Below are 144,179 nucleotides of genomic sequence, written 5' to 3' on the forward strand. Positions count from 1 at the left end.
TACAGGTGGGTTTTCCCCTTTGCAACTGAACAGTAATCTGTGTGGTGTACGTTGGCATCAGAAGAATGTCCTCTGTCCATCCATCATTCACCTACTGACTTTACCACCAAGTTAATTTCTGCCTAAATTAGTATTTTCGTTTGAGTTGAAAATGATTTTATAATTCTATCATCCCTTCTGTTATATCTATTTTCATTATTCTATTAAGTAGAGCTTTCTCTCATCGACTGGGACTACTTGCTTACTCTGAAATACAGCTCCTACTAGAAAAGTAGGATTTAATTACCATTTAAATGTTTGTTGGCCACTGATAGTTCTTTGTGAATTATCTTTAAAGTGCCCTTGCCTGTTTGCAATGGGCATGTTCCTAATTCTCTTACTGATACGTCAACATTCTTTGTCATATGTGGTGTATATGTCACTCAGTTTCTTGTCTGACTTCTCATTTATTTATTTTCATGTACACTTTATATTTTAATGTGGTCTACTAATCTTTCTCTTTGTGGTTTCCTCATTACTTTTGTGCATAGAAATGCTTCTTTATCCCAAAACCAAATCCATCTTTATTTTCTTACAGCTATTTTATTGTTGAACTTTTTTATAATTAGAGAATAAGTTTATTTTATTTTTAAAAGATTTTATTTACTTATTTGACAGAGAGATAGAGAGAGCCAGAGAGCACAAGCAGGGCTGGAGGGAATGGCAGAGGGAGAAGGAGACACAGGCACCCCACTGAGCAGGGAGCCCCATGTGGGTCTCCATCCCAGGACCCCGGGATCATGACCTGAGCCAAAGGAAGACGCTTAACCGACTGAGCCACGCTTAACCACTGAGCCAAAATAGAATACATCTATTTTAAAAAGGTTTCTTTTCCTTTCTTTTCTTTTCTTTCTTTCCTTCCTTCCTTCCTTCCTTCCTTCTTTCCTTCCTTCCTTCCTTCCTTCCTTCCTTCCTTCCTTCCTTCCTTCTTTCTTTCTTTCTTTCTTTCTTTCTTTCTTTCTTTCTTTCTTTCTTTCTTTCTTTCTTTCTTCCTTTCCTTTTAAGAATATGTGTATTTACTATTTCTCTATCTAAAATCCTTCCCTGCTTTCCTATTGCCTGCATGATAAAAGTCAAACTTGGTAGTTTGGCATATTAGCTCTTTGGAGTCTGGCCTTTCTTTTCCCTTCATTTTCATCCGCACTTTAGCACCAGGAGACCACTTGCAGTTCCCTATATCGTTAATGCTGTTCCACACGTCCATGTCTTTATAAATATAGATTCCCTTCTCCATGCCCCACCACAGTTTGCCTGATAAACTTCTTCTTCCTTAAGTCTCCTCAAACATCACCTCCTTTTGTACAATTTTTTTTTCTCTCCAGCTCCGTTCGTCATCCCTTTGTGATCCTCCCAGAGCCTTTGGGTAGATTTTTATTGACTTTTAGCTTATTGCATTAGCATTGTCATTACCATTGTCTGCCAGGCTTCTTCACTGTAAAGTTCCTGGTGTTTCCTTTGTTTAAGAGGCAATTTGGGAAGATGTTTTGAGAATAGATAAATATCCTGTTCCTCATTAAATTTTTGACTAATAATGTTGGCATTGGCATCTATTAATGGTTTTTTAATTCCATCATTCCTTTTGTATTTCTACTTGGCATTCTACTATAAGGAAAAGCTTTCCCACCTTACTTTTTAATTTATTTACTTACTTATTATTTACATTTATGTGTATGGACTATGGATTATTTGTTTAACTCATTACTTTTATCCAGTATAAATAAAAGTATAAATGTATAAAACATTACAATCACTGATTTGATGTTCATATTGTCCCAGACTGAATCCGTGGGCATTCCTTCAAGCTGGCTCCTATGTCCTGGCACTCTTTGGTACTTCTTTGCTTTTTGACACAAGATGGTCCAGGCTCATATTATTCTTTCTGTGTCCCAGGCCTGAGATCAACTTTCCCCCTAAAATCTCTGGTTCCTTTCAGTGGAAATGGCATTATGTTTGTTATTTTTAGGTAACTTCCTTATTTCCAAGTAACTCCCTTTTTTTAAAGTAACTCCCTTATTTTTAGATAACTCCTTTATTTTTAACTACCTTCCCTGTCAGGAGAAACTGGCTTCCATTATCCTCAATGTAGTTACTCATTTGCTTAAGCCTAGAAAATACAGAAAGTAGTTTCAGAATTGCTAATTAGGGGCGCCTGGGTGGCTCAGTCGGTTAAGCGTCTGCCTTCCTCTCAGGTCATGATCCCGGGGTCCTGGGATTGAGCCCCACGTCAGGCTCCCCGCTCAGCGGGGAACCTGCTTCTCCCTCTCCCTCTGCCGCTCTGCCTACTTGTGCTCTCTCTCTCTGTGTGTGTCAAATAAATAAATAAAATCTTTTAAAAAAATTGCTAATTAGACTTCAATATTTATATGCTATTTGTCACTTTTGAGGTAAATTTACCTACAATGAAATGTAAAAATCTCACGTGTACCATTTAATGAGTTCTGAAAAATGCATACACCTGTGCAACCCAAACCCCTATCAAGATACAGAACATTATCACCGACCCCAGAAAATTCCCTCATGCCCCTTTCTAGTCAACTCAACCACTAGAGGCAACCATTTTATGATTTTTCTTTTCACTACAGATTAGTTGTATTTCTTTAGAACTTCATTTAAATGGAAACATACAGAATGTACTTTTTTTTTTTTTTTAAGATTTTATTTATTTGACACAGAGAGAGAGACAGCTAGAGAGGGAACACAAGTAGGGGGAGTGGGAGAGGGAGAAGCAGGCTTCCCACTGAGCAGGGAGCCCAATGCGGTGCTCGATCCCAGGACCCTGGGATCATGACCTGAGCTAAGGCAGATGCTTATGACTGAGCCACCCAGGCACCCCCAGAATGTACTTTTTAGTGTCTGGTATCTTTTGCTTTACATAATGGGTTTTTTTTTTAAATTATTTTTATGGCCCAACATATGGTCTGTCTTGGTGAATATTGCATGTGCACTAGGAAAGAATGTGTATTCTGCTGTTTGGTGGAATGTTCTATAAATGTCAGTTGTGTCAAGTTGGTTGCTAGTTCATGTCTTCTATTACCTTACGGACTTTTGTCTACTTGTTCTATCACTTCCTAAGAGAAAGTGTTGAAATCTCCAACTATAATTGTGGATTTGTCTATTTCTCCTTTCAGTTCTATCTATTTTTGCTTTGTGTAGTTTGAAACTCTGTTATTAGATACACTTCTATTAAGATGTATGCCTGTTTTGATGAAATAGCTCTTTTGTCATTATGAAATATCCCTCTTTAGCCTTGATAATATTCCTTGTTCTGAAGTTCACTTTGATATTAATACAACTACTTCACCTTTTTTTTGGATTAGTGATTGGGTTTTTCTTTTTTCATCTTTTCACTTTTAACTGATCTATGTCATTATATTTAAAGTTAATTTCTTATAGATAGCATATAGTTGGGTCTTGAGTAATTTTTCAAATCCAGTAAGACAATTTGTCTTTTAAAGATTTTTTTATTTTATTTATTTATTTATTTGACAGAGAGAGACACAGTGAGAGAGGGAACACAAGCAGGGGGAGAGGGAGAGGGAGAAGCAGACTCCCCGCCAAGCAGGGAGCCCGATGTAGGGCTCAATCTCAGGACCCTGGGATCATGACCTGAGCCGAAGGCAGACACTTAACGACTGAGTCACCCAGGCGCCCCAAGACAATTTGTCTTTTAAAGCAGAATGTAGACCATTTTCATTTAATGTAATTACCAATATGTGTTTTGTGTAAATTATTCATACAGGTTATTTGGTTTTTGTTTGTCTATCTGTTCTTTGTTCCTTTTTTCTTGCTTTCTTTTGGATTGAGTATTTTATAGCATTCTGATTTTAATTCTTCTATTGGCTAATTAGATATTAAATACCTCTTTTTTTCCTTTTAGTCATTTGTCTTACAATACATATCTTTAACTTATCACATTCTACCTTCAAATTATACCACTTCAAGTATGGCATAAGAATCTTATAACAGTTTATCTCTAGTTATAAGTTTATCACCCTTTCTTTATATTGTTAATGTGTATTTTACTTCTCCATTTGTTTTAAACTTCACAGAACATTGTTACTGTTTTTGATGTAAATGGTTATTTATATTTTAGAGAAAATTGTAAAAGAAAAAATCTTTATATTAACTTACATATTCGCCATTTCTGACAGTTTTTGTTTTTTTTGTGTGAATTCATATTTCCATCTAGAATAATTTTTGTTTAATCTGAAGAACTTTCCTTAGCATTTATTATAATTCAGATATGCTGGTAACAAAGTTTCTCATCTTTTGTTTGTCTGAAAATGCCTTTATTTCACCTTCATTTTTTGCAAGAGTTTTTGCTGGATATAAAGTTCTAGATTGACAGAGCTTTTTCTTTTAGGACTTTAAAGATTGTATTCTATTATATTCTGGCTTACATTCTTTCTGATGTTAAGTCAGTAGTAATTCTTTTCTTTGTTCCCTGTATATGAGAGAGAGCGAGCATGCAGGAGCAGGGGGAGGGGCGGGGCAAAGGGAGAGGGGCAAGCAGACTCCCCACTGAGTGGGGAGCCCTAAGCAGGGCTTGATACCAGGACCCTGAGGTCATGACCTAAGCTGAAGTCAGATGCTTAACCAACTGAGCCAGCCAGGTGCCCCATAGTTCATTTTTTCATACTGTTTTCTCATTCACAGATCTTTTCTTCTGTAATGTCTAAAGTGTATTTAAACCCATCCAATGAAATTTTCATTTGGGATATTATATTTTACTACTCTAGAAGTTTTATCTGATTCTTTTTATAGTTCCTTTAATTATATTTATGTTTTTCTTTAAATTCTTGACCACATTTATTATAGCTGCCTTAAAGTTCCTATCTGCTGGGGCACCTGGGTGGCTCAGTTGATTGAATGTCTGACTCTTGATTTCTGCTCAGGTTGTAATCTCAGGGTCATGGGTTGAGCCCCATGTCGAGCCCTCATGGAGCTCCATGTGGGGTTCCACACTAGGTGGGGAATCAGCTTGGGGCTCTCTCTCTGTCTCCCTGTCTCTCTGCCCCTCCCTGCCACATGCTCTCACTCTCTCTCTCTCTGTAAAATAAATAAATAAATAAATCTTAAAAAAAATAAAGTTCCTATCTGTTAATTTCATCATCTTCACCATTTCTGGGTCTGCTTCTATTGACTGATTTTTCTTCTGTTCATGGTTCACATTTTCCTACTTCACATATTCAGTAACTTTTTTTTTTTTTATTGGATAATGGACATTGTGGATATTACTGGTTTGGCACCTGGATTTCGTCTTTATTTAAAGATTGTTAAGTTTCATTCAAGCAAGCAGTTAATTACTCGCAGATAAACTTTTTTCCACTTTGTTTGAGTGGAGAGAATAGGCTTTACTCTTGGGTTAGTTTAGCTTGCTTTCTTTCTTTCTTTCTTTCTTTCTTTCTTTCTTTCTTTCTTTTTTAAGATTTTATTTATTTGACAGAGAGAGACACAACAAGAGAGGGAACACAAGCAGGGGGAGTGGGAGAGGGAGAAGCAGGCTTCCCGCAAAGCAGGGAGTCCAATGCAGTGTTCGATCCCAGGACCCTGGGATCATGACCTGAGCCGAAGGCAGACACTTAATGTCTGAGCCACCCAGGCACCCCTAGCCTTATTTCTAAAGTGTGGCCTTTGTGAGGACTCCCTACCAAATTCCCCAGGTGTTTAATAAGGTGTCTTCATTCCAATTGGTCGGAACTTGAATGTTTCCAAACTTTATTCAAGCTCTAGTAGTTGTTCAGCTTACAGTTCCCCCAGTAGTTGTTACTTAACTAGCCTCATGAAGTCTATCCTTAAACCTACACCAAAGATTCATGGAGACCCTTATGCATATTTCTGGGGCTCTTTCTCTGGTATTCTGCCCTGCAAATTTCATTTGCCTCAATGTCTCCTAATTCCAATTTCTCTCTCATTTAGGAGGAGTAATATAATCTGTTTGGCTTTTTTCTATCCTGTGCTTAGGTAAATACTTCCAGAAAGAAATCTGGGGAAACCTTTGGGCTCATTTTATTTGTTTTCCTTTTTTTCCAGTATGCCTATTGTCCAATGTTTGAAAACACTTCTTTCATAGATTTCGTCCAGTTTTCTATTGTTTGTTATAGGAAGGTTAGTCTGGTACCAGTAACTTATTCATGGCTGGATCACCCATAACATTTTTAAAATGTAAACTTTCTACTGAATAATAAAATACATACTGGAAAATTGCATAAATCTTAAGTGTACAGCTTGATGAATTGTCATTAATTGAACACACTGGTGTAATCAACACCCAGATCAAGAACAATAGTATTAGAACTCCAGGAGCCCCCTAGTGGCCCTTTTTAAACATTAATACTGCTTAAGGATAACGAATATCCCAACTTCTATTACCATATATTATTTTTGTCTATTTTTAATATTATAAAAGTAAAATCATATAATATACGATTTTCGTGTCTGGCTTATTTCACTCAATTTTATGACTGTGAAATTCATCCATGTTTTGTGCATACTGGTAAATTGTTCATTCTCTTTCCTGTATGCCATTCTACTATGTGAATATTCTAAACTTATTCATCCTATTAACATTCTTATATATGTCTTTTGGTGAACACATGGATACGTTTCTACTGCATATATACCTAGGAGTAGAATTGCTGGGTTAACCCACTTCAATAACCACCAAATTTATATAATTAGTCCAGACATTTCTTCTGAACTCCAGACTTACACATTCAAATCTGTTTGACCCCTCTGTTTGTAAGCATCTCAAACTCATATCCAAAACCATTTGCTCCTCTTTTTACATTCCCTGAATCAGTAAATGGCTTCTTAATCCATCTAGTTACTTAAGGAGTCATTCTTTTTTTTTTTTTTTTTACCAAATTAGACAGATGTTTATTTCCTGTTTTATTAAATGACTCATAATGTACAGTCTGCTTTTTGTCCTTCTTGATATTATCACTCACAAATAATATAAGGGTGTCAACATTGTTAATGTAAATCAAAATTGACTGCTGCTAGTTACTTCTGTCTTCTAAAGGGATGATTTCTACCAGTGAGGAGTATGTCTCTGTACTGCTCATTTCCACCTTTACGTGGTGGATGAGACGCTCTAGCTCATTCACTTTGTAGGTCTCCAGTCCTAGCTCCTTGGCTAATCTTAAGATACGATTCTGAGTTGGCCCAACATAAGATCTTCCAAGGTCCACATATTTAATCTTTTGGTTCCTGATGGTGTAAGTCCTGCCTCCCACCCGGTCCCGGGCTTCCAGAACAACCACATTCAGGCCAGAGTCATGCAGAAGCTTGGCCGCTGCCATGCCTGAGATGCCGCCCCCCACCACGACCACGTCGCATTTGCGGCTCATGGCGCTCGCCCCGCTCTGGGCCTCCCAGGTGCCCGCTGCTTGGCAGTCTGGGTCTCGGCCCCCGCCTGCCGCGCTGCTGCCCCCGCCTTAAGGAGTCATTCTTAATGCTCCTCTTTTCTTTTCTCTTCCCAGAAAACCAATCCATTATTAAGTCCCTTGGATTCCACCTCTCATTTATACATGTCCTGAAATTATCCAACTCTCACTGTCTCTACTGCCATTACCCTAGTTCAAGCCACCATCATTTCTGGCCTTGACTAATATAACTGCCTCCAACCTGGCCTTTCAGCAACCCTTCCTGTCCTCTTCTAAACGATTTCCCACAAATAGCCTGAGTGAGCTTTTAAATATGTAAATCAGATCCTATTTAACATTCTCTATTAGCTGCCCATTAACCTTAGGATACATTCCAAAATACAATCTAAAATCTATTATGTGGCCAATAAGAGCCTGCATGGTCTGGCTTCTGTCTCATCTCTGCCCAAGCTCGCTCCCTACATTTCAACCACACTGACTTCCTTTCAGTTCCTAGAACACACCAAGTTCTTTCATGCCCCCAACAACCTAACACTTAATGTTCTCTTGGCTTGAAACATTCTTTTAGGCTTTTTCATATGCCTGGAACTTAAAAGGCACTTCTTCAAAGACATCTTCCCTGATAGTCCAGAATTAATCCATCATCATACCCACTAATTTTCCTTCATAGTACTGATGACAATTTATAATTATGTAATGATTTATGCTTTAACGTCTCTTGCTCCTATTGCACTTTAGATTCCATCCAGTGGTTATGTTTGTTCCTGTAACCCAATGCCTAACACCGTGCTTTGCACGTGGTACACAGTCATTAAGTGCTTATTTAACAATGCATGACCCATGCAAAGGTTGGAAGGGGCCGCAGGGTCTGCATCTGCCATTTCTCTGCCAAGGTTAGGTGCTTCCTCTTGTGTGGTGATAGATGGGGCAAGTCCTTTTCTTGCTCACTCAGAGGGGGCTTTTCCCCCCTGCTGCTTGGGTAAGTGTTTGCTGTAGGGCCGCGTGAGAGACAAACTGCCTCCAGACACAAGCGGCAGGCAGAAGAGATTAGCTTTATTTGTGAGAGACAGCATTAGCTGTCAATGTCACCAGAGGACTTTGCAACCTCTTGGCGCAGGTGCGTGAAAAGCTGCCAATCTTTCCTGGATGGGGGCGGGACTACATCGGGCCCCAGGAGGGGGCGGGTCAGTGTGTCCTTCCCACAGAACCTGATTGGCCCGGGTGAGCCAAAGAAACGGGGGCGGAGCTTGATCCCGTCGGACGCCAGCCACGTTGAACGCGGGGCTGCCCCGCAGAAAGGCCACTCCCTGGCCCCACAATGCATTGCGAGTCGCGTCACTCGGAGAGGCGGGTCCCGGCTCGACAGGTATGATCTGATCTTTCGGAGTTCTCGTTCCTCCCCTGTTAGGGTCGCTCGAACCCCTGGTAGGCGTTCCCCTCGCTCTTCCTGCTAGCCGCCACGGCCCTCACCCTCGGGACTACAGACCTCCCCCAGGACAGGAACCCAGCGCGTGCCGTGGGGCGGGAGCCCGGTGGTTGGAGCCGCGGAGCTCTGGAGAGGTGGGATGGCGGGGGCTTCGTCCCCTTCGACTTGAAGGGGACTGTGGGTCCGCGCGAGCGGCGGTTGCCCCTCGGCTGACCTCTCTTGGGTATGGGGCAGGCCAAGCAGGGGGTTCCGGGGGAGGGACAGTCGCTGTGGGCTGCCAGCAGTGGGGGGGCATTCCCTGGAGCCCAGTTGTTAGAGACACGGTAATCCACCTAGGCTACTTAGATGGCCCAGAGAGCTTGACGTGGCATTTACTATTTTTTAAACGCAGGGTGGGATTTGAACCAGTGGCTTACTTCGCGTTCCGTGGGGATTTAATGGGCATTGAGCCCAGAGATTTGCCCGCGTTCGCCAACAGAAACCTTTTAAGGCCCTGTTAATGGCACTTTGGAAGCGATGTGGCTTAAAGGAGACCTGAGCAATTGGCTCGGCAGGTGGAAGAGGGCTCCGGAATAGGAGGCCGAGCTGCAGCTGACTTGAATCTCTCTGCCAGCGAAAACAGCTTTGGACTTTTCTCCGCCTTAGTTTCCTGGATCATCCGCTGGGGCGGTTGGACAGCTTGAGAACCAGTGCCTCCTGTGCGTATACAGCCAAGGCAAAGTCCGGGGCTAGAGTGTCAGTCAGCCACCAGACGGGAGATGTTGTGATCCCAGCTAACAGGTGGAACAACTACTTTTCTAAAGTCTGAATTTGCTCACGTGCTGAGATTATAAGGAGTTAGGCAGTACTTGAAATAGTACCTGTACTTTCCATTGTTGAAGGTAGTTCAGTATTTGAATCTGATATGTGACCATGACCTAAGTTAATGGGACATCTGGGCATTTTCTGTGTTGAGAACCATGATATCAGTTTAGTGATTTTGTGTGTGTGTGTGTGTGTGTGTATGAACTGATTTAAAAAAATCTATATTTTATATTGATGTTTAAAAGAAGCATAGGTCTTATCAAAGTATCCATATACTTGAGTAGGAAGCTTGGAAATGTTGTGAGGCCGTGTCTCATTGGGTGGTTAGAGTTAGGCCTGCATTTAAATCTGTCACTTACGGATGTAGGAATTGAATAAATTACTTTTCTGAGCTTGAATTTCCTCAAAGGTAAAATAGAACTGATAATATCTCTCTCACAGGTTATCGGAAGGCTTAAATGAGGTAGTGTATAAAGTGCCTGGTAAATAGAGGGCAGTCAGTTAATATGATAATAAACAATATTGTGTTTTTGTTCTTCAAGGTGATGTTTCAGGTTCTTTATGTATTCCTATCAGGTAAATACTGTTAGTATTTTTAAAACAATCCTATGAGATACATAATATTAGTGACCACATTTTACAGGTGCTCAAGTTCACAGCACAGGGGTGGAGCCAGTTTTTGAACCCAGGTGTATGTTCCAGAGTCCATCCTGTTAACTGTTATACTGCCTCTTAAAGAAAATGTAAGGTGGTCTTTTATTATTTCAAAATTAGTAGCTAGGTAGCTTCTGTATCACCAAGTTCTTGCCCCTTGTGGGTTTTAGGAGACCGATGTAGCACAGCGATGTGGAGATACAAGAAATTTAGGTTTAAGCACCAGTTCTGCTATATATTTGCAATGTGACATTGAGAATGGAACCTTCAATTTCCTCATCTGTAAAATGGAGGTTATACCTGCCTCACTGTTTGTAAACTGTGAGGTGCTGCATAACTGTTGGGGATTGACACATTTGTGCATGTGTTGGGGGCCCTGTTCCTAGTTGTGGGTATAATCTCCTCTGGAGCCTGAGGTCTTACACATACTGTGTAGTACAAGCACCTGTAATAGGAGTATTGAAGGCTGTTGGTAAGGTGAGGGGCATAGGCAAAGCTGCAAAATAAATTCTGATTGTCTTTGGTACCCTTTCCCCTTTTCCTCTTCAAGCTGTTTTTCACGTGTCTTTCTGTTAACCTATGGCTGTGCAAAGTCCTTCCCTTTTCTCTCAATCTTGCTCCCACCCTACACATCACAATTAATAGAGCTTTCTCTCCCAGTAACCCCCCGCTCCCAATTCCCACAGATCTCAGCTAGCATTTTCAATAAAATATGTACCAAGGTAGTGTTTCACATGCAAGATAATTTGAGTGATAAGTAGATGAACATTTTTAAAAATTTTCCAAAAAATTTAACACATACATATTTGGATGAAACAACAACAAAAAAATCTCTAGGAGAAAAACCTCTAACATCTCAAAACTGATTTCACAGATATTTTTGCTAAGGATAGGGCAAAAAAATAAGTCAATTGAAAGACCTACATTAGGTAAATAATAGTACAGGTAAGATGTAGATATGGTATGACTTCTGAAAATGGGGGTGTCTGGGTGGCTCAGTCGGATTAAGCAGCTGACTCTTGATTTGGGCTCAGGCCATGATCTCAGGGTAGTGAGATTGAGCCCTGCGTCAGGCTCTAAGCTCAGTGTGGAGTCTGCTTGAGAGTCTCTCTTTCCCTCTCTCCCTCCCCTCGCTTGTTCTCTCTCTCTCAAATAAATAAATAAAATCTTAAAAAAAAATAATTCTGAAAATGGTACTTGGATGATTTAAGTTTGGGAAATAAATAAGATATGAGTGGTTAACCCGATATTAAATGTTTTTATCTTTTATGAAAACATCTTGCTGGAAAGTAGATATAAAATATATGTTGGGTTTTGTTAATTACTTTTTGAGAAAGTGCCTTCCTGGTGGCCCACAGTCATTACCCCACAAGGTTCTGAGGAAGAGGTCAGCATCCTGTTATCCTGGAACTAGACAGTTGCTAACCATTGGCATAGTGGGAGTTTATTTTCCTCAGTGTCTACATAAATGTTTTCCCAGACTTACCCAGATTCTAATTTGGGCTTTTTCCTTTAGCAGTTGCTGTTGAGGAAAGGATGTCCAGGTCACTACTCAGATTCCCTGTGAGTTTTCTGCTGTCTAGAGACATATATTTTTTTCAGTGTTAAAGGTGAGGAAAAATGGATCATGGCCTAAAAATGTATCTGTGGCCCTGATAAAACTACTGTTGCTCCTGAATCTTCCCATGCACATGGTAACCTCTTGATTTCCTCAGTTCCCATCAATTTTTCCTTGGTTTTCCCAACCACCACCGTGCCTAGACTCTAAGGGTATTCTAACCCTAGCTCGGCCTTTATGTGGACAGATACCTTTTTCTACTAGCATAGTCCAGATGAGATTGGAGTGGGTTTTTTGTTGCTGTTGTTGTTGTTGTTGTTGTTTTAAGGAACTGCATTAAGAATCCAAAGTAGAAACAGAAAAGAGGGGAGAGGTAGTAGTTGATAGAAGAGAGATTGCTTATCCTAAAGTGATTGAAGTCCAAATTAGTCAAGCCTGACATTGTTCATTGGGCAGTCATGACAGTTTCTTTTGCTAGCTCACTGGTTTGGATATTAGGTCCAATGACTCTGGGAGGAAGAAATTTAGCTTTTTCTCCTCAGAGGAATTTTATCTACTGATAGAAGCAGTTTTCTGACAACCTTTTAAGAATCTTGACAGGGACTATCAATGCTGTGTTGTGGGTTTGGTTACAAGCCTAAGTGTGTTAGGAATATCTGAAATGCAAGTTTGTCTAACTATAGTTTTCTAGTTAGTTAAGTGGTGGGTGACACAACTTGTGTTTGCTCTTTTCATCTGAATTTCTTTAATTCTGGATTGATGGTCCCTGAGGGTAGGAACTGTGTATTCCTAATGTCTCCCATAGTCCCTGGCATATAGTACCTACTCAATAAATGTCTGTTAAATGAATGGAACTTATAGGTTGGTATTTGTTTCTTAGTATATGTTTTAGGAAATACGAATCATATCTTTTGTTTTTAATTCATAAAAAAGAAAAGAGTAACAAGATTACATGAAAATTGGCACTCTATAATAAAGATTACTCCTAATATTTCTGTTGCAATCCTAGAAAGGTCAGGCATAAAAGAATGCAGTCTACTCTGTACCTCTGAAACAAATAATACATTATGTGTTAAAAAAAAAAAAAAGAAGATAGTAGGAAGGGAAAAATGAAGGGGGGGGAATCGGAGGGGTAGATGAACCATGAGCGACTATGGACTCTGAGAAACAAACTGAGGGTTCTAGAGGGGAGGGGGGTGGGGGATGGGTTAGCCTGGTGATGGGTATTAAAGAGGGCACGTACTGAATGGAGCACTGGGTGTTATACGCAGATAATGAATCATGGAACACTACATCAAAAACTAATGATGTAATGTATGGTGATTAACATAACATAATAATAAAAAAAAGCTATAGCAAGGAGAAAAAAGAATGCAGTCTACTTTTAAATACTAAGAATATGGGTGTTTGGAAACTATCAAGTCACAACCCTGCCCTCATGTTAATTCCCAGAGTAATCATTGTGTTGCAGTAAACTTCAGAAAGAAAAAATTTTATATTTAAATAATAAATGCCTGAGGGTACGAAGTAAGACATTTTCCTATTTATACTTAGGCTGAATCTCATAATTATGGTCTAATAATTAATAAAACATAGTAAATTTTTAAAATGGGTTTGTAGTTTAAGTATTATCCCTTGAAGAATCCCAGCTTTCTCTTGGTACTGCTTTTGGAAAGGAAACTGATTGAATAGGAAAAAAAAATGATTTGAATATGTTATGTTGGACTTCCGTTAGAAGATCCCGTTATGGTAAAGGCTAATTTAATTCCTGTTGGGTTTTTTTCCTTTTAAATGAATGAAGGAGAAAAATATGATATATTAATACCTAGCTATTCCTTTCATTTCCTCATGAAAAGAGGAAAAGGGGGAGTAAATTTAATGCATTAACTTTGTCGTTTGGGTTAATTTTTCGTGTCACGCAGTTACATCATGAGTAGACAGTCAGATTGCAACTTTACACAGCAATGAAAACGAGGAACTATAGTACTAATTTCCAAAGTCGGTACCAGTTGGTTTTCTTTGGCATTTACATAACAAACTCAGTTTTTCATTTTTGGAATGAGATAATATTGAGCTATCTGAACAGGACAGGTGAAGATTTAGTCTCTGGGATACAATATCTTGAAAAAAGCCTATGAAATTGTTTTCAGAATTTTCAGTTTTCACCATTTATCCTACTGCTAGTGAAGCAGTATTTAGTGGCATTGTTCTCAGAAGACCTGGCAAGAAAGAGTTATCACTTAATTTCAGACTGTGAACATGTTTTAATTTAGTGTTTTTCAAAGTATGATCCGTAGACACTGAGCATAGTAATTACCTGGGAATTTGTTAAAAATGGAAGATTCTCAAGCTCTAACTCGTAGTCAATGGATCAGAATTTGGGGGCACGGGGAGGTTCAGAAATCTGCATTTCTAAGCAAACTTCCAGTGGTTTTTCTACAAGCTAAAATTTGAGCAACATTGTATAGTTTTTAGCAAAGTTTCTGTTTACCTGATTTCTTTCAGACCCAGCCTGTGAAGTCCTTTTATTTACTTTTGTGAAGTTTGATCAGAATATAATAAAATAAGCCATTATGGTTTATTTTCTGGTAAAGACATTGAGAGCAATATTAAAACCAGTATTCCTTTAGCTTTAAGACTTACTATAAATAATTTTTTTTTGTTGTTTAAAGATATCTTTATTTTAGAGAGACAGAGAGTGTGCATCAGTGGGGCGAGGGGCAGAGGGAGAGAGAGAATCCCAAGCAGACTCCCTGCTGAGTGGGGAGCCTGACAGGGTGCTCAATTTCAAAACCCTGAGATCATGACCTGAACTGAAATCAAGAGTTGGACGCTCAACTGACTGAACCACACAGGCACCCCAGTAAAACTTTTTTTCTGATTATAAAAGTAACATATGCCCACTATGGAATATTTTGAAAATTTAGGAAATTACAAAATAACAATCACCCATGATACTATTTTCTGGAGATAAGCATTATTATAATTTTAGCATGTTTCCTTCTGATATCTGTTTCTCCATTTATCCCTCCCTTTTTCTCTTTGTCTTTATAGAAAGCAACATTTGCAGTTTTTATCCTGCTTTTTTTCTGATTTATATGTAAGCATTTTACTACATTATTGAACTCTTTTTCATAAACATAACTGTTCTTCGTTATATTCCATCATAGGGGTGTACTATAATTTATTTAACCATTCCCCTATTGTTGGATGTTTAGATTGTTTTTGGTTATTTCTGTGAAAGAATGCCTTTCTGTTTAAAATTTTTTTTAAACTTTATTTTATTATGTTAGTCACCATACAGTACATCATTAGTTTTTGATGTAGTGATCCACAGTTCATTGTTTTCATATAACACCCAGTGCTCTATGCGGTATATGCCCTCCTTAATACCCATCACCGGGCTAACCCATCCCCCCCACCCAAAACCCTCAGTTTGTTTCTCAGAGTCCATAGTCTCTTATGGTTCATCTCTCCCTCCGATTCCCCCCCTTCATTTTTCTCTTCCTTCTCCTAATGTCCTCCATGCTATTCCTTATGTTCCACAAATAAGTGAAACCATATGATAATTGACTTTCTCTGCTTGACTTATTTCACTTAGCATAATCTGTTTAAAATTTTGTTTGAATCTGATTACTTCCCTTAGGGTATGGTTATATATTTATATTGCTCTTGTGGTCAAAGGGCATCAGTATTTTTACACTCTTTTGAATATCACCAAATTATTTTTGAGAATGGTGTTTACTCCAATATTTACTTCTCCAAATACTTATAAGAATGCCAAAAAGAAGCATGTATTATTTAAAATTTTTTTTTTCTAAATATTTATTTTAGAGAGTGAGCGCATGCACTGGAGGAGAGGCAGAGGGGGAGGGAGAGGGACAAGCAAACTCCACCCTGAGTGCAGAGGCTGATGTGGTGCTGAATCTCAGGACCCTGAGATAATGACCTAAGCTGAAATCAGGAGCAGGTAACTCAACCGACTGAGCCACCCCGGTGCTCCAACAGTTTTTATTTTTTAAAAGCTAATTTGTTAAGGAAAGTGTAGTATGTCATTGTTTTAATTAGTGAATCTTTGATTATTAGTGAGTTGAACATTTTTGCACTGTTCATCAGGTTTGGCTTTCATTTTTTATCTAACCCAAATTGTTTATTTTGTTTTAGGTATCCTCTGCTGGTTGAAATGTCTATGATTTTATCTGCGTCAGTCATTCGTGTCAGAGATGGGCTGCCACTTTCTGCTTCTACTGACTATGAACAAGGCACAGGCATGCAGGAGTGCAGGAAGTATTTTAAAATGCTCTCGAAGAAACTTGCTCAGCTTCCTGATAGATGTACACTGAAAACTGGACATTATAACATTAAGTAAGACTTCAGTTTCCTCCATTAGAATCATTTGCCTAGTGGTTGCCTTTTGCATGAAATTTAAGTGGTTGTTGTCAAAAGTAGTGATTGGTTAGTTTAGGAAAGTGTTCAAGTCAAGAATCATGTGGTTCTGAACTAAACAGTAGCCATCATGTAGGAGAGAGCTTCATTATTGAGATGACGCATGAGCCATGTCCTGAAGAATAGTAAGATTTGGCTAAGACAGAGAAGTTGGCATTCCAAGTATAGAGAGGAGAAGCAGCATAAGTAAAGAATGACTTGGCCTTGGGGGTGTATTCACCTGTTTGGTGTAGTGAATGGTGATTTAGGGATAGTTATGGGAAATGTGAGATAATTAGTGTGGGGCCAGATCCTGGATTTCCCTGCAAGTTCAGACTGAGGGATGTCACTTTGATGTAATAGGTTATAGGAAGCTGTTACTGCAGGTTTGAGGGAAGTGACTTGCTAAAAAACAATGCTCAGGCAGTGAAATATAAGGTGAAATAGAAAGTCTGAGAGAGATTAACTTATAATTAGGACCTGACCTAGTAAGATGTAAGTGCAAATGAAAAAGAAAATGCCAGTCACAAAGACACTTCAAAAGAAGAAATGGTTAAGCCTGATAAGATGGAATGCCAGAGATGAAGAGATGGAATACCAAAGATGACTTTGAAGCCTTGGAATTGGACAGAATGAGCTCTTTGGGAAGGGTTGCTTATAGGGGTGAAGAAGAAGAGAAAGATAACTAGGCACGATTTTGAATATTTTATTTGAGGTTGTGACTAGGCAGCCCAATTGAGATGGGATAGAGATTTTGGAATCATTCACATAGAAGTTGAAACTGTGAGGGTAGTAATGCCCACTGAGTTTCTGAGAGGCCAGAATAGAACCTTAGAGAATGTCCATAATTACTTAGATTAACTAGGTAATGGTAAGATAATGAGCTTTTATCTTAAACTGGGTTTTTAAAGGGTTTAACTGGAAAATGTGGTGATGATGGTTAAAATATATCTAAAATTATGTCTAACCTATTTCTGTTTTATGGAGAAAAACTTGCAACATTTTAATACTCTATTTAATAGGCTCTTTTAGTACCCTTGGTCATTATTCTGAGTTTCAGTTGATACTGTATAGTACTGTAGACCTATGTCAACATTATAGAGGATTGTTTGAACATATATTAATTCTGACAGATATCCTGGACTTGAAAGAACAATTTTTTGCAAATATTTTTCTTCCTCTCTCTTACTCTCTTAAGAGTATCATGTGGTAAATTTTTAATACCCCTCCAATTCTAATTGTTTTGAATTCTAGATTATGTATTATTTTTTTGTACCCCGTCTTATTCCACAAAGGATGTGAGGCAGTTCACAAAAAAAAAAAATAATAATTCAAGAGCACAGGAAAGAGAATCACATGAAAGTAGAGATAAAGATAGGAGAATAATAAACTGAAGTAACATTTCCTTCTGGAGATGCAACTACATAGTCCATTCATTTGTTGGAAAAGGGCTGGAAATATTTCTCTGAGCTTCCTCATGGCCAAAACAAAGGAGGATAATGAATCATTTACAGGATTCGGTGTCCATTGGATAAAAACATTGCTCTTCATGTTCCTGAGACCTGATGTACGTAAAGAGGGACAGCATTTGGATAGCATTCTTCCAGCAGCCATAACAATGAGCTTTTTATGATTTTTCTTAATATCCCTTAGTGTAAGCAAATGTCACGATACAAAAAAGCAATTTTATGAGACAGTTTAGGAGTGAGATGGATCAGCAGTGGTCTAATCTGGCCTGATCTAAGAATACAATTTAGAAATGTCTAAAGGAATAAATAGATTACATGGCCTTCGGAACCACTCAGAGAAAAGCCTCTATGCATGTTATTTTTGTAATTAAGTTTTTAAAAAGGATTGAACAGCAGAGAAGTTTTAGTTCTAGTTCCTGACAAGAACCTGGACTTTATATGTTTTCTATCATAGATTAGAGGACTTGTTGATTGTTTCCTAGTTTATTGAGGTTTTCATGCTGTATGACAGTACATTTAGACTGAATTATAAAGTCACTCTGAAACTGGGAGTTTATATGTTACCTGAGTTATTTATTTTATTTATTTTTTTTTTAAGATTATTTATTTATTTGACAGAGAGACAGCTAGAGAGGGAACACAAGCAGGGGAAGTGGGGGAGGGAGAAGCAGGCTTCCCACTGAGCAGGGAGCCCGATGCGGGGCTCGATCCCCAGGACCCTGAGATCACGACCTGAGCCGAAGGCAGATGCTTAACAAACTGAGCCCCCCAGGCGCCCCTACTGAGTTAAAGTTCTCTTGTGACACCTCTTTTTCTAACTGCCCATGAGCTTGTGAGATAAAACTCACAGATCTGCAGTTGTAGCATCGTAGCACAGCCCAGAACTGGCACCAGGCTGCCTGTCTGCCTTGTCAAAGCCTGGCCTAGAGCCTGCTTCTTTTGAATCACCTTTTTTGCTACTACTATTTCATTTCTCTCATGATCTCACTCATTACACAGATTGTCTGTAGAACTTGTTTTATTGTTTTATCATTTATATTTTTCTTATTTTAAATTTATTTTTAAATTTTTGTATCCTTCCTCTATAGTTAGATAACTTACTGAGATACTTGATCTGTTCTGGCTTATAAGTGATTCCTCATCTCTTAACACTGCATTTCAAATTTCTGTAAAAATTGAGGTGCTCTTTGCAGAATACCACTGAGAACCAAAATAAAGTAGCTTAAGTATGTAGATATATGCTAAATCAGATGGTACCTCACAGTGGATTCTAGTTGAATAGGTAGAGGAAGACCATAGCGTTTGAGAAAAAAATTAGAATAACATTTTAAAATTAAAATTCCGGGGTGCCTGGGTGGCTCACTTGGTTAACATCCAACTCTTGGTTTCGGCTCAGGTCATGATCTCACGGATTGTGGGATTGAGCCCCACATCAGGCTCTGTGCTCAGCAGGGAGTCTGCTTGAGATTCTCTCCCTCTGTCCTTCCTCCTACTCCTGCGTGCACACTCTTACTCTCTCTCTCAAATAAATCTTTAAAAAAATATTTTAAAAAACAGGAAAAAATCAAGAAAATTCCTTTAATATCCCCCCCCACACACACTCCCAGTGTGTTGGGAAAATGATGAACTTTATCAGATTGTAGCAGCTAAATACTTGAGTTTAGCTAATGGAGCCCATTTTGTGGCGCTTAGGCTGGCACAATGCCTTGCACATACGATTCTAACTGCTAAATGAGGGATGGTTGTTTTGGGGGTATGGCAATGTTCAGAGTGCCATGGAGTTAAGTCTTAATTTTCTCCAAAATACTTCAGTTTGGCTTATTGATTAGTGAGTGGTTGGGGGATGCATAATCTAGTTTTGTGATTTCTTCTCATATTACAGTTGAATCCTTGAACAACATGGGTTTGAACCGCATGGATCCATTTATAATTCTTTTCAGTAAATACAGTATAGTACTATAAATGTATTTTCTCTTCCTTATGATTTTTTAAATAACACTTTATTTTCTCTAGCTTACTTTATTGTATGAATACAGTATGTAATATGCAAAATACGTGTTGACTGTGTTATTGGTAAGGCTTTCAATCAACAGTAGGCTATTAGTAGTCAAGTTTTTGGGGGTCAAAAATTATGCTGATTTTTGACTGTGCAGGATATTGGCATCCCTAACCCCAGCATTGTTCAAGGATCAGCTGTACATAGTGATGGTACAGTTCTTTCTGGGTAAAACTTTAAGGAATTTATCTGTTTCATAAGTTGAAGGATACTTTCCTAAAGTTGTCATAAATGTTTAATATATAAACCTATGTCAGAACTTAGGAAACAATGATGACTAAAGCAATAATTATGAACCATATGAAATTAAGTTGTGTCCTATGAGATCTTAAATTTTGAGATTGGTTTTGGGGGTTTGAAAATCATAGTGGTACATTTTGAGATCTCTTTAAACATTGAGATACTGATCTTATGAAAATACAAACTGCTTTGGGAGGTCAGTGACACTCTATTGTGAATTTTAGTGCAAGAAATAAAATTTCTTAGTTCTTCCACTGAATTCTTTTGAAGTCTGATAATATCTGTGAGCCTTATAGGTTCTCTCTTTACCTGAGTCCTTACTTTCTCCATATTAGTCCACAAACTGCTACCTCCAGTCGGGAATGCTATTTTAGGCTTACCTGCCTTTTGTTTTTAGTTTCTGGCAGTGCTTTTCTTTCACTCTTTGGTGCTATTTTCTGATTACAGGAATAACAACTTCAACAATGACCCATTTATTAAGTACCTGCAGTTGCCAGGCACTTTTCTTATTATTCAGTTTTGCAACAGTTCTGTGAATAGTTAATATATAGAGCTTTTTCCCATTGTTGAGGGCAGAAACACAACTCACACTAGTTTAAGCAAAAAAAGGGTATTGTGAAGGATAGGAGGGCTTCTGAATTGGCTGGAGCCAGGGAGCCAGGGACTCAGATGTTGTTATCAGGAATCTTTCTCTCATTTCTCCACTTTCTCTCCTTTTGCAGATAGGTATTCTCCATGTATGGAAAACACTGTACGGGCAGCTGCAGGCATACTTCCTTTCAGCTGAGTACCCCTTTTCCTCCATGTTTCAAGGAAAGGACTTAATTAATTAGCCTTGCTGTGTCATGGTACATCTCTAAAATAGCATTGTAGTCAGAGGGCCGAGGTACTCTTAGTTGGATCCTGGATCACGTGTCTACCCAGTGGGTGAGCAGCTTTACCAAAGTCATATAAAATAGGTAGTAGGGCTGGAGATAATTCCCCAAAGGCAAAGAGAAATGGGATGTTGGGCAGATAGCCATTATGGTACTACTGCCCCCCCCCCCCCCCCTTTTTTTTTTTTTTACAGATGAGGAAACTAAGATTTAGGGATGTAAAGAAACTTGTTCATAGTCACAAAGCTAGTAAGTGGTATATCTGTACCATAGTCTTTTGGCTTCGGCATTCACATTATTCTCTGGTAAAAGAAAGAGTTGCCTCCCTTTACCTTTAGCCTCTCTCTTTACAGGGTGCGTGTGTAATTCTCCTAGTTCTTTTTACTTTTTATGGAGAGAAAAATTAACCAGGGAAGAGAATTAAGTGAAAGTTATCCCCCTCTCCCTTTTTTGGTTGAGAAATAATGAGGACTAGAGTATGGGTGAGGAGACAGCATTATCTTGGAGACTAGTTGTTTGGTGGAGAGGGGGCATGGCAGGGACACGCAACCCTCCACTAGCTACCAAACCACTTGGGGGAAGAAGATAACCTATGTATCCTGCTTTACTGTTTTGTCTCATTACAGCATCATATTACTTTTCTACTGCTTATTGTAAAATCTACAGCTGTTCAGCACCACATATGTTAAATAGGCTCTTAAGAACTCCTTTAGGAACCTCATTACTCATACTGTGGAAAAATGAGTTCTAGGTGCAATGAAGTTTGGGGATACCACATAGAGTTAAATGAGGGATTATCTATGATTGATTATCTAAGAAAGTCAAGATCTTCATTCTCTGTGGTGTGAGGTGTTAGGGTTAGTGGGAAAGGGTGAATCAGGATATAGATTAACTGCAGAAAAGGAAATTAAGGATGTCATTGGCAAAGGTTGCTTGCTCTGCTCTGTGTTTTATCCAGGGCTCGATGGATAATGTGAATGCCGAAGCCACATCACCTTTGCCCACTTAAAATTCTCTGATTCTCCTTGTGCTTACTGTTGTAAGTTGCTATCACCTGGCATATTGCATATTAATAAATATGTTCTTATATAGTGAGGTTAAAATTAGTGACTAAAATGGGTCTTTTATTCATGGGATAATGTATTCATAATTTAGCTTTTCACCAGTGGAGGGTAATTGAAAGTTGGCCACATAAGAGAGGAATAAGTGAGAAAATATGAAGTTCCTGGGAGAATGCTGTGCATGGTGGACACTCAGTGTTCTCTTTCTGGTTCTTGCCTCACTACTGTCCCAGTGATGGCAAAGTGTTGTCTTCACTTTATTTTCTATTAGACATATTTGGTGATAATAAAATCCATGAGATAAACTCACTTTCATAATGTCAGGTTTATTTATTTTTAAAAGATTTTATTTATTTATTTGAGAGAGCATGTGAGAGAGCACAGAGTACAAGCTGGTGGGTGGGGAGCAGAGGGAAAGGGTGAAGCAGCCTTCCGCTGAGCAGGGAGCCCGACTTGGGGCTTCATCCCAGGACCCTGAGATCATGAGCTGAAGGCAGACGTTTAACCGACTAAGCCACCCAGACATCCCTGTCAAGTTTATTTTTATATTTAAAAGTTTAAATGCTTTCTTTTGGAGAACAGAATTCAGTGTGGAAGCTCTGTTTCAAAAAAATATTTTTCCTGGGGCACCTGGCTGGCTCAGTCGGTGGAGCATGTGACTCTTGATTTCAGGGCTGTGAGTTTGATCCCCATGTTGGGTGTAGAAATTACTTTTAAAAATATATATATACATATGTATATAATTTTTTAAAAATAATATTTTTCTTTTACTTAACAATTTTAACAGATTAGAGAAGGCCTGTCCTACTGGAGAACTTTTCTTCACCCATGAAAGCTAACTGGGCAAATGAGGCTACAGAGGATACACAGATTTTCTGTGTGTAATGGTTCAATTGTAGAATGTACCATTATAGGCAATGCAAATGTTAATTATTACTGTCTCGATTTATTAATAGTTTGCTATATACGTTGTCATTTAGCATGCTACAAAAATGCAGTGTTGTTTCTTGTTTTGTATATTGTTTTAAGTGCATTCCCAGCACTGTATTGCAGGTGCCCAGCAGGCAGAGATTTTGTTTTTGAAACTAGAGCCTATAGAGTAGAATGCGATACATATGCTAGGTGCTTTGTTATTTGCTGTGGGGAAGATCACTGCTTTCACTATTTAGTTTGGTACAGCAGGCCACAATTGTTCTAATAATGTCAGTGTTTAATTGGTGATGTGCAAAATTTCTTTGACAGTTCATAAATAAAATCACATACCAGAAAATGCTTAATGTTTAAAAACCACTTATTTTATTGGATCTTAGAAATCACTTGAGGTATGGCCTGCTTGGATACATGATAGAATTAGCTTTTTAATGAAGTGATTGAAAGGGGTAAATACCCCTTATCTGGAGTTTGAACTTCTGTCAGTCTTATCTGTTGAAGACATATTTCGTCCTGGAAGGCCCTGAAGAAGTTCATGGTGTGTCTGCTGGGGGAGGAACCAAAGATGTAATGCAGTTGGATAAATTCCTTCGCCAGAAGAAAGACAGTAGCCATAAAGACCAAACCCCATCTGTACCAAAGCCAAGAAGTAGAAGGGAAGTAAAAAGGAGTAGAAGTAGGAAGAAAACAATGGCAATTTAAAAATTGTGCTCAAGGTGGAGAAGAGATGTGTGAGGATTAGTAATGTCCATGATAAAAGGACAGTAGACATATCTAACGTATACATATAACCATCTGTAGGTGAGTAATTCTACATGATCTGAGAACATCTCTGCCTTTAAAGTAGGGGGATGTTGAAAACTCACGACCTGAACCCTAAGCCTTCTGGAAGAGGAGGTAAAGTTGTATTCTGTTCTGTTAAATTTAGTCAAGTATTTATTGAGCTGCTTCTTTATGTAGATACTTTGTGTAGATACTGCTGGGCTGTACAATTATGTGTACACAATATACTCAACAAATTAGTGTATAAATAAGTGAATGAATGATGTCATCTTTGTACTCATTTATTCACTAATTTATTGAGCACTTATTGTATACTAGACACCAAATATTCTAGTTGGTAAGAATACAGTGGTGAGCCCTCTAGAAATTATCTCCGCTCCTATGGAGTGTAGATGTTAGTGAAAGACATCACAACAAATAAACATATAAATATATAATTACAAATCGGGTTAATTACATGAGGAAAAATAACAGCTCCTATGATATAACAACCATAGGGGTGGGATCAATTTTTATATTATTTCTTTTAAGATTTATTTATTTATTTTAGAGAGAGTGCGTGAGCTAGTGGGGGGAAGGGCAGAGGAAGAGGGGTTGAATCTCAAGCAGACTCCCCACTGATCATGGAGCCCGATGCGGGGCTCGATTCCACAACCCATGAGATCATGACCTGAGCCAAAATCATGAGTCTGATGCTCAATGGACTGAGCCACCCAGGTGCCGGGGGTGGGATCAATTTAGATTGTATGCTCTGGGAGGAACTTTAAGTCCAAGAAGGATGAATAGGATTAGCCAGGTCAGAATTGGAGCATGGTAGAGATAGGGTTGGGTTGGAGCATTGCAAGTGAGGAAGACAGAATTCGTTTGTCAGATTGGGAGTTGGAGGACTGGGAGTAGGTTGGTATCTTTTGGATCTGAAATAACACTAGTGTGGCTAAAATGCAGAGAGGGAGGAGTAGAGTTGCACAAGAAGTAGAGAAGTTGGCAGGGCTTCTTGAATATCCTGATTCAAGTTCCCAAATTCTCAAGTTTCATTAACTCTTAATTAGAAGAAAAAATAGAGATTGATTTGTGACTTGAAAAAGTGTGGGGGAAAAGTTGATGAATTAGCACATAATTGGTTTATCTATAACATAGGGAAGTTGGGTGTTGTGTTGGGAAAGAATGTGGGCTTTGGAGTTAGAACTAAGTTTGACCCTGCTCTGCTTCTTAGTGGTGGTTGTGGCCCTGGTAAGCTCCTAAACATCCCTGAGCCTCTGTTTCATTATCTGTAAAATGGAGATAGTGGTGCCCTTTTACTGTGAGAATGAAATTAAATAAAATACATGCATAAAGCACTTAGCAGAGGACCTGGTTCAGACTGAATGGTCAGTAAACTGTACCTGCTGCTGTTCCTCCTCCTCCTCCTCCTCCTCAAGGCAGAAGGACAACAGCCAGATGGTCTATAAAATGTGAGCTAAATGAACCTAATGGACAGGCTAATGCATGCACAGACTGGCATGCTTGTAGTGACTTTAGACTGTTTCATATGAGGAGTTCTCAGTGAAAGGGTGGGAGTCTTTGAGTTTGTCCCCATGATAGTTGAAAGCCAGAAGTCTTTTGATGATGGAAGGCTTGTATGTACTGTTGGAAAACTGGCTTTGCATTTCAAAGAAAGACAATAGCATAAGCCTAAATTCACTATGAAAAGCCATAATATTATAGAGTACTTTATGGCCTTTTCAGAGAATATCACAATTATAGTAAAGTAAAGGCTTTGAAAGAAAGATTCTCTGAAAATGCTGACATATAATCTTAAAAACACAGGCTTCCCTTTATTTCATAAATAATTCTGTAGTTAACTAAGTGCGAGCAAGAGAAACTGTTTGGGATAAACTGTTGTGTATGTGTCTGTGGTTCACTTTATTATTAATATGGAAATACAGCCAAATTTTACTGTAACACAAAATATTGAAGTCCAAAAGCTTCAGTCATATTTTTGGAGGTTAATGAAACAACTCCTAGGTAGCTATTTGGGTGTTCTGAGTACGTGGAAAGCAATCACCAATTGTGTTTTATCCCAACTCAGGTTACTGGGGAGTATATTTGAATGCTAATGACATGTCAAAGAATTTTTAAAATGATAGTGAAGATTTTTTGGAAAGAGAAAATTGGGAAGAACATTCGTTGCCTTTGATTTAGTTATTCATAGAAAAATGCAGTACGTATCACTAAACTTTTTTGACTATGATTCATAAGAAGAGATACATGTTATTTATTTATTTTTAAAGATTTTATTTATTTGTCAGAGAGCGTGCACAAGTAGGGGGAGCTGCAGGCAGAGGAGAACCAGGCTCCCTATAAGCAAGGAGCCCGACACAGGACTTGATCCCAGGACCCATGGGACTCGATCCCAGGACCCCAACGCAGCCACCCAGGCATCCCAAGAGATACATTTTAGTTTGTGAACATTACCTATACACAAATAGGAAACTAAAAAGTTTTATGAAACAATATACATTTCCAATATTTTCTATTTTGTTCTATTTCAATTTTTAAGAAAATGCTTTATGTAGTTTACACTAATTTTATGACCTTCTAATAGGTCACAAGTTGCAGTTTGAAAAACACTGCATCAAATGACTGTATTAATTGAACTTCAGAAAGGAATTCCAGGTTACTCCAGAAGGTATAAAACCAGCACAATTTTCCTAGTAGTATATGCCACACCATTAATAATAGGTGATTAATAGGTGCCAACCCCATATCATCTGGCTGCATTGGATGGTCTTTTAAGAAAGAAATAGAGAAAGAGAGAGAAAAAAATGAGGCAGGGAGGGAGGGATGCATGAACTCTCACTGAATGATACATAAGAATTTAATAATACGAGTTGGGGTGCCTGGCTGGCTTGGTCAGTGGAGTATACGTATGGCTTAATTTTTGGGTTGTAGGTTCAAGTTCCACATTGGGTGTGGAGATTACTTTAAAAAAAATCTTAAAAAAATAACAACATGAGTTGCTTGAGGGACAGAGAATTGGGTATCTTTAGGTGGAGGTAGTGAAAAGACACTTTACTGTATTTCATTTTTCATTGTTTTAAAATTTGAACCATGTGAATATATTCTATATATTAAATTTAAAATAATAAATTCTGCTTCTACATTATTAGAGAAGAAAGAGGGGAGGGGGGCTCCAGTTTGGATCTGGGTTTGTTCAGTAAGGATTGCTGCAATAGATTAGCAGTGTCTTTCACAGGAGTGGGAGATAATAACCTTTATGCTCTGTTTGTTGCCCCTGATCTAGAGGAGCTACATTGACAGTTCTATAAAAAAATGTTTAGAAGATTGACTAAGAAGGGTTAATTTGTGTCCCATTCTCTGCTTCTTGTAGGGGGTTATACACTTCAGAAATTTTTTTTTCAAGAGAACATGGCTAATTTGAACATTTCAGTACTTAAAAGAAGTTTAAAAAAATTTTTAACTTATTTAGAAATAATTTCAAACTTAGCGAAAAATTGTATAAATAAGAAAGATATACATAATACCTATTCCCAGATTCACCTTTTGTTAACATTTTACCCCATTTAGTTTATCATTTTAATCTGCCTACCTGTCTATCTGATTTATTTTTGTCTGAATCATTTGAGAGAAACTTAAAATACCATGCCCCTTTATTCCTCACTACTTCGAAGTGTATTTTCTAAGATTAAGGATATTCTCTTAACTATGGTACAGTTATCAGCTCTAGTAATATTGATATCCTCCTTTACCGCCTGTTTTCCATTTTTGTCAGTTGACCCAGGGATGTCCTTTATAGCATTTTCCCCCTCTGTGGCACAGGATCCAGACTAGGGTTAGGTATTGGCGTTTAGTTGTGTCTCTTTAACTTCCTTTGATCAGAAACATTTACACAGCCTTTATTTTTTCTTTACAACATTGAGATTTTTAAAGAATATAGCCCTTCCCCTTTTTAAAATAGAATGTTGATCATTTCGATGTTCTTTCATGATTAGATTCAGATTATGCATTCTTGGCTAGAATACTTTATAGCTGATATGTCTTTCTGAGGATATCACAACTGAAGGCACAGGAAGTCCATCTACCCCTCATTAGTAATGTTAGAGTGCTCAGTCAAGATGTTTTCTGGTTTCTGCTGTATAATAAATAGTTTCCCCTTGCAACAAATAAGACATTTTAAAACTATGCAAAATTTCCTGCTTCTCATCAAAAGTTCCACCTGGATTCACCATTCATTGATTGTCCTTGCTTGATTCAGTCTTTACTATGTTGGTGGCAAAATGCTGATTTTTCCAGTTCTAGGACTACCTACACATTTACCAGTTGGTACTCAGCGTTCTGCTGTAAGCAAGAGTTCTCCTTTCTACCCCACTTATTTTATTTGTTGTTGTTATAAACTTTTAAATTACTCTTATTTCACCAGTGGTTCATAATTCATTATTATGTGAAGTAGAGGATTTGATTCTGGAATCAGTGGATGACATCAGGAGGTCAGTGACCAACCTGAAATTGTGTGCCAGGTTTCGTGTTCGGACAGTTTTCTGAGGAGAGTGTCCATAACTTTAATCAGAATCTCTAAAGAGTTCTTGATTCAAACAAGATTAAGTTCCGCTAGGTTGGATAGTTAAGTGTTAAGCTATCTGTAACCCTTACATATTTGTATATTCTTTTCCCTGCTTTCTACCCCAAGTGATAAATAACTGAAGTGTTAGAATTATAGTGTGTGTCCTTCTGTAGGTACATTCATTTTTTTGTCTACTGTTTTTAACTGCAACTGAAAGTAGTATTATATTTTGGTTTCTTTAATTTTTTTTGCTGGAATATATAATAAATGTTAATATTTTCATTGCCACTGTAGCAGCAGTTTATGGTGTATAGAACCAGTCTTTTGAAGCAACGAATTACCTTGATTTAATTTGAAATTTTAAAACTAATGTTTTTTACACTGTAGTTTTATTAGTTCTCTGGGAGTGAGCTACATGATGTTGTGCACTGAAAATTACCCGAATGTTCTGGCCTTCTCTTTCCTGGATGAGCTTCAGAAGGAGTTCATTACTACTTATAACATGATGAAGACAAATACTGCTGTCAGACCATACTGTTTCATTGAATTTGGTAAGGGCCTGATTTTTTTTTCCTTTTCATTATCCTGTCTCCATCCAATCATAAGCGATTTTTCATGTAATACTGGGGGCCAGGGGAAAAACTCAGAAAATTCTGCTACCTTGCTTTTGATAGAATAATTTGACACATGGTCTATAAATTATGGCAACTTCTTCATTTAGGTGCCTATTTGAAAAAAATGTGTTTGGGCTGCGGAGGGGATCATGATTATTGGCACAAAGAATTAATCCCAGAGGACAGTTTCTCAATGAGAAATTTATAAGCCAGAGATTCAGAGTTCTGTGTTTATGTGATAATCTTTTATAGTCTGCTTAATGTAGAATGGAGGTTGGCAAACATTTGCTGTAAAGTACCAGATAGTACATATTTTAAGCTTTAGGGACCATATGGTCGCTGTCACAACTACTCAGCCCTGCCATTGTGGCTTGAAAGCAGCCATAGGCAATACATAAATGAATGAGTATAGTTATATTCCAATAAAACTTTATTTACATAAGCAATCAGCAGGCTCAGTTTGGCCTCTGGGCATTAGTTTGCTTGACTTCTGGTGTAGGAGGAGAAAAAAGTAAAACCAAGTTGTAAGTAATGAAAGTAAAATTGGAAGATATTTAGAAAATGTCTTTTATTGATTTCATTAAATTTGTTGTTTAAAACATACATTCTAATGGTGTAAGCAATAAATAAGAAAACAGGTTTATAAGAACATGCAATTTACAGTATATGTTCTTATGTAATTACAATTGGTAAATACTGACAGACTTAATATTTTGAGAGATGAATCCCTATAAAAATTAAGACTTTGGTTTAAAAATAAAGAAAGCTGTTTTTGTTTTTTCTAAAAATTCCTTGAAGAGAATATAATAGTAGAAATTGTCTCATAATCATGTAGTGTTAAATCCTTATTTTATTTATAATTATTTCTAGAATATAATTTCTAGAATGAAACACTGATGACTCCATGATGTATTAACTATTAAACACAAATAATATTTGAATATTCAATGACAAATTGAATAGTTTTGGACAACAAATTAAACTGTTGATCTGCAGAATTCCATAAATGTCACACTCTCAAATTATTTAATTAACAAATGACTGCAAAGAAATTTATTTTTTATTTTACATAGATAACTTCATTCAGAGAACCAAGCAGCGATATAATAATCCCAGGTCTCTTTCAACAAAGATAAATCTGTCTGACATGCAGATGGAAATCAAGCTGAGGCCCCCTTATCAAATTTCCATGTGTGAACTGGGGTCGGCCAATGGAGTCACATCTGCATTTTCTGTTGACTATAAAGGTGCTGGTAAGATTTCTTCTGGTGAGTTATGGATCTCAATTATTTCATTAAAAAAAACTTTTGTAAGAACTGAGTAATTCTTGTAAATTAATTACTTTAATATTTTAAAGCAAGTACATGAGAGAATACAGAAATTTAAAGTAATTCTCGCAATGGTTTATAGAGTAATCTACTAGATATGTGACTAATCAGGAAAATACTTTTAAATAGCAGTCTCAGAGAAACTCTTTGCTAGGGAAACATTTAAGAATTTTTCTTAATTGTTTCTTAAATATTTCTTCATAATTTGTTTTCAAGAAGTGAATAATAGTTTATTTGTAATATATATTTATGTACATGTAAAGTGCTTTGCATTATGTCAGAATGGTTACATTCAAGGCCAGGTTTCTTGAGTATCACAGAAAATGGAATTATCTACCCAAACCTATCCTACCATACAAGAAATACCATACTCAATAGTTGTGACAGATAAAAATCTTCTGCTTAAAAATGGAAACCTCATTAGTGTCTAAGGTAGCATATGCCATTGTTGAATTGCTTGTTTAAAGAATTCCGTGTAATACCAATTTGTTTGTCTAAGTTCTGTGACTTTTTCTCTGCTCTTCAGCTATGCCAGAATATCACTTCAGAACTTTGAAATCAGTAACTCTGTGTCCTTTCTATCCTATTACTCTGATTGACTTCAGATATAATCAGTTTCCTTAGCCTTTTGTTCTGTGACATTTTGAAACCCTCCCCATCCTGGAAGCTGCTTCTGTATGTGCTTTAGTTTGTTAGTATTCTTCAAATGAGGCATTCAGGACTGAACACAACATTTCTTGGGTTGATTATTTCAAATTATGGGAGAAAGGGGGATGCAATTTTTAGTAAAATAATCCAGTCAATCAGGAAACAAACACGAAAACAGGCAAATACCAATAACAAGCCCCAGGAGAGAGGAAGCGGATCAGTACTCATAGTTCTGTTTTCTAAAATGTCCAATCTCCAACAAAAAAATACAAGATATGCAGAGGAAGAGGAAAGTGTATATTTTTTTGTTGGAGGCAGTTTCTATTACCTGCTTTTTCCCTTTGAGAGTGATCAGATGTCAGATTTTTTTAAAAAGATTTTATTTAACAGAGATGCAGCGAGAGAGGGAACACAAGCAGGGGGTGTGGGGGAGAGAGAGAAACAGGCTTCTCGTGGAGCAGGGAGCCCGATGCAGGGCTTGATCCCAGGACCCTGGGATCATGACCTGAGCTGGAGGCAGACGCTTAAGGACTGAGCCACCCACGTGCCCCCAGATGTCAGATTTAACAAAGACTTTGAAGTAGTCATTATAACTATGTTCAGAGAACTAAAGGAAACCATGATTAAAGAAGTAAAGGAAATACCACAATGATGTTGTATCAAATAGACAATATCAATAAAGAAATAGAATCCTATATCCAGCAAAGCTATTTTTCAAAACTAAGGTGAAATAAAGACATTTACAGATAAGCAGAAGCTGAGAGAATTGTTGCTGGCAGACTCCTCTTGCAAGAAATACTAAAGGAAGTTCTTTAGGCTGAAAAGTGATCTAGACAGTAATTTGAATCCACACCAAAAAAATCAAAGAGCAACAGGAAAGGTAATTATAAGACAGTCATTTTTCTTCTTCTCTCTTTTGTTGACTGATGTAAAAAGCAAGTGTATAAAACTAATGTATTGTTGGGCCTATAACATATAGAAATGTAATATATATTTTTCATAAGAGCACAAAGGAGCTGGATGGGAGCAAAACTACACTGGGCTAAAGAAATGACTCCAGATAGCAATTTGAATCCACAGGAACAAATGAAGAAAGCCAGAAGTGATAAGAATTCATATTAATAAAACTTAAAAAAATATAATTGCTATCCTCTTAGCTACTCTAAAAGACATAAAATTATGTAAAGTAATAATTGTAACAATGTATTTTGGGGTTTGCAATGTTTATAAATGTAATTTGTATACAACAATACCACAAAAAGGGCAGAAAAGGAGTAGAGCTCTATAGGAGTAATATTTCTATGGCTAATTGGAATTAAGTTAGTATAAATACGAAGCTATTTCTGTTAAGATGTATATGGTAAGTCCTAGAGTAGCCACTAAGCAAATCACTCAAAAAATAGTGAAAATCATTAAAGAAATTAAAGTGCTGCAGTATAAAACATTCACTTAATGCAATGATAGAGTCAAGGAGAAATAGAACAAAAAAGGGCATGAGACATATAGAAATAGTAAAATGGTGTATGTAAATCTGCTATGTCAATAACTAATGAGATTGGATTTTAAAGTGTGAGTGGATGAAACATTCCAGTCAAAGTTGGAGATTATAAAAATGGATTAAAAAAAAAGGTAGAAAAAGATTCAAAGTAAAAGGAATAAAAAAAAACATACAATGCAAATAGCAACCAAAAGAGAGGTGGAGTGGCTTTTTGATATTAGACAAAATGGGTTTTAGGACACAAATTGCTACTAAAGACAAGGACATTTTATAGTGATAAAAAGTCAATCGATTTAATGTGTAGCAATTATAAACATAGGTGCATTTAACAACAGAGCTCCCAAATACATGAAGCAAAGCCTGCCAGAAATGAAGGGAGACATAGGCCAACAGTAATGGTTGAAGACTTAATACCCAACTTTCAACAATGGATAGAACTAGGCAGAAGATAAACAAGGAAACAGAAGATTTGAACAACGCCATAAACCAGCTAGATCTAACGACTACAGAACACTCAATATTAGAAAATATATTCTTAAGCGTACATGGAACATTCTCCTCCAGGATAGACTTTATGCTAAGCCATTATAAAACAAAAACTTTGTAAACTTAACAGGCTAAGAATAATACAAAGTACATTCTGTAACTACAGTGGAATGAAATTAGAAATTAATAACAAAAGAATTTGGAAAACTCATAAATATATGGAAATTAAACAGTACACTCCTAAATAATAAATGGGTCAAAGAAGAAATCAAAAGAGGAATTTATACTTGGAGAGGAATGAAGATGAAAACATGATATAACAAAATCTGAGATGCAGCGAAAGTTGTACTTAGAGGAAATTTTATTGCTATAAATACCTATATTTTTTAAAAAGGAAGATCTCAAATGAATACTTTAACCATCTGCCTAAAGATACTAGAAAAAAAAAGCAAATTAAACCTAAAATAAAGAGGAGGAAGGAAATAATTAAGATTAGGGCAGAAATGAAAATGAAACAGAAAATAGAAGAATAGAGAAAAATCAATAAAACCAAAAACTAGTTCTCTGAAAAGATAAACAAAATTAACAAACCTTTAGCTAGATTGACAAAAAAAGAAATTGCTAGACTCAGAAATGAAAGGACATTTCTATTGATCTTATAAAATAAAGGATTTTAAAGGAACACTGTGAACAGTTTTATGTCAATGAATTAGACAACTTTGAATGAAATGGGCATATTCTTAGAAATACACAAAATTTTAAAAACTAAAAATGGATCAAAGACCTAAATTTAACCACTAAAACTATACAACTCTCAGAAGAAAACATAGATGTAAATCTTTGTGACTTTGTATTAGACAGTGTTTTTTTAGATTTGACACCAAAAGCACAGTGGAAAAAAAAAATTAAGGTGGGCTTGATTGACGTTTAAAAAAAATTTTTTTTTTAAGTAGGCTTTACAGTCAGTGTGGAGCCCAGTGCAGGGCTTGAACTCACAACCCTGAGATCAAGAACTGAGTTGAGACCAAGAGTCAGACACTTAACACTTAACTGACTGAGCCACCCAGACACCCCCAAAGTTAAAAATTTTGTTCTTCAACAGACACTGTCAATAAATTGAAGATAATCCACAGACAAATCATGTATTTCCTAAGGGATTTGTGTCCAGAATATATAACACAATAACAATAAAAAGATAATAATCCAATTTTAAAATGAGAAAAGGATTTGAATAAATACTTCTACAAAGAAAATGTGCAACTGGCTAATTAACACATGAAAAGATGTTCCACATTATTAGTCATAGTGAAATGGAAAGCAAAATGATAAAGGAGATTCCATTTCACACCCACTAGGATGGCTGTAGTTTTAAAAAATAGTAACAAGTATTAGCAAGGATATGGAGAAATTGGAACCCTCCTATAATGCTGGTAGGGTTGCGAAATGGTGAGCTACTTTGGAAAATACTTTGGAAGTTCCTCAAAAAGGTAAATGTAGAGTTACCATATGACCTCACAATTCAACTCGTAGGTACGTACCCCAGAGAGTTGAAAATGTAAGTCTGAATAAAAATGTGTACATGAATATTTATAGCACTGTTATTCATAGAAGCCAAAAAGTTGAAATAACCCAAACATCCATCATCTAATGAATGAATAAACAAAATATGGTGTATGCATGCAACAGAATATTAAGGAGTAAAAAAGGAATGAAGTATTGATGCATGATACAACATGGATGAACCTTAAAAGCATTATGCTAAGTGAGAGAAGCCAGATACAAAAGGCCATATATTTATAGTTTCATTTATACAAAATGTCCAGAATAGGCAAATCCATAGAGACAGAAAGTAGCTTAATGGTTGACAGGAGCTGGAGGGGTACAGGGAAATAGGCAGTGACTACTAATGGTTTTGAGATTTCTTTTTGAGGTGATGAAAATTGTGGAATTAGATAATGATTGCACAATTCTGTGAATACTAAAAACTTCTGATTTAATATACTTTTTTTTTAGGGAGAGCGCATGTGCGCTTGTGAGTAGGGGCAGGGCAGAGAGAGAGAGAGAATCTTAAGCAGGCTCCAATGCTCAGTACAGAGCCTGATGTGGGGCTTGATCTCATGACCCTGAGATCATGGCCTGAGCCGAAATCAAGAGTCAGATGCTTAACTGATTGCACCCCCCAGGTGCCCCTGAATTATATACTTCTAAAGGGCAAATTTTATTGTATTCAAATTATATTTCAATTTTTAAAATCAGTAATAAATGAGAGGGTTATTACTTTGAGACTTCTACTTCCAGTAGTGATGGAGTAGGCAGTTCAGACCAATAGTTCCACAAAATACATGTAGGAAAGCTGAATGGAACGTATACATTCTATAGAATATGTAGGTCTAAAAAAAAGAATATGTAGGTCTAATATGATACAGAATTTAATTTAAAATATAGTCTTACCGAAGTCTTTGGATATCCAACAAGATTACTAAGAATTACTGGGATACAGAAGAGGGTGGAGGCCTATGGAGATGAGCTTAATGTTCGGAGCTACTTTTTCTTTTGGGGCTTTTACCAGTTCTGGAGGGAACAGCTGGCAGCCACTCAAGACTAGGGAGACAGGTATTAGAAAGCAGGGTCCACCAAGCTGATGGACCTCATGAACAACCCCCTAGCTTTGGGTTTGGATGTCAGCACTCTAGGAATATGGGTTGACAGGAATATGAAGTAGAAAGTCTTTTATGAGGACTGCAGCTTAGTTTTGAATCATATTGATCTCTAAAATTGGATTGAGTGAATTCCACAGTGCTATGCTCCAAAGATCTGGCAGAAGCAAACAAACATCTTTCCTAGAGGAAATTGTCACATAAGCTTCAAATTTTATCTACAATAATATTTTGAAAATAGAATGTTTGGTAAACAGTGAAGTAACCAGGCATAAATCACCAGGCACTTGGATTACATGAACACAAACCATTACACACACACACACACACACACTCTCTCTCTCTCTCTCTCTCTCTCTCTCTCTCTCTCATAGGAGTCCTGGAAGCCAGAAGACCACTTAATGGTATCTTCTAAAGGATAAAAGAAAATAACTGCAAATGTGGAATTCTGTGCTTAACAAAAATATACTGAAAGAATGAAATGGCAAGAGTGGCTATCCTTGCAGTGTTCCTGATCTTAGCAGGGAAAGCATTCAGTCTTTCATAGTTAAATATGATGTTAACTTAGGGTTTATGTAAATGCTTTTTTATCCAGTTGATAAAATTCCCTTATATTCCCAGTTTGATGAGTGGTTTGTATCATAAATGAAAGTTGGATTGTGTCAAATACTTTGTCTAAATTTATTTATTGAGATGATTGTATGATGTTTCTTTTTAAAGTCTTTCTGTGGTAAATTACATTGATTGCTTTTCAAATGTTAAACCAACCTTGCGTTTCTGTGATAAATCCCACTTGGTCATAATATCCTTTTTGTATATTGTGAGATTCAATTTGCTAAAATTTTATTTAGATATTTTATGTATGTTTTCATGTGGGATTTGGTTTATAGTTTTCCTTTTTTGTAATGTTTTTGTCTGGTTTTGCTATCAGGATAACATTGGCCTCAGAATAAATTGGGAGATATTCCATTTTCAATTTTTTCAGAAATGTTTCTGTAGAATTTTTATTTCTTCTTCTTTGTTCAGTACGGTGAAGCCTTTTGAGCCTCTGGTTTTCTTTGTGGAAAGGTTTTTAACTACAAACCAGTTTCTTTGATGGATGTTCAAGTTATCTGTTTCTTGAGTGAGTTTTAGTAGTTTGTATTTTTTGAAGGAATCTGTTCATCTCACCTAAGTTAATGCATTTTTTGGCATAAGTTAATAATCTCTTATCCCTTTAATATCTGTAGAGTTGTGATACAACCATTCTCATTTCTGATATTGGACATTTTTGTCTTTTGCATTTTTCTTATTTTTATTAGAGCTTAGCATTTTTATTGATTTTCTTAAAGAACCAGCTTTTGGTTTCATTGACTTTTTATTGTTTTTGTTTTTTATTTCATTGATTTGTGATCTGATCTTTATTCCTTCCTGTCTTCTGCTAACTTAGGGTTTAATTTGCTCTTCTTTTTCTAGGTTTTTAGGCAGAAGTTGAGGTTATTTAAAAAAAAAAAGTGGAGGTTATTTTTTATTTGAGATCTTCTTTAATAGGCATTTAGTAGTATATATTTCCCTCTAAATATTGCTTTAGCTACATTCGTAAATTTTAATATATTGTATTTTCATTTTCATACTGTTTAAAATGCTTTTTGAGGCTCCTGGGTGGCTCAGTCATTAAACGTCTGCCGTCAGCTCAGGTCATGATCCCAGGGTCCTGGGATCGAGCCCCACATCGGGCTCTCTGCTCTGTGGGAAGCCTGCTTCTCCCTCTCCCACTACCCCTGCTTGTGTTCCCTCTCTCACTGTCCCTCTCTGTCAAATAAATAAATAAATCTAAAAAAAATAATAAAATGCTTTTTAATTTCCATTTTGGTTTCTTTTATGATCCATGAGTTACTTAGAAGTGTGTTATATGGTTTTAAGTATTTAGAGATTTTTCCAGGTATCTTTCATTTCTTGATTTCTAACTTAACTCCATGTGGTCAGATACCAAATTTTGTATGATTCTAATTCATTTAAATTTATTGAGACTTGTTTTACTCTCCCAGAATATGTTCTGTCTTAGCCATTTTTCTGTGTTCTGTGTTGAAAAGAATGTGTATTCTATTATTGTAGGGTGGAATTCTATAAATGTCATTTAGATCAAGTTGGTTGATATTGTTCAAATCTTTCATATCCTTTCTAATTTTCTGTCGACTCTCAATTATTGAGAAAGTGGTGTTGAACTCTCTGACTATATTTGTGAATTTGTATCTTTCTCCTTTTAGGTTTGTCAGTTTTTATTTTATATATTTTAAAGCTTATTAAATATTTAGGATCGTTCTCTTGGTGCATAGACGCCTTTGTCACTTTGAAATGACCTTCCTTATCCCTAGTAATATTCTTAGTTCTGCAATCTACTTTATTAATATAGCCACTCTAACTTTTTTAAGTAGTATGGGAATGGTGTATCTTTTTCTGTCTTTTTTCTTTTAACCTTTCTGTGTCTATTTACAATGGTTGCTTTTAGGTATTACTTAGTTGAGTCTGTTGAAAAAAAAAATCCAATTTGACATCTGCCTTTTTTTAGGTGTTTAGGCCACTTACATTTAATGTGATTATTAATGTGGTTGGGGTTTTTTTGTTTTGTTTTTTAAGATTTTATTTTTAAGTAATCCCTGCACCACTTATGGGGCTCAAACCCACAACCCCAAGATCAAGAGTTGCGTGCTCCACTGACTAGGCAGCTAGGTGCCCCGATATGGTTGGGTTTAAACCTACCATCATGGTTGTTTTCTTTTTATCCCATCTGTTTTTAGTCACCTTTCTCTCTTTTTCTGCCTTCCTTTAAATTATTTTTTGATCCATTTTCTGTTCTTGGTTGACTTATTATACCTCTTCATTTCATTTGTTTGTTTTTATGGGTGCCTTAGGGTTTATAGTATATACCTCATATTTCATGGTAGGGCCATTAGTTTCTGCTATGGCCAACAAGCAAGCCAGGAACTAGTTCTTGAAATGAAAACATTTTTCTTTTTGCGTAAGGGCCATGTCATTGCTTCAAAACCCAGGATCCTTTTTTATGATTCTTCTTTCCAAATTTGCTACAGATTCAAAACATTATCTCTATCTTCCACAGATATTTTGAACACCATTAGATCTGTGAGGTGTAAGGGCTGAGTGGCAAAGTAGTCTGTAATGCAGTCTCGATCTTTCTGTTGCTTTGGCCCTCTTCAGCCATTGTTATTCAGTAAACATGTTGGAGCAGTATACCCAAGTCTCGTAATGTTGCTTTTGAAATCTAGAAAGGCATACTCAGCAGCATACCTTTTCTTAGTGGTATGGGTTGCAAGTTGCAACTTGATCTTTACATTCAATATACTCTAGACCATTAACCACCAGAAACTCGACTGAAGTGGTAGGCTCCTATAATTTTGTTATTATTTTCCACACTCTGGCATACATGTATCATCCCAAGGTATCTACTGTCTGTTCTTCAGATCTTGTCAGCATGAGGTTATCAACAAAGTGGATCAGTATAATGTTCCATGGGGTGTTAAGAAGCTGAGTCCTTGTAGGCCAAGAGTCAGCAAACGTTTTCTGTAAATGGCGAGATAGCAAATACTTTAGCTTTTATAGGCTAAATGGTCTCTGTTGCAACTACTTCACTCTGCTGGTATAGTACAAAACAGCCATAGACAATGTGTAAAAGAATAGGTAAAGCTGTGTTGCAGTAAAGCTCTATTTACAAAAACAGGTGGTGGGCTGGATTTAGCCTGTGGGTCATAGTTTACCAACCCCTGCTATAGACTCATCTCTGGCTTAGAGTTGATATAACCTCGTGGCAATATACTAAATGTACTGCTATCTCTCTCTCTCTCTCTCTTTTTTGAGGGGGGGAGATAGCTCGAGCAATGGGGGTAGAGGGAGGGGGAGAGAGAATCCCAAGCAGACTCCATGCTCAGTGTGGAGCCTGACATGGGGCTCAGTCTCACAACCCGGAGATCATGACCTGAGCCAAAATCAAGAGTCGGATGCTTAACTGACTGAGCCACCCAGGCGCCCCTATGTACTGCTATCTTTATCAGGTAAAAGTAAAATGCATCTGATTTTCTCTGTTTATTAGGGTAGAGAAGAAAGTGTTAGCAAATTAGTACCTACATGTCATGGAATTAATTGTTGTTCCATATGGAGACTGTACCTGGAAAAGCATGTGCAGTTGGAACCCACAGTAATCTGTTGTCATCCTCCTAGGCACTCTCATTTTGGAGCCTTAAACTGGAGAGTTAAATGGGTGTGTAGTAGGAATCACTATCTGTTTATATTTTAGTAAGCTTTGGATGGTGACACTGATTTCTGCATTTACCTTAGGGATTAATATTTTGATGATGTTTGGGTGGGGGAAGCTCCATGGCTTCCATTGGCCTTTCCTTCTCTAATAGTTCTAATTCCATAGGTCTGGCAGTCAGTTTTGCTGCCAGAATATCTGTCCATTAATGTACACACTCAGGATCTAGAAAATTAATCTTTAATTTGGGGTAGGGGTCCATCCAACTTGACATACCAAGAGACAAATTCTGTTAGAAAGTTCATGTATTGTTTGACTCCCCTAAGTCCCCACTCTGACCTGTAGTCTGCTGGATCACCAGACAGGAAACACTGGGAAAATGGGAAATCTGGGATTTGATCATTGTTTTAAGAAAGAGAAGTTTTAAGAAAAGTTTTTAAAGTAATTCACAATTAGAACTTATTTTAATATTAACAAAATTATCTTTTAATCCAGACAAAGCCTGGGTAATACTTTCTGTAGTCTCTGAGTTTGTTTTCCTAAATAAAATTATTTACTCTATTTTGGAATTTGGTTAATAGTTATTTGACAGATATTATTTTTCAGGCCTTTTTCTCTGTTAGAGTATCTTACTTTTGGTTTCTTGACTTTTTCTCTTTTTGACCTTTTGACCCCTCCCCCCCAGTCTAGCATGAATTTTTTCTATAATTTTCTGCAGTCTACAGATGTTCTGCTATCCATCATAGGGTCAATATGTTAAGTTAAACACTATGTCCTACTTTTATCCTGTTTTATTTTTAAAACATTTTATCATGGAGAAATTTTAAATAGCTACAAAGTAAACAGAATAGTATAATGAACTTTTTTGTGTGTGTGTGAGCTTCATCTTTTTTTTTTATTTTTTATTGTTATGTTAATCACCATACATTACATCATTAGTTTTTGATGTAGTGTTCCATGATTCATTGTTTGTGCACAACACCCAGTGCTCCATGCAGAACGTGCCCTCTTTAATACCCATCACCAGACTAACCCATCCTCCCACCCCCTTCCCCTCTAGAACCCTCAGTTTGCTCTTCAAAGTCCATCGTCTCTCATGGTTCGTCTCCCCCTCCGATTTCCCCCCCCTTCATTCTTCCCCTCCTGCTATCTTTTTTTTTTCTTAACATATATTGCATTATTTGTTTCAGAGGTACAGATCTGTGATTCAACAGTCTTGCACAATTCCCAGCGCTCACCATAGCACATACCCTCCCCAATGTCTGTCACCCAGCCACCCCACCCCCCACTCCAGCAACCCTCAGTTTGTTTCCTGAGATTAAGAATTCCTCATATCAGTGAGGTCATATGATACATGTCTTTCTCTGATTGACTTATTTCGCTCAGCATAACACCCTCCAGTTCCATCCACGTTGTTGCAAATGGCAAGATCTCATTCCTTTTGATGGCCGCATAATATTCCATTGTATATATATACCACATCTTCTTTATCCATTCATCTGTCGATGGACATCTTGGCTCTTTCCACAGTTTGACTATTGTGGACATTGCTGCTATAAACATCGGGGTGCACGTACCCCTTCGGATCACTACATTTGTTATCTTTGGGGTAAATACCCAGTAGTGCAATTGCTGGATCGTATGGTAGCTCTATTTTCAACTTTTTGAGGAACCTCCATACTGTTTTCCAGAGTGGCTGCACCAGCTTGCATTCCCACCAACAGTGTAGGAGGGTTCCCCTTTCTCCGCATCCCCTCCAACATCTGTCATTTCCTGACTTGTTAATTTTAGCCATTCTGACTGGTGTGAGGTGGTATCTCATTGAGGTTTTGATTTGGATTTCCCTGATGCCGAGCGATGTTGAGCACTTTTTCATGTGTCTGTTGGCCATTTGAATGTCTTCTTTGGAAAAATGTCTGTTCATGTCTTCTGCTCATTTCTTGATTGGATTCTTCTTTCTTTGGGTGTTGAGTTTGATAAGTTCTTTGTAGATTTTGGATACTAGCCCTTTATCTGATATGTCATTTGCAAATATCTTCTCCCATTCTGTCAGTTGTCTTTTGGTTTTGTTGACTGTTTCTTTTGCTGTGCAAAAGCTTTTTATCTTGATGAAGTCCCAATAGTTCATTTTTGCCCTTGCTTCCCTTGCCTTTGGTGACGTTTCCAGGAAGAAGTTGCTGTGGCTGAGGTCGAAGAGGTTGCTGCCTGTGTTCTCCTTTAGGATTTTGATGGACTCCTGTCTCACATTGAGGTCTTTCAAGCATTTGGAGTCTATTTTTGTGTGTGGTGTAAGGAAATGGTCCAGTTTCATTCTTCTGCATGTGGCTGTCCAATTTTCCCAACACCATTTGTTGAAGAGACTTTTTTCCATTGGACATTCTTTCCTGCTTTGTCAAAGATTAGTTGACCATAGAGTTGAGGGTCCATTTCTGGGCTCTCTATTCTGTTCCATTGATCTATGTGTCTGTTTTTGTGCCAGTACCATACTGTCTTGATGATGACAGCTTTGTAATAGAGCTGGAAGTCCGGAATTGTGATGCTGCCAGCTTTGCTTTTCTTTTTCAACATTCCTCTGGCTATTCGGGGTCTTTTCTGGTTCCATACAAATTTTAGGATTATTTGTTCCATTTCTTTGAAAAAAGTAGATGGTATTTTGATGGGGATTGCATTGAATGTGTAGATTGCTGTAGGTAGCATTGACATCTTCACAATATTTGTTCTTCCAATCCATGAGCATGGAACGTTTTTCCATTTCTTTGTGTCTTCCTCAATTTGTTTCATGAGTATTTTGTAGTTTTCTGAGTACAGATCCTTTGCCTCTTTGGTTAGATTTATTCCTAGGTATCTTATGGTTTTGGGTGCAATTGTAAATGGGATCGACTCCTTAATTTCTCTTTCTTCTGTCTTGTTGGTGTATAGGAATACCACTGATTTCTGTGCATTGATTTTATATCCTGCCACTTTACTGAATTCCTGTATGAGTTCTAGCAGTTTTGGGGTGGAGTCTTTGGGTTTTCCACATAAAGTATCATATCATCTGTAAAGAGTGAGAGTTTGACTTCTTTGCCTATTTGGATGCCTTTTATTTCTTTTTGTTGTCTGATTGCTGTGGCTAGCACTTCTAATACTATGTTGAATAGCAGTGGTGATAGTGGACATCCCTGCCGCGTTCCTGACCTTAGGGGGAAAGCTCTCAATTTTTCCCCATTGAGAATGATATTCGCTGTAGGTTTCTCATAGATGGCTTTTATGATATTGAGGTATGTACCCTCTATCCCTATACTCTGAAGAGTTTTGATCAAGAAAGGATGCTGTACTTTGTCAAATGCTTTTTCTGCATCTATTGAGAGGATCATATGATTCTTGTTCTTTCTTTTGTTAATGTATTGTATCACGTTGATTGATTTGCAGATACTGAACCAACCTTGCAGCCCAGGGATAGATCCCACTTGGTCATGGTGAATAATCCTTTTAATGTACTGTTGGATCCTATTGGCTAGTATTTTGGTGAGCATTTTTGCATCCATGTTCATCAAGGATATTGGTCTGTAATTCTCCTTTTTGATGGGGTCTTTGTCTGGTTTTGGGATCAAGGTAATGGCAGCCTCATAAAACGAGTTTGGAAGTTTTCCTTCCATTTCTATTTTTTTGGAACAGTTTCAGAAGAATAGGTATTAATTCTTCTTTAAATGTTTGGTAGAATTCCCCTGGGAAGCCATCTGGCCCTGGGCTTTTGTTTGTTTGGAGATTTTTGATGACTGCTTCAATTTCCTTAGTGGTTATAGGTCTGTTCAGGTTTTCTATTTCTTCCTGGTTCAGTTTTGGTAGTTGATACATCTCTAGGAATGTATCCATTTCTTCCAGGTTAGCTAATTTGCTGGCATATAGTTGCTCATAATATGTTCTTATAATTATTTGTATTTCTTTGGTGTTGGTTGTGATCTCTCCTCTTTCATTCATGATTTTGTTGATTTGGGTCATTTCTCTTTTCTTTTTGATAAGTCTGGCCAGGGGTTTATCAATCTTGTTAATTCTTTCAAAGAACCAGCTCCTAGTTTCGTTTATCTGTTCTACTGTTCTTTTGGTTTCTGTTTCATTGATTTCTGCTCTGATCTTTATTTCTCTTCTCTTGCTGGGTTTAGGCTTTATTTGCTGTTCTTTCTCCAGCTCCTTTAGGTGTAGGGTTAAGTTGTGTACTTGAGACCTTTCTTGTTTCTTGAGAAAGGCTTGTATTGCTATATACTTTCCTCTTAGGACTGCCTTTGCTGCATCCCAAAGATTTTGAATAGTTGTGTTTTCATTTTCATTGGTTTCCATGAATTTTTTAAATTCTTTAATTTCCTCGTTGACCCGTTTATTCTTTAGTAGGATGCTCTTTAGCCTCCATGTATTTGAGTTCTTTCCGACTTTCCTCTTGTCATTGAGTTCTAGTTTCAAAGCATTGTGGTCTGAAAATAGGCAGGGAATTATCCCAATCTTTTGGTACCAGTTGAGACCTGATTTGTGACCTAGGATGTGATCTATTCTGGAGAATGTTCCATGGGGACTAGAGAAGAATGTGTATTCCGTTGCTTTGGGATGGAATGTTCTGAATATGTCTGTGAAGTCCATTTGGTCCAGTGTGTCATTTAAAGTTTTTATTTCCTTGTTGATCTTTTGCTTAGATGATCTGTCCATTTCAGTGAGGGGGTTGTTAAAGTCCCCCAGTATTACTGTATTGTTGTCAATGTGTTTCTTTGCTTTTTGTTATTAATTGCCTTATATAATTGGCTGCTCCCATTAGGGGCATAGATATTTATAATTGTTAGATCTTCTTGTTGGATAGACCCTTTAAGTAGGATATAGTGTCCTTCCTCATCTCTTATTACAGTCTTTGGTTTAAATTCTAATTTGTCTGATATAAAGATTGCCACCCCAGCTTTCTTTTGGTGTCCATTAGCATGGTAAATGGTTTTCCACCCCCTCACTTTCAATCTGGGGGTTCTTTGGGTCTAAAATGAGTCTCTTGCAGACAGCATATCGATGGGTCTTGTTTTTTAATCCAATCTGATAGCCTGTGTCTTTTGATTGGGGCATTTAGCCCATTTACATTCAGGGTAACTATTGAAAGATATGAATTTAGTGCCATTGTATTGCCTGTAAGGTGACTGTTACTGTATATTGTTTGTGTTCCTTTCTGGTCTATGTTGCTTTTAGGCTCTCTCTTTGCTTAGAGGACCCCTTTCAATATTTCTTGTAGGGCTGGTTTCGTGTTTGCAAATTCCTTTAGTGTTTGTTTGTCCTGGAAGCTTTTTATCTCTCCTTCTATTTTCAATGACAGCCTAGCTGGATATAGTATTCTTGGCTGCATATTTTTCTCATTTAGTGCTCTGAATATATCCTGCCAGTCCTTTCTGGCCTGCCAGGTCTCTGTGGATAGGTCTGTTGCCAATCTAATGTTTCTGCCATTGTAGGTTACATATCACTTCTCCCGAGCTGCTTTCAGGATTTTCTCTTTGTCTCTGAGACTCATAAGTTTTACTATTAGATGTCGGGGTGTTGACCTATTTTTATTGATTTTGAGAGGGGTTCTCTGTGCCTCCTGGATTTTGATGCCTGTTTCCTTCCCCAAATTAGGGAAGTTCTCTGCTATAATTTGCTCCAATATACCTTCTGCCCCTCTCTCTCTTTCTCCTTCTTCTGGGATCCCAATTATTCTCATGTTGTTTCGTCTTATGGTATCGCTTATCTCTCGAATTCTGCCCTCGTGATCCAGTAGTTGTTTATCTCTGTTTCTCAGCTTCTTTATTTTCCATCATTTGGTTTTCTAGATCACTGATTCTCTCTTCTGCTTCATTTATCCTAGCAGTTAGCACCCCCATTTTTGATTGCACCTCAGTAATAGCCTTTTTGATTTCAACTTGGTTAGATTTTAGTTCTTTTATTTCTCCAGAAAGGGTTTCTCTAATAACCTCCATGCTTTTTTCAAGCCCAGCTAGTATCTTTAAGTCATGATTTTGAACTCTAGATCCGACATCATACTAATGTCCGTATTGAGTAGGTCCCTGGCAGTCGGTACTACCTCTTGTTCTTTTTGTTGAGGTGATTTTTTCCATCTTGTCATTTTGTCCAGAGGAGAACAGATGAATGAGAGAATAGAATGCTAACAGGGTAACAACGTCCCCAGAAAATATACTCTAAACAAATCAGAAAAGACCTGAAGCTGGGGGAAAAGAAAGGGAAAGAAAGAAAAAAGAAAAAGATAAAAACAAACAAAAACAGAACAAAAGAAAACAAAAAAAACAGAATATGATCAAATATGATCAGGCTGGTGCATAGATCAGTGCCACACACTAGATTTTGGGTGTATTTTGGTCTATTAGAAGAAAGTGCCTCCCAAAAATTTTAAAGAAAGAAAAACTTATATATGTACAAAAATAAGGGTTGATATGATGAAGGGTTGGAATATGAGTGTAAAGATGAAAATTATAAAAAATTTTATAAAAGGAATTGATAAGTTGTTTGAAAATAGAAAGAAGAGGATTTCAAAAAAAGGAGAGAATGTGATCAGGCAGGAGACTAGAACAAAGCCATACACTAGAGATTTAGGGTATATTTTGATTTGTTAGAAGAAACTATCTCAAAAAAAAATTTTTTTTAAAGATTTTATTTGTTTATTTGACAGAGACAACAGCGAGAGAGGGAACACAAGCAGGGGGAGTGGGAGAGGGAGAAGCAGGCTTCCCGCTGAGCAGGGAGCCCGATGCAGGGCTCGATCCCAGGACCCTGGGACCATGACCTGAGCCGAAGGCAGACACTTAACGACTGAGCCACCCAGTCGCCTGTATCTCACAATTTTAAAGAGAGAACAACTTATATATATATGCCAAAGATAAGAGTAACTACTATGAAGGGATAGAATATGACTCTAAAAATGAAAAATAAAATTTTTTTTTTTAAAAAAAGGGATTGATAAGATGTTGGTTGAAAAAGGAAAAAAGAAAAAAAAAAAAGTTAAAAAAAAATTAACTTTGAAAGACTAAAGAATCATGGTAAAAAAAGCCATGGATTCTATGTGCAGTATTCCCCTAGCGCTGGAGTTCTGCCGTTCTCATTGATCGGTAAACTTGGTCTTGGCTGGCTGTTCTCGCTGATCTTCTGGGGGAGGGGCCTGTTGCTGTGGTTCCCAAATGTCTTTGCCGGAGGCGGAATTTCCCCGCCCTTGCAGGTCCGGGCTAAGTTATCTCCTCGGGTTTGCTCTCGGGAGCTTTTGTTCCCTGCAAGCTGTCCGTACAGCTTTGGAGGACGAGAGTGAAAACGGCGGCCTCCCAGTCTCCGCCCCGGAGGAGCCGAGAACTCGGGGCCCCGCTCCTCAGTGAGCCCCCAGAGAAAAGCAGTCAATCACTCCCGTCTCCCCGGTCTCTGGCCGTACTCCGTGCTCACCCGGCCTGTGACTGTTTCTTTCTCTGGCACACGACCCCGGGTGGAGTCTCCAAACCCAGCAGATCCGTGTGGTGCGCTCCCGTGCCGCTCCTCCCAGGGGAGGAAGGGGAGTCTCCCCGGATCTGTCGCTTGTTGGGTCCCTGCTGGAAGAGCAGTGGTCTGACTGTGCCGCGGATCACAGTTTATGGCAACCCCGAGCTGAGAGCCCGCGCCTGGGCTCCGTCTCTGCAGCTGGCTTCCCCGCTCCGATACCTGGGAGCTCTCCCGCCCTCAGGCACCCCCGGTCTTTCTGTGACCCCGAGGCTCCTGAGACCACACTGTCCCACAAGGGTTCCACCCCCTGCTTAGCCACTGGAGTGACATCCCTCTGGAGCCGACTTCTAAAAGTTCCGATTTTGTGCTCCGCTCTGTAGCACTTGCCAGAAGCGGCCGACGGAGGCCCCGTCCCCTGCCGTCTGTCCTCCCGAATATCGCCTCGGATTCGCTTCTCTGCATGTCCTGCCTTCCAGAAAGTGGTCCCTTTTCTGTTCAGAGAGTTGTTGCTATTCTTTTCTTCGATCTCCTGTTGAGTTTGTAGGTGTTCAGAATGGTTTGATCCCTATCCAGCTGAATTCCTGAGACAGACGAAATCCAGGTCTCCTACTACTCCACCATCTTGCTCCGCCCCCCAGTATAATGAACTTTTATGTACCTGTCACCCAGTTATAATAACTATATCAACATTTTGCCGTTCTTATTTCATCTGTATCCCCACCCCACTATCCACTCATCTACTTTATAATTTACTTCTGTGGTTCTTTTTTTTTTTTTTTTTTTTTTTTAAGATTTTATTTATTTGAGAGAGAGAGAGACTGAGCAAGAGAGAGCACAAGCGGGGAGGAGAGGGAGAAGCAGGCTCACCGTGGAGCAGGGAGCCCGACTCAGGACTTGATCCCAGGACCCTGGGATCATGACCTGAGCCGAAGGCAGACACTTAACTGACTAAGCCACCCAGGCGCCCCTGTGGTTCTTTTCTTTTTTAAGGGAAATTTGCACATATTAAAATGCACAGATCTTTGCTGTATGGTTTAGACACATGGATACATTTGTATAAACCACTCTTTTTAAAAGTATAGATTTTATTATTATTCAGGTATGATAAGGCCAACAGATTAGGAGACAGCCGCCACTGCAAAGGTAGTTTGTTATTCTCAGATCCCATGGGAAGGGTGCACACTATTCCACCCAGGGCAAGGGGGGGAAGTGCAGGTGTTGGTCAGGAGGTAAAGGAGTGGGAGGAAAACGTGAGCAAGAGCATTTATTGTGCTTTCCCGAGGAAGGAACTGAAGAGGCAGGGTAAGCAGGTTTAGATTGGCTAGCTTGAGTTACTTACAGCAGGCTCTGGGATATAGGGCTGTCCTTAGTTGTCTGATACCTGACCTTGGGGTGATTCAGTCAGGGGGATAGTGGCCCTGAGTGTGAGAGCCCCATATAGGAGGTCAAGTGTGGGCTTTGGATTAGGGGGTTTGCTTTTGGAAAGCACTCTTAGAGGTGAGTTGTTTGCTATCTCTAGGAATTAGATAGCCCTGGGAAGGGCTGTCCTCTGGGACCAGCAAGGCCCCAAGATATCAAAGCATCAAAATACAGAATATAAGAAAAAAAACTAATACATACTCCTATCACGATGTAGAATATTTCCATCTCCCCAGGAAGTTCTTTCATGTCTCTTCCCAATCTCCACCCTTCCTCCAGACAACCATTGTTCTAATCCTTTACACTCTAGTTATTTTTAATTTTGTTTGTTCTAGAACTTTATATAAACAAGATTATGTAGTGTGACTCTTGTGTTTGGCTTCTTTTAGTACAATGTCCTATGTTGTAGGTCTCTATACTTTGATCCTATTTGTTGCTGAGTAGTAGTCATTGTATGAACAGGCCACAGTCTGCTGATGAACATTAGCTTGTTTCCAGTTTTGGGTTATAAAGCTCCTACAAACATTTGTCTTTTGTTGACATGTTTTCATTTCTTTTGAGTAAATATGAGCAGTGGAATTTGCCAAGTCAAAAGTGAGGTACATGTTTGACTCTGAGAAATTGCTGGTTTTCTAAAGTAGTTGTACCATTTTACATTTCCACAAGCAGTGTATGAGAGTTTCAATTGCTCTACATTCTCACCAACATTTAGTGTTGCTAATCTTTTTAATTTTATATTTTGCTTTTATTTAAAAAAACTTAACAAAACTCTAAATTCAGTACATTTTTCTGTTTCTTTGACACGTTGTTTTTAGGATAAACACTAGGTTAATCAGCCTTTTTTTCCACCTTTGTAATTTTGTAGACAATTTGTCAGTTGGCTGAGAATGGTACTCTATATGGCAGTTGCCCCACAAGGCAAATAAATTTCCTAATCTCTCTTTCTCTCTTCTCTCTCTCCCTTCCTCTTTCTCTTTCTCTCTCTCTCCCACACACATGCACACATACACACACACACGCCAATAAGTAAAATACAAGATAGAATGTGATACATGTTCCAAAAGATAAACAGAGATAAATAGGAAGTACCACTTTTAAGCCCCAGGGCCTTGAAGAACATACAGGCTTTTGTCAGGTAATGATGTAAGAAAGGGCCTCACTGGTGAAAAGAATAGTGTATTTAATACCATACAATTAGCCTCAGTCATAATTTAGTCATAAATTATGCTCATTTAGATGGAATTGACCTGAAATTTCTCTTGTATGTTCTAAAACCTGTTTCTCCAGATATTTGGGGCATCATTGAATGACTCTACCTCCTGAACTTTGTTTTTACTCAAAGCATAGGCACTGTGGTATTATGATGTTTGAAGGTTAGAATGGTACCATCATTTTGAATCTTCATAATGATTGTTCTGGTATTCTCTGTCATCATTTTCCCTTTCTCTTGACTCTTATTTCCTCTTCACTGAATTTTTTTCATTCTACTTACAAATGTATTCAGATCTCCCTCTTCTACTGCATTACAGTGGAAAAATAATTATTTCTCAGTCCTAGTATATCTGTCAGGCTGTCATCCTGGTTTTCTTTAACGGCGGTAGCATTCAGTCACTGCTTCTCTCTTTTACCATTAACAGTTATTTAGCGTCTTGCAGTCTGAGTTTTGCCTTCACTCTTCTAAAACTGTTTTATAAAGGGTCAACAATCATCTTTTAGTCAATAAATCTAATCTTTTTTTTTTGTTGTTTTGAGTTCAGATTGTCTTTGGCCTGTCCACAGACATTGATATCCATATCTTTCTTCCAGATGGCCTCCCCTTCCTAGGCTTCTGAGGCTCTTTCTTCCTCCTCTTCTCCTAAATCTGTCTTCCTGACTCCTCATCCTCCCTGTGAAGATACTGTTTGCCAAAGATTTGCCCTTGGCCTACTTCTTTCCTTAGTACTCTCATCCCAACCCTTCCTTTCAGATACAAACCTCATTTGTTTCTCCAGCTCTGCTACTCTTCCATTCTTCCATTGCTTGTTAAACACGCCTCATTATCACTACAAGTTCGATACATTTAAAATGTCTCCACTCTTGATCAAACCTGAATTTCTTCCAGTGGCTTTGTTGGTAGCACCATTAACTTTCCAATCATCCACACTTAAAACCCTGACATTTTATTTAATTTTCTTCCCTTTTGTTTCCCGTATATAAATAGTTGTTATGTCTACTAGTTTTAACCCCAGTAGTATCACTCACCTCTTTCTTCTTCATTCCTGCTATCACTATCCAAATTCAGGTCCTCATATCAGCCAGTCTTTTGCAATGACTCCCTAAGGTAGATTTGTAGAAAGAGCATTGGCTTTGCAGTCTTGTAGACCCAAGTGCTAATTGTGAAGATGACACTTACTAGCTGTCTGATTTATAGCAAATTATTTAACATCTCCACTGACAGATGAAAAAATTCAGACACCAAGAACTTAGTCATTCCTGCCTTATGAAGTACCGCATTTTGAAGGGTAAGTGGGACAAAGTGTACCTACCAAGAAAGCACTAAAAAAATATTATTTGTCTTCCTGCTTTTAATCTCCTTACAGCCCATTGATGGATTAATATTCCTTAAGCATAGCGTTAATTATATTGGTCTCTTGCTCTTCAGTGTTTCCCCATTGTCTAACTTGTTCATAATTTTTAGTCTAGTATTTCCAACTGTCTATTAATTAGCTTCAACCCCCTTTCTGACCTTATTTCTTCCTTCTCTTCGTAAACATCCTTTTAAGCCAAACAAAACCAGTAACAATGCCCAGTGGCAAAGTGGTTATGAACATGAGTTCTAGTTGTCAGGCTAGCTGGGTTTAAATCCCAGTTCATTTACTTAACTTTGGGCAAATTACCTAATCTCCCTAAACCTTAGTTTCATCTGAAAAAATAAGGATAATTATAGTGCCTACTGCATTGGGTTCTTGGAGGGGTGACTGAGATCATGTATATAAACACTTGTGCCTGGTACGTTGAGAATAGCCACTATTAGTAGGATTAGCAGAGGTAGTAGGATTAGCAGAGGTAGTGGTAGTAGTAGTTGTTCATGCTCTTATTATTTGCATCTCATTTCCACCTCCATGCTCACATTCTTTTCTCTGCGGAAATGCAGTTTTTCCCATTTGTGCCTGTCTGAATTTTAACCATCTTTAAAGATCTTCCCTGGTTTTCTTACCACTCCTGTATCACCACCTTCCCCCTAGTTATCTTTCCTTTTCAGAATTTTTTTTTCTTTTATCTTTCTTTTTTTTTTTTTTTAAGATTTTATTTATTTATTTGACAGAGAGAGCACAAGCAGGGGGACCAGGGGAGGGGAAGCAGACTCCCTGCTGAGCAGGGAGCTGATGCAGGGCTTGATCCCAGGATGCAGGGCTTGATCCCAAGACCCTGGGATCATGACCTGAGCCGAAGACAGATGCTTAACCGACTGAGCCACCCAGGCGCCGCTCCTCTTCAGAATTTCTTAACTCTTTCAGTTTAGAATGCTTATTACTTTCACAGGCTTATCTGTTTTTTTCCCTTCAAAAGACTAGAAGTATCTTGAGGGCAGATTGTTTATTGTATTTTCTAAAGCACAATGTCTTATACAGAATTATGCTAAAAGGTATTTGCTGAGTAAATATATTAATTCCCTATAAGCAATAGCCTTTTGGTTCCAAGAGATTTACTTCTTTAGAAACTTTTCTAAACTTCATTAATTATTGGGTTTATACAAAATTTAATTTTGTCATGAAAATGCCATTATTGGGCTCAAGGAGACTAATTAAAGAAAAGGCATTGTAGCAAAAGACAGTAATAGCAAAAACAAAACAAAAACTGACCAGGTAACACTATTTTGGATTCAGTAACTTTTTTTTTCTACATTGCCTCGCATTTGTTACTGTTCCAAATCTACTCTCTACCTAATAGTACTTATCATGGTGCCAAATTGAAGTGTGAAGTAAGCATTTGTGGATAACAATGAATCTAAAATTTGTTTCACTGAAATAGAAAGTAGCAGATATCACATAATACTTTAAAATGTGATTAAATATTTTGTTCAGTTGTTAACATGAGAAATTGTCCTTAGGGAGTGTCACCCTCATGTTGTATGCAGATGGAGTTTTCTTTTGGTAACCATTCCCACTGGTCCTAGGGAAGGAGATAGGGTGGGAGTGGGTGAATCTCCACTTGAGAATTTCTTTCCCACAGTGATTTTGGCACAGCTCCAGCCTGTCCTTCAGCATAATATATGCCTTGTCTTTGTTAAAAGAGGCTTGTCATTTGCTTTCATGCTTTTAAAAATATTTCTGGTCGTTTTGAAATAATTTTAATAATAAATGGTATATTATAAGGAGAGTGCTCTAAGGCCAAGAGATAAATATTAGAAACGTTAATTTATATAGTCAATTATTTATTTCTTAAATAGACATTGATCAGCACATTAAAATGGTAATATTTTCCCATTCAAGAATGGCCATACTTGACCATAAACAGCTAAGATTTTTTAGTTATAATACAGAATATTATTTGGGTTTTTTGGTAAGGTAAACTTGTATACTTTAGAAGTACGATTTATGTAATCTGTTTAGTTGTCAGGTAGTTTTATGCTCGAGGCCCATATTAAGGATTTCTTTTTTTATTAGAGGCCAGTTTTCCCTTACTACTGAGAGGGTATGGGGAGGGATGGACAGGGGATACAAAACATGACTAATTGGTAGACTAGTTGGATAGATTTTTAAATTGTGAGGTTTTTTTTCCCCTACTGACATAAAACTTGGTATTAATACTTTACAGATATTTAATTTTTTGTTTTCATATTAAAATCTCAAGGAAATTGATTGAGAGACCCAGCAATCAGCTTAGGCACAGAAGAAAGTACAGAAAATGTTTCCCATCTTAGCATTTTCTGCTGAACTTGAGGAACAAATACTTTCTTGTGATATGTGGGGTTTTGTGTTTCTGTGAACTGTTTCGGGAAGCTTTTCTGCTGTAATGGCTGAATATAAGTTGCAAAGATTTAAGCCTTTCCTTATATTAATGTTCCACCCCATTAACTTCATTGTTAGGGCTTTTACACTTCAGTGATTTTAACTGTAGTTCTGTTGTCCTCTCTTTCCTTCTGTCTCTTTTTTGAGGTCTAGATGATTATGTATTTAGTTTTGTATTTTCATTTAAACTCAGTTGTTAATTCTGTTAAGCCCAAGATGATGATAAAGTGAAACTGTTGTATAAGTAAATGTCTTACACTGCTAAAGCCCTGACAGATAAGGAGATGCATTTGTGAAGAGGAAGTGGTCACTTCTTCAGCTAGTGTTTTATCATTTGTCGTGGTCCTCCAGTGATCTTCAGAGATCAGGAACTTCATAGATATAAGACTATTCTATTGTGAAGTTCAGATTGGTGATTATACAGGAGCTTTCACCTATATCCCATGATATTTATAGCCCTGGAACCCAAATAAGGGAGAGTTTTGCTTAAAAAAAGCAAGCTATGTTTGTTTTTAAAAATGTTATCTAAGCATTTTCAGAAAAAGTAGGAATTATGCAGTGATCTTTCAGGCAAAGTCACCTTTGCAAATATTTGCAACTCCTTGCAAATGGCAGACCTATTTAGGCAGTAAGGTTTTTTTTTTACATGATTCACTGCCAGATGTGAGCACTCCTTAGCCTTTATACCCCAAGTGCACATTAGATGTCTCTTAAAAAAGTAGAGAAAAAGAAGTTGATTGAACTTGAGTTTGGGGCAATGAAGCTCTCATGTTGTCAGACATTTTGCATTTTAAAAAAATAATTACTAATATCTTAATAAATAACTTTATGAAGATTAATCCGTGTTTGACCCATTTAAATTGAGAAGGGAATTTCATTTTACATAAGTTTAGGTATTGACATGCGATAGTGGTGTTCATTTCTAACCATTTCTTTTCCAGCTCACCAGCGACTGGAACCAGCGACTCTGTCAGGGATTGTGGCATTTATCCTCAGTCTTTTATGTGGAGCTCTGAATTTAATTCGAGGTTTTCATGCCATAGAAAGTCTTTTGCAGGTACTGTACTATTTTTGCAATTTCAGGTGACTGTGCCTGTTGATTCTACTTGTAACTCAGTTGATTTGAATTGATTTGGGTATAGTACAATTTGTGGTGCATGTTCAGATTCTGTATTCTTTATGCCTTCCCTAGTCTCCCTTTCCTCTAAGAACGATGATTTCTAGTTGGCTTGTTTGACTCAGCATGTATTGATTTATTGACTCTGCAAGAGGCACAGTTTATTAGGTACTCTGGGGACACCAAGGTATGTCTGACATGAGTGCTGCCGTCTCAGAGCCTAGAGTCGAATTGGGAGGGGGCAAAGCAGCATATGAATAATTGCCAAGTATGTAGAGTTTGGAAGAGGAGTAGTCAATATAAGTCAGCATAGGAGAAAGGTGCTTTGTGGAGAAGGTCTGAGCTGGACCTAAAAGGATCTGAGTGGATAGAGAAGAATGGAAGAAAAAAGGGGGCAGTTATGGGCAGGTTTTTGTCCTACTTCTATGTATTTCCACTTTATCTGTTCTTTCTCCTTTTTGTTGGTGGCTACCTGAAACCACTATTTTTTTCAGATATTACAACTATGTTGTTCTCCAGTGAAGTTTTTTCCAGAGACTGTGGCTATCAGAATATACTAAATTTTTCTCTTTTTGTAAACTTTTTGAAACTTCCCTTCTTAAAGTTTAGCACATTTCAGACTGGACAGCTTTCCTTACCTTTGTTTCTACTCCCTCTAAAAAAAAAAATTTTTTTTTTTTGATACTTCCACATGTAAATTAGTTCTCTGTTTTTGGTCAGCATTAAGCTCAGAATACCATTCTTAAAAACCCACTTAACACACCTTATATTCTTTTTTAAAATTGCTTGTTAGTTTGGGGAACACTCTGAGAGTACCATTCTGAGTACCCTCCGAATGTCCTCAGCTGTATGAAGCCAATAGCAGAGGACATCACGGGTTCCAGGCAGCTGAGCTATCCCTTGAGTGGGTAGGGGTAGGGGTAGGTTTCTCATGACTTTTCAATTCTTTTTTCAAACATCCTGGACCCTGAGGTAAAACCCCTCTTCCCTTTCAGGCACAGGACAGCTGGCTACTGTCCCTTGGTGTTCCTGTCCCTGTTCTCTAGCCAGGTCAGCTTTATTCCAGCAAGAGTTCAGTTTTGAGCCAGTTAGACAACCTACCAAAAAAAAAGGCAATTTGGAGAAAGCTGACTGAAAAGTTAATAAATAAGATATCCTCTTCCTTTTTTAAAAAAAAGTGGAAAGAACAGTAGTATAGGTGGGTGAAGAGTTGGTTTTTGTTTGTGGAGGAAAGAGAGAAGGGTTTGGCTCCAGCTCAGCTCCTGATTAGCTCTGTGACCTTAAATAGCTCACTTTACTTTCTGGTCCTCAGTTTCATTACTTATAAAATGAAGGAGAAGGCTGAATTTGATGATTATTTCTCAAAGTATGAGGCACGTTTACCACTAGTTGCACAGTAGATGACTTTAGGTGGTAGAGGGATAAACATTTTTAATTTTAGGAGTTATGTTTTTAGTGTATGTTAATGTGTAGCTTCTGTATTGGGTAAGATTAATGATAGAGATATAAAATTTTCCTTTTAAAATTAATTTTAATAACTTTATGGAATTTATTAAGTAAATAATGGTATAATTTAGAGTTTGCAAAAATTGTGAAGATGGTTTTCTGTGGTTAAAAAAAAATTCTCAGGTTCTTTGAAATTATCAAATTGATAAATAAGGGGAGGGAGCAGATCTGGGTAGAAAAGTTTTTGTGTTACAGAGCCTTACCATCCCTGACCCAGAAGACAGTGTCTAAGTGTGGAGCTGGGGGCTTAGACCCCCATTATTTTTAAGTTAAAAATCTGACAAGGCTGTTTTATCTCACAAAATCTATTAAAGAAAATAGTTTCTTTCAGGCACTCAGATATCTTACCCCTCATCTTCCTGGACTGATTCTTTCCTTCTCCTTCTTTTGATTCACAACTTCAAAAGTAAGGAAAATAGTATAAACTACAGCTTTTCATGCTTTTGAGCTGCTACAGCTAGCTGATGCCTGCCTTGATTTCTGAGTGTTTCATGTTTTCCCTCTGCACAGTAACGTCTTTGCCTCATCACAGTTGTTGTTTAGGTTTTAGAAGAACAATAATCTGATTAAACTGATTACCACTTACATGGAACTGACTGATGGCTCTGAGATTTCTCAGCCTGTTGACATATAAAAAAGACATCACAAACCAGTGTAACTCATGAACACAGATGGAAAACTCTTCAACAAGATATTAGCAAATTGAATCCAACGATATATAAAAAGAATTATATACCACAGACAAGTGGGATTTAGTCCAGGTATGCAAGGCTGGTGCAACATTCAACAGTTAATGTAATCCATCACATCAACAGGCTAAAGAAGAAAAATCATATGATCATGTCTGTGGATGCAGAAAAAGCATTTGACAAAATCCAGTACCTGTTCATGAACTCACCACAAACTCGGAATAAAGGGGAGCTTCCTCAGTTTGATAAAGAACATCTGCAGAAACCCTACAGTTAATACCATACTTGATGAGAAACTAGAAGCTTCCTCCCTAAGATCAGGAACAAGACAAGGATGTCTCCTCTAACCATTCCTATTCAACATTGTACTGGGAAACCTAGTTAATGCAGTAAGACAAGAAAACAGAAGGCATACAGATTGGGAAAGAAGGAATACGACTGTCTTTATTCACAGATGTTCTGATTGTCTATGTAGAAAATCCCAAAGAATTGACAAATTCCTGGAACTCATAAATGATTATACCATGGTCACAGGATCCAAAGTTAATATATGAAAGTCAATTACTTTATATCAGCAAGGAACAATTGAAATTTGAAATTAAAACAATATATTATTTATATTGGCATCCCCAAAAACGAGGCACTTAAGAATAAATTTAACAAAACATAAATAAGATCTATATGAGAAAAACTGTAAAACTCTGATAAGAGAAAGAAGATTTAAATAAATGGAGAGACATTCCAAGTTCATGAGTGGGAAGACTCAGTATTGTTAAGATGTTAGTTCTTCCCAGCTTGATCTGTAGATTCAACACAACCCCAAACAAAATCCCAGAAAATTATTTTGTAGATATTGACTAAATGATCCTATATGGAAAGGCAAAAGACTTGGAATAGCCAACACAATACTGAGGAAAAAGAAATCAAAGCACTGACACTAACCAACTTCAAGACTATTTTTTTTTTTAAAGATTTTATTTATTTGACAGCATGCATTCAGGCAGGGGAGTGGCAGGCAGAGGGAGAGGGAGAAGCAGACTCCCCGCTGAGCAAGGAGCCTTATGCTGGGCTGGGATCATGACCCAAGCAGAAGGCAGGTGTTTAACTGAGCCCCCCAGGCGCCCCTTCAAGACTTACTATTAAGCTGTAACAATTAAAACAGTGTGACATTGGCAAAACAATAGACAGATGGATCAATAGAACAGAATAGAGAGCCCAGAAATACACCCATACAAGTATAGTCAACTGATCTTTGACAAAGGAACAAAAGCAATTCAGTGGAGGAAGAAGAATCTTTTCAACAAATGGTGCTGGAATAGCTAGATATCCACATGCAAAAAATAATAAATCCAGACACAGATTTTATACATTTAATTAAAAAAAGTTAAGGGGTGCCTGGGTGGCTCAGATGGTTAAGCGTCTGCCTTCAGCTCAGGTCATGATCTCAGGGTCCTGGGGTTGAGCCCCTCATTGGGCTCCCTGCCAAGCGGGGAGCCTGCTTCTCCCTCTCCCTCTACTGTTCCCCCTGCTTGTGCTCTCTCGCTCTCTCTGTGAAATAAATGAATAAAATCTTTAAAAAAAAAAAAAAGTTAACTCAAAATGGATCACAGACCTAAATGTAAGATGTAAAAACTTATAAAAGATAACAGGAGAAAACCGAGATGACCTTGGGTTTGGTGATGACTTTTTAGATACAACGCCAAAAATATGATCCATGGAAGTTTAAAAACTTTTGTTCTGTGAAGGACATTAAGAGAATGAAAAGATAAGCCACAGATTAGGAGAAAATATTTACAGAACACATCTGACAAAGGGCATGTGTCTGAAACATACAGAGAACTCTTAAAACTCAAGAAAGTATATAATGCAATAAAAAATTGGGCAAAAGAATGGAATAGACACCCCACCAAAGTAGATATACAGGTGACAAAACACATGAAAAGATGTCCAACATCATATGTCACTAAGGAATTGCAAATTAAAACAATCAGATGCCACTAAACTCCTAGAATGGCAAAATCCAAAACACTGACAAAACCAAATGTTAGGATATGTAACAATACGAACTCTTCATTCAATGCTGGTGGGAGTGCCAAATGGTACAGTCACTTTAGAAGACAGTTTGACTGTCTCACAAAGCTAAGCATAGCCTTACTGTATGATCCAGCAATCATGCTCCGAGGTATATTTACCTAAAATGAATAGAAAACTTATGTCCACGCAAAAACCTGCACATGAATGTTTATATCTGCTTTACTTGTAATTTCAAAAAACTAGAAGCAACTAAGATGTCCTTCAAAAGGTGAAAGAAACTGGCAATCTGTACAATGGAGTATTATTCAGTAATAAAAAGAAATGAGCTCTCAAGCCACAAAAAGGCATGGCTAAACCTTAAATGCACATTGCTTAATGAAAGAAGTCTGAGAAAACCACATACTTAAATGATTCCAACTATATGACCTCCTAGGAAAGGCAAAACTATAGAGACAGTAAGTAAAAAGATCAGTGGTTGCCAGGGGTTTGGAGGGAGGTAGGAAGGGATGAATAGTTGGGGCATGGGGTTTTTAGGGCTGTGAAACTCTTCAGTATGTTACTGTAATGGTGGTTATGTCATTATACATTTGTCAAAACCCAAAGAACATACAACACAAAGAGTGAACCCTAATGTAGACTATGGACTTTAGTTAATGATCATGTGTCACTGTTGGCTCATCAGTTGTAACAGATGTATCACGTTAATGTAAGATGTTAATAATGAGGAAACTCTGAGCAGGGAAGGAGCTGGGTATATGGGAACTCTCTGTAGTACACACTCTGCTTAATTTTCTGTCAACCTGCTCTAAAGATAAAAATCCATTAATTTAAACACACACATGCATACCACACACCAACATTAAAACAAAGACCAGGAAGGGAGGAGCAGCCTCTGGGATTTGATTTTTCATGAGGTGTGGCTCCACGTAGCAGTTAAAGTACAGCCTGTTGTCCCCAGCCACCTCTTAGGAGATGGTGGATTGGCTTTCTCTTCTCGTGGAGGGGCTGAGCCTTCCCCTTCACACAGGCCGGGAGGGCATGTCAGTGTGCTGGCCGGGGTGGAACCTGGGTCTAGAAGTGTGATTCAGGTTGTAGGTCAGGTGTATAATTTTGTGCCCTCTGAGAATGCTGGCCATTTGGAGAAAGCCAGTGGAGATCCCCTGACCCTGCACCCACTAGTCCCTCTCAACTCAGCCCCAAATACCCACACCAAAGATGGCCAGGGAAAATAGTAATATTTTTCAATTTGCATAAAGAAACTCTTGAACAATAAGAGACTAAAAAGTGCAGTAGGAACTGGATAGATGGGAAGCAGGGTAGGAATGAGACTCTTCACAGTATATGCCTTGTATATTATTTTTATTCTTTGAACCATATAATATACTATTCAGATTTTAAGTAATAAAAATGAGTATTAGCACCTATTATTTAAGCATTAAAGAAAAAAAGGACAACTTCGGTTAACCCAACCTAATAAGGAGATTTTCAAGTAACATTTCAGTAAAGTAAAGGTAAATATTTTTGTAGGGGTTAAAAGGAGCCTGAGCATTTTTCCTGGGTTTTTGTAGCTTCTTACTGCCTCTGTCTTAGAGTCCACAGTTTCCCTAGAAGCTTCAAGGTTTTTTGATTGTTTTAAATGGTTCCTTAAAACTGTGGTGCTGGAGTGTGAAGGAAGTATGGGGTAAATTACAAGTAGGGAAAAAGAGTTTTTTTTTTTTATTAGTAGATCATTTATAATTTGGGGACTCAATGGATGTTTATATCTTTGAGATGTGTCTTTCTAATGGTTGATACAGAATTCTTTCTTTTTCACTGTTGTCCTAGACTAAATTTATTCCAACAGTGTTTCCTTCTCATCTGATCCAAGGAACTGTAAATTGGTCCATATGGGATTTTTAGCTGTCTAGAAACTATGGACACCTGGTTACTTGGTTCCTTTAGGATTGTTTTAAATCTTTGTTCTGTCATAGCCACCTTACATATTCCACATACACTCATCAATAATTGAGGTTTCTAAAACAGGGATGCTCTGAGAAAGGAATAAGGAAACAGAGTACAGAGTTGGGAGGAATTTAGTCCACAGGTAGTTTGTCACTCATAGGTGGTTTAAAAAGATTTTCCAGCAAATTCTGATCTTCTCACCTAAATGAGAATCACTGCTTTTGGAAATTCATTGGACTAAAAGTAGAGATTCCTATTACTCCAGTCATTGGGAATTTTATATCAGTATAGAGGAAAAATGTTTTGGTAAGTGACTGGTGCTTGGAAATATTTTTCCATGTCTTGTAAGAATAATGAAGGAGCACTCTGTAGCGTTGGAAATATCTATCTTCTAAGGATTCTGTGTCCTAAAGGATGGACTGGACAGTAGTCAAACAGAAGGAGAGAGGGGCATCTGGGTGGCTCAGTTGGTTAAGTGACTGCCTTCGTCTCAGGTCATGATCCTGGAGTCCCTGGATCGAGTCCCGCATCGGGCTCCCTGCTCGGCAGGGAGTCTGCTTCTCCTTCTGACCCTCCCCCCTCTCATGTGCTCTCTCTCTCTCTCATTCTCTCTGTCTCATATACATAAATAAAATCTTAAAAAAAAACAAAAAAACAAACAGAAGGAGAGAAAGGAATGCCAGATTGCAGAGGGCACTGTGATAAATTTAGAGTTTAAACAGGATAGGATTAGGGGTACAAATTAGATTAACTTCAACAAGTACATCCTTTCAGCCCAAGTTAACCTGGAAATATATACAGAATTGGGGACTTGCTTTTAATTTTCTCTCAATTGGAATCTATTTTATTATTGTTCATGACTCGTATTGGGTAAAAGGGTCCTTTTTAATCTCACTAGAGCCATTGAATTTAAGACATACTCTCAGCCTTCTCTGTGGTTCATCATTGTATTTTGTGTTAGAAATAATCCCTAGAGTCACTGTAGATAATTTTTGGTCAGTAAAAGATCTTTTTGAGATGGTGTGCTATGTAGACTCAAGTGCAGATTCCAGGACATGGGACTTAAACTTACCTGTTTGGAAGTTAACTATCGTGGAGTTACTCAAATCATGGTGGTCAGAGAGGAGGCAGGAAGGCAGTACACACAGTAAGTGGCCTCAGCATTTCTTTAATACTTGATTGAAGAGCCAAGGATTTATTTGGGGATCCTATTTTTAGATCTAGCTGAAAATATGTATTCTGTTTGCTGAGTGTGAGCAGTATATTGATATTAAAGTTTACCTTTTTAAGGCCATGAATTTTAACTCCTGAATGCAAAAAATGATTGCCACATTTATCTTCTAGTATGTAAGTTGGTGCCTGAGGCACATTTAAATAAATTTGAGAACCCACATGAATCAACATTCCTGTATATTGTTAACATTGTTTGAAGATTCACGTTTGTTTCTTCTAAATTAATAACTGCCTCTTAGGGTAAAAACGAGGAATTTATTGAAATATATAGCACTGAAGCATTTCTTTGGAATGTAAGTTCAAACTGGGGAGGTGTGGGATGAGTACAGTTTTATTTTAAGCTGGTAAATTTGATTTGGTGTTCACAGTAATGTGTAAATTAGATTATTTTCACTCATTTCCTAACTTTGTTCTGAGTTTAGAGATGTTAATAAGTTTATTGTGAATTGGCACCTCGTGAATAAATAAGCTTTTATCACATTAGGTTTATATTGCCTGTGTTCCTTTAACGATCAGCCTTGAGACAGTGATATTAATTAAGCTGGTACCACTCTAGAAATAATTTGCATGTGGTGCATTAGGAAAAAATTGAGGATTCTGATACAGGAGTAGAAATGCTGGCCTGGAATTCAGTCTGCCTGGGTCGCATCTGCCAGTAACTAACTTAGTGACCTTGGATGGGTTATTTTACCTTCTTGGATCTCATTTTCCTGTTCTGCAAGATGCAGGTTTTAGACTACAGAGCCTCAAGGACCACTTCAGTACTAGCGTTCTAAGACTCTGATTCTGAAGTTGTCTGTAGTGGCTACTACAAAGCAGAAGTAATCAGCTTGCTTTTATTCCTTGAGTTCTTTATTTCCCATATATTTGTTTCTACCTATTAAAGCTCAGCAGAAATTTTTGATTTTTTTAGTGGCATAATATCTATACTAAGATGCAGTGCTTGCTTGCTGGCTTTCAAAAGAAATAAAAGTATTTTTCCTGATTTTGTGCTCATTGTTAAAGAATAGAGGGAAAAAGTATAAAGAAAATAAAAATCATCTCCAAATTTTCTCTGTATTTATATATATATATGCACATACATACAAACATATATATATATACATATACATGTATACATGTCATATCCATTATATAGGTTTGTGCCCTTTTTTCCACTTAAGATTAAAAAGTGAATATTTCCCAATTATTACAAACATTTTAATGGTATCATCTGAAACATTGTGTGGCTATTATATAAAGCCTCTGCTTATCTCCTCATCCTCACCTTTAAAAAAAAATATTCTTTCCCTCTGTTAGTTTTCAAAGCAATATATTGGTATCCTAGCATTCCCCTACAGGTGAAAGTGATGTTTTTAAAAATTTTTATTTGAACTCCTTATGTCTGCCCCCTCCTTCCCAGCCCTACTCCACCCCTGCCTCATCCCTTACCACATACACTCACTTCTGTCCCCGACTCTGAACCTCTGTCCCCCCTTCCCCCAACCGCTAGCTCTTCCCTCACTTGCATGTCATTTTCCTCTTTACTGGCTCTCTTAGCTCATAAACATGCCACAGTTTGCCGATCTTTACAAACAAACCAGCCTCTTGATGTATGTTCCCTTCTCATTTTTTGAAAGAATAGACTGTGTTTGTTGTGCCCACTCCCTTACCTCTATTCTCTTAGTCTCTTGTGACCTCTTTTCTGCTCTCAATTCTTTCACATACTGACCAGTAAGCTCTCTGGTATCCTTCTGATTGCCAAATGCTGCCGCCACTCTTGAGGCCTTGTCTTATGTGGCCTCTCTGCCTCACCTCACATGCTGTTCAGTTTTTTCTTTTAAAAGTAACTCTTTTTAATTTCAGAAAGACTTATTTTCGAAAACTTAGAAGCCAGTAAATCACTATTAATAGTTTGTTACATTTTCTTCTTGACATTCTCTTATCCCTTCATTTTCATGAAACCATTTTCTCCTATTGTATTTTTTTTCTTTGTCTTCCTATTCCTCGGTTTATTTGGTAAACTTCCTTGCTTCACCTGTCCTTTAAATAGTGGCATTCTCCAAAGTTCTGCCCTTGGCTTTATATTCTTAACTTTTCAACTTCTCTTTCGGTATTTTCATGATGGCCTTTTTATCTTTTATTTTATTTTTTTTAAGATTTTATTTATTTATTTATTTGACAGAGACAGTGAGAGCAGGAACACAAGCAGGGGGAGTGGGAGAGGGAGAAGCAGGCTTCCCGCTGAGCAGGGAGCCTGATGTAGGACTCGATCCCAGGACTCTGGGATCATGACCTGAGCCGAAGGCAGCCGCTTAACAACTGAGCCACCCAGGCGCCCTCATGATGGCCTTTTTAAAAGAAGTTAATCTGTGCACATACCCACACATCCTCACACAGTAAAGTGTGCACATGCCTACAGTTTCAAAACCTATAATTCCAAAGCCTGTTGTCACAATAAGTCATTCTTTTCCCATTTCTCTTCCCTAGAGTCAACCACTGGGTTATCCTCCTAGAGAGATAATATGTATGTGCTAGTACATACAAATTTATATATTTACTTATATAATTGTTTTCAAAGTGTTTCTATATAAATGGCAGTATACTCCATACTTAGTTGTATCTTTTCCACCTGCCAATATGTAGGAGATGACTTTATATCAGTGTATGGAGATCTGTTACATTCATTTTAGTGGTTGCATAGCATTAAAAAAAAATTTGTATTCCCCTTTCCTCCCACTGCATTTTGTTTTGGAAGAATTCAAACTTACAGAAAGATTTAAAAAACAATATAATTAGCACCCACCTGTATACCTACTTACCGTTCTTTTTCTTTCTTTCTTTCTTTCCTGAATCATGTGAAAGTAAAATTATAGGTATCATGACAGTTTATTTCAAAATTATTCAGTATGTATGCCTTAAGGACTAGGAATTCTCCTACATAATCACAATACCTTTATTACACCAAAGATTTTTAAGATCAGTGCAGTATTATCTAATATAAAATTCATATTCAAATTCCTACAATTGACTAAATATCTTATATAGTTTTTTTTCTCTCTCCATTCTAGGAGCCAATCAAGAATTAAGACTCACGTTTGATTGTCCTAGGCCTTCATTTAGCAACTGTTTAAATAGAGGACTAAAGTAGGATCTCTAGATCCAACTCTTTCCTGAAGCTGACTTAAATCTATGAAATGTAATTATTTGGATGTCACACTGGCCCCTCCAAAATAGCACGTCCAAAATGAACTCATTTTTTCCTGCTCTCAAACCTACTTTTCCTCCTGTATTCCCAACTTAGTGAATGGTATCATTCAAGTGTTTCCTTAACAAGAAGACTTGGAGTCATCCTAGGCTTTTTCCTATTTGAGACTGTATGTGCTACTCCCTTTGCCTGGAATTCTCTCCCTACCTTCTCTACCTTTCCACTAGTTCATTCTTCAAGACCCAGATTAAGCTTTACTTCCTCAGGCACACCTTTTCTGACTCTTTTTTTCTCCAGGCAGAATTAGATGTGTCTCCAATAGTCTCCTTTTATACCCTGTACACACACCTGTCCCATCAGTTATCACTTTGAATGGGAATTGTTGGTTAATATATCTGTCTTCTTAATCAGAAAGTAAGCTCCTTGAGTTCATATGGATTTAGTTGTCTTCTGTTCTAGGTCTAGTAATATAATACCTGACTCCTAAGTGTTTAATGAATATTTATTGAATGGAAAATATATTTATAGACAATCTTTGGCAAATAGAAATAGATTTTTTTAAGCTCAATTCAACTTGGCATGCATTTGTTGAATTCCTACTATGTGCAGTTTCATGCAAGTAGTAAGATTGATTTTCTGCCTTGAAGAAAGGTTAGGGTGGTGGGATTGGGGGGGTGGGCAAAATGGGTGAAGGGGATCAAGAGGTACAAATTTCCAGTGATAAATAAGTTATGGGGATGTAACATCAACATGGTGATTATAGTCAATAATATTGCGTTGTATATTGAAAATAGCTAAGAGAGAACTTAAAAAGTTCTCATCACAAGAAAAAGTTTTGTAACTTTGGTGACAGATGATAACTAGATTTATTGTGCTGATCATTTTGCAATATATACAAATAAAGAATTGTTATGGTGTGCACCTGAAACTGATATAATGTTATATGTCAATTATACCTGAATTAAAAAAAAAAAAGAAAGGTTGGGGTCTACTTGAGAAGATAAGGCCAGTATACTACAGGTTTAAACAATACTAGAAGGTAATCTAATTATCTGATAAATGATGCAGACAGTAACCTCAGGGAGAGAGAAGTTGGTGAATGAATGAGTACTTACTGTGTGCAGTTAGCGTTCTGTGTGTTTGCAAATGTTATTTAATCTCTACAACTTTTATTTTTTAAAAAAGGAAATTGAAGTTAAATAATCCAAGACCATACAGATAGTAAGTAAAGACTTGAACCCAGGTCTGGAACTGACTCCAGGAACATGCTCTTAAGTGTTCCAAAGGCAATTAGGAGAGTTATAAAGTGATATTATAGATTAAGGGAAAAAAACAATATCCAATTATAGGGTAATTAAATCAGTGGTATATCCCCACAGTGAAAGGTTATATAATCGCTACAAATCATGTAGTTGAGGAATATTCAGTATCTTGAGAAAGTGTTTATGATATAATGTGTAGTACTAAAAAGCAGTATATAAAAGTATGATTCCATTTTTTTAATGTACATATATTTTTGTATCAAAAGATCGGAAGGAAATACATGAAATGGTTAGTAATAATCCCAGGGTTATGGTATTATAGACTATATGAATTTCTTCTTTGTAACAGTCTGTTTTCCGGATTCTGTACAATGAACATACGCTTTTATGATCAGAAAAAAAATCATTTAAAAAATAAAGGATTAAGAAAAAACAAGCAGAACTTAAAGTCTTAGATTTATTAAAGTTAGAAAGGTTTCGTGACCTTCCGCGCCTCTGAGGTAGAACAGACCTAAGCATTCCAGACAGATTAATGGTTCCTATTTTAAGATCATCTCACTAAGATAAGCAACTCTCCCTCTGCCTTATGGTCAGTTCTGTTGCCCAAAGCAAGTGGAAAAGGAATTTTCTCTATATTATTTCATGAAGACATGGTCATGAGAGACACTCCCATGTCTTGTGAAAATTTTCATTGTGTAAAGATATTTTTTCTAAAATAAGGGCCAAATGTAATGCTCCTGCCTGGGCTTTATGTTTTACCTCATAAAACACTGAAAGAAATTTAATGTAGATATTTAAGAAGAATCAAAAGAGAATAGAAAAACTTGGGTTTTCTGTTAGTTTTCCATTAGTTTTCTTTGAAAAGAAACATTCTGCGTATGATGTATCTCTTTTTCTTCTGGGTGGCTGTTTTTCTTGTAGAGCATGTGTGACTGTTCTCATTGGGATTTAGCACACTCTAGTGGACAGTAACTTTTCAGTTTTTGTTTTTTTTTTTTAATCATGTCAAATTACTTTATTGGACGATTCAATGATGTACTTACCTTATAGTAAGGTTTGTCAATATTTATTTGAGTCAAGTGGTGATCCTAGTGAGCGGGACTGACTTTATAGGCCACTGGGGTGTTGTACATTTTTGTATGTTGTTTTTTTTTTTTTTTTCCAGTAGAGAAGAGAGGTTTTTTACTTTATGTTGAAACTTTCCCATTGGCTTACATCTTTTCTTGGGTTGACTAAGAAAAGAGGCAGAGCTGAAATAAAACAAGAGCTTTTATTTGGGGTCTCAGAATTGCAACTTGGGGAGCACAGATTGGGTAGCAACCCAAATTGTGTCCCTTTAGGGTACAAAATCAAGGGTTTAAAGAAGACAGAAAGGAATGTTTGTATGTGTTGTTTACAAAGAATTTTGTTTGGTGTTGGCATCAGAAAACTAATCTTGGCTGAATATAATTGGTTGCTAAGGCTGTCCCTAAGCAAATTCTCTTACTGTAGCAAATTGCAGGGGTTCGGGTAGAGTCCTTGGAATATTTGTAGTCTGGCCCAGTTCAAAGTTCATGGTTTCATCAGGTGAGGACGTGCGTAAATATAGAGGAGATGGCCTCTGACACCATTTTAAAACCCCTCGACATAAGTGATTTCATTTTCATTTCACCTTTCACACATGGGTAAGATGAAATTGATGGGCCAAAATATAGAGGAAGACTGGTAGTCTCTGTACCTCACACTCCTGGGAACTTTTAGGACTCTTGAGAATTTTTATATGCCATTTTGATAAAAATTTGACCATTTGTGCATAAACATTGCCGTATCGATGGATTATTTTTGGAAATGGGCTTCCACCAGGAAAAAAGTAATTTTTAATTTTGTTTTTTGCAGAGTGATGGTGAAGATTTTAATTACATTGTTGCATTTTTCCTTGGAACAGCAGCCTGCCTTTACCAGGTAGGTTCTCTCCAATTTTTGAGAAACACTTTCCTATTATTGTTTGTTTCAGGTATTAATTCTCTTAATTGTGCACTTAAATAAATAAAAATAATGTCTGAGTTCTTTGCCTCTCTTTTGAGCCTCTGTTAGCTTTATGATCTACATCTCTATTTTGAATGGACCTAGATCCCAGTGTACTTAATGTTAACACTCTTCTGTGCCAGGTTTCAGTGGTAGTATGTCATCTGCCTGTGGCGGTAAAGGCTGTTTCTAGATTTTTTGGTGATTGATTATTGAGCCTCAGTGCTCTGCTTATACTTCAGCGTGAGGATTTTGTACTTTTGGGAAAGTCTTTGAACAGGGAACAGCAAAAGCAGGATTTTAGGATATTTAATTTAGTAGTGAGGAATAGGATGGATTGCCAGAGCAGAGAAATTAGAAGAAAGGAAATTAGTTGGGAGGTGATTCTTTTACTTAAGGCAGAAGGCAGTGAGAGTGAACTCTGAGAATGGCAGTAGGGATCGAGGGTGAGGGAATGACACTGAGGAGGAAGACTACTAGGACTTGAAGACTTACAGAGCCAGGAGGCTTTGCAGCTGTTGATAGGGAGATGGGTACTAGCATTCCTGAGAAGACAGGAAGCACAGATTTGTAGGGACGGGAGGGGTAACCATGCCAGTAACTCAAACTGAGGAATGTCTTTGCTGAAACATGGTACAGCAAGCAATACCTTTTGACCTAACTTTTGTAAGCGACACATTTCTCTGGCTTGCTTAGAAAGAGTGTTAGATTCAGGACTGCAAACATAAGGCTACCAAAAAACTCAGTAGAAGTCTCTAGTGAAATACTTTGAATATATGCATTTGACTTTATGTAAAGATAGATTAGAGATTTTAGTTTCAAGTGGCCCTGTTTTTTAAAAGCCCCTAATTTTTCTTAATCATTTGTATTTAGAAATTTTCTGCACACTTTGACAGATTTAATTATAATGAATGACATTTCATGCAGGAAATGTGAACACTTGTACTTGTTAATGTCACAAGTGCTTTAATTTTATGTAGTATTCTTGTGTAGATTTTAAACTTTAATCTCTACAGTTCTATCACATAGAGGATATTATCTCATTTTTGAAAATGAGAAATCTGAGGCAGTTTGAGTACTATCCAGAAAGCACATGGCCCAGTAAGCGGTAGAGTCAGGACTTAACTCTGGGTCTTCTGATTTTAAATATTGTATTCATTCCACTATATTATGCTATTTGTAAGCACAATTCCTATATTTGTATAATTTCTATAAAGCTATAAAATTATAATTTTATAATATATGCATTATTTCATATGATTCTAAAACAATGTGAGGTAAATGTTAACTTTAAAATAATTTTATGAGGAGTTCTTGTAAAATGTACTTTTGGCTGCTTGGCTTTAATGAAATGATTTTATTCATTTATTTATTTATATTTTAAAAATTACTTTTTATCAAAGAGCCTTAATGAAATAATTTTAAAGACTACTTATAATAGCAAACTGTATTGCGCTCTTACTGTGTGCTAAGCCCTTTATATTCCGTGTGCCCGGGAAATCCTCACAGGAAATCCCACGTTAGTCTTTATGATTGCCATTTTTCACTGAGGCCCATCTAGCCAGTTCGTGCAGTCAGCGGCTCAAGCCCCGGTCTGCAGGACTCCAGATCAGTGCTGTTGTTTAGAGAGATAACACACCTCTGCTGCCTTCCCCAGAACAGCTGAAGAGAGTTCTCAGAGGAGTGCTGTCACTCAGGGGTTCTTGTACTTGAGAGAAGTTGAATGGATTCATGCTTTAAAAAAGAAAAGCAAAAAGCCAGTTTTCTTATTGACAGGCATGAAACTGCATGCTTTCCAAATATGCTGAGCAGAGTGATAATAATGCTGGCTTTTTCCACAATAAAACATACGTGATTATATTTTACCCTATAACATGCTCCGTCTCCAGTTGTCAGAGTGTTTTTTAATCCCCTTTAGATCAGTCCTCAGAGGCTAGGGCTACGTAGTTTGTTGTCTTTTTCTCCAGGCTGTGGGTACTTAGGGACACGCAGAGCTCAGCCAAATACGAGTAATCTTGCTATGGAACATTTGAAAGAGGAAATCAAAGGATCTAGAAACTAGAGACTGTTCTTTTTTCCCCTCAGTGCTTTATTTTGAAAACTCTCAGACTTCCAGAAAAGTTGAAAGACGAGTACACTTAGAGCCACCAATTATTAACATTTTGCAACACTTTCTATATCTCACTCTCTTTTTGTATGTACATGCCTATAGCATGTTTATTAGTTTATAAAGTAAGTTGCAGACACATATGTGAGTATACAGTTGTTTTTCCTAATAAACTTTTTATTTTGAGGTAATTGTGATTGTTGTAAGAGAGAGATATAACCTTTACCTGGGTTTCCCCCAGTAGTACTATCTTGCACAACTATAATACATTATCTCAGCCAGGATATTGATTTCAATGGGGGCAAGATATAGAACATTCTTACTGCCACAAGCACCCCTTTGAAGTTGCCCTTTTAGAGCCACATCCACTTCCCTCCTGCCCCTTCATCTCTGGCAACCACTAATGTGTTCTCCATTTCTAAAATTTCCTCATTTTAAGTAATGTTATATAAAGGGAACCATATAGTATGAACTTTTTGTGATTGGCACTGTTTTGCTCAGTATAATTCTCTGGAGATTTATCCAGGTTGTTGCATACATCAATGGTTTGTTCCTTTTTGTTGCTGAATGGTATTCCAGGGTATGGATGTAGCACAGTTTGTTTAATCATTCACCCATTGAAGGGCATCTGGGTTGTTTCCAATTTGGGGCTATTATAAATAAAGCTGCTATAAACATTCATGTACAGGTTTCTGTGTGAACATAAGTCTTCGTTTCTCTGAGATAAATGCTCAGGAGTGCAATTGCTAGGTCTTGTAGTAGTTGCATGCTTAGTTTTATTGAAACAGAACCAGTTCTCCAGAGTGGCATTCCATTTTACATACACATTTTACATTTTACATCACGCACACCAGCATTGTGTGAGTGATCCAGTTTCTCCATATGCTCTCCAGCATTTGTTGTTATCACTATTTTTTATTTTAGCCATTCTGATAGGTGTGTAGTGATCCCTCATATTGGTTTTAATTTGCATTTCCCTAATGGCTAATAATGTTGAGCATTGTTTCATGTACTTATTTGTTACCTATGTGTCCTCTTGGGTGAAATGTCTTTTCATGTCTTTTGCCTATTTTCTAATTGGATCATTTGGTTTTTACTGTCAGGTTTGAGAGTTCTAGCCATCTAGCCCATGTCAGAAATGTAATTTGCAAGTATCTTGTCCCAGTCTGTAGCTTGTCTTTTCATCCTCTGAACCAGGTCTTTTGCAGAGCAAAAGTTTTTAATTTTTTTTTTTTTTAAAGATTTTATTTATTTATTTGAGAGAGAATGAGAGAGAGAGAGAGAGCGAGCATGGGGGGGAGGGTCAGAGGGAGAAGCAGACTCCTCGCTGAGCAAGGAGCCCGATGCGGGACTCGATCCCGGGACTCCAGGATCATGACCTGAGCCGAAGGCAGTCGCTTAACCAACTGAGCCACCCAGGTGCCCAAAAGTTTTTAATTTTGATAAAGTTCATTTTATCACTTCTTTCTTTTATGGAATATGTTTGTGGTATCAAGTCTAAGAACTTTTTTTTTAATTGAAGTATAGTTGACACATAGTGTTAACTAGTTTCAGGTGTGAACATAGTGATTCCACAAGTTTACACCTTATGCTGTGCTCACCATAATGCAACTACCATCTGTCACCATTATAATTCCATTGATTCAAGTCTAAGAACTCTTTGCCTACTCCTGGACCCTGAAGATTCTCTCCTTTGTTTTCTTCTAAAAGTTTTAGTTTTATGTTTTACATTAAAGTTCATGATCCATTTTTATTTGTTTATTTAGAATGTAAACCTATTTCTAGGATTTATTCTTTTTCTTTGTGCTTCCACAGTGACCACATAGGCCTTTATTTGTCTTTCACATTGGGATTGTTGTATTACTCAGTCTTGCCACCTCTGGTTTCCTCGAATACTCTGTTAGATTACTGGAAAACACTATCATTACTCAAGACTCCACAGTATCTTTGTAGTCTCTACCGTATGATGCTTACATTACTCAGGCTAGTACATCAGCCCTCCATAATTTGGCCCCACTCTACTTAAATCATCGAAGTGGATTTCCTGCTACTCTCCAGGGACATCCTGCACCCTAGAGTGGTCTCGTCACTGTGCCACCCCAGGCCTTTTCTGTGACTCTGCTCATTCTGTGCACTGTTCTCATAACTGCCTTCCTCGTACTCCCTTTGTGCCCCTCTCTTACACATCTTTAGGAGGCTCTATCTCCTCCATGTCGACCTCCTGCCCCCCACCCCACCCCCGCCCTGGTGGAACTCTCAGAATCTGTCCTTTTAACCCTGGCTGCAGCCTAATGCCTCACGGTTCTGCCACCATTTCTCATGTGCTAATATGGACTCCCCAGCTGTTTTGAGAGCTCTGTGAGGGCAGGCAATGCTAACCATAATCTTCTTTTCTCTTCCCACTTGGTTTCTGCCAAGTGCTGAGCAGAGGGAAAGCCCTGGCCAACTCCTGAGGAGGGTGCTATGAGGAGCAGGTTCCTGGGCAATGTCCTCTTCTTTCCCCTGTTCTTTCCGGAAGCCTCTCATGAGGAGGCCCAGTCCAGTGGCAGAAGCAAGTTAAAGGAAGCCCTGGAATGGTGGGGTTCTCAACCCTGGCTACCTATTATAAGCATTTGGGGAGCTTTAAAAAATATAACTGCTTGCTCTCTTCCTTCTCCCACCCTGCTCAGAGGTTTAGAATTTAATTGGTCTAAGGCAGGACAGCACTGATGTGTTCTCTAAAGCTCCCTAGCTGACTCTGGTGGTTTCACTAACTGAGCCCTACTGCTTTCAGGCCCCAGCCCTTTTGGCATGCACCCCTTCCAGCACTTTCCTGTCTTGTTTCCAGGCAGGAAGTCATCCTAGCACTGGCCAGAGACTCCAAAGAGACTGTCTTTAGATAAATGCTCTGGCATCAGCTATAGCCTGGCGGACATTAGGAGAAGGAAGGGGAAAATGAAGGGGGGAAATCACAGGGGGAGACGAACCATGAGAGACTATGGACTCCGGGAATCAAACTGAGGGTTTTAGAGGGGGACAGGGGATGGGTGAGCCTGGTGATGGGTATTAAAGAGGGCATGTATTGCATGGAGCACTGGGTGTTATACGCAAACAATGAATCATGGAACACTACATCAAAAACTAATGATGTACTGTATGGTGACTAACATAATAAAAAAAATTATAAAAAAACACCTTTGAAAATCGTGATCCATTTTTAATTAAATTTTGTATAAGGTTGTATGAAATGTGAGACTTAGATGATTAGATTGAGGGGTTTTTGTGTTTTTGGTTTTGAGTTTTGGTTTTTTTGGTTTTGTGTTGTTTTGTTTTGTTTGCTTGTGAATGAATGGCCACTTGCTCCATTTTTTGAAAAGGCTTTTTTTTCCCCTGAATTGCTTTTGCATCTTTGTCAAACATCAGTTGGACATATTTGTGTAAGTCTATTTCTGAGTTTTGTATTCTGTTTTATTGATCTATGTACTAGTCTCTCTGCCAGTACCACATAGTATTGATTACTGTGACTATATAATCTGTATTAAGTTCCATTTTCTTAATAGTTACAGTTATTCAAATTATCTTTCTCATAATACATGAATTATGATAGTTTGTATTTTATGAGGAAGTGGTCTATTTCATCTTACCAAGTTTATGTGTGTAGAGTTGGTTGTAGTATCCCCTTACTATCTCTCTTTTTGGTGTCTGTATGATCTGTAGTGATATCCTCTACTTCATTCCTCATATTGGTAATTTGTATCTGCTCTTTTTCTTTGTCAGACTTCCTTGTTAATTTCATTGATCTCTTCAAAGAACCTGCTCTTTGTTTTGTTTTTTCATATATTTAATTTTTTACTGATTTCTGCTCTTTATTATTTCCTTCTTGCTTGCTTTGGGTTTATTTGGTTCTTGTTCTAGGTTCTTGAGATGGGAGCTTTGATAATTGATTTGAATTTTTCTCTTGTAATATATACTTTTAGCGTTATACATTTCTCTCTTTGAGCACTTTATTATCTGTGTCCCATAAATTTTGATATGTTGCATTTTTTTCATTTTTTTTTCTTTCCAAGTTATTATTAAATTCCAGTTAGTTAACATAGTGTAATATTAGTTTCAGGTGTAGAATTTAGTGATTCGTCACTTAAATACAACACCCAGTGCTCATCACAATAAGTTCCCTCCTTAATACCCATCACCTATTTCACCCGTCCCTCTGCCCACCTCCCTTCCAGCAACCCTCAGTTTGTTCTCTGTGGTTAAGAGTCTTGTTTCCCAGTTTGCCTCTCTTCACCCCCTCCATCTCTTCTATTTTGTTGCTTAAATTCTACATATGAATGAGATCATACGGTATTTGCCTTTCTCTGACTTATTTTGCTTAGCATAATACTTTCTGGCTCCCTCCATGTCATTGCAAATGGTCAGATTTCGTTCTTTTTTTAAGGCTGAGTAATATTCCATTATAAATATATATATATATATACACACACACACATATATTTAAATTTATATATATATAAAAATGGAATATTACATACACATAATGGAATATATATAGGAATATAATAGAATATATATATAATGGAATATATATATTGGAATATAGTGGAATATATATATATAATGGAATGAATATATATATATAAAATGGGATACACACACACCTCATGTCATCTTTATCCATTCATCAGTCAATTGATATTTGGCTCTTTCCATTGGCTGATATGTTGCATTTTATTTTCATTTAATTCAGTGTATTTAAAAATTTTTTTCCTGTGGCTTCCTCTTTGACCTATGGATTATGGATTATTTGGAATTGTGTTTTGCGTCCAAGAGTTTGGAGATTTTCCGGTTTTCTTTCCATTATTGATACCTAGTTTGATTCCATTGTGGTTGGAAAACACTCTGTGTGATTTCAGTTCTTTTAAATTTGTTGTAATTTATTTTGTGGCTCAGAATATGGTCTGTCTTGGTATATGTTCCATGAGCACTTAAACAGAATGTGTATTCTACTGTAGCTGAGTAAGTGCTCTATAAATGTCAATTAGGTTGTGACGGTTGATGTTCAGTTTTTCTGTATCCTTGTTGATTTTCTGTCTAGTTCTATCAGTTGAGAGAGGAGTATTGGAAGTTTTCAACTATGATTGTGGATTGGTATGTTTCTCATTTCAGTTCTATCAGTTTTTGTAGCTTTGTTGTTTGGCTCATATGCATTTAGGATATATTGCCTTCTTAGTGGACTGATCCATTTATCACTATATATCATTATATAATATCTTATATAATGATATCCCTCTCTAGCCCGTTCTTTTTTGGAAATATATTTATCTGATATTAATATAGCCATTTCTGCTTTCTTCTGTTTAATGTTTGCATAATATATTCTCCATCTTTTTACTTTCACCTTGCCTGTATCAGTTGACGTGAGTTTCTTGTAGACAGTTTAAAAGCTGTTTTTAATCCATTCTGCTGATCTCTGTTTTTTAATTGTTGTATTTAGGCCATTACATTTAATGTAACATTAATATATTAGGGTTTAAGTTTGCCATCTTATTTTTTGTTTTCTGGTTTTCATTTTTATGTTTTCTTTCTGTGGGTTACTTGAACATTTTGTAGAACTCCATTTTGATTTATCTGTAGTGTTTTTGAGTTTATTTCTTTGCATATTTTTTTTTTTTTTTTTTTTTTTGAGAGAGAGAGTATACACGTGTGCACAAGATTGGGAAGGAGGGGCAGAGGGAGAAGGAGAGAGAATCCCAAGCAGGCTTCACACCAGCCTGGGTCCCGACGCGGGGCTCAGTCTCACAACCCTGAGATCATGACCTGAGCCAAAATCAAGAGTGGGACGCTTGACTGACTGACACCCATCTACCCCTCTTTGTATAGTTTTTAAATGGTTGCTCTAGGTATTGCGTTAGGCATACTTACCAGTTTTTTGGTGTTGTCATTTTACTAGTTCAAGTGGAACATAGAAATTGTATCTCCTTTTATGTCCCTTTGCCCTCCTCTGTTTATAATTGTCTTAAATAGTTCCTCTACGTATATTTAGAACCACATCAGACAGTGTTATGAATTTTTACTTCAGTCATCAATTTAGAAATCTGAAGAGGGGAAGGAGAACCTATTACATTATTTTGCTGACTGTTCTTTTTTTTTTTTTTTTTTAAAGATTTTTATTTATTCATTTGACAGAGAGAGACACAGCGAGAGAGGGAACACAAGCAGGGGGAGGGGGAGAGGGAGAAGCAGGCCTCCCACAGAGCAGGGAGCCCGATGCGGGGCTCGATCCCAGGACCCTGGGATCATGACCTGAGCCGAAGGCAGATGCTCAACGACCGAGCCACCCAGGGGCCCCTTGCTGACTGTTCTTTTTGCTTTCTCAGTGTTCCAGGGTTTCTTCTTTTATTGTTTCCTTTCTGCTTAGAGATCTTCCTTTAGCCATTCTTTTAAGGTGTATCTGTAGATGTCAAATTCTGTTAGTCTTTCACCTGAGAATGTCTTTATTTCTCCTCCCACAAGACAACTTACTAACTACAAAGGGAAAAATAGTTACTTACCAGTGGAGAAACCTGTCAGACACCACCTTACCAAGAGATCAAAGTTAACATCACCAATTGTAAGACCTACTGCACATCACCTCTGTGGTATTCTTGCCCAAACTGCATGTCCTCACTTCAGTCTTGAGACAATATCAGGCAAACCAAAATTAAGGGGCAGTCTACAAAATAACTGATTGATATTCTTCAGACTGTCAAGGTCATGAAAAACAGACTTGAGGAACTCTAACAGATTTGAAGAGATATAACAGCTAAATGCAATAGGGAATCCTGGATTGGATTCTGGATCAGAAAAAGAGCCTTAGGACAACTGGCAAAATTCCAATAAAGTCTGTAGATTAGTCTACAGTATTGTATCAATGTTAATTTTGTAGTTTGATGATTATACTGTGGTTATGCAAGAAGATAACATTAGGGGGAGCAGGGTGAAGGATGTATAAGAACTCTACAATTTGGGGCGCCTGGGTGGCTCAGTTGTTAAGCATCTGCCTTCAGCTCAGGTCATGATCCCAGGGTCCTGGGATCGAGCCCCGCATCGGGCTCCCTGCTCGACGGGAAGCCTGCTTCTCCCTCTCCCACTCCCCCTGCTTATGTTCCCTCTCTCGCTGCGTCTCTCTCTCTGTCAAATAAAATCTTTAAAAAAAAAAAAACTCTACAATTTTTACAACTCTTTTCTAGGTCTAAAATTATTTCAAAAGGAAAAATTATTTTTCCAACTTTTTTTACACAATGAAAATCAGTCAAAATAAGTCCTTACAGTTCATTTTGCTTGGATAGCAGTCTTCTTTTTAAGTAAGCAAAGTCCTAATTTGTATAAGAAGTAAAAAGATTTAAGAGAACATTTCCACGTTCTTTCTGCATTGTTGCAAACACCTTAAAGTCCTTCCTGTACTGAAGCCTGGATAGAATTTCACACAAAGACCTCTGCTTCTTTCTTAAGACTGTAATCACATATAATTCCTATATTTAACAGATTGTGAATTTTAGATACCTTCTGGAAAACAGTTCATTCATTCAACAAATTTTTATTGAGCACTTACTGTGTGCCATGCACTGTTCTGGGCCCTGGAGAAATGAGTGAACAAGACAGTAAAAAATCTCTCCTTTCATGAAGCTTAGATCCTATTGGAAGAATATATATATATATAACAAAACAAGCATATTTTTAAAGTGTGTTTATAGTTATATTGTGGAGAAAAAAAAAGGAGGAAAAGGTGAATGCCAGGATTTGGGGCTTGTGGGGGGTAGTTTCTTTATTATATTTTCTAAAATAGCACTTAGTACATTCTCTGTCCCCTTGTTCCATCTTTTAAGACATAACTATTTGGTATTTTATATACATATATATGATCTTTTATATGTATAATCTTTCTCCCTCCATTAGAATTTAAGCTCCATGTGAGCAAGGGCTTTATTTGTTTACTGGAAGCTAAAGAACAATGCCTAACTTGTGGCTGGCCCTCAATAAACATCTGTTGAATGAATTCTACCTCAGATATTCACTCAGATACTCTACCTTGCTTATTAGTTCCTAGGCACTTAATGGGGGATCAGTAAATATTTGTGGATTTCATTAATATGCAGACTCAGATTATATGAGACCATTTTGCTATGGTTTGTTTGAGGTTTTTTGTACTTTTCTGGGGTGAGAATGAGCGATGGAATCCCCTCAGACCCTGAGAATGCTTCATAGTTGCCTGTCACCTTGAGGAATGTGTTCAGCCTGTTTGCAAGGGAGTCATCCAGTTGTAACTCCATTTTAAATGTGATACAAAGTGTTGTGTCTTTTGACAAATGACAAACATAAAAGGAAAAATCTGTTTTCCTTTCAAGCTGTAGAGCTTTCATAGCTGAATGTCTTGAAGAGGCTACATTATCTTATCTGTAGATGAAAAATCCCTTTATTCCACTCTTAAATTTTACTCTGTGGCCTGTTAAAATTTTATAGTAGAAGCATCTATTTCTTTTCTTGTAACCCTAATCATCTTTCATTTTATATTTTGAACAGTGTTATTTACTTGTCTACTACACCAGCTGGCGGAATGTCAAATCTTTTTTGACTTTTGGTTTAATCTGTCTGTGCAACATGTATCTCTATGAACTGCGCAACCTGTGGCAGCTGTTCTTTCATGTGACTGTGGGGGCGTTTGTTACACTGCAGATCTGGCTCAGGCAAGCCCAGGGCAAGGCTCCTGATTATGATGTCTGACACCATCCTTCAGACATGTTGCCCTGGCTTCCGGGGAAAAAGGAAGAGGGAGCATATCTTAACTGCCACTGTGATGAAGAAACTGTTCACCACATTCGAGAAGCTCTGCTTTCTTTCTGTCCAACTATCCCGTGTGTTTTAAGTCAGCATGGCGTGCCTGGGAGCGTGCTGTACCTGCTAGGCAGACTCCTCATGTTAGCCGTGAGATGACGGTTCAGAGGAGGAGGAGACTTCTCTCTACAGGGCCACGACAGTGGAAGAACAGTCAGAAGCCATCGGAAGAATTGGCCAGCGGTCCTGAATCCTTCTGAAGAGTTCAATCAAAAAATGTGTGTGGTACATGCTCTGAGGACCAAGCGGGAACTCTGCAGCCTGGGTTCGCCTTTGTGAGGCATAAGTAGAGCCTAAATAAAAAGATGCCGTGGAGTTTATGTTTCAGACAACTTGCTAAATATCAGATTATTTGCACATTTCTGGTACCAGGAGTTTATGAAGTCCAGGATGGTGTGGAATTGGTTCTTTTTCCTTTTATATTTTTGCTTGAATCTTACCTGGAAATCACTTGATATAGGAGAAGGCTTTTTTGAGCTTATCTCTAGAACATCACAAGTATTGAAAACACAGTAACATATGTTTCCTTTCTAGACCATGTTTGTAGTTCCTTTTGAAATTACTTTTTAAACATGTGATTTGTTAGATTATATAGCCATTGTGCCCCAAACTTCAATCACTTGAGTATTACCTATACTGTTATTTCTTAGTATTTATCTTTTAAATCTTCAAATAGTTTAAAAAACAAACTAATCTCTACTCCGAGAGGAAAACCAGCATCAATTTAGCAGGAATAACTACAAAATAAAACAAAAGATGTTATTAAATTCTAACTAGATCCTAATGCCTCCCGAGGCTCTGAATCCAAGAAGGCTGCTTTGTTGCAGTGAGATAGATGTTACCCAGCACCAAAATGGGGCGCTTTTTGTGGAATTATCAGAAGGATAAAATTGTAAAGGGAATGACATTTTCACTGTGATTCTGTATTATTTACTTCCGTGTTGTGTACCACCTTAAATACTCTTGTGTGCTACCAGTGGTGTGGGTCCTGCTCTGTGGAAACACTGAACTGTACTGAGAGAATCAGAAGGTAACTTCTTCCAGCAGCTCTTACTATTTTGTGGCTTTGAGGAGTTCAGCTCCTAGTATCTTAGCGAATTTGTTTGCTTTTTGATAACACTATAAAGGTTGTTCAGGTAGTTATGAATTAATAATATAGGAAGCACAGTTTGATTCCATTAGCAAAATCTGCAACTCTCCTGGTTTTGGAAGGTACCTTCATTAATGATTTTCTTTTGTTTTGAAAGAAAAGATTCCAAGCAAAGTATATATAAGGTACTAAAATTTGATACCCAGAAGACAGTGAACCCATTACGTATAATTCATGTTACTAAGTGTATTTATTAAGCAGAGGAATCCAGAGTGGTAAAGTCATTGAACCACCATGTTTGCCTGAACCTGTGTATGCAGATATGTCTGCAACTGTAAAATCTTGCTTAACTAGAACCTTTTAGGAGAATGAGGCAAAAGGAAGACAATAAGCTTGTAATATCAGTGATTTAATTAAAACAGGAAATTCCATTTCAGTTTTCTGACTCTAACAAAACCGCACAGAAATTATGTATTTTCTGAGAACTACCCCAAGAGATATACTACATGATCCTAAATCAGCAAAATAAAGTTGATTTATGTTTGGCATTTTGTACTTACTGAGCCAGGAGAGTGAAGTGGTTCAGTTTAGAAAAATTTATCTGAACTAATGGTTAAAACAAGAAGAGTTTTCTTGTAAATATCCAGTTAACCAAGAAGTTGGAGCATTCTGCGATTTTGCTCTATATTGATACTTTATAGCTCTCACCAGTTGGTTCAGTTTGGTTCTCCATATTATTGAATTGTTGAATTATAGTGTTTGGTGTTTGGATCATTCAGCAAGGACACTTTAAAACTCACCAGCTGTCTTTAAAGGCTTAATTTGTTTTTTGTTTTTGTTGTTTTTTCACCGCTATTTTGGATAATGGGATGTTTACATCTTAGTGTAAAAAATGAAAATAGGCATAAATAATGTTTATGTATAGAAATGCTTTCTTTCATTATTTGGTGTCTGCATCGCTGAGTGTTTATATGACTTCTCTGCCTCTATCATGTTGTTGCCAAAGAAACTATTATGAATTTGGAATGAAAAATTTTTGCCATGAGTGTAAAGTTCTTAAGCTCATTAGGCTTCTAATATGTATGTATGATAGTAATATCTTCCATTTATACTATACTTTTAAGAACAAGTCTGCATTTACCTAATTATAATGAGTTTTGTAGTGTAGGAGAATTAGTTGCCTTTTTTTTTTTTAAGATTTTATTTATTTATTTGACAGAGAGAGACACAGCGAGAGAGGGAACCCAAGCAGGGGGAGTGGGAGAGGGAGAAGCAGGCTCTCCGCCGAGCAGGGAGCCCGATGCGGGGCTCAATCTCAGGACCCTGGGATCATGACCCAAGCCAAAGGCAGACCCTTAACAACTGAGCCACCCAAGCGCCCCAGTTGCTTTCTTGTCACATGTTAATGACTTATCTAGGGTCACAGAGCTAAGCACATACAACTTCTTATCCCTTAGCTTTGGGGCTCTTCCCCACCAGAGTGGGAACTGATGAAGATAACTAAGGTTGTACTCAGGGAATAGGCCTGTTCTTGGTAAAATCAGGGAATTGGGGACTTAATGAGCTCAGGCCTGGTAGTGTCAAACCTAGGTGTCTATTAAGGTAATTCAGAAATACTGCTTTTTTATTAAGGTGTGCTGTGAAGGCATAGATGCTGTCTTTTATATCCTAAAAATAATTACAATATTTGCTTGCTTTTTTGGTCTGTATTTGAAATGTATTTATACCTGGCCTCTTTCCCAAAAGAACTTGAAGCACGATACCAAAATAAGACCTATACAGCAATGGTAATAATATGAACAGAAAGGGAGAAAAACAAGATCAGTGAAAATGAAAGGAAAAGGGAACATGTTGCTGTTATCAAGTGTAAAATTTGACTCTTGAACTTCGTGCAAGTCACAGCTTAGAAGAAGGGCAACAAGTTTTGCATCGCACTAGCTTGCTCTGTAAATCAGAGTACACCACTTCCTCAGGGGGGACTTCTTCCTGAGGGATTCTCGTAAAAATGTTGACACTTGGGGCTCCTGTGAAATGTTAAAATGAACAGAAGCCTCAGCTGTTTTAGACATTTGCATATTGTGATTGTGCCTTGAATCCTCAACTTGTACCAGCTTTCAGAGGTACATTTAAGAATTTTTGGTGTGGTTAATAGAGGATTTTGTTTCCATTAGGAAAAATTCTTATCCTAAGCTAAAATTAGGTATGTGTTAAAGCTTGAAAATCCATTTGAGACAAATGTCTGGAGACATGGAGAACCTTTACCTAATTTTGTAATTTTATTATTTATATAAAGTGAATGTGCTGTCCCTGGATTAGCACATTTATTTTGTATTAATTGTGGTCTTTTTCATAGTAGAACCTAGTCTGGACAAATGTCTGGCTCCATTTCTGTTAGGCCATGTCTGGAATCTCATTAGATTTGATTTGTCAAGGCTCCACAGACCACATTTGTTGTATGAGCCTCACCTCCGTGTCACGGAAGTGCTTCCTGCTCAGATTAGCAGCCCACCAAAAAGGGAGTTGCTTGGCCTTTATTCCAAAAGTTTTACTAAGGAAACTGGGGACCCCACTCTGAGCTGTTGGATTTCCAAGAGATACAACAGAACGCGCGTGCGCGTATGTGAGTGATTTTTATTTTAAGAAACTTTTCATTTTAAAAGTTAGAGCTATCATGGAGTATGTAGTAAAAGAACGAATAAATTGCAGTTGACCTCGAACATCAAGTGCAGGGGTTAGGGGCACCAACCCCTCCTCGTGCGGTCAAAAATCTATATATGACTACTTAACTACTAATAGCCTACAGCTTACTGGAAGCCTTACTGATAAGCAATTAGCACATATTTTATATGTTATATGTATAATATCCTGTATTCTTATAATAAAGTAAGAGAAAATTTTTTAAAAATCTTAAGAAAAATGCATTTGTAATACTGTAATTATAAAAAAGTCCACATGTAAGTGGCTCTGCACAGCTCAAACCTGTGTTGTTCAAGGATCAACTGTACTTCCAAAGAAGCCAGCACGCGGATCGAGTTGAGCACTTGGCCTTACCACCAGTTGTAGGTGACTCCTCAGGGCTGCCATCTTTGTCTGTGGGCAAGCCTTCTTTGTGTTTTTCTGCTTCAGCAGCTCTAAGGAAATGCTGATCAAACCTGATTTTTAGTTTTAATTGGCTTTAGTAACATGCTACCTAAAAGTTACTCCAAGGGTGATGAATGAGTTTGTGTTGTAAAGGCTGTGTTGGCTGAGAATTGAAACTCGAGTGGTTCTGTTGATGCGGGCTGGGGGTGTCCGGTCGTCTCATCGGTGCTCTGGGACTGCTGTTGAATGCTGGCGTATCGCAGCCTCCCGCTGGAGCAGTGAACTTTTCAAAGAGCAACTGTGGCTGCCACTGCTGAAACCTCTCCCTTGAGTGGCCAGACTCTCTAGATGACTTATTTCACAGGTGCAGTCACAGTGTTGAAGCACTGTGTGGTTGCGAGCCATGCGGCTGGTATCCTCCTCGCCCGTGAACAGTGATTGCTGTTGTCGTGTGTACGTGTTTTCTTCTGCGTTGGCAGTGCTGGTGTGTAATAAATAGTCTCACTTAGCACAGCGGAGACTGTAGGAAACTCAAGGAGAGAACAGGCTTAGCTCTCAGAGAGTTCCTGAAATCAGTAGCCTAGCCTTACGGATTGTTCCTGCTCTTCCCTTGGTAACAGACCGTATTCTCAGCCCCACCTTACACATGGGTCCTGTTTGCGCTCGGCTCCCGCATCCCACAGCGTAGCGCGCGAGTGTCAGTGCCTGGAAGGCCGTCAGGCTCCGTCTGAGTAGGAAGCAGGGCCCAACATTGCTCTCTCCCATTCGGTCCCGGCGGCCCCTCCCCAGCTCTGCCCTGATGGTTTGCCGGCTTTGTGCCAGTGCTCTTCTGTGAGGCTGGGTTGTCGAGGACCCTGCCTAAAGGTGAGCAAACAGTACGTGGCCTTCTACTTTGAATTCCTCCAGTGCCGGGACTAATGATACGGATTCTTAGCGCCGTCTGCGGGCCAGGCCTAGGTCCTCTGACATGGTTAATCCTCATGGCAGCCTGGGGGATGGGCTAGCACTCTCTCATGTTCACCTGAGGAAACTTCACGTTCAAACCTGAGATTCAGGCTTAAATGATTCAAAAGTTGGGGTCATTTCTGTGCCACAGAATCTCAGGAAGAATATTCCTTGTGAGTTTGTGTGCGTGTTCCCGACAACCACTGGGCTCTTACTGTTCTGGCAGCAGTGAGAACAGACAAAGCCGACATGGAGGGGAAATGGCACTGTGTATGATAAGCACATCATCCTCCCAGAAAGCCTTTCTGTAGGCTCTCTTTTTTATAGACGAAGCATCTGAGGCCTAAAGAGGTTTAAGGACTTGACCTCAGTCACAATCTAGCTCATGTGGTGGCACCAAGATTTTAATCCAGATCAGCCTTACCCAGAACTCATGTTCTTAACCACCATGTAATATTAAGCTAGACAAAATGGAAGTATGTTGAAATATATAAGGAATATATGTTGGAATGTATATATAAGTAATCTGCATTACTTTTTAAATAAGAGATTGGTCAGTGCTAACTCCTGCAGTGTGGATTTTCTAGACTGAGTAGTTTCCTAAAATTCCTGCATCTGTAACGGTACATGGGGGGACATGTGGCTGCAGGAGGTATGGTGAAACTTAAACGCGCCTTAGATTTTAGGGCAAGGAGCTCTACAGTCTGGTCTTTGTAGTAAGACTAACTCATGAATTAATGGTTCTTGATGTAGAATGTTAAAGCTTCACTGGTGATTCATTTGTTATAAACATTTACTTTCCCTTTTTAATTTTTTTTAAGGACCCATTTTATGAATCATTTATTTAGCGCATAAGCAGGGGAGGAGAGGGAGAGAGAGAATCCCAAGCAGACTCCCCACTGAGCACAGAGCCCGACATGGGGCTCAATCCCACGATTCCCAAGACCATGACCCAAGCTGAAACCAAGAGTCAGACACTTAACTGACTGAGGCACCCAGGCGCCCCTCAAACATTTACTTTTTCTAACTGAAGGACAGAATCGATTGGTTCTTTGATATAAAGTAATTTTATGGAAAGTCTGCATTAAATGGTCCCTATATCTGAAGACGCTAAACGAAAAATAGAACATTTACTATTTGCAATTTTGAATAGTGATTATGAATTTGGAGTCCGACTCCCTGGCTCTCCCTTGTACTAGCATTGTGACCTCTGCAAGCCACGTAACCTCTTTGCCTCCATTTCCTCGTCTGTAAAGTGGGGATGATAATAGCTACCTTGGGCAAAGTGTTGCCGTGAGTATTTAAATGAGCCAATAAATATAGAGTACTTAGAACAGAGCCTGGCACAGTGAGTACTAGGACAGCATGGTCCATAGCATTATGGTCTGTCTTGTTGGTGTTACTACTACTTTCAAGATAATAAGTCTCTTACGCTGTAAATGCCCCTAAATAGAAGTCACTGTACAGAGTTTTCAGAGATCAGCAGCTAAGTGAGGATTCTGTTGAACTGTCTAGCAGGCACGTTGCCTGCCCTGGCAAGCCCGTGGGTGCAGACTTCTGGGCAGGGCAGTGAGGATGCATCCAAGGGAGGAGAAGGGATTGGAGAGACTCACGCTTGCCAGGCACCTGCTGCACATCAGGTGCTTTCCGTACACGTTATGTGAGCTTGACAGAGTCCATCTGAGGTCAGTGAGCAGGATGACGTCGTCCGGTGTCACACAGCCTGGCAGCGGCAGACTGCGCTCTCCAGGACCCCACGGTCTCCCAGGCGCTGGAGCGCTGTCCAAGGGGGAAGGTGCCTCTGGGAACCTCACTTGTTCAGTGTGGCCCCATCATTGTTTGCTTTGAACACTCTGATCTAGTGGGTACTCTTGAATGGTGGCTGCCCTAGGGCCCACCACTGTGTAAGGGCCTTCGTGAGTGTGCATGTGTGTGTGGTCTCATGGTCTCTGCTCTGCTGGGAAGCAGAGGGTGGCAGAATGAAGCCAGCAGCCTCCAACCCACGATACGGAAATAACATATAGTGCTGGGGATGTGAAGCTCAAGGCACTCTTAAAAAGTGCAAATGCAACATGGCTTTTAAAAGATTAGTCTGATGCAAAATGCAGCCCTCCAAAAAAAAAAAAAAAAATCCCACATGAGCCAGGAAGTGCCAGTCTAGCTAACTGACAAAGTCAAAGCACAGAAGCAAATTTTGCAAAATTGGAAAGTAGAGATGCTGACAAACCGGAGATTCCAGGCAGGTCTAAATTAGAAATTGGCTGAGAGGGAGAAAAAGTGATGAGGCCCCTCATGGACTCCAGTGAAAACTCTTTAATTCACAGGCCTAATAGACCAGCAATAGGAAAGGGGCCTTGAGGATGAAGATGCATTCAGCAAGTGAGGGGGTGGCTCCGTTGCGTTCAGTAGAAACAGACGGGTGGGTGAGGTGTAGGGCTGGCAGGCCAGTGGGGACAGGGTGCCTACTTTACCCTCAGCCCTAGACAATGCTCCTCCTTCTCTTTATTGTCTTTCCCCTGCATCCCACCTTCCGGCCCTCCTGCTGGGCCTGTGAACCGAGACTGAGCACCTGGCCCTCCGCACTGCATGGCCCGGGGCCCGTGGTGGGCAAGGCCGCCGGCCGCTCCTGCTGGCGCGCTGCCCGGAGGGGGCCTGAGCGAAGGCTTGGCCACTTTGGCTTGCAGGTGACCTTCCCGCAGATCCCCCCTGGTGTGATGCTTCTTATCTCATTTGTCTGCCTTCGGCTTTAAAATCTTAAAATCCTAATTCGATTGTGTTTATGTTTGTGCCATACTTATGGTCTGGCACTTGAAGATTGGACAGAGTCCCACAAATATTTAGAATCCGAGAATGCCAGAGGAGAAAGGAGCCTCGGAGGTCAGCCATTCCAGTGGCCTGACTTGGCTTTGTTTTTGTGTCTGTCTTGAGAAGCAGTGACCCTGCCAGTGGGAAGGAAAGAGACGCAAGAAGAGGACAGCAAATACCATGTTTTTTCATTCTAGGGGGGGGGGGACCCCACCAAAGGGCTTTTTTGAAAATCTGGAAGGCTAAGAAAAGCTATAGTAGTATAGTAAGTGGACCTCAGTTCATCTGTTGTCAACCTTGAGAAGTGGCAGGCCCTCTGTCCCTGCAGGATCATGAGTGCCCAGCCAGGTAGGCACAATGGGCAGAAGTGCCTGTGGGCTAGAGCCGTAGCTTTTGCCTGGGAGGATCAGAGCAGCCTAGGAGATGCGCCCGTCCTTTCTCCCACTGCCTCCTGGGCCTGGGGGCAAGCACAAGTGAGAACGTGTATGGGAAAGCTCTTTATACACTGGATGAAGTTCGTCTGAAGGCCCGGTGTGGGGGCATGGTGTTCTCCGGTCTGTTGTGCCCTCCCCTGACCTATCCCCACAGATCACACCAGCCCTTCCCGCTCCTGCTGACCCCTGCGCTAAGTGGTACCTTGCCACGGCCAGCACGGCCCAGACTAACAGCCCCTTCCTTCAGGAAACAATCTGTACAGCATTTGTTGTCTTCAGTGAGGAATTGTTTTGATTTAGACAAATTGAAAAGCTGTGGGTTTTCCACAGTGTGTCCCTGCCACTGCCGCCTCTTGTTCAGGTGGCGGCGAGGATCTGCTCGGCACCTTCCTTCTGAGCATCGTACATCCCAGCGCCCGAGAATGCTGTCCTGCCCCGCAGTGATTCGGGCTCAGCATCTTTTCCAAGCTCTAGAGGCTCACTTTCTGCTAATTAGCAACTCGTGGTGAGGTTGCAACGTGACGGAAAATAATTTTTATCATGTAAAAACCACAGCTCTGGGCATCATTTGACTATATGCCACTCAGGTGATACTTGCTTTTGGAAAAGTTCTGTAAATGTATTTTTGAAAGTCTTTAACACGACTGCCTGGTGAATATGTAGCTTCAGCTTCCTCAGTGCGCCAGGCTTCACCGTGCCTTCCCACAATGTTGCTAACCCCGCTCTACAATCCAGTCATCACCATGCTGGCTGAAGTCCGGTCTTTGCTGTCAGTGGATGTTAAAGCGCTGTCCGGAACTCACTACACCTATCAATGGTGTCTTTGCTAGTGAGTTTTGCTAATTAACATCCCAGGTATGGATATGCTTTTGCAAAAAAGTATAAATCTCTAAGGGAGAAACAGATGTGTTCTCTGGAATGAGCTCAATGGAGATGGGAAGGGGTCGGGCTCATGGAAGGTCTGAGTTGCATTCCTTGGCTGCCCTGGTGTGCACTGGGTGTGCACATATGTGCATGCGGTTTCCTGGGCCTGCCTCAGGCTTGCCCCCCACTCGTCACAGCAGGGTGGGGATTCTTCAGGAGCTGACATGCTACCTTAGTCTAATCAGCCCCTAAAGCTTGGCCTTTTCATTTGGTTTCCTTTTCTAATTGATGGACCCTAGCCTGAAAAGTTCTGAGAGTCAAACATGAGCTCTATACAATTGCATCCTACACCATGGACAGTGGAATCCTCACCAATGCTGTCCCAATTCCTTGGAGCAGGGGGCCTGCCTATGAGCAGGACTGCCATATCTATGCCCCCATGTGGCCATTGTTCAATGAACCCAGTGAAGTCTTTTTCCCTGGCTCCTTCATTTTCACGTCACCAAGCCCCCTGGTCTTATTTCCTGAACCCAAATAGAACCCTGCGTTTGATGGGTGTGGCAGGCAGGCACTGCTTTTCTACCACCTTTCCTTTCCTCGAGCGAGGTAAGAGTCGTCCTGGGGCACGGAGGACAACTCACGAAGTTACCTGCATGAGCTTAGCAGACAGGCCTGCTTTGAATCTCATCTCTTAATTACCAGTTGTGTGAGTTAGGCAAATAATTCAATCTCTGTGTGTTCATCAGTGACATGTGGTGGCCAGGAGGAACAAATGAGATAAAGTTTGTATGGTGCTTACCCCAGTGTCTGACCACACGGAGTGTCCAATAGATGGTAGGCATGGTTATTAGCTATCCAGGTCAAATCAGTATGCCTCCAGCCAGCATCTCTCCTCCTCTCCCTGCTACTTGGGTCCCTTCCGGGATCTGTGTCCTTGTCTTTTCTACTTTCTTTCCCCCCTTAGCATAGAAACAAGGTTGGCTCACCTGTTTTAAAACATCCTCTTCTCACCCCTGGATCTTTTCTGGTACCATCCTTGATCCCTTGTCCCCTTTCACTCCTGGTGTCTCTCCTCATTCCTCAGCCTCCTGCACCCTGGTACCTGCTCCTCAGTCCAGTGAACTACCTCTTGCCAAGAACACGAATGTCCTCTCACCTGATTGCCACAATGACTGCGGTCCTTAGCCAACATTCTCTCCGTAGCAGTGTACCGTTCCCCACCCAGAGTAGGTCTCTGCCTTCTGGGGCTCCCTCCCCAGTGCCCCACCAAGGGCCGAGTGCACTGTTCTTCGGACTGGAACCAGGCCCATGGCCCAAGCCGCAAATCAGACCAGGACACGTTACCAGTGAAAGTGTTTAATAGTTAAATTATTTAAATAGACTTTTTAAATTTCCATGGGAAATCATAATCGTATCTGTTTTTGCAAGAGCAGGAATAAAAAGAGTGCACACCCTTGGAGGGAATGAAGAGCTAGCACTGCACGGTGTCACCAGTCACTGCTGGGATAGGAGGGATGGGCCCCCAAGAGGCCGAGGAGACCGTAACCAACGGGGGGACCACCGGAGGAACTCAGCACACATACGTTACTCAGGTTGGAAGCAAAATTAACACCTGGCACCACTGGCGGGCACTATGGAGGGGCAGGGGACTTGAGACCACCACCATGGAGAAAGCCAGCCCGCCCAACAGATGCAAAGGGGGGAGCGATGCAGAACTCAAAGGATGGAGCAGCAAAAGCGTGGACAGACTTGGGCTGGCAGTTTTAGGTCTGTGAGCTTTGCTTCTCAGAGAGGTGCTCAAGCTGGGTGAGAGATGGTGTGTGGAACGGGGAGGCCGGCGCTAGGGTGCAGTGAGAGGCGGTGCAGGGGGGCATCAAAGTGACGTCTCACAGCTGGTATTTAGCTGCGCCCCCCCCCCTTCGGCTCGTGTCGGAGGTGAGAAGAATTCTGCCCTGAGAAGCAACAGAAAGATCTGGGCACAGAACCCAAGGATTCTGTTTGAATATATCTCTGTGATAATCGTTTTTCACTTTCATGCCCATTTCCATTTTATACCCTTGTAGGGTATAAGAGATAATTTTTTCCTATATATTTAACTGCCCCCTCCCCCCAAAACAAACAAAAACCAGACAAAACAACATTTCTGCTAGCTTTGCCCTTTGGACGTTGAAGCTGGGCTCTCCCCTTCTCTCTGGTCTGCAGATGGAGCGCAAAGCCACCGCCCTCGCTGAACCTGAGGGCTGCACTGTTACCCCAAGTCTGAGGCCTTAGCTCTGGGACAGCCAGCTGCACAGTAGCCAGCCGAGCAAGGCGGGCAGGTACGGCTTCCCACCACCCCCACAGCAGCTGAGTGCCCGTGGCCGTCCCTGCGCTCTCAGGGCTGCGTCTCTGCAGGCAGCAAATGGCTGACACCTCAGGGAGCGGAAGAGGGGACAGTGGTTTGCCGCAGGCTCCAGCGGGGCCTGAGATGGGAAAACAGCTTTTTGTTGTTTTATCCACTTGCATTTAACTGAAGGGAAGTGATGTGTTAGAGAGATGGGGTAATGTATGCGTGCATCTTCCCACTTAATCTGAACGTAGGGCACCCCAAAAGGACACATGCTGCTGCTCTGGCTGGACCTGGGAAAAGCCCAAACTGCCTCGTCCGCGGTGAGGGCACCAGGCGTCCTGTATGTGACCAGTTCCACAGCCTAAGCGCACACACACCTACATACGTACAGTACAAATGCTGGGCACAGCTGTTTTCTAACATCATTTACAAAATATAGAATTCGGTATATTTGTTAGATCTCCAAGGATTTCAATAATAAAAAATAAAAAATACAAAAAAGACACGTTGGGATCCCCGCCCTCCCACCCCAGTGGCATCTTCGTTTGCTTGTGGGTCTCTTATACGCATACAACTAGCATAGTCTAAAGGGCACAGAAAGTTGTTTTATTTTTTAATAAATATTCTTTTTCTCAGAACCACCCCTCCTTGCCTCGAGTCCTCTCGCCTCCCCTTTGCAATTCGCTCTGTTCCCCTCGAAGAGGTGCGGGAGGAGGACTGTGGAGAAGGCCGAAGTCCGTCCACAGCCCGCACTCCTGCCAGAAAGCCCCTCCATGGGGCAGGGGCTGTGGCCTCTGTCGGCAGTTGAAAGGCTCACACGGGAAAGCGGACCCCCGAGGCCCCTAGGTTCCCGGGGGCCAGAGTCGCGCCTTATCCCACCCGCCCCAGGCCGAGGCCTCCCCCTCAGCCCAGTCGTCACACGCCGGGCTGCCCCGCACCGTAAGAGCTCCGGCAGCCCCTTTCCACCCGAGCAGCAGCAGCGCCCGTTAGAAAACTCGAGATTCAGATCACGCCTAGTGGAGTCTTCTACGGAGGAAACATCTTTGGTCAGCTTGGTGCTCGCAGGACGCTGGCACCCCGGGGCCTGGGACGGAGGCGGCTGCCTGCCCACAAAGGCAGAAGCTGCTTCTGGAGTCAAAGTGGAAAATCTCACCGGTGCAGCCACGTGGACTAGAGCGCAGGCTTCCACCTGCCCACTGGCACCCAAAGAAGCCATTTCCATTTCTCTGGAGGCCAGGCTGCCTGGCATCACCAGGTGGCAGCTGCTAACTGAGCGGGGGCCCCCCGTTGAGGAAGTAGGTCATCATCTCGCCTTTGCCCTTGACCTTGACCACACCCCTGCACTCCAGCTGGTATGTGTTGGCAGCCAGCACCTGGTACATGTCCGTGGTGACCTGAGGGGGCAACGGAGGAGAAAGGACAGGTCATGGTTAAGCCGTGAGTCCGGTGACCGGTGGCTCTGCCAGACTGTCCCCACCACAGACGGTGGGCAGGGGCTCCCAGGGACTGACAGCTGCTCGTACTGCCTGTCGGAAACCAGAAGAGTGGCAGCACCTACTCCGTGCCAGGCAGTGTGGCCAGCAACTCACCTGTGCTATTTCTGCTGCTCTAAGTGCGGCTCATGGTCCCTGAACTGCCTGTCCCTGTCCCCACTGAGAAGTGCAGAAGCTGGGCGGAAGTGCTCGGGCGCATCCATAGCAATCTGACCCTGCCGCCATCGAGACCGAGCACGCGACCAGTGTGCTCACTCAAGTCTCACTCCACGGCAGGTAGGTTGAGAGCCACCGCTTATCTCATTTAATCTGTGAGGAAAGCGCTTTTATCTCAGGCTCAGACAACCTAAGTCCCTTCCCTGAGGTTACATCGCTACAAATGGCAGAGCCTGGACTCAGGTCTGCGTCCGACTGCCCATCTGCTGTAGCTTTTGGAACAGAGAGGGGACCTCACCGGTGGCTCCAGTCATCACTGCACTCTTGCCGGGCGGAGGAGAAAGGAGGCTGACCGGAGCAGCAATACAAGCGCGTGTCTCGCGAGGTGACCCAACAGCTATCTGAGCACACCCCGCAACACCCCTGCTGAGGATCCCGGCCCCGCCTGGCTGGCAGGCTGTGAATCTCTGGCTGGGCTGCTGGAAGGTGACCCTGCTGTGTGATCAAGGGAACGCCCTATGCGAAGGTGAGGTGCCAGGCCACGGTGTGGTTGCGCAGAGTCCTTCACTTGTCTGTGCGTGGGGTCAGAAGCTCTGCACACACGTGCCTCTCTCCCCATCTCCTATCTTGTTGTCCCTTCTCCTCTTGGCACAAGAAAGCCATTTGGTCAGTCCCTCCGACAGCATCGGCTCGCCAGCCAGGCCCGGCTGATCTGGCCAGGGCAATGCTTTGGGCTGACCCATTGTTCAGAGGTCCCGCAGGAGAGAGAATTTAAGGGACATTTAAGCAGTGTCAGTGCGAGCAGAGGGCCATAAAGAGAGCACAGTTCAAACTTGGGAAAATGGAGGCCAGGAAAACTAAGTGACCTACCCACGCCTCATGGGGCACTGGGGGGTGGAGGGTACAGGAAGAGAGCCCCGTCCAGGGCCTCGCTGTTGTCAGATTGGAGCAGAGGAAATCGAGGAAGGCCTGAGAAAAAGCAGCTGAAGAGAGGCAGGCCTGGGCATCACAAGAGCCAGCTTGCAAAGGACAGAGAGGAGCCAAAGTCTCTGGGTCTCTGGCCCACCCCCTTGGCTGCTGGGGGTACCATCCCAGGGGGACGAGTGGCCTTGCCTGGTTCTCCTGAACCAGGCCCCGAGTGCTCCATTCGGCAAGACCTTGCTCCCTGCAGCCATCTTTGTGTCCCCTTGTATGTGTGGGTTGTGGCATGAGCACTCCTGGCTTAGCATCGGCGGTGGCTCCCGCCTAGACGCCCCCCTTTCCTTCTGTGGCCAGTAGAGGGCTTGGCACGGGAGTGAAGATCTGTCCAAGGTCCTGAGGGCTTGAAACACAATTGTGTTTTCCGAGCTCCCAAGACGTAGCCCCAACCACCTTCAAATTTGGCCGCAGAAATTCTGGCTGGGAACCGTGGGCGGCCTGCCCCCAGGCCCATGCAGCATCAGACAGAGCCCCCCCCCCCGCCCCGCCCCATGTGGGTGAGGTGGGCGGTGGATGCGCCGGCACTCACCTGGATGCGGTCAGGCACACCGGTGCTGTCCATGCGGCTGGCCACATTCACCGTGTTGCCCCAGATGTCGTACTGAGGCTTGCGAGCCCCGATCACCCCGGCCACCACGGGGCCGATGTTGAGCCCTGTAGGGGACAGACATCAGCACGTTCGTCAGGGCTCAGACCAGCGCTCACCCTATCATTCCTCCCTGACACTCAAGGTCCTCTGGGCCTGAGGCCACGCTTAGCCCTGCGGCTCCCACTCCGCTGCTGCCATCCAATGCCCGCTAACCCAGACCACTGCTCCTGAGTACTTGCCGCCCAGTCAGCTGGCAGCTCCTGCAGTCCGTCACCAGGACCGCCCTCTTCACGTGTCCAGTGACCTGCGGCGGCATCCAGTTGCCTCTCCTTAACCACCCCTCTCAGTGGCGTTTTAAGTTCGCACTGTCAGTTCAGACTTTCTTCCTCCTACCTCCTCTGTTTCTATCAGGGGCCCTGCCATTCTTTTTCTTAGAACCTAGCTCCTAACCCACAGTCTCCTCTCTGTCCAAGTGCTCCTCCCCCTGGGTGTCTGTCTGAGCTAGCGCAGGGATGTCGCCATGACCCAGCTCCAGGAAGCAAGGCTGCTGCCCTCCACGCGGGCTCCCTGTCTCGCTCCTGGCACATCTGCTCTAGTCTATCCACCGTCCCAGTCTTACCCACACCAACCCCGATCACCCTGCCACTCCGCTTTCACTCTGCTGCTTCCCCTCCGCTCCAGGCAAGAGCCTTCCCCAACACACCTGGCTCAACTGACATCGTCTAGACATTCTCTGCCACGTCTCCAAGCCCCTGGGCGCTCCCTCTTAGCACAGAAATGATCTCTCTCACAGGTGGCCGCATGAAGCCTCACTGTTGTGTGAGACGTGGGACCACACACACGGCAGAATCAGCAAATAGCAGTTTCGTCCATCCATAAGACACTGCCCTCCACAGCCCTCCACTTCGGTCCTGCCAAGCCACATGGAGCTTTTCACCCCACCTGCTATTCCCAGGCCCGACTGGTCGGAAGCCAAGCTCACCGATCTTCATCTGGAAGTTGTTGAAGGAGTGTTCATTGATGTACTTCATCTGATCCATGAGCTTCATGGCAAAGTCGGCCAGGGCTTTGATGTGGGTCTTGCCCACCTTGTCATACGTAGAATCGTTGAGGCCTGAGGCGGCCATGTAGGTGCTGCCAATGGTCTTGATCTTTTCCAGCTGCCTGAACCGATCCTCGCTGATGATCTGGATGGAAGGAGGCCAAACCTGGGTCTCCACCAAGGCTGGGGCACTGAGGTCTACAGGGAAGGGTGGCAGCATGGCCCCCCCACGTGCCCCCCCCTCGTTCACACAGGGGGCCCATCTGCACACCAACTCGGTGCAAGACAGAGCAGGCCGCCTCCAGTACCCACCCATGTGTGGTGGCCGGGTGCTACCCTCCGCCCTGCACCCAGAGCCCTGGGCCAGCTCTCTAGTCACTTCAGAGCCTCTTGCCCCCAACAGGGGCTGGTGGCCATCTCCGCCCTTCTCTGGCTCACATCCCCATCCCTCCCAGGGACCCCCTTCTTCTGTCTCCAGGCCCTGCCAGCCAGAAGCCTGCCCAGACCCATTTCAGCCAACTTCAGCTACCCCCTGCCCCAGGAGCCTCATGGGCTGCTTCCAGCACAGCCCCAGCCCAGCTCCATCATCCTTCACCCCAGGCCCTACATTCCCACTGGGGTTCCTCACTCGGTGAGCTCCCAGGGTCGAAATGCCCTATTGGGCACAGTGTACCCAGTGCCTGGCACACACTGGGGACTTGGCGAGGGTGCATGTTTGTATTTCTGCCCCTGCTGTTCAGGGCTTTGCATCTTTGTCCTTCCTCCTCCCTTAGCCTGGGAGTCCCTCCTTCCTTGGACTCTCACAAAAGCTGGGCCCCACCCTAGGGCCTGCCCAGCCTTAGGTGGCACGAGAGGAGCGGCGGCGAATGGGGAGGACTGGCGAGACGGCCGCGCAGGGTCTCAAGGGGGCAGCCAGGGCGCAGAGACTTGCCATCCCAGCGGCCTGGGCTGACGCCTACCCTGCCACCTACTGCCCGTGAGCTAAGCCCCATCTGTGCGCCTGCTTCCTCCTTTGTAACAGGCTAGGGGAGGAAATGCAGGCAAGGGGCCTGCCCTCAGGTGCCCCAGCGTCCCTCCCGCTCCAGGGGCCCAAGCTCCCCGCTGGCCGCACCTCATCAAAGTCGGCGATGATCTCGTTGAGCAGCCGCAGGCACTCGACGCCCTCGTTGTTGGCCTCCAGCTCCACGTAGAACTCGGAGAAGTTGGCGATGGAGGCGAACATGACGGCCACGCACTCGCACGACTGGTAGTAGAGCTCGTCGTTGCGTCGCTCGCGGGCCAGGAAGTGGGCGGCCACGTCCTTGGGCAGGATGTTGTGCAGCAGCCGCCGGTTGTAGGCCTGCAGCTCCTCCATCTCCTCCTTCTCCTCCGTGGCCTAGGACGCGGCGCCCGGTCAGCGGGAGGGGCTTTCTGCCCCCCGCCCCGCCGCCGTCCCCACCTGCGGCTCTCCGCAGGGAGCAGCTAGCGCTCCGACCATGAGAAGAGGGAGAGATGTGTACGCCTCCGCCTCTGCCCTGCCTGCCCCTCAGAATGTGACGCACCGGAGGGCGCGGGCCCCGAAGGAGGGAGCCCCCGACTGGAAACCTCCTGGAGGACAGGCTGAAAGCACCCTCTCTGCCCAATGCTAGACCAAGGCACGGGCTTACAGGGACGGTCCAAAACCACACACCCCCCACCAATGGCCCTCCAGCTACCAAGCGCTCCTCAACTGTCCATTTTCCTCTTCGCATCAGGAAATGCAGTTTGGTAAGATGACTTTAACAGACTGACCCCACGGGAAAACGTCTTAAAGCCCTGCCCGCTCTCCCCAGTTCCAGCACAGCCCCAGCCCAGCTCCATCATCCTTCACCCCAGGCCCTACATTCCCACTGGGGTGTGGGAATGTAGCCAAAACTGGCTTCTGGATTAGTTTAGGGGTGGGGCAATGGATTATCACTCACACATCCCAAAGCCAGGAGGTGCGGATGCCCCAAAGTGCTCCCTGGGGTGGGATGGGGACACCACCAGTGACTTTGGTTCTCCCCCAGTGTGGGTCCTGGGTCTGGGAAATTGAGGTCTGTGGTCACTCACGAGGGACAGTGCAGAGCCCTCGAATCAAGAGGCCAACAGTGGCCTGCAGGCTGAAACACAGAGATAGTCCTGCACTAAGTTGTGCAAGGAGCCATGTGACACAGGAGGGACAGAGTGCAGTCTGCTGGCTTCTTCCCCCTCGACGACAAACAAAATGACCCCTTTAACGGGGAGTGACTACGTTGGTAAAACAGGCAGGTAAAAGATCATTAGCAGGGCTGTTGAAAAGATCCAGCCGGCCTGCTTGGGCCTCCTCTAATTAAATGTGGAGGCCTTTCTATTTGGCTGCACCAAAGATCTCCTCGAGGGCCATGACTACGTCTCTGGTGCTCCCGGCAGGTGGTGGCTGCTCGTGGGGAAACTGCTGGCACACCCAGCCAAGGCCACAGGACCTGGGTCCAGCAGGGACTCCAAGGCTCAGAGACCTGGCCTAGCCTTGCACCTGAAGTGAGAGGACCCATTACGCCTAGAGCAACTGGAAACATGGCCTCGAGAGTGGGGGTCACGCGTAAGGAAGTTCCTGGATGCCAGGTGGGCCCAGTGGGCACGTGCTACCTTCCGGCCCCTGTGAGGTGAGACTCCTAAACGGGGCCACCTGCTCCTAGCTCTGAAACAGGTGCCAGAGCACCTGGAGTGGGAATCTCTGTGCTTCTGGAGGGCTGCGCCCTGGAGGAGCCCCAGCTGGTGCATCTGCCTCTGCAAGTGCACCGACCACCTACAGTCCTGCCCGCTGAGACCCCGTGCCTGGGCACCCAGGGGCACTGCAGCTCCTTTGATCAGCCCAGCAGGTGGCAGAAACCTAACACATGCCCTCCCCTACTGCATCCGCCCAGTGGCAGGCAGGTGGTGGTGGAGGCTAGGGTTGGGACGCTGGGAGCACAGCGACTGCTGGAAACACAGACCAAGTCCTGCCCAGGAACTCCTGCCACATCGGGACAACTCTGCCCTGAGACATGATGTTGGGCAGCTCCCAACACAGCCAGCTGTTTCTAGGACTGGGCTCTGGCCAGGCAGGAAGACTCAGGGGCCACAGCCCCCCTGCTGAGCCCAATAAGGTCAGTGCTGTGGGAGAGGGACGGCAGTGGGCTCTCCCAAGAACTGAGACCCAGGGGTTTGGCCAGGAGCAGACTTGATGCCTCATGCAGATGCTTCAGGGACGCTAAGGACCTCGGGCTTCCCCACCTCCCTGTCAGCACCACACCCACCAGGACCAAAGATCCAACAGCAAAACTGGCTTCTGGGTTAGTCTAGGGGTGGGGCAATGGATTATCACTCACCCATCCCAAGAGCCTGTGTTCAAGTTTTTGCTTATTGGTATGTTGTTCCCCCCTCCCAAAAGTCCTGGAGGAGGACGGGAGATGGAGGGATGTGTAAGCATCCTAAGCCTGTTGCAGGGGTTCAGTGGAGAGAGGCCAACACACCTGGCAGGTAGACATGCTCACCGCCCCACCCCCACACATCTGTGCACAGGCCTTCTTAATCGTTTTCAAAGTGGGAGAGGAGCTGCTGTTGCCTGGGCACTGGGGTGGGGTTGTGAGGAAGCCTCAGGCTGCTCGGCTCAGCCCTGGCAGGCAGCTTCACTTTGACCCTGGGCACTCAGGAGCTAGACAAAGACAGGGGCAGGGGTGACAGGGCAGCAGGTCACAGGCAGGCTGAGTGGCAGGCTCACCCTTCCCTTGCTTCCACCCCTTTCTAGAGATCTCTGCAACACAACTGACTTGCACAACAGCAACAGTCTAGGGCGCAGGGGACCTCCTCGGAGCTCATGTGGGAGGTGGGGTGTGTGTGTGCAGAGAAGTGGAGGGACATCAGCCCTAGGTCCCACGGAGCCTGGTCAGCCCCTAGGAGAGCTGGCACCTCCGGGGAGCTTCCCCAGAAGAGAGGGGTGTGAGAGAGCCAAGAGAAGGCAGGGAGGCAGCAGTCTGAGCCAAGAAGGTAGAGCCTCACGCTGGATATCTCCCAGGTCCCTCCCAACCCAGGGCTGACCAGGGGCCTTCCACATGCAAAACAGGTTCCCTCCAACCTCAGGGCATCTGCTCAGTGGGGACCTCAGTCAACCTCATGCAAGACATCCAGCAACAGGGGCAACTGGATGCCCCCATCTTTAACAAAAACTCAGGACCTCCTGCCCCAGCCTGAAGACTTGAATCTCAGTGTTAGTAAGACGCTGAGGATGGAGGAGGCCTAAGTGAGTTGCAGGTGAGCTGGAGAAGGCGTCTGGAGATGGAGGCCAGGCCAGGCGAGGCAAAGAGGCTGGGCTGGAATAACCGGTCTGAGGCTGCCCACAGGGAAGACGGCTTTCTCACCATGAAGGCCCTTGGGTGCCCTCCCCAGACCTTCTGAAGCCATCTAGCAGGTAACAAGGAGCAACTTGGTCTCCTGCTAGCACCTGGAGCATTATCCTGCGTGTGGCCCAGGGGCATCCCCTCTTCCAGGTGGACACTATCGGGACACAGGGCACAAAGCCTGGAGGGTGGAGTGCGGGGCTCCTAGCACCCCACTGCCTCTGCCCCTGCCTGGGCCACCTCTCCCCAGGGCCGGGGCACAGCCACCTGCTTAGGCTTCCTGTCGATGGGTCTTTGATGCCCCTTCCGTCCATTCTCCCCTGGAAGAGCCACTTCTGGTCACATCAAGCCCTGCTCAGCAGCCTGGTGGGCCAGCTCCCGCACTGCGGCCTCCATGACACAGCGCCTGCGCTCCCCATACTCCTCACCTCCTGCCACTCTTTCCTCCCCACCCTCCTGACTCCTTGCTGCCCACACCACAAACCGGAGCTGGCCATGCCTAGCCCCTGTCCCTGCCTCTGGACGCACACAGTAATGCCTGGTCGATATTTGGGACCCACCAAAGTCCCAGCACTGTCAAGGGTGGGTTTGTTTGGCATAAGCTCTGGGATTCTGTGTCTGGCCTCCCAAAATCAGGGAGCAGACCTGCTGGGACATGGGGCACTGGTTAGTTGGGCTGAGGCCTGAGCAGGACGCCCCGTCAGTGCAGAACTAAGGCCCAGCCAGCCCAGGTGACAAACTTGTTCACTCACAAAACGCTGTGAGGTCTGGGTGCCTCCCCACCCCAGCCCCAAGGCCACCCACCTGCAGTTTCCAGAGGAAGTCCAGGCGGGCGGTGGACTCCACTTGCTGGGCATGCAGGTACAGGGCCAGCACGAAGACGGAGATGATGATGGGCGTCACCACCTTCAGCGCCACCTTGGTCGCGTGCTCAGGGCTGCAGGGGAGGTAGACGCCTTGGCACTTCATGGCAGGCTCCGAGGCCCCCTCAGGCCTTTTGCCTCCTTCTACTACTCCCCTTCTCTTCACCCTCCTGCTCAAGTTTTGCCTGAGGTAGGGCCTTCTCCAGGAAGCCTTCTTGGTTGGCAGCCCCATCGCAGCCCCTGCTCCCACGAGCAGCTCAGCAGTCATGACTCCTCTCCTGATGCCCCCCTCTTCCCCATCACTGGGAAACTTCTCTCTGGTCACATCAGGGGATCAATGAGGCGCTTGTAAAAGGCAGTATGTACATCCCAGGTCTCTCCCAGTGGACAAGATAGGGGCCGTGGGCACAGTAACAAGGGAGCCAGGCAGGCCATACTGACCAGCTCTGGGCTTTGGGCAAGTCTCTTAACCTTTCTGAACCTTAGTTTCCTAATCTGTAAAATGGGATAACGACACCCACATTTTAAGAATTAAGGATACTGTATACAAAATTCCTTGTATAGCATCTGACAAATAGTAGGAACTCCAAAACTGGTAGCTAATAATGGCTACATTCCTAATAACATTATTAATAAATACTCTTAATAAAAGCAGCTATCCTGGGGCACCTGGGTGGCTCAGTCGGTTAAACGGCTGACTCTTGATTTCGGCTCAGGTCACGATCTCAGGGTCGGGAGATTGAGCCCCATGTCAGGCTCCGAGCTGGGTGTGGCCTCTGCCTAAGATTCTCTCTCCCTCTCCCCCCGTCCCTCCCCTCCCACATGCACACATGTGCACATGCTCTGTCTCAAAAACAAACAAAAAGCCCACACAAAACCAAGCAGCCATCCCAAACCCTGCTCCCTGTCCCAGCAAAGAGCCCAAACCTTGAACTCTGCAGACTCCCTGCCCATCAGCAGCCCAGTGCAGGGCTTATGCTACAAACCCCACAGGCCTTGCCTTGGCTCCTTTCTTCCGCAGCGGGGGCAGGGGGCAGGGGGGTGAGGTCACCAGTTCCCATTCTCTGGTGCCTGGGATCTCACACATGCCCCTGGGGAAGAGCTTGAGGCCACATGTTTTAGATGAGGCCTGTGGAATGGCCTGCGGGTCCTGATGACCCAGCTACTGAGTCTGTAGGTCATCTTGGGGTGGTGGGAATCATACGAGAAAAGAAGGGCATCTACCCAGTGAGGCCCCCTTGGTACCCAGTGAGGAAAGGGCTTCCTGGCCCCCTCCAGCCTCCTCCTTCACTGCCCACCTTGCCGCCAAGGCCCCCTCCCCGCCAGGCACCACTGCTTTCTCTGCTGGGCCCAGGGCGGCTGGCCTCTGGCTGCACCAGGCCGAGGGCAGGGAGCAGCTGATTCAAACTTGGAGAGTATCCACTCACCACTGGGAGGTCCCGTTGTTGTTGAAGTCTCTGTGAACAGGAAGTGGGGAGGGCTGTTTGGGACTGCTCTTCTGCATGGGCAGTCTCCATGCCCGCTGCGCTCCCCTACCCTGCTCTGCCCCCCTCGCACTGCCACGCCCCCCACTCCTAGCGCCCCCACTACTGTTGCTCCTTCATCCCCCACCCCCAGCACCCCTCGGGATCCAGGGATATTTTCAGGATGGGAGGCTTGCAGAAAGCCCAGCCCCAACTGGCATCTGGTCACCATGACCACAAATCACCAGCCGTTACCTGGGACGCTGGGGGCCCCCAGCACATCCACCTGGGCAGAAGCCAGCCCACCTCCCACCCCAGCCCTTTGCTGCATCCAGAGGAGGAGAAACACTACCCCTGTGCTGTCCGGTGTGGTTGCCACAGCCACGTGGGGCTCCTGAGCCTTCACATGTGGCTAGTGCAAGTTAAAATGTCCCAGAAGTGTAAGATAGATACTAGGTTTTGAAGAACTAGTGTGGGAAAAAATGTAATATGTTTCATTAATAATTTTATATTGACAATTGAAATAATATTTTGAATATATTGGTTAAATACAAAGATTAAAATACATGTTTTGCCTTTTTAATATAGCTACTAGAAAATTTTAAATGACATACGTGGCTTGCATTATTTATCTATCGGACAGTGCTGCCCCAGGGCCAAGCCAGGGTCTCCGAAACCAGAAATTATCTCCGTTCTCTACTGCTGCTCCAGCGGGAGGAGAGGAGAAGCTGGGGGTCGGGGAAGGAGCACGTAAGAAAAGGAGGCAGAGCTCCCAGCTCCTGCCCTGATCGGGGAGTAGAAAGGCCTGGACCTCCTCCCTCTCCTGGTCCTCACAGGACTGCAGGCTGCCCTGCTCCTGGGGCTACTGGGTGTCCCGGCTGTCTGCCCACAGCACTGCGCAGCCGCCGGGAAGGCCGGCCTTAAGCCGGAGATCCTTCATTACCCCCTCTTCTGCTCAGGTGACACTCTCTTCACCAGAAAGTGACATTTCTGACACCAGAGTTATGGCCTGTTTTATCCATGACTGTTCCACCACTGGCTCAGTGCCTGGAACATGGGAGGCCCTCAATAAATATCTTTGGATGGATGGATAGAAGGATGAATGGACCCCTTCCTATAACTTGGAGAAAACACAGTTTGCTGCATTTTCTCAGGGGACACAGATCTGTCCCATTTTTGCACTTCCTGGTGTGTGTGTGTGTGTGTGTGTAGTGGGGTGATGGGAAGAGAAGGGTATTGACATCAGGCACTTTATGAACATTTTACTACTACGGATATTATTCCCATTTTACTGGGAGCTAGATAGCTTGGGGTACAACTCCCAAGCCTGCTACCTAGATGTGGGACCTAATGGCTCACCATCATAACTAGGAGCCTTTGAGCAGTGCACAAACTACCCAACCATCCGTGGCAGCCCTGCCTACTTTGCTGGGTTGCTATGAGGATGAAAAGGGATAATGTATGTCCCAGTGCCTAGCTCGAGGCAGGACACAGAGCTCAAGAAGAACAAAGTCTGTTTTTCTGCTCCCACAGACCTTGCTATTCAGCTCTGTTGAATCTTGACCCCTCTCTGGGCCTGAGGTGCCACAGGCAGATGGAGTTAAGTGAAAACAGCTCATCAGAGGCTGCCCTGAACAAATGAGGAACAATTCACTGAGGCCTGAGAGCAGGACTGAGTAGCAAACTGGAAGCAGAAGGACAGCAGGACCTAGTCACCCCGAGGCCACCCGCCCCCCATACTGGGGAAGGGAGAGAGGGAAATAAGACACTGTGGTGCTTTACCCAGGCGGTCAGCTGGGGAGCAACAGAACACTCTCCTTGCAAGCCCCCCGTGGCCCAGTCTCCCAGCCACCCACTCTTCCGGCCTCTCTGCAATGCCCCAGACCCAGTGGGGGATGGGGGCGGTGCCACCTACATGGCGTTGGCAGTGACCAGCAGGTCAGCATTGTCAAAGAGCGTGACACGGGGCACCTCGACGATGAGCACGTATGTGAGCTCAATGGCCAGCATGAGCACCAGCTTCCCAATGCAGCTGATCTGCAGGAACACGGAGCAGGCCAGCAGGCTGAGCAGCACGCTGTAGGTGAAGTACTGTGGAGAGAGGTTGGCGAGCCTCAGCGGCCCGGCCCCACCCTCCCCCGGCCCACCCTCCAGCATCCCCCCCAAGTCGGAGCTGGCCGCAGGCGAAGCCCGCTCTGCCGGTGTTTCTGCTGATGCAAACTTGCGAGGGAAAGTGCAGGGCCCCGGTAGGAACCAGGAGATGGGGCTCCAGGCTGTCTGGCCGGTTGGCAATACAGCCCCAAGGTTAGAGCAGGGCTCCAGGCTCGGGCAGACCTGAGTTTCACCGCTGATTTACTATGGACTGGTTTTGGGTCTTGGGCCATTTATTCAACCCTTCGAAGCCCCAGTTTCCCCATCTGCAAAAGCTCCTATGTCATGGGCTCACGGCTACAGTTCCATGACATGAAAGTACCTGGTGGCTTGGGCCTGGTGCCCTCAGGAACTGTGGGGAGCCCAGGTGCCCCAGCCCCGGGTCTGCAACTTTAAATCCAAAGTTCTGAAAACCGAAGTATTTCATGACTGATAGGGTGGCAACACCTGAGCTGACCTGATTTGGTGGCAAAAACCGCCCCAACTGTGTGCTACTAATTAGCATCTTTGTCCTGCTTCTTGTGACTCTGCATACATTTTGCTGCAGAAATATTACTGTATGTCATTATCAGGTGCTGCCCAAACTACACGGGGGGTGTGAAACACCCTTTTAAACTCTGAAAAATTCCAAAATTCAAAATACATTTGACCTGGAAGCCTTCAGATGAGGGACTGTGGCCCTATATGATTTAGTTTAGGGAAGTCCCTTCTGGTCTCCGAAGCTCAGTTTCTTTCTCAGACAACAGGGGAGCTGAACCAGAGATCTCAGAGGTTCCTTTCTGCTGCCATCCCCTGATGCTAACCCTAGACATGTCAGTATCATTATTTTGTTCTTTTATTTTTTTTAAAGATTGTATTTATTTGAGAGAGAGTGAGCGAGAGAGAGCATGAGTGGTGGAGACAGGCAGATGGAGAGGGAGAGGCAGACTCTCTGCTGAGCAGGGAGCCCGCCGTGGGGCTCGATCCCAGGACTCTAGGATCATGACCTGAGCCAAAGGCAGATGCTTAACCGACAGAGCCACCCAGGTGTCCCTTGTTCTTTCTTTTAAATTTAGCATCATTTCTCCTGAGTCAAGCATTGGGCCTCACTATTCGCTTCCTCTGCCATGGGCTAGAGGCCAAAGGGCAGTGGAGAATGCTCCCAGGTTGGACCTTTTGCTTCCCCAGGCCTTCAGGCACCCAGAGAGGGGCTGCAGAGGGCCCCTGGTGACTGGAAAGGGGAGGGACCAGCCTCAAGCCACTACCTGGAACAGGGGCAGAGGAAGGAGCAGGGAGGACCCACCCAGATAATCCAGCCCCAAGGATCATAATCCTCTCCTTGGGAGAGGGGGAGGGCGCCCCCAGGGCCAGCCTGGATTCCCATTCAGACGTTGAGCCAGACAACCAGGAGGCCAAGGCTTAAAGCAGGGGTCCCGAAGGGCCTCGGGGTCTGTGAGGGGTTGCTGAATCAGAACACCTGTGGGGTAGGGGGAGCCCAAGAGCTCTGTAGTCAACAAGGCCTGGGATCAGTGCGAGTGAAACTGGTGGGACTGGTGAGGGCTGGAGGCAGGGACCAGCCATCTCCCACAAATGAGGAGCTAGAAAAACCTGCCGCCACCCCCACCCCCCACTCTCTTCCCCCATTCCTCAGCTTCTTCCATGAAGCGACCACCAAGGGGCAAGTACAAGATCAAACACAGCCTCTGCTTTTCAGCAGACAGCCCTCAAGCAACGGCTCCCGTGGGCTCAGGCAGCTGCGTGAGGGAACAGAAGCAGGAGTGGGGCCTTGGCGGCCTGGGGAGCAGGGCCGCAGGGGAGGAGGGGCAGGGCTTGGCCTGGACCCAGGGGCGGGGGGGGGGGGGGGGGGGGGAGAAGCACCTGTCCAGGTGAACATTGGCGGAGTCCTGCCCCCCCGCTGAGTTTCCCTTGCCCCATCTGTACAGGGGAGATGGATCAGGCTCCTTCCCAGGGGTGGGGGAGGGGCAGGCCAGCACCATGACAGCCCAGCGGGCCCTCACTGCAGTTCTGGACCTTTCCGTGAGTCATGGGCCCTTTCGGAATTGGGTGAAAGCTCGGACCTTCCCCAGGAAAGGGCAACAACTCACAGGTTCTGTGTGGGCCCTGCAGGCAGCTGGGGTGTGGGGATTGCCCCGTGCATGGAGTAGACGCCCCGGGCTGGCCCAGCTGGTCGCTCGAAAGCCGCTCCCCAAGAAAAAGGTGAATGAAGCACCTCGCATACCATAGGCGCTTAATGCATGCTGCTCTCTAAGGATTCTTGGCACTGGTTCTTAAACCCAGTAACCTAGGGGTAGATTTCCTTCGGGGGGGCGATGAAAATGTCCTAATTAGATGAGGATGCTGATGGTGGCACACATCTGTGAATATACTACAAACTACAGAATTGTACACTCTGAATGGGTGACCTTGATGGCAGAAAGGGTTCCTTTCTTCCTCCCTGCTCTCTGGCCCACAGCAGAGGAGCTCGGGCCGTTTCTCCTGAGGCAGGCCTGCTGCCAAAGCTGAGGGTCCAGAAACAGCTCTGCCCTCAGGCTGAGACCATTCTACAGCCAGACGACCTGGGTGAAAGTTCTGGCTCTATCCCTTATTAGCTGTGTGACTCTGGGCAAGTTACTTACCCTCTCTGTGCCTCAGGGTCACCTGTATAAAAAAGATACTGTGTCTGCGGACTGAATGAGGGAAGCCGTGTCAAGTCCTCGGCACAGTGCCTGCGACACTATATAAACGACAGCCCTGCTGTTGTCCTGTTCTACGAGAAGGCTGGCCTTGTTCACTGGTGTCCCACACATGGAGTGAGAGACGGGAAAGGAGGTCTCTGGGACAGCTGCGAGCTTGAGAGCCCCTGACCCCCTCAGAGCCGCTGAAGGCAGAGGGGGAGTGCAGTGGGAGGGTGTCTGTCTGCGCCCGGAACCACCCCCCACGCCTCCCCCTGCCAGCACCTCAGGGAAGTTGCAGTTGGGCCACGGGCTGCTGCAGAAGCCCCGCTCGTCCCCCAGGCTGTAGTTGGCGGCCGACTCCACCACGTGGCACGCGTTGACCTGGCCGGTACTGATGTTGTGCTCGTCCGCCAGGCAGCCGAACAGGTCCCTGGAGTTACACATGAACTGGGGGCAGGGGAGGGCAGGTTCAGCCGCGGGGGCCAGGCCGGGGCAGCCCGTCTCCGCAGGGCGGTGGGTGCTCATCCCCCCACCCCCCGACCCCGGGCTCGGGTGCCCCCTGCCACAGAGCAGGGACAGGAGAGGAGCCTGGTGGAGGCTGAGGAACTGATGAGGTCCGCCCGGCTGCCCGGGGGAGGGGGTAGGCTCGCAAACTTCCCTCGGGGACTTCTCGGAGTCTGGATCCGCAGCCTTGAGAGCAGGGAACTAAAAGTCTGTGTGAGAGGCTTTAGGAATCAAATCTGATTCCAGAGACCTGAGGTGAAGCCCTAATAAGAAATCCTGGGGAGGGAGAACTCCAGAGTCTGGGAAGGTTCTGGGAGGTGGAGCCACCTACTATGTTGACGAAAGCCGACAGGAACACTAGGGTGATGGTGAACACTCCGACCAGAGTGCTATTCATCTTAGACCGCACAATCTTCCTGGAGAGGGTCTGCAGGGGGGCCGGGAAGAGCTGCCCCAAGGGACGGGGGTGGGTGAGAAGAGAGAGAGAGAGAACAGAATTCAGTGGGGACTCTGCAAGCGCCATAGGGGAGCTGGTTGAACCCGCCCCCCCTCTTGCCTCTGGCCAGCCTCACCCCAGGGGCCTCCCTGAACACCCTCGCAGGGCGCAAGACTCCAGGCTCACAGCATGCACCCCTGCCTCCAGCGACAACAGCACAGAATCCACAGCAGGCCCGTCTGCCTGGGGAGCTTGCAGGAGAGACAGGCAGGATGGAAGCAAAGAGGCTCTCTTAACCCCAGCGGAGCGGAGGAAAACACATGAATCTGCCGTGTGAATGCTGAGCTGGTCAGGATTACAATGGGTGGGGGGGCAGGAGATGGCAGGTGGGGAAGCCTGCTGGAGGGGCCCAGAACTTTCCCAGGGAGGGTCAGAGCTTCTGGGCAGTAGGGAGCTGTGGGTCTGAGGATTCGGAGGGGACCTGGGGTCTGGAGGGAGGGGACAGGCTTGTGAGAAAGGGCAGAGTAGCGTGTGAGCAGGAGGGTGGGGCCCTGGACAAGTGAGTTCAGTGAACCTTTATTTCAGGACTCTCACTGATCTCCTGTTTCCTCACCTAACCCTTCCGACATTTCCTTCAACTAGACAAACTACACGGCCACTCAAAGACCCACTGCAGTTCTGGTAACTAAATGACCCGCTCCACCATATCTGACACGGTTGGCTTTGTCCATCATGCCCTCCTCATCTCCAAAGCAGCCTAGATTTAAAAAGATGTTGGCAGACACAGAGAAACAAAGGGGTGGACTTGGGCTTCCCCTGTCCCCCCACCTCGATGCCTCCCGGTGAGGCTGGTCTGCTGCACAAATGCCAGGTGTCCTATGGAAACCCAGAAGGGCAGAGGAGGGTGGTGGAAAAAGCACTGGACCGGGAGCCTGGAAATTTCGAGACATGGCTTTTCCTGTGTGGCCCTCAGCAAGTCACATCCCTTCTCTGAAGGCTCCCCATCTGTAGGACTCTCGGGGCCCTGAGCATCTGTGCACATTCCGGCTGAGTACACCAGACTACAAGGCTTATCCCTCCTCTGATAGTGACAGGATGGTCACACACACAATAAACAGGCAAAAGGACACCGCATGATCACTAGGTGACTGCTCGTTCCCACTGTGCAGGACACTGGCTTGTGTGCTATAGTGTTTCCTGCTGGCACATATGGGGACCTTGGTCTCCTGTTCCCCAGCTGTGACCCCCACTCACTATATGCAAAGCATCCACGTGGGCCCATCACATCTGCCCCGCGGGGCTTTGGGAAGCCGACACTAATATGCTGATGTACCTGCTGCTTGCTGTGCTAGGAGTCATAGCGTCCTTTGTCTCTGACCCAGGAGTCTCATGTCTCCTGCCAGCATCCATGACATAGTAAGGCTCACTTGCTAGCTTGCAAGTAGGGTGAAACCAAATCTCAGACCCTTCACTGTTCTTGCCGTCCAGTAAGTGCCCTGCTCACCCCTTGGTGTTGGGCTTTGAGCTGGGTGTACATGCTGGGAAGTATATCTTTTCTACCCAAATCCCCTTCCAGCCTTCCAACAAGGCCACTCCCTATTCAGCAGAGGGAAAGAGAGGACTACAGGGAAGGACACACCACAGCAGTGGTAGAGGCCTGACAACCTCACGCTATATGCGGGCCAGTGAAGACCTTGGATTCCAGCAGGGGCGCCCCCCAACCTGTGTTCATGTATCATCAAGTCTGTGGCATTATTCTGAAACACTTCCTTTTGGAGTAAGAAAGAAGACACTCAGATTAAACCCATTTATATGGCAGAAGGAGAGCTATGTGTGATTTGGAGAGCATAAGCTTTAATGAAAATCCTGCTTAATAGACACAGACACTAGGACATTCCACTCAATGGAACAGAGTGAATCCAGAAATAATCCCTTATATTTCTGATCAATTGATTTTGACAAGGTTGCCAAGATAATTCAATGTGGAAAGAAGTTGCTGAGGCACCTGGATATCCACATGCAAAAGAATGAGGTTGGGCCCCTACTTCATACCACATACAAAAATTAACTTGAAATGGATCAGAGACATAAATGTAAGAGCTAAAACTACAAAACTTGCAGAAGAAAATATGCAAGCCAAACTTTGTGACTTTGGGTTGAGCAATGGTTCTTAGAACACCAAAAGCACAAGCAAAAAAAAAAAAGAAAGGTAAAACAAAGATTAGTTGGATGTCATCAAAATTTAAAAATTTTTGTGCTTCAAATACCACCACCAAGAAAGTAAAAAAAAAAAAGGTGAGGATATAGAAAAATTGGAACCTGTATGCATTGCTGGTGGGCACAAAAAATGATGCAGCTGATGTGGAAAACAGTATGGAGGCTCTTCGAAAAAATTAAAAGCAGAATTACCATATAATCCAGCAATTCCACTTCTGGATATACACCCAAAAGAACAGAAAACAGAGGCTTGTACACCTATTTGCAGAATCATGTTCATAGCAGTATTATTCACAAGGGCCAAAAGGTAGAAGACCCAAGTGTCCATCTATGGATGAAGGGATAAACAAAATGGGGAATATACATCCAATGGAGTATTATTCCGCCTCCAGGAATGAAATGCTGACACCTGCTACAACATGGGTAACACCGTAAGACAGTATGCTGAGTGAAAGAAGACAGTCACAAAAGGATAAGTACTATAGGATTCCACTTTTTTTAAAAAAAGATTTGTTTATTTATTTGAGAGAGAGACATTGAGCGGAAGGGGGAGAGGGAGAGAATCTCAAGCAGACTCCGCACTGAGCACGGAGCCCAATGCAGGGCTGGATCCCTCAACCCTGAGATCACGACCTGAGCTGAAACCCAGAGTCAGACACGTAACCAACTGCCACGCAGGTGCCCCAATATAGGATTCCACTTTTATGAGATACCTAGAATAGTCAAATTCAAAGAAACAGAAAGTGGAATGGTGGTTTCCAGGGGTGAAGGCAGAATGGAAAATTACTGTTTAATGGGTCTAAAGTTTCACTTTGGGAAGATGAAGTTCTGGAGGTGGATGATGGTGACCTTTGAACAACAATGTGAACGCATTTCATGCCGCTGAACTGCACATTTAAAAAAGGTACCATGGAAAATTCTGTATTATGTACATTTAAAAAGGAAAGTGAAACCCAGAGAATGGGAGAAAATTGTTGCAAACTATATATCGAATAAGGGTCTTATAACCAGAATATAGTAGTCTTTTCTTATCTGTCTTATTCTAAGACCCCCCACTGGATGCCTGAAATTGCAGACTGTCCTATACTTTTTCCTATACATACACACTTATGATAAAGTTTAATTTATAAATTAGGCACAGTAAGAGATTAATAATAACTAATAATAAAATAGGGCAATTATAACAATATAGTGTAATAGAAATTATGTGAATGTGGTCTCTCTCTCTCTCTCTCAAAATAGCTTACAGGATTCACCCTTCTTCTGCTGGTGATGTGAGATAAAGTGCCTACATGATGGGACGTAGTGAGGGGAATGACATCAGGACGTAGCGTTAGGCTCCTACTGACCTTCTGACAATACGTCAGAAGGAGGATTATCTGCTTCCAGACCGCAGCTGACCACAGGAACTAAAACCACAGAAAGTGAAACCACGGATAAGGTTTACTGTATACAAAGAGCTCTTACGACTCGACAAAAAGACAAAAAACCCAATTTAAAAATGGGACAATGATTTGAATAGATATTTCTCCAAAGAATCTATATAAATGGCCAATAAGCACATGAAAGGATGTTTGGCATTAGTCATCAGGGAAATGCAATTCAAAAACATGAGATACCCCTTCACACTCCCTAGGATGGCTATAATCAAAAGTCAGATAATAACAAGGGTTGGTGAGGATGTAGAGAAATGAGAACCCTCATACATTGCTGGTGGGAATGCAAAGTAGCGCAGCTGCTCTGGAAAACAGGTTGGTGGTTCCTCAAAATGATAAACAGTTACCAGATGACCCAACAACTATACTCCTAGGTATTTACCCAAGAGTACTGAAAACCTAAGTGCACATAAAAGCTTGTATACAAAAGTTCATAGCAGTACTGTTCATAATAGCCTGAAAGTGGAAACTACTCCAGTGTCCATCAACTGATAAATGGATAAACAAAGTGGTTTATATCCACACAACGGAACATCATTTGGCCATAAAACGGAATGAGATGTTGTCACATGGTACAACGTGGGTGAACCCTGAAAGTATCATGCTAAGTGAAAGAAAACAATCTCAAAAGGCCACATATTGTAGGATTTCAGGCAAATTCATATAGAAAGCAGAGTTTGAGGCTGCCAGGAGCTGTGGGGAGCAGGGAAGAAATAGTGACAGCTAAGAGGTCTGGGGTTCCTTTTCAGGATGAGGGCAGTGTGCTGGAATTAGTGGTAATAGTTGCATAACTGCATGAATATACTAAAAACTCTTACAACTACATCCATATTACAACTTCATCCACCTTTATAAAGGTGAATCTTCTCTATGTGAATTGTATCTCAATAAAGCACTTACTAAAAAACCCTGCGCAAGCTCTTACTAGCTGTGTGACCCTGGGGAAGCTATCAAGGGCTCTGAGCGCAGTTTTCTTATCGATACTTGGGGGATATCTCTCTCCCAAGGTGGCTATGAAGACTCAAAGAAATGATGCATTTTAAAGTGCTTTATAAGCTGTGAAATTCAACAGAAAATTCAGTTAATATTTGCATTTTTTAAAGAGCTCTGTTGCCAATAGGAATGAAAGTCCTCGTTTCCTATTAAAGGAATTTTTCTGTTTCACAGCTGGGGAAAGTGTTCTGGCACTAGCCTGAGGAGCTTGCTCTGAAAAGGTATTACAGATGGTTCCTAATTTGTGTCCAACTAAAATTTTGCCATTCCATCCTACCCCCTTAACCCATGTTACTTAAATCGTTTCAGTTCTGATCATCCTCTCCATCAGTTGAAGGGTTTCTTTTATCATTTTGCACCCACCAGTAAAATTCAGGCAAAGGTGATTAGTAGATGCTAAAGGAAGGTGGCTGGGGGACAGGCTATGCACATGGGCTTCCTGGTGATGGTGGGACCAGGGGCCCCATAGGGGCCACCTAGAGGTCAGGAGAAGAACTGCAGGCTATTTTTTAAATTCAATCCAGAATGTAGTTCTAAAGAATGATTGACTTGCGGTGGGGGGGGAGGGGGGGGCGTGGTATATATATATAAAATTTTAATTAATTTATTTTTATTAGTTTCAGAGGTAGAATTTAGTGATTCATCAGTTGCATATAACATCTGGTGTCATTCCATCAAGTGCCCTCCTTAATGCCCATCACCCAATTATCCCTTACCCCCAACCCCCTCCCCTCCAGCAACCCTAAGTTTGTTTCCTAGAGTTCAGCATCTCTTATGGTTTGCCTCCCTCCCAATTTTCATCTTATTTTATTTTTCCTTCTCTTCCCTTATGTTCATCTCTTTTGTTTCTTAAATTCCACGAGTGAAATCATACGGTATTTGTCTTTCTCTATTTCACTTAGCATAATACTCTCTAGTTTCATCTATGTCATTGCAAATGGCAAGATTTCATTCTTTTTGATGGCTGAGTAATATTCCATTGTGTATATGTACCACATTTTCTTTATCCATTCATTAGTCGATGGACATCTGGGCTCTTTCCATAGCTGGGCTACTGTGGACATTGCTGTGATAAACATTGGGGTGCATGTGCCCTTTCGGATCACTACATTTGTATCCTTTGGATAAATACCTAGCAGTGCAATTGCTGGGCCATAAGGTAGCTCTATTTTCAACTTAATGCATTGGCTTGCTACAAGCTGATTTCTCTTGTCACCCTGTTTTTTTATTTATTTATTTTTAAAGATTTTATTTATTTATTTGTCAGAGAGAGAGAGAGAGAGAGTGAACACAAGCAGGGAGAGTAGGAGGCAGAGGGAGAAGCAGGCTCCCTGCTGAGCAAGGAGCCCAATGCGGGGCTCAGGCTCAGGACCCTGGAACCATGACCTGAGCCAAAGGCAGACGCTTAACCAACTGAGCCAGCCAGGCGTCCCTTTTGTCACCCTTTAAAAAGACCTGCTCTTGACTTTAAAACCTCAGGCAGGAACCCAAGAATTGCGGTTTTGAAATTTCCAGAAGACTTGAGATCCTGCTCTAGTAACACTTTATAGAGTATCTCATCACCTGGAATCAAAAAGTTCATCTGTATGTTTGCCCTAAATCCCATCTTCACTAACCCCAATGTGGATGGTGAAACTCTTCACCAGGGGAACATCTCTCACGGGGACGCACCACAGCTGCAGCGATCCTGGAGACCATTTTTTGCAACAGGATAATTGTGCCCGTGCAAACCAATTGTTCGATGCTGCTCACTCACAATTACAGCTCAGAAAAAGAATTGATTTTTTTAAAATTCCCAACCAGTACATTCCCAGTCTGATTAATTCAAATCAATTCAACATGAAAAACAGGAGTGGGGACATAATTAATAAATCATGACTGGGGTGAAGGACAGTTTTGATCCTGGCCTCTCTGAAAGCCTCCAGGCAAATCAATGACCAGCCTAGGGCTCTGGTTCCCTGTCTGTGATGTGGGGTCACGGGATTGCACAGATGAAAAAAAGTGATGACATCTGATGGGAGGGAGAGGGCACCTGGGTGGCTCAGCGGGTTAAGCATTTGCCTTCGGCTCAGGTCATGATCTCAGGGTCCCGGGATCGAGCCCCACGTCAGGCTCCGCACTCAGCGGGGAGTCTGCTTCTCCCTCTCCCTCTGCCCCCCCACTTGTGCTCTCTAATAAATAAATAAAATCTTAAAAAAAGAAATCTGATGGGAAAAAAATCTTAAAACTGTCTTTTTGACAAGAAACAATGTGAAAAAGCAGTAGCTCCTACTACATAAAATTTTTTTTAGAGATATGAAAACTTCAGAGGCTGACCAAGGCAGGCAGAAGCTGACCCAGCCCCACACCACTGCTCTCCCAGGGCTTAAATGGACATATTAACAAAGGCAGTGTCTTTGAGAAGGATTATGGGCTCGGAAGTCAAGACCACTGGGATTTAAATCCCAGCTATACCACTTCCTCGCCCCAAGGCTTCGGGAACGCTGCCTAACCTCTGAGCCTCATCGTCATCATCCGCAGGGTGGATGTAAGAAAAGCGACCTCAGACGCTTAGGAAACAGAGCTCAAAGGAGCAGAGCTGGGATCCAGACCCTAGACTGATGGACTCAGAAGCCATGGGAGGAACTGAGATATGCCTCCCGGAATGAAGAATTCTCTATCCCCAAAGGAACACGTGTCTGGCCACAACACCCCCTCCCGCTAATAGAGTGTGACCCCGAGCATGCTGGTGGAAGCTGAGTGTGGGGGTTCTACAGTCCTCACAGGACAGAAGATACCTAAGAGGTCAGAGGTACTGCTGTGTAGTAAGACCCTATTTCAGAGACCGGGGACAGCAGTCAGGCTGCAGTGGTGGAAAGGAGAGTCAGCACAGCGGGGGGACTTGGTGAGGACCTTCAGGCTGCAGGGAGGGAGAAGAGGTTTCTAGTGACTGCACAGAGCATACGGAGCCTAGATGCAGCTCTGCTCACAGTTCCCAGGAGCTCAGACAGCCGGGTCCCAGAAGTCCATGGGAGGCAACTAAGAGGGAGCCAGCAGTCAGGAGGAGGAAGGAGATTTAAATATACACCTGTATGTACCTGTGCACACCTGAGTGCGTGCACGCACACGCACACACACACGTATACCGAGAACTATGGTGCCAGGTCCTCCTTCTGTGCCTATCTACTACTCCCAAGCCTCAAAATGAAGGAGAGGAGGCTGGGCTTCCAAGCAAGGAAGTGCTAATGAGCCACACGGAAGACAGGGCGGTCCAGGCCAGAATGTGGGGAAAGGAGGGAGCCACCCTCTTCTACCCACCTGGGTGGTGGTAGCAAAAATGCTGGCACTGTCAGAAGCAGGCCTGGGAGGTGCAGTCGGTTAAGCATCTGCCTCTGGCTCAGGTCATGATCCCAGAGTCCTGGGATCAAGTCCTAAGTGGGGCTCCCCACTCAGCAGGGAGTCTGCTTCTCCCTCTCCCTCTGCTCATGCTCTCTCTCTCAAAACACATAAATAGAATCTTAAAAAAAAAAAAAAAAAAAGAACAAGAAGTAGTAGTAGTAGGCCTGGGGTGCTTCACTGGATGATGGGGCAGAAGCCATAGGGAAGCTGATGGAACAGTCAGAGGTGCCCAAAAAGAGAAGAGGCTGTACCCAGGAGATGTGAGTGAGCTCACCATCCCTGGAGGTAATCAAGCAGAGGCTGAGAGATTCCAACCTCAGGTGGGTATCTGGGCTGCTTCACTGCTCCAGCCATTTCCAGTCTGAGATTACCAGAGTCTGTGGACCCCGTGTGATGGCAAGGAGGGATTCAGCATGGCTTTTTCTAAGACGAGCAGCGCTGGTACCCAGGTCAGTGCAGATGCTGAGGGAAGGGACGAGTGACGTGTGCAGGTGTTCATTCAGCCCAGCCCCAGAAGAAAGAAGTGCTTGAGGGAGGAGACTTTGGGCAAAGCAGCGCAGAGACAGCGGGGTCCTGAAGGGCGGGAGCAGCGGGAACAGGAGACCCGGGCACCCGGTTAGCCTCACGTCGAGGTGGGAGTGTGAACTAGGCCTCGCGTGTCAGATCAAACAGGCCCAGGACGCAAGGGCCATCAGAGCCCTCAGGAGTGAGTTTCCCAACACCTTCCCACAGGAAGGACCCAGGCAGCTGCCGCCTGCCAGACAGCTAAGACCACTGAATTGGCTCATTTCAACTAACTCAGTCAACACTTCCTTCATAGTTCTCTCTTCAAAAAGGGTAAACTATGGACATTTGAGCAACTAAGTCCATGCTGTCTGGGGGACATGGGAAAACAAATGGAATAGAGAAAGCCACCGTGCTGACAGAGCCGCCCGGCTGCGGGTCCGCTGAGCCCAGGCCGCGGGTAATTTAGGGACTGTCGTATCTCCTCAGAAAGCCACCACCTGTGACTCCTGAAAAACCGTGGAAGGAAGATGAGAGATGTCTGGGTTCTGGCACAGGGCAAATGTTTTCAAAGGGAAAACAGAATGACACCGGAAGTTCCAGTCTAATCAGCATCATGGCCGTACCTGCAAAGGTGATCCGTCTGCCTGCAGGCGGTGTGGGGCGGCAGTGCTCCATGACGGGCCGCGCGGTGGGGACACAGAAGCCAAAGGACAATTACCCCCTTCACGTCTTAGTGTGCAAACAGTTCATCCACAACACGGAGGAGGAAAGAATAATGAAATGGGAGAGGGATTCATACTACAAGCAACTTCTCAGGTTGGGGTCTACTTCGCAGAAAGTGGAGAAAGGCTGAGATTGCGCATCAGAGGTGGGGGGTGGGCGGGGGCTGGGCGCAAGGATGCAGCCAGGACCTCAAGGCGGGTATTAGAGTCTACTTGACTCCTGGCCCAAATCAGCAGATGCCAGACTTGATAAGCCAGGGAGCACTTTTTTCCTAAATAAATAGTTTACAGAAGCTCCCCACTGCAAGATGGAAGCAGCAGCCTCCCCTGGGTGAGGGGTGTGTGTGCGGAGGGGCAAGGGATGGAGTGGGGGCAGGAGGTAGGCACTCCCTTCCCCAGCCTCCCCTGCGGGGACCCTGGCCTCCTCAGAACCGTCGGAAAAAGCAGTGGGCTGGATAAAGGAATTGAGAATAAGCTTATTGAATGTGACACTGATTACAGAATAGATAGATCCAATGAAACACAAGGAGCCAGGAATGATTTTCATAAATAATCTTGAACAGTAGCAAAGAGAAGTCACTGGACCAAGGTATGGACTCAAAATGGCCAGTGTGGGTGGTGAGATGAGCCTTTCTACCTCTCCTCCTCCTCCCCTACCCCCAGATATACGTGCCAATCAGGGAACACAAACCAGGTGAAGTCAGGGTAGCTCAGGCCTACCAAAGCAGCTAACAGGAAAGAGAGAAATCTAGGTTCTAGTTTTAAAATTGTAGACCACATATAGCTTTGATTCTGACTTGAATAAGCTAATTAAGTACCTCAAAGAGACAATGACTTTGCCTCAGTTTATAACTTAAAAAGAGAAAAGAGTCTTCTGGACGTTCAAAAAAGAATGCTTACAAGGCCCTTTTAACTACGGTGTACCATTTGTTGTTGTTTGTTTGGTTGGTTGTTGTGACTTCTTTTATGGTGGTAAAACATATATGCCATAAGGTTAGCATTTTAACCATTTTTAAGCATACAATTTAGTGGCATTAATTCTATGCATACCGTCAAACAACCATCACTGCTCCATTTCCAAAATGCTCTAGTTCCAAGACCCTTCCGTCACTCAACCCATACAGAAACTCTGCACCCGTGAAGCAATAACTCTCCATCCCTTTTCCTGCCAACCCCAGGACCATCTAGTCTACTTCCCGTCTCTATGAAGTTGCCTATTCCCGATCTTCCATATAAGTGGAATCACATAGTCTATGTCCTTTTGGGTCTGGTGTCTTTCACTCAGCATATTTTCAAGGTTCGTCCATTTTGTAGTGTGTGTCAGAACTTTATTGCCTTCCATGGATAATATTCCATCACAAAGATGTACCATTTTTGTTTGTTCATCTGTGCATGGATATTTGGGTCGTTTCCACCTTTTGGCTGTTGTGAATGTACCATGTGCTTCGATAGCCATGAGATGAAGAAAGTGGAACGGCCCCCTGGGGACAAAGCAGGCTTTTTGGGGGGGAAGGAGGGTAGGGGGGATGACAACAGCAAGACCAAAAGACAGGCTATGACTGAACACAGAGCCTTGAGGAAGGAGCTGGAAACCAGGATTAAATCCTCTACCACTCCAGATGATTCCCAGGGGGCCTTCCAGTTCTGACAATCAGTCCACCAAGACCTTGACCATTAGATAATTAAACAATGAACAGTCTAATGAAATACCCTGCTTGGAGGGTAGAGAGAGAACGGTGACTTTGGAGGTGACCAAGGTCTAATCCCCCCAGAAGAAGAACGTGGTGCCCACGGCAGTATAGGTAGAGAATGATGGCAGAGCCTGCCCCCCACACTTCCTGGGGCTTGGCTCCAAATGAGGATCAAGGAGGAACACAGAAATGGTTCCAGCACAAGCTGGAGGGGCTCGTACCTGCCTGGGGACAGGGCGCTTTCTGGGACCAGGCTGGCCTGTCAGGGAAGTCTAAAACCACTAGGGAAGGAAATGAGGGAAAGGCTTGGTGGACAAGGCGAAGGGGAACCTGAGTGGCTTCCACCACAGACCAGAATGCCTTGTGGCCAGGTCCCCCTGAAGCCTTGCAGGGGCTGGGGGGTGGGGTAGCGCACAGCATGCCTAAGAGGAGATATGGGAGAAAAACACAGAACAGGGTCTCATGCCCACATTCTTGGCTGTGTGGCCCTGTCTGAAACACTGAACCACTCTGGGCCACTCTCCTCATCTCTGTGATGATTGGCTCAAATGCCATCCTCCCTCTGGTCCCCTCCAGGGCCAATTCCAGGCACATGGGGACACTGAAGGGGGTATGGAGAGAGCTCTCGTCCATACTCACTCGTTCAGCAAATGTTTATTGACCACTGCTTTGTGCTAGATGCCCTTCCTTCATCCTACCTGACACCAAGGGGACAGACCGGAGAGGCAGTGACATGATCTTCTCACTGCAAAGATTTGCAAAGGCAGATTACAACAGCCCATACCACTAAGTCTCCACTGACAAAGCACTCCCTGCAGTCTAGCTTGCTGCCGATGCCAGTCAAGAGTGGTGCCCCAGCATCATGCACCCCGATCCCATCGGGCTCTGGGAGGAGCTCCTATCCGTGGGCTGGGAAGGGAAGGAAGAAGGCGACAGGGGGCTCAGGTGCGAGCTAGACTCACCTTCACGCAGGAATAGATCACGGACACAAATACCACCAACGTCAGCAGCAGGAAACAGGTCAGGTAGAAACTCAACATGAACACGGAGCTGGAAAAAGAGAGGAGGTGGGGAATTCTGGGGCTCTGAAAGCCTCTGGAAGGAAAGAGAGGTTGCCCCATTTCCCCTGAACCCACTGCCCAGTCTTTCCTAGCCCCTCACTGAGAAGGGGGCTTACACAGCCTTGTGAACTGATTCAGGAGCCCCTCCACGGTGGTCCGGCTCCTGTCCTTGCCATCTCCTGGCACGGAGCGGAAACCCGCAGGGGCTGAACTGAGAAGTGAGTGTCACCTGCTCAATGTTTTGCCTAATTCTTAGCTATCCACAAACTCACTTCATTTAGCTTGGAAGGACCTATTTTAAAAGTCACCTCGTTATTCCCTCCCAGCAGTTACTCACGGCTAGGTGAGGAACTGTGAAGGCTGAAAACGGGATAAAGGACCATCATTTCTAAAACGCATTTGTCAGCAGCCCAAGCAGACACTCTGAGAAACAGCAGGGATGCGTCCCTTTAGAGGCAGAGTCCCTAAACCCTGTACCCTGCCAGGCCCTACGACAAGTCCTACTCAACTTGCCAGTTCAACATGAAAATGCAAGGAACTCCCCCTGTCCCTGCTGCCAGGGGCAGATCACAGGTGATCTTAACGTTCACCAAGGGCCAGAATGCTCAGACAAAAGAGCTGCCAGCGACTTTCCATCTGGAGCCTCCCACTGGCCCTCCTGTGGCCGGGGCTGGCTAAGGTACACCCCATCATATCAGGAGGTCACAGAAATCCCTTTTCCCTTCCAGGGAGTGAGAGTGGCCTGGAGATGCCAGGCGTCGTTAGCAGGTTAAAGGCAAGCAGAGGGCTTGACAAGGCAGGGGAATACCTCTAGAGAGGCGTTCAAAGGGCGTCTTTGTTCCAGGCACCCCCAGAAGCCAGCACTTAGATGCTTTAAACAAGCAGAACAAGGGTAGAGAACTCTCTTCAGAGGGAAAGAAAGACCTTTAAAGTAGCTTTGAATCCTTCTGTAGAGAGAGGACTGCTGGAGAAAGACTTCCGTCAATGCCTTAGCAGCTCGGAGCTGTGGCCGGGGGGAAGGGAGCCACTGCAGGCCGGGCAGGGACCAAGGGAAACCCAGCCCACCAGCCATGTTGCCGGAACAGAAAGGCAAGCGGCACGGAGGCAGGGTTAGAGGCACCCAGGCTAACCGGACTGTCAGGAGCAGCAAGGGGACAGAAAGACTAGGTTGCTTATTTATACCTGTAGCTCCATTTCCATATAGAAAAAAATGGGGTCCTGTGTCAATAAGGACCCACAGTCCCACCAGCTCTGCACCACCTCAGCGTGGGGGGCAATGGGGATTAGCTGCACAACCAGAGGGCTGGTGCCTGTGGTATCCTACAGAGCCACAGCGGACACAAATGTCAGGACCATCTCTGCAACAATGTGTCATCAAAAATAAAAGGCACTGAGTACTACGACATGTAGGCATCATGTACCTCCCGATAACATGCACTAAGAAGGACACATCACTTCTGTGGGATTCTTGTCAAAACTGCATAACCTCAACCTGTGAGTACACATCAGACAAACCCAAATGGAGACATTCTACAAATTAACTGGCCAGCACTCATCAGAAGCTCCAAGGCCACAAAAGACAAGTAAAGGCTGAGGAAGCATCACAGATTAGATCACACTGAGGAGAAAGAACAGCTAAATGCAATGTGGGATCCTAGCCTGGTTCCTGGGACACAAAAAGGCCATTAGGGGCAACGCTGATGGAATTAGATTACAGTCAGTTAGGTAATAGTGCCATTCCAGGGTTAATCTCGTGCCATTGACCCTCGTACTGCAGTTACCTAAGTGTCAACAGTAGGGAAAACTAGACGAAGGCTGTACAGAGACTCTCTCTAGTACTTCTGTAACTTTTCTTTAAGTCCACAATTACTTCAAAATGAAAAGTAGAAGGTGTCGGGGTGAGGGGACTCTACTAGATTCAGTTGGACTTAGGAGACATAACCAAACACAACCAGTGGATCTTGAGTAGATCCTGGCTATGAATAAACTAAAAGTAGGAGACATTTGGAGACAATTTTGGAAATGTGAACATGGATTTGGTGTTACATGATTGCAGAGAACTGGTGTTAATTTTGTTTGTTTGGTATATAAGGCATTGTGGTTAAGAAGGAAAATGCCCTGAAAATAGATATATATTAAGGGCTTTTGGGGGAAAATGTCCTTTCATCTAAAATTTAAATAATTAGGGACACCTGGGTGGCTCAGTCATTAAGCGTCTGCCTTTGGCTCAGGTTGTGATCCCAGGGTCCTGGGATCGAGCCCTGCATCGGGTTCCCTGCTCAGCAGGAAGCCTGCTTCTCCCTCTCCCACTCCTCCTGCTTGTGTTCCCTCTCTTGCTGTGTCTTTCTCTGTCAAATAAATAAATATAATCTTTAAAAAATAAAATAAAATAAAATTTAAATAATCAGAAAAAAATAGATGAAACAGTAGTAAAACATCAACAATAGTTACATCTAGGGGATGGGTGCTGATTATATTAATTACTTTGCTTTTCTGTGTGTTTGCAATATTGCATAATAAAAAGTCACAAATGTGTAGATACACGCACACGTGCACATACAAATGTATATACACACACACAAACATAACAAAGATAACACAAGCAATTATCTTCCTTGTCTACATGTGACTCTGTGACTATCTACCTAACACTTCATTTCTGGAAGCCCACTGCCCACTTCAGAGTGGTCCCCTCGGAAGCCACAGGCCTCTCTCAGGGATGCGGCCAGTCCTTGGAAGCGTTCAGGAATATCTCTGACAAAAGCCTTTAGAACCAGAAATCCATTCTTTGAAATACCCAGAGTAGCAGAAAACCTTTATCTTTTGAAGATGTGTTAATGGTTTTGCAAGAACCAAAGGTCACACGGAAGCAAACCTGGCAAATACTTCAGGTGATTTAAGGGCAACCACTGTGTGGGTGACAATGGGGTGAGATGATAAAGTGCTGAGTCTCTCATGCAGCAAGGCAGGTCCAGGGAGGTTTCCCGCCCTGTCACATGGGACTCAGACTCGTGGCTTCCCAGTCCCACCGAGGACACATGGGGAAGCCTCTCCTTGTCTGAGCAAGTCCGACCCCTGCCTCTGCTTGCTCCATGACCTCCGTTCCCACCCCTGAAGCCCCACAGCCAGAGGGACGGTACTCACTGGGGCACGATGGTGATCTGGACAAAGCAGATGAAGAGGAAGACAAGCGAGGCACATGCCACGTAGGCACCGAATCGGTCATCCACCTGCTTGGAGTACTGAGAGGAGGGCACGGGGTGAGAGGGGCCCTGTGTGCTCCAGCCCCGCTCCACCCCAGACACATGCGGGCAGCCCACTCCCAACACCTGGAAGAAACAGCACTAGCCTTCATGCTCAAGAAAACCAGTTCAAAGCACCCTAACATGGTGCCTGTGGGGACGGCAGCTGAAATGTGTCAAACCAGACACTTTCTGCAGGTCGGGTCACTACAAGAGTCATTCATAATGATCCTGGCTCAAATCACGGAGCACCATCTACCCGCTAGGACACGCGACCGGTCCGAGTTGTCCTCCCGCATCCTCGCAAAGCCCCGGAAACAGAACCTATGTAGCTGCTACTTCACAGAGGAGCCTGGGCTGGGGCTCAGGGTGGACAGGAGGCTCGCCCCAGCCCCAAATCACGGAGCTCATCTCCCAGCCCCCAGTTCCTCCTGCGACGCCAACCAGCGTCGCCCACAGAGGCCGCACTGGCACCAAGTCACCAGAGAGGGCGCTCTCGGCTCAGGTCCCTTTCTCGCTGGCCAACGAGTTTGCCTCACAGGACCGAGGTCGGGTCTGGCTCTGTCACGACTTCACTGGTGGCCTACAGCAAGTTGCCCACCCTCTCAGTCACAATGTCAGGAGATGGGACAGAGAGATCTCGACTGTCCCGACTTTTCGCCAGTGTGCCAAAGGCAGCTGGGAGGTCCACTGGTGATGATGTTCATAATGGTAACAACAATAAAAATAAAATCGATAGCAACTAACATCACTGAACATCTATGTGGCAGATACTGTTTTATGTGTTTTACACATATGGACTTGTTTAACCCTCACTGTGACCCTCTGAAGAAGGTACAGTAAGGAACCCCATTTTCCAGATAAGGAAACTGAGGCATGAGGAAGTTAAGACTTATCCCTTCTGACCATGAAAAGCCTCCCTAAAATCTCCATCTCCTGAATAGTGTGGCATTGGAGCAGGCGACACTAACAAGAAAGGGCACTTTCTATGGTGATGGGGCCAGGCAGGGAGCCGCCTGTTGCCCTGTCCTCCTCCCTCTGGTTCTGGTCCTGCCCAGGGCCTCCTTCTCACCCAGGGGGCCATACCTTCTTCTCTAAGTCAGGCTCCCTGAAGGTCAAGAGGAACTTGCGGACATGCTCAGACCGCAGCCTGTCGATGCTCCTGGCGTCAATGGCACGGCCCAGAAATTCGTCCACTTCATCCTCAGGGTTTGCACTTTCCTGGGCGTTCCTGGGGAGCAAGAGGCACAGACCCAAGCTGACCACCAGGGGGCACCGCTAGAGGGCTGACTTGGCCCCCCTGCACCCAGGCCCATCAGAAAGGCCCTAATAAGGGGTGGGGACTCTGGGACTGGGATGAGGATTGCCAGGAGGCCAACTCTGGGACTGGGATGAGGATTGCCAGGAGGCCAACTCTGGGACTGGGACGAGGATTGCCAGGAGGCCAAGTCTCCCCTCTTAACTGCACACATGCAGAGAAAACTGCCCATGTCTGACCCGCTGGCTGAAGGGCCTCGCTGACAATAAGGCTTTTCTGACTCTACTGATATATTATTGTAGTACAATAATAATATGACTTGTCATCGAAGGTTTAATTGTTTTTCTCCACAGGTAACAGTCTCTGCTCTTCACTGTCCAGCTGTACCATCATTCTGAAACGAAGGCAAAGATCGGGGAGCAAGGCTCCTGCCACAGAGGCTGTGAGCCACCCCAGTGCTTTCCCCTGGCTCAGGCCACCCTCTGGGAAGCAGGTTTCACGATCAGGATCCTGAACTAAAAGCCCTATTCCTCAAGGTGACACCCAGTCGTCAGTGGGGTGGCTAGCCCCCAAGAGCTGGGAAGTGGAAGAGAAAGAGGACATGCCCTCAGGGCACTAGGCTGTGGCCAGGGGCCGGGGACCAACAGGCAAGGTCTGCATTTTCCTGAGAGCTGCAGGCACGTGTGTGTGCACAACAGCCATGTGCAGCGTGTGCATGTACGTAGTTGTGCATGCACACGTATGTGTGCGCATGGGTTTGTGGGATGAGGACACGTGGGCTGTACTGAGACCCAGCCTCTCCGCCCGGTGGCCCGGGCTCCTGGGCTACCCCTCTAGCAGCTGCAGTGGGCTCCTGCCGCTCTCAGCCGAGACCGTGCCAAGACCGTGCCGGACCGTGCCGAGACCGTGCGGACCGTGCCGAGACCGTGCCGGACCGTGTGGGCGCACTGCCCACCCAGCATGGGGCAACTGAGCTATAAGGCAAACTTGAGGCTATCCCTCAGGCCAAGGAAGCAGGAATAAAGAAGGGCATATTACTCACTTGTCCTTGGGGTCTTCAAAGCCCTAAAAGAGAGGGACAGAGAGAGAAGGAAAGGAGTATGAGAACAGAGAGGACGCTTCCAGGAGGGACTGTGGGAAAGCAGTCCAGCTCACCAAGGAGCCTGCACTGAGGGAGGCTTGTCACTCATAAGTTCTTTCTTCCTTCTTTCAGCAAATACAGCCGGGGCCTTCCTATGGGACAGGCTCTGCGCTAGACACTGGGGGAGCCCTGTAATTTCATGTCATTCACTGGCAAAACCCAGGTGTCTAAGCTCTCCCTGTCCCCACACCCAACTCCCCAACTCCCCCACCCTTCCTCCCAGACCCTGAGTTTGGTAGGTCCCTCTCAATTCTGCCTTGAAATAAGCCTGAAGTAAGAGAAACCACTGAGTGATCAATTCCCACATGGGTGCGCACACACACCCTACCCCCACTGAGCACACAAAATCTCCTGGGAGTTCACACAGTTGTGAGCTTAAGAAAGTTAAGCTCCAGTCACCTGCAACAGCTTTTGTGGTATCTGAGAACCAGTGTGTTCTTCCAAGGCCAGAGTTGGGTGGCGACCCAGGAGGTGAGAAACCTGCCTGCCATGGGTGTGACTATTGCTCACATACACGGGGCAGGGGTGAGTGTGAAGGTCCCTGATTGTTTGCCAAGCTCAAAGCCCTATTTACAGTTAATCTATGATGTCCACAACATGTGTCTCAGGGTGTGACCGGCTGTGGCAGAATGGAGGGTGGGTTCCCTAAAACGGGAAGGGGGTGGAATCCCGGAAGCAGTGGAGGAGGCGGGAAGCAGCCCCAGGACTGTTTCAGATAAGGCTCAGGTTGCCAGGACAAGGACAGAAGGTGACCTGTGGTCTCTCATGGCCCAGTGTGGAGCACACTGCTGGGCAAACATGGAGGTCAGTAAATGCCAGGTGAACCCAAATCCCAAACGAACACACCTCTCTTTGTGCCCACTGCAGACTTGTTTTGAAAATGCAAAAAGCAGGATTTATGTTGGTCTTCATGAGCCAGAGCTGCCAGATGCTGAAATAGATGTGGGGACCACACTGCACCGGGGCTCTGTCCCATTCTATCCCCCAGTGGAGGGCTTCCAGGAGCCTCGGCAGCCTCTCGTGGCAAATCCAAGTGCCCGACTCTGGACTCTGAGCCCCTCCCAGGCTGCCTGGCAGCGGTCTCCCTGAACAAGCCAGACCCTTCTTCTTGTCCTCTGAGAATCACCAGGCCCTCTGTCCCAGCTGCGAGAGCCGGGCCACTACACCATCCCAGCCCCAGGCAGGAGGAGTTGGTGTGACTCAAGTGAGTGCTCCACCTGGGGGCAGGCCCACGCTGGGTGCTCCCAGGATCCATCAGGGCGCAAGCTTAAGTGGGCAGCAGGGGAACCCAGACAGGCCAGTTCTCCACAGAATGCGGTGAAGGGCTGGCACTGAATTCCATCACAGGGGCCGGCCACGACCTTACTCTGGGACAGAGGACAACCGAGCTGTATTATGCCTATGCTGGCTTCTGCAGCTCGGAAATAGACCTGACACGTTTTCAACAAACCTGTCTCTGACTTTCTCCTATACTCCTTTGGTCCTCTGCTGGGGCTGGTTGGGGACCAGGTCTGCTCTGGGTGCCATGCTAGTGTGGGGAGCTGAGCATGGGGTTGGGGTGTTGGCAGATAAACCATGGCAGATGATCATTAAGAACACAGTCCAGGGGCACCTGGGTGGCTCAGTCGGTTAAGCGCCTGCCTTTGGGTCAGGTCATGATCCCAGGGTCCTGGGATCGAGCCCCCCTACTCAGCAGGGACTCTGCTTCTCCCTCTCCCTCTGCTCCTCCCCTCTGCTGGTGATTTCTCTAATAAATAAAATCTTAAAAAAAAAAAAACACAGTCCAGCAGACTGGGTTCAAGTTCCCTGACCTGCTTACTAGTTCAGGGAGAGCCATCCTCAGCCCGGCTAGGAACACCCCCAGATAGGTTCCTGCGGTTTGTGCCACAGCACTTCCAGGGAGCAGCTCAGCTCACCTGGTTCTGTTTCGTTCCCAATTCCTGTCCCTTGGACCTAAAGGCAGGAGCAGTGGCCGTGGCCCCTCCACTCACCCACGTGGAGGCGCCAGCTCTGGTTTGCACGCCCGGCCCGGCGAGCTGCCTGCCTTCCCTGAGCACTTGGGCTTGGCCTGCTGCCCCGAGAGAACACAGAGCCTCTGGCTAGATGAGCAGAGGCCCCTGTGTGCCCTTCCTGTCAACCTTCTTATTAATCAGTACCCTTAGGGACCTTATGACAGGCCTAAGCACAAAGCAGAGCAGCTCGTCACTATATTTTAAAAGCTGAGTCCAAGTTGGAACAAGATTTAAAGAAATAAAACGGCTGCCTACGCGTTAGTACCTTTCTTAGGGCTCCCAGTCACTGCTTAATCTAATCCCCCACAGCTGTCGTCAGTAGAAGTCAGGGTAGAAGCTCTTCTTTTGCGTATCTTTTGCAAAGATTTCAGGCAAGGGTACCACTCATGGCAGTGCCGTGCCCGGCAGCTGCCGGAACCACGCCATCCACTGCCTGCACACTCTGCCTGCGTGGGCTGGGGGCTACAGGTGGTCCTTTGGCGCTGGCCTCTGGTGACTCTGCCCAGCCAGGATGAGGGGCGGGGAGTCTCTTCTCCCAAAGGCTGTGGCAGAGGTGTCCCCGACCCTGTTTGTCCACACACCTTCCTATCCCCTCCTGCTGGCGAGGTAGCCAACACCACGCAGAAATCCTGTAGCCAGTCTCCCCGATGACGCCCTTCTGCTAATTCTTCCAAGGTTCCTCCTGGTCCTAACAATGATTAATGTGTCTGCTAAATCAGTGCTTACACGCCAAACTACCTCCTTTGAGACTCTGAAACAACTAAAGACTCCACTTATACCAAATATCACCAAGAAAAAAGCTTTCCAGTGATTTTAAACAGAGAAAGCCCATCAGGCGCCTTTCCTGCCTGCTTGTGGTTCTTCCTCTCCTCGCTCCCATAGTCTCCTGCTCACCTCTGTACTCTCCCTCCTGTCTTCCTGTTCCCTCCTCCCTGCCACCTGGATGACAGCCTCCCTCTTTGCACCCTGCTTTCTGTGATCCCCCCCTCTGCTCATCCCCTCTCTGGTCCTGGTCACATGGATACAGAGTCCGCAGGAGATTAAAGGGCTGGGTGAGAACAGAGAGGGTCCACCAATTGCTCTTTGCTTTGGGGAGGGCCCCCCAAGGAGGGGGAGTGGTGGCTGGAGATCTGTAGAAGTCCAAGTTCAAAGCCTTGGAGGAAGACAGGCACCCCTCCCCCACTCTGCTCCCTCATAAACTTGGTGTCCTATGAGTTGCTTCTTTACCGTCAAAAATTAAAATGGAGGTCTTAACTCAATTCATGTTTTGATCCTATACATTTTCCTTAAATCTCTGTCATCTGTTATTTGCCAGCTAGCAAGGAGCAGAGTGGCTGGGTCCCCAGCCTGTCCCTGGCTCATTCTGCTGACTCAGCTGGATTTTCATGGAATTTATCTGCAGTCCCTGATGCTGTAGCTAAAACCTGGTCCAACACACAGACCCCAAATTGGGGATCCTAGTGCCAGCATGCCCCATCTTATTCCTGTCCTCTGGCTCCGAGGACACACGCACACAAAGTGCCCCCACACACACACAGCTCCCTGCACCCTCCAGCCTCACTCACCCTCTCCCCAGGGTGGGCGCCTCCCGCCTGGGAACCAGGCTGTCCTCAAGCTGAGGAGTGTGCTTGGATGGAGAAGCCAAGCTCTCAGATAAAAAGAAAGAAAACCCTGCTGCTCTACCTTGACCTCTGTCATACCTCTTCTTCTTTGTCCCACCCTCTGAATTCTATCATCACTGGCAGAACCCGGGCAGAGCATCCTGAATTAGACGGCCCCTGTGTACACAGGGATGGCTGGGCGTGTCTGTCCCCCGAGGCAGGCAGGGTCCCTTGAGTTGGAGGTAGCACCCCACCATGGTCTCTGCTCATCCAGTCTGCATGCCCCACTGGAAACCTGTAGTTAGCAGGGGCACTTCTCAGCGCAGAGAGCAAAGGGGACCATCGCCTAGCGCTTTCCAAAACGTACTGAGATCGTTTCTGAGCAACTGAGCCCAAGGATGTGTTGCAGCCACCTGGGAAAGGCGGAAGGTGCTAGAAGGATGTCTGATGAGCTGGTGCCCCACCAGACAGTGCCACGGGAGCACCGGAGGTTCTGGCTGTTCTCGGGGTCTGCTTCCAGACTTTGGGACTCACAGAGAGAGCCCAGGACCAGAAGTCAGGCGCTCTGGCTCCTAGCCCAGAGTTGCTTCTGTGGCTCTCCAAGGTTCTGTCAGGTAACACAAGGGGCGTGGCCCAGTCCTCACACCCACGGAAGGCCCTAGCCCTGGAGAGGCCACATCCCGCACGCTGCCCCACCTGCTACTTACCATCCGCTTCATCTCCTTGGACACCTGGTTGCCCCCTAGGTGGTTGTAGAAGGGACGCTCGGCCCCCCAGTGGGGCGGGTTGTGCCCAATGGAGTTGGTTCTCTGGCGATTCATCTTGGCGATCATGGCCTTTTCTTCTTTCTAGGAGAGTAAAACATATGCATCAGCCTGTGGGCAGAGCCTACCAGGTGAGCCCAAGTGGGGCATTTCTCACCCCTCCTGGGTGCCTGGCCATGTAGGAGTTAAGGCAGGTGTCCCTCTTTTCTGTGCACAGCCTGGAGCCTAGAGTCTGCCGGGATCCTGGAGCTCACTGCGGAAAGCATCCTCAATCCCTTCACACTCCCAAACGCTAGCGCTGGCTGGCCTAGGTGGGAGGTTGGTCTTTTGAGAAAGCAAAGGGGTGTGGGGACAACTGTCATTGTCACAGAATTCTTCAGGGGTGCGCAGAGCCCGGGTCTGAGGCGCCGGGGTAAAGGCAGGTAACGGATTCCAGTCTCCACTCGACTTATCCCAAACAGGCATATTCTACCAAAGAGGCAGCTTCTGGAGGTTTGGGTCACTAGAACTTGAGAAGCAAAGGCCGATATACATTGTACAAATACACAAGTGGGGCCTCAGCTGGCTCCCACGATCTCGGGATCCACCCACGATCTCGGGATCCACCCACGATCTCGGTCTGTCTGTCCATCCATCCAAATGGGCTCCAGGAGGAAGGTTGGAGAGGCCCTGGGGAGAGCTGAGGCAGCCTTCCCCTCAACTCCCTCTCTGAGCCTGGGAAGGGAGCCAGTCGGATCAGGGACACAGAGGGGAGGGGACACAGCCTGCTTCAGCTGACACAGCTCCGGGTGGGGTGAGCGTATGGGGTGTCACTGTCTGTCTCCATTTCATCTTGCTGGACCACCTGTCAGAAGAACAGGACCCAGAGAACCCAGGGTAGAAGGTGAGCTCTCAGCCTGAGTGGGGCAGGAAGGGGGCACTGAAGACCCTGTCACCTTGACAGAGGGGAGGGTGTGGGAGGGCCTGGGAGGAAGTCAGTTCACTTATACGCTAATCAAAGAGCAAGCAAAATGTGTTCAAAAATGTGTCAAATAAGCCACTAGGCACGCTCCCCAGGGTGTCTAAATGCTCCCATCCCCCTCTGCGGTCTGTGGGGGGCCCACACAGCTCCCATGCTGTTGTGGCAAGTGAGGTTCCCCTGTGATGTCTTTGTCAGGGTGGACACCTGCCCCCAAGGAGCCCCCACATCTACCTTTGCTGTCACCCAAGACTCTCTCTGGACTTTTCTCCCAGCTTAATTTTATCTTTAGTCTAACTTCTTAAGAAAGAAAGAGGGAAGCTTTTCTCTATCAAAGGCTGCTGACCAACAGGTCAATGCGATGGAAAGATTCATCAGTAAAAAGCTTTTTAATCTAGGGAGAAATGGAAAATGTTCTCTTCATTCACTTTAAAAATTAAGAACATGGAACATGACACTATTAAAAATAGAATGCCAAAGTCTGCTAATAATTCAGTTTTATATTTGGGCAAGTGTGGGCTGGGACAAAGGGAGGGAGGAGAAAGGGACTAGAAGGTGAAACTGGGGAAGGACGGTGAACTGGAGAAATGAAGGTGTGTAGGGACTGGCAAAGACACGTGGGACACAGAGAGGCAGAGAAGGGCCCAATGTCCGCCTGGTTCAGGCAACAGACAAGGAGCAGGGAGGACACGAAACAAACGGTTGGACAGAGAGTAGATGGTGGACAGAGTCCTTGCTGTTTCATGTCCATGCCCGGCCTGTGGCTGTGCTGTGGCTAACTGATTTGAGGCCTGTTACGTTTCTGCAACGGAGGCATAACATTCCTGCTTTTGCTGTCAGCCTTTGCAAGCCCTCCATAAAGCTCATGAGCTTCCCGGGAAGCAGGAACCACACTGCATGAGGAATTCACGGCTTGACTCAAGGAAAGAGTGAGAAGAGAAGGAAGTGGATGCCAAGAAACATTCCTCCCTGGAAGAATAAGGCCCTGCAGCCCCCCGGGTTCTCCCACACCCGCCCAGCCCCCCAGCCGGACCCGCTTCTGGGTGCAGCGCAGGATGAGGAAGGTCTCGATACTGTGCTCCTTGAGGTAGGCGTTGCGCTCGCCCCCGCAGCCTGGCTCCACCTCGTAGTCACCATTCAGGTAGTTGAGTGTGGCCTTGGTGATGTGGATGCGCCTGCAGGGGGGAGAGGGGGAGGGACGTGGGGAGAGGAGTGCAGAGAACAGGACTTCAGAACTCCAGCCGTCATGCACAACCACACTGTGACCCACTTGGACACAGTTCAAATCCCACAGCCCCACACTCTAGCTCAAAGGCTAACCCCAACCTAGATCCCGACCTAGATCTCAGTGTGCTGGATCCCTCCGCTGTCATCATCATGGTGGCTCGGGTAGGGCCCTTCCGGGCTCATGGCCACATGGCCACCCTGACCACACTACATCGCACTGAAGTTCTAGCATCGTCAGAGCAGAAGACATCTTTGGCCTGTCAGGAGGACACCGCCTCAGTCCCACAAACTTTGCAAACCTGCTCAGAAGCCAGCAGTGGCTCGGGCTGAGTACAGGACTGAGTCCAGATCCCCCAGCCTAGCACAGAGGTCCTTTTAATACAGGCACTGTTCCTCCCACCGGTCCCTAAGAGGTCACGTGCTCTACTTCCATTCCTCAGAAACACCACGTTTCGTATACCTGTTGCCTGTCCTCACCTTGGTCCCTTGGTCTGGCTCTCTCCTCACCTCACCTTCCTCACCTGTCTGAATCCTGCCCAGTCGTCCAGGCTCATGTCCCACTTCCTTCTCATCCTGGCTACCCCGAAATTAGCCATGGTTCCTCCCTCCTCCAGAACTCTACCCCCACCTATTGCATCACACAACAAGCTGCCCTGTTTTGTGCAAATATCTTCTGGGTGAAGTCTGGGCAAAGGTTGAGAGGATGCTCCCTACAACTTGCCAGGGTGTGGTGCAAGTAATTTGTTAAGGAGAGGAATTTCTATTTAAATTCTGCCAACCCGGAGTTGCAAGTTACCCCATCCTGCCCACCCCAGCCCCATTCCTCACAACAGTCATCCGGCGGGGAGGGGGGCGGGCAGGAAGCTAAGTCTGGGCCCTCACTCACCCTGCCTTGCCTCCAGCTTCCATGTGGTTGGCCAGCGTGACGTCATTAGACCAGACGTCGAACTGCCACTTCCTGAGACCAAGGACACCGCAGTGTACTCGCCCGCTGTGAATTCCCACGCGCATGTTCACGTTCACCCCTGTCACCTCCCGGACCAACCTGGGGATGGAGCAGGGGTAAGGCTGGGAGAGGGTCAGGGGCCAGGCGCACAGAGTGGGGGCGAGGCTGGAAGGCACGGGGTCAGGGGTGTGACAGAAGGTGCAGGGGTCAAAGAGTCATTTCTCTCTGGTCCAACCCAAATCCAGAGTCTGAGACTGTTCCACCTGATGGACAGGGGCTGGGCCCTGGTACTCAGGTGCTGTAGGCAGTGAGGCATCGCTTCCCGGTGTGGCCACAAGGGGGCACAGTGCCTCACTACAACCCAGACCCCATTGCTTCCCCAGGAAGGCACCTTGGGCCTCCGCTACCCTCAGTCAGTTCAACTGTATTCTGAGGATGCAAATGCATACTAGTGCCCACTCGAGCCAAACAGGGAAATTACAGCCACTCCAAACCCCATTCATATAATGCTCAGAATTGTCCACATTGCAGCTTCATGGATGTTAGCAGCATAATGGAGCAAGGTGGTTAACTGACCAGGGAGGTTCCCCGTGCTAGAAGCAGCACCAGCTCCCACCACATGCACCACACCCAGGGCTGAGGGCGCCCCCAGGACATGGTGGGCCCTCTGTGGGCTGGAGCGTATGATAGAAGCTGTATTGCTCTGGGTATGCGTGTGAGGCACGGGGTATGCGGAAGAGGGTGCAGGTGCTTGCGGGGGAGGTACACAGTGTGTACTCTTCGGGGCCCGGCATGCTCTCCGATACCCTGGGACAGGCCCACTCAGCCAGCGGCTGAGAAGCTGACACACGACACAGGGAAGAGTTACGTCATTCATCATTTCTCTTGTCCCGGGACACCCCTGCTGGAATGTGCCTTCCACCCACAGTGCCTTGGGCCCCTTTTTTAGGTTGATGATATCTCAGCCTTAGGTTGATAATAACTTTCTGGCTTTACGCCAGGGCCACGTCCTTCATGAAGCCTCTCTTGGTCCTCCCAATGGAAACAAATGTCCCCTCCTGCCCCCCACCCCCATCTCAGTCTGCCTCTCTCACCTGGTGCCGTCCGCTCCGCATGCCTGGTGTCACAGCAGCGGGAGTCCCGGCCTCTCCCTCAACAGACTCCGTGCTTCCAGGCGAGGGCTCGAGGCACTAGCTAGCCCAGGCATGCAGGGGCACTCAGCAAGCACTGCCCAAAGGAGCTCCGCCAAACCCAATGGAGCCGGCCACCTTCCTGGACAGCTACTCTGCCCTCTGCCCTTGTCCGCTGCGGCTCTTCTTTTGCCCCTGCCCAGGCTACTTCTGAAGCTCAGTTACTGAGCCTAAGCTGGGATTATCTCCACATCTTTTAATAACCGCGGCCCCTTCTCTGGCCAGCAGTGACCAAGAATTGGCCAAAGATCCTTTTTGCTATTGCTCCCACGAAGGATGGATTTTCTTACATGGGGACACCTGCATTTGCATCCACCTGCCAGACTGTATTACCCTAGGGAGATGTTTAACCTCCGTGCTTCCAACCTTTCTCGCCGGGGAAGAAATGGGGCCCATGGGCTCTACACCTGGCTGGGTGGCCGTGGGACCTGAGAGGCGAGGGATCAATGCATAGGGCACAGCGTGACGGCCAGCTTGTCCTCCTCTCCTGCAGAGGTGGGGCCACACCTCCCACTGCCCTGGAGTCTGCAAAGTTCTCCCTTCCTACAGGACACGTTCCTCTGGGAAAAGCTTCCCGGCTGCTGCAGGTAGAAGTTGCCCAGGAGAAGGCTCCAAGCCTAGAGGTGCAAATCAACCCTCCAATATCAGGTACTCAGGCTGTGGGACGGTCCCCTCCCAGACGGGCACTTACGAGATGGCCTCAATCATGTCCATGCCCATCTCCACGCAGCAGTGGGCGTGGTCAGCCCTCGCTTCCGGCAGCCCAGAGACACAGTAATAACAATCCCCCAGGATCTTAATACGTAAACAGTGATTCTCCTGGAAAGCAAATTAATTTTAAAAATTAAAAATAGTAGGAAAGAGAAGTGGGAGGGAAAGAAACGGGAAGCAAACAGATTCACCCCGTGCCTGGAATAACTTGCCTTTTAGGGCAGTGAGCACAGACCCAGTGCCGGCAGATGCATGGCCCTGGCCGGCCCCAGGACGGGCTTATCAGGAGCCGAGGGGGGAGGATGGAGGACAGGCTGAGCAGCCCTCAGGCATTCCATCCTCCCCAGGCTCAGGAACTCACTTTTATGGTCACTGCTGAGACCCAAGAAGCATGCAGTTGGTCCGATGTCGGGGCAAATAGGGCAGACTTATCAATTCAAGGAAGGCCCAAGTTGAGAGTCAATGTCCCTGGTTCCACTCCCAGGCCCTGGAGAACGCTCTGACTCTTGGCCTAAGGCTCTACAAACAGTTCTCCGATTCTCCTTCTTTTACAAAGACTGAAGCAGGAATGAGGCTTAACCAAAGCTCGTCTGCCCCTCAGCCTGTCTGAGACTTTGACCAAACAGCGCGCTGGTAACCAGAAAGCGTGTGAGTGCTAAGACCCCCCCCCAGAGCTGAGGTACCTGCCCACTGCTGCGCCTGAGCAGAGGAACGGGCACAGCCAGGGTCACCGTGCGGGTCACAACTGAGCCAGGACTGGGACTGGGATGGGATGTCACTAGTCACCGATTCTCAGCTCTCCAAGTCTGGCCCCCAGGAGTTAGTTCACTAAGTAGAACACTGGGACTCAAGTGTCCGCGTGGCCTGGATTCTCAGTTAAGGCCCATCCACTGCCCGAGGGCCCAGCATACACCCAACTCCCCTCACCCATGGTCAGTGATAAAACCCCCCCAGGCAGGTGTGCGACCCGCCATCTAATGCCCTTGGAGGCCCTGGCGCCACCTCTGACCGGCACCAGCCTCTCATCAATGATCTGATGTCCTGTGAGGGCCAAAGGGAACATGTCTGCCTGTCGGTGGACATTGCAGTGAGCAGCCCCTGACATGTAATGACCCGACAGAGGCCCAGGGCATCACTCAAAGACACAAAAGCTGGAGAGGATGACAGTATAAACAGGGACCAAATGGGTAAATGTGTCATCTACCACTCCACGCCCTGGGATGCTACTTCCAATTTGTGCAAACAGCGCAGAGTCCTCCTTCTGGAAGCCTCGGGGGGGGGGGGGGGGGGGGGGGGGGGGGGGTTGGCGCACAGCTGTCTGCAGACCAGCTGGGACTCAGACTCATTCTCTTACCAGTCTGGCCCAGCTCATCAAGAAAATGGCTCTATGGGCACCAAAGCTGCCCAACCGAACCGAAATTCCTCAGGGGCCTGGGCAGTGTCACCTGCAGGCCTTCCCACGCCCTTCCTCAGGTGGAGGGCTCCCTCACTTGCTCCCTCGTGAGCAACGACAGCATAAAAACACATCCAACTGCGTGCGGTGTGAGGACACACAACCACAGCGTATGCAGCCCCTCTGTGCAGCAGGGCACCTGCCGGCCCAGGGCCCGTCCCTGGGGCTCACGGGGTCTCAGCCGCAGCGCTCTCTCTCGGGCGGCCCAGACAGAGCCCTGGGTGCCGAGAACAGCAGGGAGGGTGACTCACCGCGGCCAGCTTGTCGAAGCGGGCGAAGAGCTCGTTGAGGGTCATGACCAGCTCCTGGGCAGTGCACTGGGATGCCAGGCTGGTGAAGCCCTCGATGTCAGCAAACAGGATGCTGGGGAGACAGGTGGAGGAAGACCCCCATGAGGGAGGAAGGTCACCACCCTGAGCCTTAGGAGGGCTGCTGGCCAGCAAGAGTCCTGGGGAGGGGGGGCTCCAAATGGCTGCTGCGGAGGGCATAAAGGGTCCCTGGCACTGGAGAGTCGAGGATGCTGGCCTCACCATCTGGCCAGGAGACGCCTTCTGTGCTCTCACTGTGCCCTCACTCCCGCCCAAGATGGGGACGGCGGCGGGGGGGCGGGGTGCACGCACAGAGGCACATGAGGCCTGGGAGTGTGCACCTGCCTGAGTTACCAAAGACAGGTCCCTGCCATTTCTGTCCCCTCTTGGGCCTGCCTTGCTTGACTCCTGAGCAGCCCCCTCAAGGTAGCTGCGGCCTTTGATTCATGGGCTTGGAAAGTGTTTCAGGCCCCAGTGGCAACCATACTAAGGTCTTACTTCCGAGCCCCACAGATAAGGTTTCGGACCCAAGCCCTCCATCCCTAGGGAGTCTCTAGAAGGGACAGACTAAAGAGGCTCAGGGAGGAGAGAGAGAGGAAGACCCAGCCAGCAAGCATGTCTGGAAGCCTCCAAGTTGTCCCTGCCAGCAACGTCAGCCTCATCCCCAGGCACGTAGTCAAACAGAGCAGCTGGTGCCCGCACTATGCACTGTGGATCCTCTGTCCGTCTCTGTGGCTTGTGTTCCAGAGACTGAAACCGTCTTCCTTTTCTTTCACAACACACCGCTAGAGGTGAGGCCCCAGGGCTGGAGTGTGGAAGGGCCCCTGGAGTTTTTTTCTTTAAATGGTCACAAAAATGTAATAATTCTCGTGTACGGAGAGGCTCCCGGTGGCCTGGCTCAGGGCTGGGGGCTTCCAAACTGTCTTCTCGCTGAGTGCTCCAGGCGGCCCTGCAGCGAAGCCTCGCATCTCCTCACAGACGGGGCGGCTGAGCCTCAGGGAAGAAGCTGCAGATGGCAGCATGGTGGGCTCCTTCTCCCAGGCTCGTGTTCTTCCCACTATTCCACAAGGCTCCTGAGGCTCCAGATAGTCTTCCTTTTTTAAATTAGGAATGTAGAACTAAACATAGTTTGTCATTTTATCTGGAAAATGTGTACTGGTGCATTAAGCCTGTCTTTCTCTTCTGATGTTTGACACCTGGGGCCTTACTGACCCTGGGGAACCTGTCGGCCCCAGGCTGGCCGGGTCTTAGAGTTAGTCAACAGCTTGCCTTAGGGTCCAGAGCCCCACAGCCCAGCCAGGCTCTCACACTCAGGCCATGAATCCCCTGCCCCAATCACCCCAGGGACCGGTACCAGACTCGGGACAGTCCCTACCCCCCAGAGCCCACTGAAACGATTCAAGCCCATCCCAAGCCGGCTTACCCTGCCTCACCCACTCCTTCTGGCAGAAACCCCAGTAAAGGCTCTCATCCCCAAACCCCTCTCCCTCTGCCTCCTGACCCACCAGAGCAGCGCTTCCCCACGGGGCCCCACGGTGTGGCGGGCTCCCTTCCCCCGGGATGAGTAACAAAGGATATTTTCAATAGCAGCTGTCTCCTCACCTACTGGCCTTTGCGTACCTAGATAATAAAACTTGCCTTTTAAAACAGTTGGACACTGTCCTGTGCCCTTTATGTGTATGAACTCACCTAAACATCACGACCACCCCATGAGGTCAGAATCCTCCTTTTACAGGGGAGAAAACGGAGGCACAGAGAAGATACGTCACGTGCCCAAGGCCACACGGGCAACCTGGCTTCATGGCCCAGGAGTTGACCCAATAAATATTAAGCTGGTGGCCCCAGAGCCATCTTAAGTGAATACAAGCATAATACAGGGGTCTGGCATTGTAAATGGGGCAGAGGGAGGCGGAAGGGCACATACGGGCCGCCAGGACTCCATCAAGAGAGGGCACACTCAGCGGCTGCCTGCCAGCTCACACAAGGGAAGGTGCAAACAGACAAGCCAAATGAGGGGAAAGAAGAAAAGCTGAGGAGGAGGAGGAGGAGTGGAGAGGAGAGATGCTGCCCCGGCAGGACACAGGACTCGGGAAAGAAGACAAGCTGCTCCTGAGTGGGCAGCTAGGCGGGCAGGGGCGCAGAAGATGCAAGGCAGTCAGGAGTCTCCATCAGACCTCCACTGATGCCTAGGGTCTGACCGGGCAGACGGGCTCAGCACCCCGCCCGAGGGGACTGCATGGCGTCTGCATGCTGGGTTAGAACAGCAGGTGAGGGGAGGCTGCCATGCCCCAGATGCTGATCTCAGCTCCCGAACTAACTAGGTGCAGCCCCCTCCCCACCCACCTGCCACCTCTCTGCCTGTCAGTCTTGCAGGCAACTGGCCCACTCCACTTAGGAACAAGAGAAAGTTCTCCCCCAGTCTATGTAAAAGCACCACCATATAGTTGTTCTGGAAATTCTTCTTTAACTCTCAGGAAACCAAAGCTAGTTCAGGTTGGGGTCAAAATCCACGGCTCCAGAGTTAAGAAAGATTCATTCGGCTAGAGTCAGTATCTGGAATGCAAAGCCAGCAGATATCAGGCCCAGCGGCTATTCCATGCTAAGTCCAAAGTTACACAGCGGAAGCCTGGCTTTGGGGGCTGGTGAGACCCCGAAACCCCTGAACCCAGCTTGGCAGGATGACTAATGGGTCCGGTAACCCATGGCACTGGGCTAAGGAGAAAGGGGGGGGGAGGAAGGAGAGACACAAGCGTAGAGCAGGGGCTCAAGGGCGGGGGAGTCTGGGACTCCATCGAGAGGTAGCACACTCAGCAGCTGTGACCTCACTGAGCTGTGACCCCACACCTGCTGAGCTCACCTAGCCAGTCAGGAGAGCCCGCCTCGCTCGGCCATGGCTGGCTGTGGGCAGGCCTGCCATCATTCTCCTCCACAGGGGACCTCACTGGGCCTTAGAACACTTTCCCCTACAGCTGCTTTCATCCCGCTAGACCAGTGGTTCTTAGACCTGGGGTCTGTTAGAGATACCCAGAGCATTTATAAGAGTGATCCCAGAGCCCCACACCCAGAGATTCTGGCTTAATTAGTCTCAGGTAGGGCTCTGCTATTGATTGCATGCACTTGCCTGGTTTTGTTTTATTTTAAGCTTCCCTGGTGGTTCTAATATGCAGCCGGGGTTGAGAACCACTGCACTCGTTTAAATGTCACCTCAAGGAGACTTCTATCACCCTATTTGAATCTACAGCCCCTCCCATGTCGGCCTGCCTTCCCTGCATATTCTTCTCCATTGCACGTTTCACTCCTCACTGGAGTCCTGATATTGTTTGTGTTATCCTTATGCTCCTGTTGATCTCTTCCCACTGGTAAGTAAAGTCCTTGAGGGAGGGGTTTTGGCCTATTCCATTCACTGCTACATCCCAGCTACCAGCACGATGTCTGGCACACAGAGTAACTGTTCAATAAAATGTGCCACCGGTGACTGACCGAGGACAGGTCACAACCACGTGTCCTCTGCCCTACCCCCCCCCGCCCCCCCCAGCCCACAGGAGCCGCCTCTATTAGCTTCCTGGGGCTGCCACAGCAAAGCGCTACAGACGGGGTGACTTAGAGCCACAGAAATGTATTCTCTCACAGTCCTGGAGGCTCGAGGTCCGAAATCCAGCTGTCGGCAGGGCCGTCCTGCCTCTGACACTCTGGGCAGAAGCCTTCCTGGCCACTCCCTACTTGCTGGTGGTGGCTCTCCACCCTTGGCATTCCCGCGTTGCAGCGGTGTTACTCCAATCTCGGCCTCTGACCTCACGCGCTGTGGTCCCCGTGTATCCGGGTCTTTATACAGCATTTTCCTCTTCTTATGAGGGCACCACTTACATTGGATTAGGGGCCCACGCTATTCCAGCGTCTTAACCTGATTCCATCTGCAAAGACCCTATTTCCACATTCTCAAGGACCAGGGGTCAGGACTTCAACATATCTTTTAGGGGGACACAGTTCAACCTAGGAGCAGTGCCTAATGTGTATTTGTTGAATGGAAGAGAATATTCATACTTTCAAAGCAAGCCAGAGGCAAGGCCGGTCACTCCAGCAGCTCTTCCTTCAACTCCATGGGGCCTCTTGGGGTCCCGAGCTAAGTCACCTGAGACAGGAGCCCGTGGGGCCAGCAGTGTTCACGGGACTGACGGCAGAACGGTTACAGAGGCCCTGAGCAGCTTCCTGGTCCATGCCAGCAGGCGTGGGAAACAACGCTGGTGTGTGAAGGGCCTCCGGGTGGCTGAGAAAGCCAGAGCCTCCCTCCAACCTGCTGGATCTACTCCTCGTGGCCCCTCCTGGGGTTTTCAACAGCTGCTGAGGAGTCAGGGAGGACGAGCTCCTGGCGGACGAGGCGGTGGTGAGCCGGCGCAGCCAGCCAGCTGGAGAGGAGTGGCTCAGAGCAGGGCTCAGAGCGGGTTGCTACCCCGAGCCGAGGTTTGGACAGGGTCTGAACCCCTGCAGCCTCTCCTACACATTTATGGAAATTCTGCCACCTCCACATTCCCCCCACCTCCTGTCACAGGTGAAGTTACACTCCTCTGATACTGCCTCAGGGGAGGATTTTGCTCGGCGGCTGTCACTCCGGAACCTCCTCTGTTTTTGAGGTTTACCCAACTGCAGACCGTCTGTTCCCCCGGCCAAGGTTTCCTGATCGGCTCTGGGGTGATCCTGAAGGCCATTTTCCAACCACGCCGGGCCCAGACATGCAGTGAGGTCCTCAGTCATCCATCAGCTCCCACGTGAGAGCTCATCTTGGCAACGCGACGGGGCCCTCGTGGGGGCGCGCAGACGCCGGGCCGGCTCCTCCCTAAGCGCCCGCCATCCCCCACTTCTCCTCCACAGGCGAGAGCACGCAGGCGCCGATTCAGCCCAATTACCACCACAGGCCTTTCGGCGCTCTGCCCAGCTCAGCCCAGCTTCTCCACGCGCATGTTTGGGGAAGCGCATTTCCCCGCCGTTGCTCCCTCTCGTACCAACAGGTGCGGTGCCCCGATGAAGATGCTGGAGTCTGACCCTGCTCCTGAACAGAAGCCACATCCAGCAGCACGTGGGACACCCAAGACGCCGAGTTCGCCTCACGGTCTGCGCCTGCGCAGAAGGCAGCGCCAAGGACCTGCTCCTCGGATCTGCACTTTCCGGCACTGCACGGGGGGACTCAAGAAATGCTGAGAGGCAAACCGTCTGTCGAGGCAGGCCCAGGAGGGGCGGGGCGGCTGGAGAGACAGAGGTCATTGGGCAGGGGCAGGAAGGGAGTATGGCAAGGTCTCAGGGAGCCTAGCGGGAGCTGAAGGTCGTAGGGAAGCAGGGCAGGAAGTGCCCTGGAGGCCCCAGCAGCATAGCCTGGGGAAGCCCGGCCAGAGAGGAAGGGTCTACCCCCTGCAGCGTGCCCCCCATTTGCTCCAAACCATACAACCTGGGGAGCGTCTTGGGTTCAGGCCCCTCGAACGATAAAGGAGGAGCAGTGGGTCATAGTGCTAGGTGAACAGCGCAGTCAGGCTGGTCATACCAATATCTGGCTGACAAAGGACACCATATGACTGGGCATTTTCCAAGGGGGGGTTGTGAAACAATTAGAGCAGGGCGTATGGACAAGGAGCAGCGGGAGAACCTTCTGAGGGACAGGCTGGGAGAGGCAAAGGGGGAAGGCCAATGAGAGAATGCTGAACAGACTGCAGTACATACGAATTCCACCCTGGACAGCCATGCCCTCTCCACTCTCATGGCAACGGGCTACCTTCCTTCAGAAAGTGGAAGGGCCCTGCGATCGGCTTGACTGTCAGGATTGGGTCCAGCGGGTCTAGGGTCAACATATGTCCTAGAATCCCTGTTGCCAGCCTCGGGGCCTCCTGTAGACCCCATTCCAACCCCTGATCCCCTGATCTTGTTTCTGTCCACCAAATCCTACTCCCACCACCCAGACAATGGACCTCCCATCACACTTACAGACTTTATGCTTGCAAAGCCTTGCAAGAGCTGGGGAAACGCAGCCCAAAGGAGAAGCCCAGGAAGGGGGGACGGGACAGTACCAAGACGGAGCAATAGTCAGTGACCTCTCAGTGATAAGTACATGGTGCTTTCTATTGTCTTCTCTGTATTGTTAGCTCCTAATTTTCTTTTCTTTTTAAATATTTTATTTATTCATTTGAGGGACAGGGGGAGAGAGCACACAAGCAGGGGGAGGGGCAGAGGGAGAGGGAGAAGCAGGCTCCCCACTGAGCAAGGAGCCTGATGCGGGGCTTGATCCCAGGACTCTGGGATCATGAACTGAGCCGAAGGCAGAAGCTTAACGACTGAGCCACCCAGGCGCCCCTGTTAGCTCCTAATTTTCTATAAAGAACACACATCCTTTGTAGAATAAAAAAGGTTGAAAACTAATTACATTCTTCTAGGATCTGATTTTAGCCCTTCTACCTTCGTGATGTCTTTTCTGACTTACCCAACCCAGGATAATCCTTCTTATTCTGAATTCTTATTAGGATCAGAATTTCAAAGGCATAGCCTGACACATTCAACAGGTCAGTGTCTCTTCACCCTAACTTCTCTCTCTTGCCATCTACTCCAGGGCCCCCAATTTTGAGTCTGAAGTGCTAAAATAATGAGTCCTAGCTGGCTGCTGGCTCCATTCCCCATTGATCCCCATTTGGTGTCCAAGGACAAACTCAGGTCTCTTGTGAAGACCCACCTCCACGCAAGGAAGTGAAGAAACTAAACCACGTGCATGGTTGGTGGAAAGGCAAAAAGGTGAATTGCTATGGAAAACACTGTGGGCTTCCTTAAAAAATTAAAAACTAGGATTATATGCCATACGATGTAGCAATTTCACTTCTACACATTTATGGAAAGAACTGAAAGCAGGGACTCAAGGAGGAATTTGCACACCCATCTTCACAGCAGCATCATTCACAACAGCCAAAGGTGGTGGCCACCCAAGTGTCCATCCGCAGGTGAATGGATAAACAAGGTGTGCCATACACACACCACGGAGTACTATTCAGCCTGAAAAAGGAAGGAAATCCTGGCCCACGCTACAACATGGACAAACCTTGGGTACATTGTGCTGAGTGAAATAAGCCCTGGAGGGCTTAAGAACAAGTACTGCATGATTCCACTTACATGAGGTACCTGGAATAGTCAAATTCACAGGCACAACGTGGAATGGCAGTCGCCAGCGGCCGGGGGAGGAGAGGAATGGGGAGCTGTTGTTTAATAGGTACAGAATTTCGGTTTTGCAAGATGAGAAAAAGTTCTGGAGATGGATGGGGGTGGTGGTTGCACAATAGTATGAAAGGTTAAAATGGCCAATTTTACACTATGTATATTTTACAACAAGTAAGATAGTTGATTAAAGAGCAAAGCCCCAACCCCAGTGGCTTCCCCAGGGGGACCAGCTGGGTTATGAGGTTCCCATGGCACCGGGCCCAGCCCGACCTCACTGCTGAGGGCTAGACAGTCCCTAGGGGGCAAGCATGGAATCTTTTCTATCTACTCCTAGTCATACCTGGCAAAGAGTGGCAGCACAATAAATGTGGAATGACTGAGATAATAATATAAAGGCCACTTGTGTCT

At 44.3% G+C, this 144,179-nt stretch overlaps 2 protein-coding genes across 9 annotated transcripts in view; one reads left to right on the forward strand and one right to left on the reverse strand.

Annotated features, from left to right (window-relative positions):
- Window positions 1-8,726: 8,726 nt before the first annotated feature.
- On the forward strand, window positions 8,727-81,841 carry SEC22A (SEC22 homolog A, vesicle trafficking protein). Of its 8 annotated transcripts, XM_032406698.1 has the most exons (10): window positions 8,750-8,793; window positions 9,245-9,633; window positions 14,924-14,969; window positions 15,704-15,839; window positions 16,034-16,234; window positions 28,657-28,820; window positions 29,957-30,151; window positions 54,553-54,668; window positions 68,456-68,521; window positions 79,230-81,841. In XM_032406698.1, exons 5-10 carry the CDS (start codon window positions 16,053-16,055, stop codon window positions 79,428-79,430), a joined length of 924 nt encoding a protein of 307 aa, XP_032262589.1. In that variant the 5' UTR covers window positions 8,750-8,793; window positions 9,245-9,633; window positions 14,924-14,969; window positions 15,704-15,839; window positions 16,034-16,052; the 3' UTR covers window positions 79,431-81,841. The 8 variants fall into 8 exon arrangements, with proteins under 8 accessions (XP_032262586.1, XP_032262592.1, XP_032262590.1 ...); XM_032406695.1 differs by lacking the exon at window positions 15,704-15,839 and having other exon boundaries at window positions 8,727-8,793; window positions 9,499-9,633; XM_032406694.1 differs by lacking the exon at window positions 15,704-15,839.
- Window positions 81,842-90,084: 8,243 nt separating this feature from the next.
- The window catches only part of ADCY5 (adenylate cyclase 5), a 152,835-nt gene continuing 98,740 nt past the window's right edge, over window positions 90,085-144,179 (reverse strand). Inside the window, exons 4-21 of the mRNA XM_032406702.1 lie at window positions 136,533-136,644; window positions 134,809-134,936; window positions 132,868-133,026; window positions 131,788-131,929; window positions 129,740-129,880; window positions 125,321-125,343; window positions 124,107-124,251; window positions 122,923-123,020; window positions 119,680-119,767; window positions 107,669-107,785; window positions 107,116-107,280; window positions 103,944-104,119; window positions 101,993-102,022; window positions 100,507-100,639; window positions 96,459-96,722; window positions 95,288-95,492; window positions 94,246-94,370; window positions 90,085-92,483 (exon numbers count right to left, since the gene is read on the reverse strand). Coding sequence (XP_032262593.1) covers window positions 92,355-92,483; window positions 94,246-94,370; window positions 95,288-95,492; window positions 96,459-96,722; window positions 100,507-100,639; window positions 101,993-102,022; window positions 103,944-104,119; window positions 107,116-107,280; window positions 107,669-107,785; window positions 119,680-119,767; window positions 122,923-123,020; window positions 124,107-124,251; window positions 125,321-125,343; window positions 129,740-129,880; window positions 131,788-131,929; window positions 132,868-133,026; window positions 134,809-134,936; window positions 136,533-136,644 — 2,380 coding nt within the window. The 3' untranslated portion in view covers window positions 90,085-92,354. The remainder of the gene's footprint in view (window positions 92,484-94,245; window positions 94,371-95,287; window positions 95,493-96,458; window positions 96,723-100,506; window positions 100,640-101,992; window positions 102,023-103,943; window positions 104,120-107,115; window positions 107,281-107,668; window positions 107,786-119,679; window positions 119,768-122,922; window positions 123,021-124,106; window positions 124,252-125,320; window positions 125,344-129,739; window positions 129,881-131,787; window positions 131,930-132,867; window positions 133,027-134,808; window positions 134,937-136,532; window positions 136,645-144,179) is intronic.

Source organism: Phoca vitulina, unplaced genomic scaffold (assembly GCF_004348235.1).
Source record: "Phoca vitulina isolate PV1807 unplaced genomic scaffold, GSC_HSeal_1.0 scaffold8, whole genome shotgun sequence".
Classification (NCBI taxonomy): domain Eukaryota; kingdom Metazoa; phylum Chordata; class Mammalia; order Carnivora; family Phocidae; genus Phoca; species Phoca vitulina.

Coding starts and splice junctions, on each gene's coding strand:
- SEC22A (XM_032406695.1), top strand. Junction 16,235..28,656: donor ACTGGACATTATAACATTAA/GTAAGACTTCAG, acceptor TTTACACTGTAG/TTTTATTAGTTCTCTGGGAG. Junction 28,821..29,956: donor ATACTGTTTCATTGAATTTG/GTAAGGGCCTGA, acceptor TATTTTACATAG/ATAACTTCATTCAGAGAACC.